Source organism: Cupressus sempervirens, chromosome 1 (assembly GCF_028749045.1).
Source record: "Cupressus sempervirens isolate cs-2001-9-10 chromosome 1, ASM2874904v1, whole genome shotgun sequence".
Lineage (NCBI taxonomy): Eukaryota > Viridiplantae > Streptophyta > Pinopsida > Cupressales > Cupressaceae > Cupressus > Cupressus sempervirens.
The window spans coordinates 214,296,385-214,440,563 of record NC_143118.1 but is presented as its reverse complement, the minus strand read 5'-3'; the positions used below and the strand labels follow the sequence as shown (position 1 = coordinate 214,440,563).

At 35.8% G+C, this 144,179-nt stretch overlaps 1 protein-coding gene and 1 pseudogene across 1 annotated transcript; both read left to right on the top strand.

The window, feature by feature from the left end:
* Positions 1-59,823: 59,823 nt before the first annotated feature.
* On the top strand, positions 59,824-126,974 carry LOC149576905 (UDP-glycosyltransferase 74E1-like; annotated as a pseudogene).
* Positions 126,975-127,023: 49 nt separating this feature from the next.
* On the top strand, positions 127,024-128,846 carry LOC149576904 (UDP-glycosyltransferase 74E1-like). The gene is made up of 2 exons (XM_089820641.1): positions 127,024-127,618; positions 127,779-128,846. Exons 1-2 carry the CDS (start codon positions 127,114-127,116, stop codon positions 128,714-128,716), a joined length of 1,443 nt encoding a protein of 480 aa, XP_089676767.1. The 5' UTR covers positions 127,024-127,113; the 3' UTR covers positions 128,717-128,846.
* Positions 128,847-144,179: the final 15,333 nt, after the last annotated feature.

Here is a 144,179-nt window from a genome sequence, read left to right as displayed (position 1 = left end):
TACCCGGACTATGGTGTGTGAAAATTCTTTAAAAGCCCGGTCCTCCTCCTTCATACAATTGCTATCAGTCTCTATTAGACCGAATCCTCGAATCCGATGTCAGCCAATATCCTGTAATAATTTGTGCAGATGTTGATTAATTCCACTCTTACTGATCCAATCAATGAACAGTGATGCATAAACCCTAAAGTTGGCCTTAAGCCACCAATAATCGCCCTGATGAAATGACTGAATGTCACCTCCAATCTGCAATAATTCAGATGATATTTCACACCCTCAAAATTGCGTACCAATTGAGAGTTATCGTTCTCAATGGCCAGTTGTGACAATTGCAGAAACCCTAGGTTCCACAATGCACCCGTGATTGAATCACAATCTGAAAACAAGAGAGATAAAACAACTGCCTTATTCGAATGGAGCCCCGGGGTGCCTATTTATTCTTTTCTCTCCACCTTCTCCAGAGACTTCTAGAACATTTTTGATCTTATCTCATAAGTGACTTTATTAAATATTTTTATAATCCAAGTCACTTTATTAAATATAAAGTTATCTTTTAATATTTATTTATTTAATTAAAATAATTAATTAGTCGTCCTTGGACAACCAGTATTAATTAAATTAATTAAATCGAATTGTCACCAAAAATTGGGGACATGACAGTCCGCCCTTCCTGAAATTGCTTGTCCCTAAGCAATGGCTGAACCATGAACCAATCAGTCTTCCTGGATCCCAAATGTAAATCTGTGTATCATCCCAATCCTCATCATACTCCCGTGGAGAAATCATCAATACCAGTAGCTGAGAAACTGTACTCAACATCCAAACAACTGACAACTTTGATGAAATCATCTGTAAACCAACTGTAGATGTCAGTAGAAGAAACCATTCTGTGGAACTCAAGCCAACTGAAACATCAACTCTATCAAAACTCAAGCCCCCGTCAGAATGACACTTGCACCCAACTAGACTGTAGATATGACAACAGCTATAGGTACCTGAATTACTGCCATCAAATTCAATCTCTGAAAAACTGCTCCGAGTGTGTCGATGTTGCAGGCTGAATAACTTTCTACTACCACTTCTTTTTTCGAAAGAAGGTGCCAATCTATCCCCTAATGGATGGTAAGAAACTGGAGCCAATCTACATCTGCGTGAAATAAAATCTTCTATTTCTATGTCAAAAGGAAAATGATGAGCGTACCCTACCGCATAACGCTGATAAGAACCTCCAAACTCTGCTGCTGGCTCATCATCACTGAACTAGGAATCAACAGATGGCTCCAATTTCTGACTTCGAGTGACTGTAGGCTGGATAGGATCCCGTGCATTCTGCTCAACAAACCCTTCCTCGAGATCCTTGTGAAGTAGCATAGTAGAGAGGACCCCTATAATCTTCTCAACCAATCTGCAAATAACACTAGTATCTTGGATGAGAACACCTTCTGTCACTTTATGCGAGTCCAAATGAACACATGCACTATCCAGCAAATACTCCATGAACGGTTCAGTGCAGTAAAAATTATATGAGGAAAAATTAACATACTCCCCTTTACACCACAACTGGTCCTCCTGTAAGGGTGGCATACTCAACTGTGCCACACTATCAATTATCTGAGAAGAATCAATCTGGAAACTTGACTCAACTGGTATCCCAAATTCATTAGAACCAGCTACTACCAAATCTTGAATATATGTGTCGGCCTTAACAATATGCTCCTTAGTAGTAACTGTGGAAGTGTACTTACCATCATCCACCTCAGTAGTCAAATGAATTGGGTCTGGGGCTGGTTTTGACCGCAAATGCTCCAACTCCACGGTCACCTCCTTAAACTGAAACTACGACTTCTGTAGATCTCGCTGTGTGTCCTCTAATGCCTCAGTAGTCGCTATGAGCTCTTAGGAAAGCTCACTCACCTCCTCTTCATGATCCAAGAGTGCCTCATAGGCTGTACTCCCCCACTCAACCAAGTGATCACGGTCGGCTACCAATCATAAATAATCCTGCTTCAAAATTCGGACAGCTTCACGCAAGGCATGAATCTCTGCCAAAGAAAAGTAACCACCGCTGGACTCATCTGTCATAGAAGTACCCGAACTAGTAACCGCCAACAACTGACGAGCAGTATCAAAATGCTCACAAGCAATAGCAATGTCTCACTCACTAACTTTCAATTGGCTAATCACATGATGGTTCTGGCTATACCGTCTTCTATAAATTCCCTCTGACACATTGTCTAAAGGAGTATCTTCAAAGATACTGGTCTCTGGATTATTACCATCCATATTTTGCAAATCAACTCCAAAACTCATATCAACATCTAGAGTGTCAAAATCTGTAGTTCTACTGTCAAGCTCTTCTGTACCTAAAGAAACTGTCAAGGAAGCTGAATCTTCAAAATTGTTCACTTCATTCTCCCGAATGTCATCAAGGTCAAAACGATCCTGGGACTCATCTGTACATGCTTCCAAATATGAAAAACCTTGAACACCTTTCAGCAAGGATGGTCGACTGGAAATATGAACCAAACCCAACAACGGTGTATAAAGACTAATACCAACATCGGACAAACTGCTGGCACAAGGAAAGACAACACCGTGTATTCTGCTAATCAAATCCATGATAGCACTCAAACAAACATTGCTACTATTAAGTGCTCTCCAATCAATTGAATCCCAAACGCTGCTGAAACATTCTTGAGTCCATATCCGTAAACAAGGAACAGCTGGTAACTCAAGCAAACTCCTTACCTGAGTAATGTGACCAATACCAATTAACTTCACATACCTGTATGCCATTGTCCTTGTATCCTGGATGTGAATGCAAGATGAACTCGTAACATTATCAGCTACCATATATGATTCATCAAATGTAGAAAGCTGAGTGTTAGACGTATCAGATGAAATTAAACTTAGCTCCATGCCATGCTCATTCTCATGTCTCTCCCAGTCCTGTAATGCCAAAGTTGCTCGAGTGTCCTCAAGCTCGCAAGAAAGCTTGACAACTTCCTCCTCCTTCCTCCTCAGGGCATCTGAATAATCTTTGGTAAGGCTTAGAAGATGGTCACGATCTGATAGAAGATGCAAATAGCTCAACTTCGTCGTTCCCATTCCTTCACCAATTGCATGTAAGTCACAGCAAGAAGAATTCGCCTGAACTCCCTTATGTCTTCCTTGTAACTGAATCATCTGGATGTGTTCTTCTAACATTTTATAGACCACAAGATATCATATTATGTTAAAATACATTAAGAGATAAAGTCTAGAAATGCTTCAAGTAAGATTATAAATCTAGTAATGTTGATCTTCATATTTGAACTATTGTAACTTTTACATAATCCATTCAAATGAATCCAATTATATTCAATACATTCAATTCATATTTCAATCTATTTTATTTATGTTTTTTTGGAAGTTGAAACATAAAAAACATAAAAATTGACTCTAAATTTATATTTCACAACATGTTCATTTACTATCTCAACTAGCAATGATCAACCTAATAATCTCGACTGTTCTTTGTGTTAACATTTAATTAACATTAATTATTTAACCTTAACCATTTTAAAATGTATTTTTTTAATTTGTACCTAAATGGTACCTATGGGCAAGAGTTCATGATTGTGAGTAAATTAAAGATAATTTAAGGCATATTTCTTAGCCATGTTTTATGGTAGGAGATATAGAAGTTTAGATGAAGAAATTATTTTTGTTTTTCAAAAGGAGGACAAACCAACAAACAAGTCATTAGCTAGGTAAAAAGATCATTTTAATTATAACATTATTCTATTTAATTTTAATAATATATGTTTAGCAACTTTTTAGTCATTATTTAATAATATCTAATTTTTAATTATATTTTATTAAAAGAAATGTATTATATTTTAAAACTAATTTTTATAATAAATTATTTCAATTTAAAAAAGAAAAAGAAAAAGAAAACAATCATATCTTATTAAGACACCCATCCACATAATATCATTCCATTAACTCAAAAATAGTATATCTGAAGATTTGTTTTTTAAACTTTCTATTATAAAGGGAGGAGACTAAAAAGTCGTGTATTAGACAGTAGGCTCTTCAAAGAGGCCTTTAGAGGGAACCTTTCGAAGAAAAACTTATATGTACCTTTCTACAATCAAAATATAATTGCCTTTAACTATTAATACTACATATAAATTACCACATTGGCCTTGTGGGGAAGGACAGCTATCCCCAAGGTGGCCAAGTCTCAATTCTTCCTCAACATGTATGTGTTGTTGCATGCTTCCACCATCTCCCACATCCAATGTGTTTGGAATTTGGAGCCACATCCGCATTCCCATCGGGGTTGGATTCAATGGTGGAATGACGCCATTACCAGAACTACTCAATTTTTGCGCATCTACGAGCGTCAGCTAGTAATCTTTAGAAAACGGTCTTATGAAGCCAACACCCTTGCCCTCAAAAAAGCCTCTGAAGCTCTCACCTTCAACCCCTTTGATGTGGATTTACAAATTCAGCTTGCCAAGCTTCGCCATGATAAGAAAATTGCTGATAACTATGTTGCCCAAGGAGCCCAAATCAAAGCCCATCTCCACTGGTTGGAGGTTTGCAACAAAGCCTCGAAGGAGTTCTTCCAGGCTCTCCGAGCTCTTCATACCAATGTTGGGATTAAAAAGATAAAATAGGGAATTGATGTTCTTTCTAGTCTGCCCGACATCTTGCAAGCATTTGTTCTTCACTATGAGAACGTCTTTGCTTTGCAAGGCAGTTCGGTTGCTCAGGAGGAGGCTCTTAGAAAGTGTATCGTTGCTAATCCAAACTACCTCACGGTTGAGCAACATGCTTTCTGTGAACAACTTATTTCCCTCCGAGACCTTAAAGAGGCAGTTTACTCCATAGCGGATGACAAATCCCTTGGGTGTGATGGATTTCGCTGTAAATTTTACAAACATCTTTGGGAGCAAATTGGTCCTGATCTGCACAAAGTCTATCTTGAAGCATATCATTCTAAAAGCTTAGGAGCGATCATAAATAAAGAAAATATTAAATTCATACCTAAAGCTGGTGATCGTGAGGACATATGCAACTAGAGGCCCATCACCCTCCTAAATGTGTCTTATAAGATCATTGCCAAGGCGCTCTCTCTCAAAATCTACTATATGCTACCTTTACTTGTGTGGCCTAAACAAACTGGCTTCATCAAATCCAGATATATTCTTGACATCATTGCTGTCTAGGAAGGTATGGAATGAGCCCGTAAGTCCAACCAGCAGGCTATCTTTTTAAAGATAGATTTTGCTAAAGCCTATGATTGCATTGAATGGCCTTTCATTTTGGCTATGCTTCAGGCTCTGGGTTTTGGTCCCAATTTCCTTTAGTCCATGGAGATTCTCTTTGGTGATGCTAATGCTTGCATCGCCATCAATAATTCGCAATTTGAGGCTTTTAGACTTTTTCGCTCCATCAGGCAAGGTTGTTCGCTAGCTCCAATGCTTTATGTCCTTGCTAAGTTGAAGGTTTTGGTTATTTACTTGCTCACTCTGTGTCTTCAGGATTGGTCCGTGGCATTTCCTTGCCTAATTCTTCCTCCCAGTTAGTCAATGGTCATTTTGTTGATGATTCTTTTCTTACTCTTCTTGAAGATGAAGAAAACATCAAAAATGCTTTAAATTGTTTGGACACTTTTTGTCAAGCCTCTGGCTTTGCCATTCAATGGCATAAAACGCTCTATTACCGCTAGTCTTTCTTGCCGGCTCCACCTTGGCTCAGCCAGTTTCAATGGAAATGGGTTACTCATAAGAGAAATCTTTCGCTTTCTTGGCATTCCCTTTGCTTTCCAGGCTTCCCAGGTGTGGAACTTTGGAATGCTGTGCTTGCAAAGATTAGCAAAAAGTTTTATTATTGGATTGATAAGCCGCTTTCTCTTGCTGGTAGATTTTAGATTTGTTCTAAGATTCTGGCTGCCACCCATGTGTACTATTCTTCCTGTTGGGCTCCCTCCAAAGCTTCCTATCTCAAACTAGAACGTTTGCTTAGAGATTTTCTTTGGGCCTCTGGTTCTAACCATCATGGTTTTCACAGAGTTGCTTGGGATTTTTGTTGTCTCCCAAGGGAATCTGGGGGTCTCGGCCTGCTTTCCACTCAGAAGCAAGGCCTTGCCCTCTGTGCTAAATGGATTATCAGAGCTATTTCTGGAGATGAAGCCTGGAAGATACTGGTAAGGCATTGCATTTCTTCTGGCTTCCCTGTTAATAGACCAGCGTGGAAGGGGATTGGTTTTTAGACCCTTCTCACTATGTGTGAACCAGTGGTCATACAGGGCTCTTTTGTTATAAAGAGCATCTGGAAAGCCTGGGAAGTTGTTAAACCTTGGCTTCATTGGGCTGGTGATGATTTTGCAATGGGCTATCCTTAAATCAACAGAACATTTGGTGGTCTCCCCTATTTGCCATCCAAGGTACTCCTCTTGCCAAGACTCAAGGTGCCAGTGCTCTGCGTTTCTTTAAACGTGGCATCTGCAATACCAAGGAATTTTTTTCAAGAGTCACCATGAATTTCAGGTCATGGGAGGATATGCAAGTTGAGTACCGCCTTGTCACTTTCGATCACTAGACTTATGACCTTCTGTTGTCTTCCATCCCTGTGCACTTAGTTCATAAAGTGGGGATTCAGTCTGTTTGTCCTTAGTAGCATGATTGGAAGTGGAATCCTGCCACTCCATTTACCAATTATAAGCCCAATATGGAGTACAGATGGCTTTTGCCTCACCTTCTAATGGTGGACACGCTTAATCAATGGTGGCATTTGCAATCTTCACTTTCTCAATGGAGAAAACATTTCGACACCATTTGGAGTGCCATTACAGAACCTAAGATTGCTCACTTTGCTTGGTGCCTTGCCTTCCAAGGTCTTCCCCTGGGGCCTCGGCTCAAGCACATTGGGGTTCCTGATCCCAAATGCCCCTTCTATGGTCAACCTGAGTCCTTTTTGCATATTTTTTGGTTTTGCAAGCGTGCTCAGAATTATTGACACTGGATTCATGATTTTTTCAAGCCTTTCAGGCCCAAACCTTTTCATGGCACATGATCCTACTGGGTGATTCCCCCAGAATTCCTCAGAAGTTCTCCTAGATTTTGCATACCTTCAGGATGGAAATTTTGTTTTCTCTGTGGAAAGATAGGAATGCAGTTTTATTCACTCACAGTTTTTTGGATGTTAACATTGCAATGTACACTAAGGCATGCGTTTGTAACAATGTCATTATGCAGATACAGGTGCAAGCTAATAAAGTTTTCCTAGAAGTTGTGCACTTACAGGAATTGTTAAATCATTGGGGCAATGCTCCATGCACCATTGCCAGAGTGCTTTCGGATGCCTCAGCCGATGCCTCTTCATCTCACGATCGTTGTTTCTGACGCCATTCCTCTGGTCGCCATTCACACACGCCGCGCTTCTAGGGTCCCCGCCACCGTTCTCCCAGTGGTGGATATGGCAGTTGGAGGTGCCACTCCGCTTCCCCACCACGTGGTGGTTCTAGCTAGTCCTCGGCTCGTCCCCCAGGGCGAGCTTCTGGCTGGTCCCTGGCTCCTCCCCCTAGATGGGCGCACTCTAGCAAGTTTCCTCGGCTGGCCTTGGCAATTTCTCCTCTACGGCCAGACAAGAAGGATGCAGAGACTATGACTACCCTAGATCCTGTTGATGCTGCTGATGGCTGGACTATTCCCAGTCTGCCCCACAATACCACTGATGCGTGGGGATTTTCGGATAAAGACGACCCTCCCTCTGCTAGTATTGCCTTGGCAGCCTGAGGTTGTTAAAAGTTTTTTTTTTTTTTTGATGAATAGTGAATAGTTTCTGGCTGAGGCCATGTTGTTAATTCCGGCTTCGGTCATGTGAACTCATTCGCAGGGTGACCTTGTATCCTCTGGCCCCTTTTTTGTGAATTGTAAACTTAGTAAATTTTATTAATTGAAAAGGACTATTCATCAAAAAAATATGTTGGTAAATGGACATTGCCGTGGGGAAGACCATTACAATTTACAATTAATAAGAGAGGACGCTAGGTTTTGATCACTTTGAGCGGGCCCCAATTTGAGTTGACCTAGGATTGAAAAGGATGGCGTGGACAACTACAGACGTGAAGTTCAAAGTTTAATAGATCGCTTCCTTTATTGTATGTACAAAATTATTGAATGTTTACAGTCGAAATTCTAGCCTACGATCAAGAATAATGTCTGTGATACTCAAATGACTATGACTTGTTTGAAATCAGTCTATTCAAAACCTACTTCAAAGTCTTGTTGGTGAAGCTCACCTGATGGTTAGGAGGAAGCCTTCAAGGCCATTCAATGCAAATGAAGTCAGTCGTCATGATTATAATAGACAGTAGTTACAGATCATATCTTTTATGACCTCAAGTTTCTAACTTTTTAGGAAAGAATTAAGGACCATCAATTAAAATATCAATGCATTTATAGAAAAATTCGTTCTAAACAGATTGAAAAAATTAATAAATAATTTTATATTATAAAATAGTAGATTAACTAAAAAAATTTGGTTTACAAAATTGAAATAAAAAATTATTTAGATTTAGAAAAATTAGATTTTATATTTTATAAAAAGACAACTTTACAATTTAAATTATCAATTATTAATTAATTAATTTTGATATCATATATGATAAAATAAAATTTAAAAATTGAGTTTATTAAAATTTGATTTATTTTAATATTACAATAAATATTTAGTAAAGATTAAAAATAGATAACCATTAATATATTTCTAAAAAAATTAAACTTTAAATTAAATTAATAATTTAAATAAACTCATAATTAGATTTTATATTTTATAAAAAGATAATTTTGCAATTTCAATGTATTATTTATTTATTTATTTATTTTGATATCAAAAGATCAATATAAAGGATATTTAAAAAGCTAAGATTATGAATATTTAATTTATTTTAATATCAAAATAAATATTATAAAAAAATATAATAAAGGATATTCTATATGGTAAAGATTAAATTTTAAATATTAATCTATTTATAGGAAATGTGAGAGGAGCAGGGTGGATGAAGCGCAAGCCCCAAAGGTAAGAGACGCTCTCCCTTCTTCTCCTGACAAAGCTACTAAAAGTAGCACAATTATGCATCGTCTTGATAGAAATCTCCTCAGCTTCCCAATGCCCAAATATGATCCCCACCTCAATAGGAGTTGTGAATGTAGAAGCAAAGAGGAAGACCCAGGCTGTTCTTAGAGGAAGTAACACACATCTCTGCAGCAAAGAATTTAGCTATGAAGTCATCTCTTCTTCACTGCGTGAGGTACACTATCTAAACATGTTTTGTCCATCCAGATCTATTGAAATAAGAATGAGACACTTGTAAACAACAGCTCAAGGGTGAACCCACAATAGTGGGTTACACTTTTCAAAGGAAGAAATTCCTCTGAAATCGTGCAACTCCAAATTTTTCATTTATTAGTTTCGATAAAAAAATTACAAGTTTCTATTAAAAGTATTTGTGCCACGTAGTTTTGATTGAAACTTTCAATATAGTTCTGATCGAAACTACCAAGCTTGACCTCTAGCCTACTAGTTTCAATCGAAACTAGTAAAGAAAGATTTGATCAAAACTAATAAAAAATAAAATGTAAATAATTTCATTACGACCCCACATGTCATTTTCGATAGTGGGGCTACAGACAGAGAGTTTCGATTGGAAGCGCAACACAAAGAGGGGCATTCAAAATTATCAAACATAAAAAAAGGTATGATTTTCTCCTTTTTCTACTCATTTTAAAAGATTTTAGTTTCATTTTATATACTTTTTGTATGTATGTATATATATATCATGTATATAGATATACCATATGTATACATGCATATATGTATATGTATATCTATGCTATATATACATATATCATGTACATGTCTATATGCATATGTATGCATATATGTATATATATACATGCATGCACATATGTACATACATTCATGTATATGCATATATATATGTATATATACATGTATGTATACATGCATATTGTGGATATACACATACATTTAAAATTTTAATGTACACACTTGAACTTGTAATATTAATATTTGAGTTCATATATATACATGTGTGTGTGTGTGTTTAAATATTTAGCTTACCTTTAATAATAATTTCAATTAACTAACCCTAACATTAGTTCTAGTTTCGTCTCCCGTATCTGGATTCGGATTTTTTTGTCCATCTTTTTTATGATCACCTTAGCTTCTACTCCTGTGTCTAGCTTTATGGTGATCGCTCTGAATTTTGCTTGTCGGGCTAGGGTTTCTCTTGATCCTGGAGGGAATACTTGTTCACTAGGTGTTGTGGGTGGTTCAACCATTTCCTATGCTAATGTGGTAGCCTGAGGCCGGCATTGGTGGTTAGACGGTGTGTCAAGGGTTTCATGATACTGTGCATTCAGGGCTCCGTGACACTATGCCGATTGCGTTATGTAACCCGAAAAGGATTGTTTTAAATTCTACTATAGTTAATAAGATCTCTATCAATATGAAAGATTTTGAGGACACTGCTACTATCTTTCACTTTAAGGGTTTCTAACCTTCTCTTTTGGATTTGCACGCATGGATCTCTCGTGTTTGGGAGCCCTTCATCTTGGAGACTACCCAGATTTACCCTTTGGTAGATTTGAATTGCATGCTATATAAAACAAATTCATAGATATTAATTACATTTCAAATGCATACTAAACTTAATTATTCATTTTCAAACTAGTGTAAAATTGTATTTATTCCTTAGTTATAACTTGTTTATATTTACTATATCATCCTAACAATTTTTATTAACTATAATTTATAATTATTACTTCAGTACATTCCGTACAAAAATTATATATAATATTAAATAAATTCATAGATAATATTAAATTTTAAATATACACCCAACTTAATTTTTTAGTTTTAAACTAACATTATTTTCACTTATCTAAATAGTTTATAATTAGGCGTCGTCCAAGGAAAGCGATGAAGCGATTCATTGTGGCGCTCTTTCTCATTTTGGCAGTGCTGGCTACTTGTGAAATACGCTACTCAAGTGATGCTCAAGCCATTGTTGTATCCAACGGTCCTGAGGAGGCTATGAAATTGCGGCGAATGGCTCCAGCAGGAGCTCCGTACATTAATGGAGGAAGTCCTCCGCAATCACCTCTCAATACTCGTAACGATGGGCGACCCTGATCAGACCATTCTTGGAACACACTGCACAGACGATCATAGCTTCACCTCCTTAATTTCTACTAGCTAATAATTGTGGCACCCTTTCAATTGTTTAATACTACATAAACGGAGCTGGCACCTTTTATTTCCTGGTTTATCTACCAAATCGTCTTTTTATTATTATCCTCTAGTTGTAATGTCATCTACATGTCTGGATTTAGATAACTACGTACAATAGTGTGCGAAGATATCATAAAACTGTTGAAAGCTGACATATATTTATAATTTTGTTGATTATAGTATTATGCGTGTTTAATTGTTTAGAGAAATATAGTTCATTTCAATATATTTATAATTGACTTGTACAAATAGAATGTTTAACCTTTATTTTCTTATATTCGGAATTGATTTCTGTTATATAAGTGAATATCTTAATCAAATTATAAGAATTTTTTCTAGATTTTTAAAATTTTAAATGTGTATATATTTTATCGAAGAAAACAATAAGATTCTTTAATTAAGGTCAATAGCTTTGCAATGGTCATAGGTACTCTGCTATCTATGTCCATAAAAACATGCCATGCCAGAAATCTGGTCCAAATAATCAAATATATGTTGTTAAAATTTGAAAAAATATTTATTTAAGAAATACTCAGCCATCCTCCATTGTATAATCTGTAATTACAATATTAGATAGCACATTGGGTAAGTCAAAGATGTATTTATGCTTAATTTATAAAAATATATTTGTGGTTGGATAAAATAGTAAAAGGACAATTACATTGATATCAAATGTACAAAATTTCATACTAAACTTACATAACTTAAATATATAAAGTAGAAATATTTGGCTGATTCTTCAAAAGTGTTGGATCAAATGAAATAAGAAGATAATTTCTTGAGGAGTGGAAACATAGTAAAATGATGACTCATGTAGTTTGTAGACATAAATGGTTACCATAAGTACATTGTCTTGCATCATTGAACATATATATTAATTATAAATCCCAAATATCTTAGATATAAGACTTCAACTAAAAGTCATCTTATAAGTAAATATATTAACAAATGTTATTCACTAATAATCTAGGGTATAGATAGGTACTACAGATTTAATGGTTTTGTTAACATTAGAAGACCACGTGAAGCTATAAGATAACACTTCAATGGTAGAAAAATTAATCCATCTAATCTGATAGAGTATAAGAACATCAGTGATACCTTTGTGAAAGAATGGGAATGAGAAGGTGTGAAAATAAAAGAATCAAAATGATGCCTTAGGTAAGCTGCATCCTTTTAATGTGCTCCTTCTAGTACTAATAAGTAAACTTCTACATCAGATTGATATGGCTGAGAATGGTCTTAGGAGTAGAAATTGGATAGAAAAATATATTTTCTGAGATTCACATTGTTAGTGGATTAGTGAGAATCAAGGTTTTGAGAAACAATACTTCTTATTTCTAGTGTTCATGACTCTATTTTAGATATCATGGCTACTATGTATGAGATATTTTTTTCAAATGTGACCTAAGATAATAATTACATAAAAAATTGGGATGATTTAATGGTTGTTTTTAATCAATTTCTCACCTTTTGAGATTTTAATGACTGAGAAAATTTTAGTGTGAGTGATCAAACTATTTGAGAAAGGATACTTTCAAATATTTGAAGAAAACTATAACTTGACGAAGAAATAATAAGGGAATTAAACAATGGGGAGCTTGGAGAGATCAACAAAAGAGCAGGATGGTGAGGCTAGTTCAAATTTGATGGTGGTGGTGAGAAGGAGGTCATATGTTAGGAGGGAACTTGTTGGGCTTATAGCCTTGCTATAGGCTTGATTCCTAATATTATTCTATTCCTAGAATCTCTATGAGTTGTTTTCAAAAATTCCTTAAAGGATGGACTTTTGAGGACTCTGGTTGAAGCAACTAAGGTAGTGGTCCCACTACCTTCTAGTGTTGATGATGGATTTGGAAAAGGGGGTATGTAGGGTCTCTTCAAAAGTGTGGTTTGGGGGTCCTATGACATGAATGTTCAAGTGGGATAAAAAAATATTTGGGGAAGTTTTTTGGGACCATCTTGAACAATAAGAACTTAGTTCATATTGAACCTGTTGAACTAGGATGCCAGAATGGGGAGTTCTCTATTTTTATTCCTAACTCAATCTTGGATTCTCCTATTCTAGTGTTGGAGATGATGCTTATTGGCATGCTTCTTGGTTCCAGTCCTAATATTGAAAAGGTTTGTTGCTATGTTAAATAGAAATGGTATTTAAAAGGCCAAGTGGAGATAGTTTCCCTTCCCAAGAGTTCCTTGTCCTTAAATTTCTCGAATAAAGAGGAGTGTAATAGAATCCTTTGTGGGGGTCCTTGAAATAATGGTAAAATGGCTCTCTCATTCTATAAATGTGATCCCAAATGGAACTTTGAGGAATATTTTTTCTTTTGTCCATGTTTGGGTTAGATTCCCTAGATTGTCTTTGGAGTCTCAAAATGTTCAACAGTGTTCTAAGGTATTGTTGGTTGCTTTGGCCAACTCTTGTCTATTGATTAGTGTACAACACATATGTCAAGGTTGATCTTTTCTTGTATTTGTGTTAATGTTTGTAGATTGGACAACCTGCCGTCTCTTATTACAATCAATTGCAAGTAAGGTTTATTGAAATGGGAGGTTGATTTTGAATCCCTTCTCTTTTCCTATTTTATTTGCAATAAGATTGGTCATTGTGATAAAAATTTCCCCAAAAAAAGTAAGAAGATTTTTTAGCCTCATCTCACCCTAGGGAAGAATGAGGAGTGGATCTATATACAGGCATCAACTCCTAAGATGGGTTCTAGGTCGAAGGACTTGGGTCAAGTGAATCAAGCAATTTATCCCCCCAGAGGACTTGGCTATGTTAGATCCCCTTGAAGGTCCCAATATTTCCATTGAAGCAAAGTTTGGGAGTCCCCTAGAGGATGGAAATGTTTCCACTTTGGTTGTGGCTGACTTTTTTTATTTTTCAAAGAAGAATGACATTTTACGATAACATTAATTACATTCTAGTAAATTTTACATTAACACCAAGCTTACAAATAATATTATTATAACTTTAGTCATCATAGTATTTCTAACACCAATTCAAATCTTTTAAATGTTATAATAATTTAGAATAATTGAGAGGTGGGGGTGAACAAGTTATCCTCAGGTCCAAATGTACCAAATCAAATTTTAAAAACTTGAGACAAATTAAACAAAATCATATACCCACTCTATCTCAATAGCATGTATCATGAACAATTTAAAATTCCATGCATTTACTTAACTCTTGATCTCTATGTATGTTGAATGCCAAAAAACAAACTACTATAAAATATAGCATGCAAAAAAATAACATCCACACATGATAATAACACTTTAACACCATGATTTAACATGGAAACTAAATTTGGGAAAAACCACCAAGTAACATGCTACCAATTTTTCACTCTTCAGAAGAGAGCTCAGTTAAAAGCCAACTGTTAGATTATGGTGACTGATCAGGAAAGTACTATACATGGATTTTGGGCCAACATGTAATTATTAATTATAACCCTAAAGCGGTTTAATACTTGTATAAAAATAGCTTAGGGTTAGGGACTATTTCATAAGGTGATGCAAAAATTGGTTCTTGTATCAATATTGAGCTATAGAGGGATTACAGATTGTAATTAGGTTGTAATCACTAGATTGTAAAATATTGGACTTGGTATTTGATGGACGTAGCCTGGGGTTTGGGTGAACCACGTTAAGTCTTGGTGTCTTGTGTTCTTTTCTATGTGATCTATTATTTTTTGATATTGGTTATATTTGCATGTAATTGTTATTTCTGTTTGTGGTTTAATCCTAACAAGTGGTATCAAAGCGAGGTTATTTTTTCAATTATCCTCTGTAGGAAAGTCTCATGGTTTAGTGGGAGTGTCACGGTTGAGTGGGAGTGATGGAAGACTAGGGTAAGTTGAGGGTTGACACATTTAATGGGAAAAAAATTTAGTTATGGAAGATGCAAATGGGAGACTCTTTTTATTAGAAGGATTTATGGAAGCCATTGGAAGGCAAAACCAAGAATTAGGGATCTGTGTCAAATGATGAATGAGATCTTTTGGACAGAAAGGCATTTGGAAGAATTCAATGATACCTAGCACCATCAATGGCATTTAATATTACAAAAGTGAAGACAATAGAAGAGTTCATGAAAACCCTAGCAACATTGTATGAAAAGCCCTTCACTTCAAACAAGGTATTTATCATGAAGCATTTATTTAATATAAAAATGGTAGAAGGTGGATCTATTAAAGATCATTTAAATCAATTTAATACTATTACTAGTTAGTTACCTTCTGTGGGTATCAATTTTGATGAAGAAATTAGGGCTCTCTTGATTTTGTGTTCTTTGCCTGAAAGTTGGAATGGCTTGGTAATGGTTGTGAGTAATTTTGTTACTGGCTCTAGTACCCTAAAATATGATGATGTGATCAATGTTATTTTGAGTGAGAAAACTCATAGGAAACCCTTAGGTGGATCTACATTAGGAAGTGCTTTGAACGCACAAAGTAGGGGCAGAATGACTGAGAGAGGAAGTAATACTGAAAATTACGAGAAATCAAGAGGAAAGTCAAAGGGGAGGAGGTATTAATTGAGAGGACCAAATGACTACTAGTACTATGGGAAACCAGGGTATCAAAAGAAAGATTGTTGGAATTGAAAGAAAAATGAAAGAGATAAACCAAATGGAGACAAGGAGGCAAATGTGGTAAGTAACACATTCGAAGAGGATGCTTTGCTTCTATCTTTAGAAAGTGTTGATGATTCCTGGGTTTTAGATTGTGGTGCTCCATTTCATGCTACACTTCATAGAGGTTATTTCATTGATTATGTCCAAGGGGATTTTGGACTTGTTTATTTGGGGGATAATGAACCCTGTCAAATTGATGGAAAGGGAAAAGTTAAGATTAAGTTGTAGAATATGAATCATTAGCTACTACATGAGGTAAGACATGTTCCAAGGTTGAGTAGGAATTTAATTTCAGTAGGGTAACTCAGCGATGAGGGTTGTTTAGTTACTTTTAATGATAAAAATTGGAAGATTTTGAAAGTTTCCCTTGTAGTAGCAAAAGGTGTGAAAGTAGAAACCTTATATCTTTGTATAGGTCATATTGTTCCTTCTATTTTAATTGTTTCAGAGAAAAATGAATGTTTAGGGATAGTTGTTTCAGTTGAGCAGAATGAACAAATAGCTGCTATAAATTCTGATATATCATTGTGGCACAACAGACTTGGTCACATGAGTGAGAAAGGTATGAACGTACTTCATTCAAAGAAAGTTTTACTAGGTATAAAATGTGTTAATATGGATTTTTGTGAAAGTTGCGTGTATGGAAAAAAAAAAGAGAGTGAGTTTTGTGAAGACTGGGAAGGAAAACAAAAAGGAGAAATTAGAGCTTGTGCATACCGATGTATGGGGACCAACTCAGGGATCTTCCCTCGGTGGCTCTCATTATTATGTTACATTTATTTATGATCCAACTAGAAAGGTATGGATTTGTTTCCTTAGGCAAAAATTTGATGTATTTCAAACTTTTAAGAAATGGAAATGCTTGGTTGAAAATAAGGTTGGTAAGAAATTAAAATATCTCAGATTTGATAATTGTTGTCACTTAGGTTTGCACCCTTGTCTAAGGCCTATGCGCGAGGACAACCTAGTGAAACATGGAAACAACCTCCAAGCTGTGGGACTTGAACTGCAAGGTTGAGTCTCCGGAGAAGGCCAGCTTCCTCTTACTATCAGGGTGCACCTAACTACTCTTGGAGAGGAAAAGGGAGAAGGAGAGCATGAAAGCAAATCTACCTAGTTCTAATCTAAGGAGGTGATGCACCAAAATAGAGTGTTTGGACCAATTCTCTGCCCATACATGCGGTACTGAACCAGAATGAAACTAAGGATATACGCATCCAGACTTTCTCTAATCAAATAACCATATACAGATCAAAAAACCAAGATGAATGACACAAGGAAGAAGTTTGCTTATATATCATTCACAAGCCAGCAAAGATATAGTCATGCAGATTACAGATTTCCACAAAACAATGGCATAGGCAAAGAATTCTTGCACTTTAATACCAATGGCTGAAGGAGATAAGTAGAGAATCAGACAGTTTAGAGGCACAAGGAAACTCACACTAGAATTGCAGAGCAAAAGAAGAGGAAAAATCAGAGAGGAGGTCCCCCTACAAAAACTACAAAATCTAACTTTATAGTTCAGGCATAATTGAGATCTTTTGTTGCTGAAGTGACCCTGTAGCTACCTGCCATTAAGTCTTGTGGAGGAAAATCATTGGAATCTGAGGAAAATTTGATCTTTGTTGCAACAGGTGTCCTAAGAGGACTAAAAATGGTGCCATCGATGTTCTGACTGGGTAGATGGATCAACTGAGATGCTGGAGTGTTCTTCCTCATTCTGCATTCATTTCTGGTAGGTTGGGATTGATCATGAAGATCAGATCGCACAACAAAATCAATCACCTTTGCCTTTTAGGTTCATGAATCAGCGGGGACAGAAAGTCAACCTAATTTCACGAACCAACTAGGCCACGTGGGCCAATCGCTTCTTTTCGTTCTGCCACCTAGGAAGTGTTGTGCGGTTGACCTCCTTTTATTGAACTAACCACGCCACCCTTCAAACTATTATCATTAACTATAACGATCACACTAACCGCCAGCCACTAATCGCCAACCCTGGTCTACCAGTGAGACATGTGTCAACAAGGCGCTATGTCGCCATGGTATCCACCTTGCAGCTTTCAATGGTGAGATAGCGCCAACCATTGATCTTCCTAAAATCGGACGATCATAAAGACTCATCATACCACTATGCTATCCTTACCCTGGGCCCATCATATCTAGCACCACCTCAACAAACGCACCACACTTGAATGACTCCTAGCGTACTTTGGTGAGACCTGGCCCTGTTGATCCATGTGGCGGATGGGCATTATGTCATTATGGTAAAGATCGCACAACTTCACCATAGCGACATGGCGTCTTCCATCGATTCTCCTTGATCTGACGGTAAGCGATAGATATTGCTCCTTAGTGTATCAATCAATGGAAATCGACTACATATCACTGTCTATATTTCCTTTGCCTCCAAACCTAGACCCATGAGGACATGTGTCCTCCAAGCGCCAACTCGCTATCTTAATTCTCGTACAACTCTTCCATAGCACAATGGTGCCTGCCCTTGATCACTGCAGATCAGACGGTGGAGATCTCAACCCTTTACTGCACTGGCTGCGTTGAAGATCTAGTCCCACGATCTATCTATATTATAACCTGGCATACGTGGTTGTTCCCTATTGGCCTAATGAAGCACCACCTTGGTCTGACAAGGCACCAACTTGGAGGGTCCGTACTACTTTGACCCTACTGAGGGGACACGCGGCACCCAGGTACTATATCGCTATGGGAAAATCGAGGCCAACTTCCCATAGTGCCATGGCGCCCAACGATGACATGTCTTCTAATTTACACGTGTCTTCCAATGATTTACCACCATGGCACCAGACTCCACCAACTAGGCAGATGAGGTACAAAATAGGACCCAACCACTTGCTTGAAGCTCTTTTCATGGTGACTTTTTCATTGCCGCGAACCTTGCCCGCCGAACACTGGGACTTATCGTAGAAACACCCTCCGACCGACCAGGTGCTGTGTCACTATGAAGATTTTTTGGTCAACATATAATAGCGACATAACACCTAGGATGCCGTAGAATTTTTCCAACCCGTCGAAACATGTTTGCCCGACAAGCTGGACCCACCAGACACGTGTCCTCCGGGCGCCATGTTGCTAACGTATTAACAGTGCAACTTCCAATCGCGAGACATCGCCGACTGTCGATCTTCCTCAGATTTGATGGCAGAGAACTTGCAAGCCACAAAAAGTATGTTATAAGGTTCAAAGCTTGGTATTTTAATATTTCCATGGGTATTTGATTATGGAAATTTCAAAGGTGGGAAGGGCAATATGAATTATGAATTTTGGTGTGAAGATTAAAATACAACATTTCTAGCGACTCACAGGGGGCATGAGCCTACTCAATGCATGACCAGTGCCTCATGTATCCATTGGGCTATGGAGTCAAAAAATGGGTCTGTGCATACTGTGAAACCCTAACCCTTCTGTGAGAGATCAAAACATGAAAACCTGAAGAAACTGCAACTGCAACTGGAAACAAAAATAGAACTTCCTCTACAACTTGAGACACCTCAAAATCCTCTACCTCACAGGGAGACGGTTGTGCCCACACACTTCTTGAAAAGCAGGAAACAACAAAAAAGAAATTGAACTACTTATGTACATGGGTTCCCAAATTTTCAGAAACATGGCTTCAGATAGATCCCATTGATTGGAATGGGCAAAATTTCACCATTTGGCTTGCTCAACTGAAATGCATTAGTCTATTTACAACTGGCAATCAGACAGGGGCCACTCCATAGTGCATCGAATTTGGAATGTCTTCCTAGTTTTGCCCTATCTGCATCCCACTTTAGAACTAAATCACCTTCTTTGAAGGTTCTGACCCTAGTTTTCTTATCAAAACTCTTTTTCATCTGCTGCTGATGTATCTCTAGGGTTTGCATAGCCTTATTTCTCTTTTCTTCTAGTTCAATCAGCTCTGCCATTCTTACTAACATAGTATTATCTTCAATCAATTCCAGCTGATGAGCTAATTCCAAGGATGGGAATTCCAATGAAATTGGGAGTCTGGCCTCCCTACCATATACCAGCACAAAAGATGAATTCCCAATAGATCTCTTGGGTGTTATCCTATCAGCCCACAGAGCAGTTCTTAATTTCTTATGCCAAACCCTCTGATTGTCCTCTATTGTCCTCTTCATGATTCTGATCAAATTCTTATTGGAAGACTCAGCCAAACCATTACCTTGGGGATAGTAATTTGATGATGTGCTCAGGTAGATATTGTGATTCATTGCCCATGCAAAAATCTGGGTTCCAACAAAAGACTTAGCATTGTCCGAGATGATAGTAGAAGGAGCACCAAACCTAGATACAATTCCATCAAGGAATTCAACAACTGATGGTTCTGTGGCATCCTTCAAGGCAACTGCCTCTATCCACCTAGTGAAATAATCAGTAGCAGCCAAAATCCATTTATGACCTACACTAGATGGAGGATTAATGGGGCCTATAAAATGCAACCCCCACTGGGTAAAGGGCTGATCCACCTGAATAGGACGAAGGGGGAGAGCTGCAAGCCTTTGTTTGCCTGAAAAGAAAGCACACTTCTCACATTTTCTCACATATAAATAACAATCATGGAACAGAGATGGCCAATAATAACCAACCCTCATGATCTTCATGGCAGTTGTTCTTGCAGAGAAATGGCCACCATCAGGGCCATCATGAAGTTCCTTAATCATCCTCTCAGCCTGATCCTCTTCACTGCATCTCAACAGGGTCCCATTAAAATCCCTCCTGAATAGGATACCATCAATTACAACATAGGGATTGGACTGTAGTCTATATTGTCTCCTTTTAGTTTTGTCCAATCCCTGAGGGTATCCATTCCCTGATAAGAAGTTCTTCATATTATTTATCCAGATCCTTGGACCATTAACATTTCCTTCCTCCTATTGCTCTGTTAATACCATAGCAGCCTCTTCATCAGAATCCTGACCTGATAAAATTTCTTTGCATAATCCTCTCCCTCTTACCAGCTTGGTAATCTGAATATCAACATCATATTCCATTACCCTAGTGATCCATCCAGCTCTCTTTTCACTGATATCCTTTCTTAATAGGAAATCCTTTACACTGGCATGGGGTACCAACACATGGATCCTATTGTGGGATAAGAGGTGTTTAAATTTCTTCAAGGCTCCGATGACTGCAAGGACCTGCTTCTCAACAAAGCTATACTTATCTTCATATTCCTTGAGCCCTTCACTAAAAAAGGCTATGGGTTGCTCCTCATCCTTGTCATTTGTTTGAGTCAAGACAACAGAGATACTTGACTCACCACCTAGAGTGTAGAGGATGAAATCTTTTTCAAAATTTGGGTTCATGAGAGTAGGGGTTGAGGCTATGGCTGTCTTGATCTCTTCAAAACTCTCATTCCCTTCCTTAGTCCATGAGAAGACCATACCTTTCTTAAGCATAGCTGTAAGAGGTTTCACCATGGTAGCAAGATTAGGAATAAACCTTCTTACAAAATTTATTCTACCAAGGAAACTTTGCAGCCCCTTCTTGTGTTTAGGAAGAGGAAGGGCAAGTATTGCCTTTGTTCTTTCTGGATCAATCGTCAACCCATCCTTAGATACAATGTGTCCCAATAATCTTCCTTGGCTTGTAGCAAAGACACACTTGGCTAGGTTAAGGGAAACCCCAAACTCTCTACATCTTAGAAACCCCTATCTTAGATGATCAAAATGATCTTCTACATTTTTTGAATATACAGTTCTATCATCAAGGTATACTAAGAAAAATTTGTCGATTAATTTTTTAAAGGCCATCTCCATTGCCTTATGAAATGTGGCACCTGCATTTGTTAGTCCAAATGGCATCTTGCAATAAGCATACGTGCCCCATTTAGTAGTAAATGTTGTTTTATGTCTGTCAGATTCTTTAACCAACACTTGGTTATAACCAGAGAATCCATGAAGAAAAGAGAATCTCCTTGACCCACTGACTCTAGATAGGATCTACTCCATGGAAGGGAGAGGATGGTGATCTTTAAGGGAAGCTTGATTAAGGTCTCTAAAGTCCACACACAGTCTAATTTCTCCATTCTTCTTCCTTACAGGGACAAGGTTAGCTACCCATAATGAGTGTTTGATAGGAAATATTATATTAGCCTCTATCAACTTGGATAGTTCTTTTCTCATTAGAGGTTCAATCTTAGGATTCACTGGCCTCTGTTTTTGCCTTATTGGTTTGGCCTTATCAACTAAATCTATGGTATGCTGAAACAAACTAGGATCACATCCTTTTAAGTCATCATATGTCCAAGAAAATACATCATTAAATTCTTGACATAAATGAATGAAGTTTTCTTGCTTAGTTTTAGAACATACCTTCCCCATATTCAAAAATTTTCCATCAACAACTGTAACTTGGGTATAATCATCCTTTTCTGCAGCTAGATTCATTCCTTTGCCTCTTGTTTGATCATCAGGATTAAAGACACTCTCCCAGGTAATGAGACCCTTGGGCAACTTGTTAGAACTGAGATGAATGATCTGATCCCCATACTGATCTTGCAGTCTTGACTAGTTTATATCTGAGAATTGTGCCTTATTTAGCAAGAAACTCACAATTTGCTCATCAGAATCAAACACCTGCCAATGAGTGTTGTTGTCAGGGATGGCAGGCCTCACTACCACCCTTATTTGCTGCTTCTTCTTCTCCTCAAGATTCTCTGGTACATCATAAGATGCACCTATTGCTGCAAGCCTATCAGCATGTTTATTTTCATTCCTAGGAATGCTCTGAATATTAAATGCATTGAAGCTCTCAAGCAAATCCTAGACTCTGTGTTTGTAAGACTTGAGCAGACCATTTTTGGTGATATTCTGGTTTCTCACTTGGTTAACTACCAACTCACTATCCCCATATACTCTCAAGGCTTGAATTCCTCTCTTTTGGGCAAGTATGAGACTTTGAATGAAAGATTCATACTTGGCCACATTACTGGTGCAACTGAATTGGAGCCTAAAAGAGGAGTCGTATCTTATTTGTGCAGCAGAGATCAACATAACACCAGCCCCTGATCCATTTCTATTCCTTGAGCCATCAAAGTACATACTCCATGTTCCACTTATATCATCATTAGTCCTGATTAGATCAGGAACTTGAGCATCTTTCTCTATTATGTAATATGTACTAAGGCCTGTCTCAAGAGTCTCTAACATAGGCTCAAACTGATATGCATTTTCCCACTCATCCAAGAAGAAATCAGGAATCTCTGCTATGGAAGTGGCAGGCTCATTTACTATGTTGTTTTCATCCATCTCTAGAATAGGGCAATTCATGTTGATGGGATTAGGGGTGTAAGACTCAGTTTGATGAAGGGCTTGAGGTTCTACTCTAATTGAGGCATTGGCTCCATATCTTGTCTTAAATGACATATATGACCAATCAACAGATATGAATCCACCAATTTGAGCAATGAAGTCTCTTGAAAGACAGATAGCAAAATAGGGCTTGACTTCAGCAACAGATATGTCTTGAATCACAGTGCAACCAGGGCATGCATGTAGGGCCATCTCCACATTCCTAAGGATACCCACAGTTTTCACAGTACTACCATCTAATTGTAACACATCCCTAACAATGGGCTCATATTTCATTCCTAAAGCATCAACAACACACCTAGGCATTACTGAGCTACTAGCCCATGAATCTATCATGCAATTGTGGACTAATTTGCCCCCTATAATCAGAGAAACATAGAAGGGAGGAGGTCTAACCTTTTTATTTGTCTCCACATCCCCTGCTGGTTGTACTAGACTTATGGCACTCTCCAAGATAGATGGCTAATCCTTGGGTTCAATCTTCTCCAACTCTTGCTGCAACATCCTCTTCTGTATTGGTATGGTAGCAATAGCATCCCACATGGAAATATTCACATTGGTCTTCTTCATTTTCTCTACCACACTGAATGGTGTATTGGGAACTTTGGTAGAAACTTTGGGAGCTGCACTTATAAGAGGTTGAGATGGGGCAACATAAGGATCACCTGCATCTTTCTTTCTAGAATCTTGCTTTTGCTGCTGTGAAGTACTTGTTGGTTCATTTGCTGCATGTATATGAGGTGTAGCACTTGAAGTTGAGGCCTTCTTAGGAGAAGGAGGGGCATCATGTTCCATAGCTCTCCTCTTACTTCTTGTGTTATGAGCAACGGAATCCTGGTTTACATTACAATGCTCCCCAATCTAATGATTCATGAAAGAGCAATCATCACATCCTTGAATATATGAGGCCTCCTTGGGATGACCCTCCTTGTATGATTGCTTTGCTGCAGGTTCTTGGTCAATCAGGGCCAAATAAGATTCTGCCTTCTGGCACATGCAATATATATAAGAATAATTGTAGGAAGGACAAAAATCTTGATCTTGGGCCAAGTTATTTTGAGGGACTATAGCTCTGTTCTGATTTGAGCTTGAAGCAGAAGCATGACTATTTTGCCTACCCTGATCAAAAGAGCTATTCCACTGATTAGGAGGCCTACCACCATTTGGAGCTTGATATTGCAATTGGGGAGGCTTGCCACTTTGAGCTTGCTGCCTTTCTAAGGCCACCACTTTGTTACTCATTTTTTGTATTATAGAAAAACTATCCTCTAATCTCTTCTCTTGGTCCTTCAACTCCCTCCCTTGTTCTTGCAATTTTTTATCCAGGGTCCTCTCTCTTTTATCTATATTCAGCACTAGACCTTGGAGCATCTCTTTGAGTTCATCTATCCCATTTGAGGATGTGGAAGCTTGAAGGACTGGACGAAGGGCTTGTGATGTAGAAGTTGTAGGAAGAGGGGCCATTGCTGGTTGGTGGTTGGGAACATCAGGAAAGAAAGGCATAGGGGGCCTTGGAGCCAACTTTCCTCCTTGTATTAGGATGTTCTCAGCTTTTATGGCTATCTCATAGGCATTACACAAAGTATCTCCCCCCATAGTTTGGATTGTAGTGGCAATATCACTATTAAAAGCTCTAAGGTAATGCAAGAAGGCATTACCAGGGTAGGTTTCACTGTAGTAGGTATTCTATCTCATGTCTTTTGAAATCTATAGTTAAAATCAGTCATACATTCATGGTGGGCCCTTTTTATAGTAGTCAGCTGCTCTAAAAGTGACAGATAGTCACTTTTATCCTCAAAATGTTTGCACAATCCTGCTCCTAGTCCATCTCAATCGGTTATAGAACCATGAGCTAAGCCTCTATACCACTGTAATGCTTTTCCTTTTAAAGATGAGGCCAAAAGTATGACAACAACATCATCCTCTGTGATACCATGAATATTACAGACATTTGCTACTTCTTGGATATGTTCTAAAGGGGAGATGGAAGTTTCACCAGTAAAATTAGGTATACTTTTTAGTGCAGATACTGGTATATCATGTCTTTGGGCTAACAATAGAGGACTTCCACCATTAAAGGTGGCAAAAGCATGGACTCTTGGTTGTGCCATGTAAACAAGTGTTCTATTGATGAGTGTTGATTGCAATCTAGGCTGAGTTCGAGCAACACGAGGAGTAGAGATAGATCTTACAGGTATATTAACTATTATTACACCCCTAACTAGTGATAATGAAGTTCTGGTCCTCCTTCTTCTAGGATTTGAAAGAGAAAGGTCTTGATATTGAAATTTACCTCTAGAAGATGCCCTTGTTTCAGCTCTAGGCATGAATCACTGTAGCTTTGGCCTGGAACCAGATTTGTTGATGTTCAGAGTCACCAAGTACTTTGAAGAATCAGCCTCTTGAAGTCTTGAATACTGAAGCCAGCACTACCTCTTCAACATTAATCTCTGAAACTCTTTCTTCTTGACACCAGTGGACTTCGAATTTTGTTTGGAAAAGTGTTCCACCGGGCATGCCAAAAACTATTGTCACTTAGGTTTGCACCCTTGTCCAAGGCCTATGTGTGAGGACAACCTAGTGAAACATGGAAACAACCTCCAAGCTGTGGGACTTGAACTGCGAGGTTGAGTCTCCAGAGAAGGCCGGCTTCCTCTTACTATCAAGGTGCACCTAACTACTCTTGGAGAGGAAAAGGGAGAAGGAGAGCATGAAAGAAAATCTACCTAGTTCTAATCTAAGGAGGTGATGCACCAAAATAAAGTGTTCAGACCAATTCTTTGCCCATACATGCGCTACTGAACCAGAATGAAACTAAGGATATACGCATCCAGACTTGCTTTAATCAAATAACCATATACAGATCAGAAAACCAAGGTGAATGACACAAGGAAGAAGTTTTCTTATATATCATTCACAAGCCAGCAAAGATACAGTCATGCAGATTACAGATTTCCACAAAACAATGGCACAGGCAAAGAATTCTTGCACTTTAATACCAATGGCTGAAGGAGATAAGTAGAGAATCAGACAGTTCAGAGGCACAAGGAAATTCACACTAAAATTGCAGAGCAAAAGCAGAGGAAAAATCAGAGAGGAGGTCCCCCTACAAAAACTACAAAATTTGCCTTTATAGTTCAGGCATAATTGAGATCTTTTGCTGCTGAAGTGACCCTGCAGCTACCTGCCATTAAGTCCTGCGGAGGACAATCATGGGAATTTGAGGAAAATCTAATCTTTGTTACAACAAGTGTCCTGAGAGGATTGAAAATGGCGTCATCGATGTTCTGACTGGGTAGATGGATCGACTAAGATGGTGGAGCGTTCTTCGTCATTCTACATTCATTTTTGGTAGGTCAGGATTGATCATGAAGATCAGATCGCACAACAAAATCGATTGCCTTCACCTTTTAGGTTCATGAATTAGCAGGGGCAGAAAGTCAACCTAATTTCACGAACCAACTAGGCCAGGCGGGTCAATCGCTTCTTTTTGTTCTGCCACCTGGGAAGTCCTTTATGGTTGACCTCCTTTTATTGAACTAACCGCACCACCCTTCAAACTGTTATCATTAACTGTAACGATCACACTAACCGCCAGCCGCTAACTGCCAACCCTGGTCTGCCAGTGAGACACGTGTCAACAAGGCATTGTGTCGCCATGGTATCCACCTTGCAGCTTTCAATGGCGAGATAGTGCCAACTGTTGATCTGCCTAAAATCGGATGATCATAAAGACTCATTGTACCACTGTGCTATCCTTACCTTGGGCCCATCATATCTGGCGCCACCTCAAAAAATGCACCACACTCGAATGACACTTGACATACTTTGGTGAGACCTAGCCCTGCTGATCCACATGGCGGATGGGCATCATGTCGCTATAGTAAAGATCGCACAACTTCACCATAGCGACATGACATCTTTCATCGATTCTCCTTGATCTCATGGCAAGTGATAGATACTACTCCTCGGTGTATCAATCAATGGAAACCAGCCATGTATCATTGTCTGTATTTCTTGCGCCTCCAAACCTGGACCCACGAGGACACGTGTCCTCTAGGTGCCAACTCGCTATCGTAATTCTCATGCAGCTCTTCCATAATGCAATGGCACCTACCCTTGATCACTGCAGATCAGACAGTGGAGATCTTAACCCTTTACTACACTTGCTGCGTTGAAGATCCGGTCCCACAATCTATCTGTATTTTGACCTGGCATACGTGGCCATTCCCCATTAGCCTAACGAAGCACCACCTTGGTCTAACAAGGCACTAACCTGGAGGGTCTGTACTGCTTTGACCCTACTAAGGGGACACGTGGCGCCCAGGCGCTATGTCGCTATGGGAAAATTGAGGCCAACTTCCCATAGCGCCATGGTGCCCAACGATGACATGTCTTCTAATTTGCACGTGTCTTCCAATGATTTGCCACCATGGCACCAAACTCCACGAACTAGGTAGATGAGGTTCAAAATGGGACCCAACCACTTGCCTGAAGCTCTTGCCGTGGTGACTTTTTCGTTGCCGCAAACCTTGCTCATCAAACACTGGGACTCACCGTAGAAGCACCCTCCAACCGGCCGGGTGCTGTGTTGCTATGAAGATTTTTCGATCAACATATGATAGCAACATAGTGCCTACGACACCATGGAATTTTTTTGACCCATCGAAACATGTTTGCCTGGCAAGCTGGACCCACCGGACACGTGTCCTCCGGGCGCCATGTCGCTAACATATTAACCGTACAACTTCCAATGGCGAGACATCGCCAACTGTCAATCTTCCTCAGATCTGATGGCAGAGAACTTGCGAGCCGCAAAAAATATGTTATAAGGTTCGAAGCTTGGTATTTTAATATTTCCACAGGTATTTGATTATGGACATTTCAAAGGCGGGAAGGGCAATATGAATTATGAATTTTGGCGTGAAGATTAAAATACAAAAATAATGGTGGTGAGTATTTCAATCATAAATTTGAAGATTATTTCTCCACTAATGGTATTTGTAGACATAAAACTATTCCAAGGACTCCACGAGAAAATGGAGTGGCTGAATGCATTAACAAGACTATAATGGTGTGTTCAAGGAGCATGAGGTTGTGTGTTGTGTTGACCTTACACATGTGGTTAGAGGCTATCAATACTGTTGTATATTTGATTAATAGAGGTCCCTCTACTCCTTTGGGTTGTGGTATTCCAAAGGAAGCATGGACTTGTAAGAAGGTGAGTTATTCTTTTCTTAGAACCCTTGGTTGTGAAGCATTTGCTCACATAGATTTTGAAAATAGAACCAAGCTGGAAGCTAAGTCAAAGAAATGTGTATTTTTTGGATATGACATTAATAAATTTGGTTATAGGATTTGGGATTTTGAAAATCATAAAATTGTAAGAAGTAGGGATGTCATATTCAATGAGAAAGTGTTGTACAATGATCTACTGCAGCAATCTGAGAAGAAATAAGATGATTATGTACTGCTGGATGATACTCCAAAAGATGAAATTCTAGCCATTCATCATGATGTACAACAACTGCAACAACAAATACCACACACACCAGTGAATGTTAGATGGTAAACAAGGCAAATTAGACCTCCAAAAATATTCTCTCCCTCTTTGTATTTAATTTTACTTATCAATGCTAGTGAACCTGAATGTTATGATGAAGCTATTCAGGTGGACACTAAGATTAAATGGGATTCTGCAATGAAAGATGAAATGGAATCTTTGCTGAAGAATAAGACATGGGATTTGTGCAAGTTTCTTGTAGATAAAAGAGCTTTATAGAATAAGTGGGTTTATAGGTTAAAAGAAGGGGATGGAGATAAGAAAAGATTTAAAGCTAGGTTAGTTGTCAAAGGATTTGCACAGAAAAAGGGCATTTATTTTGATGAGATATTTTTTCTTGTTGTTAAGATGACTTCTATTTATACTATTATAAATATTGTGGCTATAGAAGATTTTCATTTAGAGAAACTTAATGTTAAAACAACCTTCCTTCACAGTGATTTGGATGAAGAGATATATATATATGGCTCAACCACAGGGTTTTGAGGTCAAAGGTAAGGAGAAATTAGTGTGCAAATTGAAGAAAAGTTTATATGGCTTGAAGCAAGCACCCCGGTAATGGTATCTAAAATTTGATAGTTTTATGCATAAGCATGGCTATAGTAGGTTTCATTCAGATCATTGTTTTTATTTCATGAGGTTGGATGATGATAGCTACATTATTTTGTGTTTATATCTTGATGATATGCTTGTAGTTGGGTCTAACATGGATCATATTAAGGGGCTAAAATGCCAGTTAGCAGATGTATTTGCTATAAAGGATTTGGGGGTAGCAAAACAAATCTTTGGTATGAAGATTTGCAAAGATACGAAGAGCAGGAAATTGACACTATCTCAAGCTGATTATGTTGAGAAGGTGTTGCAATGTTTCTGTATGGAGAATGCTAAAGCTGTCTGCACACCTTTACTTGGTCATTTGAAGTTGAGTAAGGAGATGTGTCCCAGGACACAAGAAGAGGAGGTTAAGGTATGTATCAGGCTAGATATTGCACATGTAGTGGGAGTTGTTAGTAGGTATATGAGTCATCTAGGCATTGAGCATTGACATGTAGTCAAATGGATTCTCAGATATTTGAGAGGAACATCTAATAAGTGTTTACACTTTGTGGGTTCTACTATTAATTTAAAGGGCTATGTTGACTCAGATTTGGTAGGAGATATTGATACCAGGTAGAGTACTACATGTTATGCCTTTACTGTTGGTGGGGCAGTTATGAATTGGGTTTCTAGGTTACAAAAGGTTAATGCATTATCCACTACAGAGGCAGAGTATGTTGGTGCTATAGAGGCAGGCATGGAGATGATATGGCTTTAATTCTTCTTGAAAGAATTGGGACATCCTTAGAAGGATAATTATTTTTTTACAGACAGTCAAAGTTCCATTCATCTTGCAAAGAATTTAGCTCTGCATTCAAAGACCAAACACATACAGTTGTTGTACCATTTCATTCGGTTAGTTTTGGAGGATGGATAGTTAAAGCTAGACAAGATACATATAGATGACAATCCAACAGATATGTTTACAAAGGTAGTAACAAGGGAGAAGTTGAACTTCTCTTCAGCTTCGATTGCTCTTGTAGACTAAACATGAATAAAATAATAACAAAGTCCAGGGTGGTTTGATCTAGTGGGAGCCTCATAGAGTAGCAGTATAGCTATAGGATCAATCTCAAAGTGAGAGATTGTTGTTTAGTGTGGAGCCTGATCAGTCCCCAAGTGAGAGATTATTAGATTGTGGTGACGAATAAGCAAAGTATTGTACATACTTCATAAATTCTTTGGGGCTCAAGGCATCACCGTAAAAAATATTTTGGGCCCTATTTTATTGGGATTTTGGGCCAACATTTAATTATTAATTATAACCTAGGTAAAGCAATTTAATACTTGTATAAAAAAGGTTTACAGTTAGGGACTGTTTCATAAGGTGATGCAAAAATTGGTTCTTGTGGTGGTATTGAGCTGTAAGGGATTACATATTGTAATCAGGTTGTAATCACTAGATTGTAAAATATTAGACTTGCTATTTGGTGGACATAGCCTAGGGTTTGGGTGAACCACATTAAATCTTGGTGTCCTGTGTTGTTTTCTGTGTGATCTATTATTTTCTGATATTGCTTATATTTGCATGTAATTTTTTTTTTGTCTATGGTTTAATCCTACCACCAACCTTGTCAATGGTTATACAAGACACTATTAAATGTGACCTTGTTAAAGAATTTAATCACCCTATTAGGAGTGACCTTCTTAGAGGACTTTAGAAAATTCCATTAGAATGCCATTTTCATTAAAAGATTTACAAAATGACTATTAGGTCAACCTTGATTAAAGGATTTTGGACTGATATAATTGTTAGAATGTAACAATAGTTTTAATCTATCAAGTAAAAATCACTTTGAAAATTCACATCTCTACTTTCTCATTTTTTGGTTCATTGGTTGTCCTCCATTTAGATCTCCATCACTAATCTACTTGGCACCTCCTTAAGTATCACAATTTACAAATTCTTCACAATTTCTTAAGATTTCTAATCAAGGATGAACCTAGCCTTAAAATTCATTCCTTATGCCTCCTTAAATAGTTAATTTTGATCTTTTATTGCATAAAAACCACCATCGATATTAGGGTTAGGTCAAAATCATCAAATCCTTCCATCTCTTGTTAGAAAGATAATAGGGAAAGTAAACTCTGAGAGGGGGATGAATCAATCCTTCAAAACTTTAACCATAAAATCAATCACCACACATTCATCTCATAATTTGTATGTAAATTGAAATAGCTAGCTAAACATATTCATCCATGCATGAAATCAAATAGACATTCAACACATATGTGACACAAGATATTATTCTATTCCTACAATATCTACTAGATGTTCTCAAAAATATCTTAAAGGATGGACTTTTGAGGATTCCGGTTGAAGCACCTAAGGTTGTGGTCCCACTACCTTCTAGTGGTGATGATGAATTTGGAAAAGGGGGTCCTGAGGTCTCTTTAAAAGTAGGGTTTGGGGGTCCTACAACATGGATGTTGAAGTGGGATCAAATTTATTGGGATGCCAGAATGGGGAGTTCTCTATTTTTATCCCTAATCAATTCTTGGATTCTCCTATTCTAGTGTCAAAGATGATTCTTATTGGCATTTTTCTTAGTTCTAGTCCTAATATTGAAAATGTTTGTTCCCATATTAAATAGAAATAATATTTAAAAGGCCAAGTTTGGATAGTTTCCCTTCTCAAGAGATTCATATCCTTTGAGTTCTCAAATAAAGAGGAGTGTAATAGAATCCTTTTTGGGGGTCCTTGAAATAATGGTAAAATGAGTGTCTTGTTCTAGAAATGGGATCCCAAATGGAACTTTGATGAATAGTTTTTCTTTTGTCCATGTTTGGGTTAGATTCCCTAGGTTGTCTTTGGAGTTTTGGAATGTTCAACGATTTTCTAAGGTATTGTTGCTTGCTTCATCCAATACTCAACTGTTGATGAGTGTATAATTTATAGGTCAAGGCTGATATTTTTGTTAATGTTTATAGATTGGTCAACATATCATCTCTTATTATAATCAATTTTAACTAGGGTTTATTGAAATGGGAGGTTGAATTTGAATCCCTTCTCTTTGCCTATTTTATTTGCAATAAGATGGGTCACCAGGATAAAAATGACCCCAAAAAACCTAAGAAGGTTATTTATCCTCATCTCGCCCTAGGGAAGAATGAGAAAAGGATCTATAAACAAGCATTAACTCCTAAGATGGATCCTAGGTTGTGCAATCACCTAAAAATGGTCATCTAGACTATTAGCCCCCTTTTCAACATTTTGGCTAAATTAATTTAATCACTTAACTAGGCCAAATTGCTAATAATCAATTTATTTGATTATAACCTATAGTTTGACTATGTTATCCTAAGTTCAATATTTGATTAAAAGAAGATGTCCTCTTTTAATAAAATAAAATACCCCATTCTTTTAACCCACTTAAAGTGCACACATAAAGTCCTTTTTCTATTTTACAATTAAAAGAAAAGGCTTGTGAGACTTTTGTCTTATGTGACAAGTCAACTTATATTCTATTGGTTGACTTGTGTGTGCACATGGATCACTCCTATTTTTGAATTCCACCGTTGATCATCCACCATCTTCATCTTGATCTCTACTGTCTGTATGACTTTAAAAGGGAGAGAGCTTTCCCCCTCAAAGGATCCATCCATCTTTTGAATATTGTTATGCTACAGGTTTTCTAATAGGTTTCTTGGGAGATTTGTGGAGAATTTCTCACTCCTTGTCTACATTCTCTCATTCCATCATATTAGCATAAGATCATATGGCATTCTTAGCATAGTTGCATGTTAGTTTAGCTTTCATTCTTGTAATAATCTCACATAGCTTAATAATGGTATTGTAACACTCTTATACATGTTTTAGCATAGCTCCACTTTGCATCTCATTCTAGCTCAATCTTCATTTGCATTGCATTCTTGAAGAACTCCTTGGGACATTTGCATTCTTGCATCTTGTCTTTAGAACCTCCCATTGCATGATTTACTAACAACAAGCACATTTCTAAGGCTTGGCTGAGAGCCTTCATGCTTGAATTCTAGCTTCTTGCACTCCATGGATAAGGAGCTCTAAGCCGACATCCGAACATTCCAACTCATAAAATTGTTTGGATAGAAGGGTTTAGAGTGGGACACTTTCGAGTGTACATTTTTGGTGCCCACCGTGAGGCTTGAATCAAGTTTCTAGCTTCATTTGCTTTTATATTTCATCTCTAATTTTTTATAGCAGCATATTGGATCTAATCAAGTGCTTTTGTAGAATTATCACTTGGGTTTTAAGGCCAACCCATAAGTAGATTGGTTTGAAGGCCAAAAATCTACTTGGTTTAAAGATTTGATCATATATTTTAAACCACTTAAATTTTGGTTCTGAAATTTTTGTTTCAAGTTAATTATGTGTTCAAAATGTCTCAGTCCAATTTTTAGAGCATTTTAATGTGACTTGGGGGAGTTATGATTTTTTCTTTGTTTTTCATAAAAAGCCATTTTTGATTGCAAATCATGCATTTGTCAGAAAAACTTATATTTTCAGAAAGCTTTTTGAATTTTAAAAGGGGTACTCTCTTTGTGTTTTGAATTTTGAGGTCGTATTAGGGATCAAAAACTCGATTTGATAAATCTGGCCTATTTTGACAAAATCGATCTCTAGAGAGCAAATGAAGAGATTTTTTTTAATTTCTTATATTTTTGGAAAGCTCTCTGATTTTTAGTAGGGGTCTCTTCTTTTCATTTCTATTTTTGGATCCAAAATCATAGCAAACAAGTCCAATCTTGTTGACTAGGTCAAAATCAAAGAGTAAAAATGAGAGCATTTGTGATTAACTTGCACTTTCTTTTCATGCACTTGGTTGGAAGATAAATTGGATTTTTGAGGCAACTAACCACTTTTTATTGCAGATTTTTATGTTATTTCACACTAACTTTTGGTGCTAACAAGTTGTGATTACAGGTTGCCATCCTTATGAAAAAAATTGAAACATTGCATAAAAAGAACGCATGTCAAAGCTTCAAATGTGCAAGGGCTACTAACATTGTTTGCAGGGCTACCCAAAGCATAAAAACCCAAAAAAATTTGCTTTTTTGTTTTCATGTGTGACATTGACTAATTGTTCATTTTTCATAGGCACATAAAACTTGTGATTGGAGTCTTTTGGTAATAGGAGAGTATGGTAATAGGAGAGTATGCTCTTCACCCTTGTGGTGAATCAAAAATCTTGACTTGCCATTTGGTTTCAAAAGCAAGGGGTAACTAAATATTCTTGGTGTGTTTGGGAGAAAACAATTGGAATAGGAGAGTATGCTCTTCACCCTTGTGGTGAATCAGAAATCTTGACTTCTGAAAGTTGATCCACTCTTTGTGTGGTTAGAATCCTTTAGAGGGCCTGCTCTTGGACAACCTGAGAGGAACGACCCAAGTGGGGACAAGTAGATTACCTGGCTCTTCCAACCCACTATAAACTCAAGGCTATCAAGGACACAAAACCTTGGTAGACGTAGTGTTTTTCTTTTCCTAGTATGATCGCTTATGGGATTTTGACCATAGGGAGATCAATAGGCAAGAATGCTTAAGGTACTCTTGTGGTCGCGAGATCGATTACTCATCGCAAGGTGAGGTGTCCTATAATTGGGAGCAAGAGGAACACTATGAACGAAATTCCTATCTAAAGACCCTAAGTTAATAACTACCTTTTTTAGCCGCTCAACTTCTTGGTGCAAGGATCGATCCTAGTGGACTACTCGGATCACCCCAAGATTTTACACTCACCATCTGTGTTCCCTTGGTTATGCTTATGGCATTTCCATAAAAAAGCGAATATCTCTTGTGGGAAACCACTTGGTGTGAGGCAAAGGAGCATCAAGTGTGGGCCAAGTTGTTGAGTAATGAACCATGACTTTTAGGTAGATATTTCTTGATGTGTTCTCGAATGTGCTAGACCTGTGAAAATCTTTTGAACATACACATGACGATAGTTCTAGGGATTTCTTTTAAGACCTCGCATATGCTTGTATCATGCAAGGTTGTTTTGTCCCTTGCTTGATTGTTTGAAGAATACTCCATGTGTCACTATCTTGCTTGGAAAGATTTTTTTTTTGAACATCAAACTTGCTACGCTATCAACTATTGTCAAACTTTGTCAACCAATTCAAAACATCAAATGCAAACATTTTCTTGTGTTGCTTGCTAAGGGGAGTCTCATCATTTGATTTTTATTTTCTATGTCTCTAGTTCTTGAACATGCTTAAAGTGACTCTTTGGTCTTGGTGCTCTTGGTCTTTTTGTCTTCATGGTCTATGCATGCTTGCTAGTTATCTTTTTGCTAAAATGGTTACCTTGATTTCTTGACTACACTCTTGGGTTGGGAAAGTTGTTCATTTGTCACCCTGCTTGCTCTATCTATTTGGGTATTTGGGCATCTTGCCTAGCTATTGACTTGAGTCATTCATGTCGTAAGTTTCTTGGACATATTATTTGACAAGTCACTTTAATCTCTCTCTACTATCTTGGCAAGTGAACACTCTACCTCCTATAGTTTCAACATCAAGTTATCTTCTAGGCTCTTTTACGCTCGGCTTTGCATCTAAAACTATGGGATCTAAACCTTGTGCTACCAAACTTCAACCGAATCTAGATGATCATGATATCCTCCATGTCACTAAAGAGTTTCAAGATCTATATGTGCAATACAAAGAACTAGAAGAGACAAATGATCTTTCTTACCTTCATCTCTCTAAGCGCATGACAGAAATGAAGTCTAAACTTGAGAAAAGGTTGGAGGAGAAGATTGCATCATTACATGAATCTTCCTTAAGCTCTTTACATGCATGTGAGTCACCTTCTTTGAGGTCATCCTCTTCTTCTAGGTCTACATGCTCTACTTCAAGACATCAAATGTCTTCATCTTCTATATCTAAAGACCTCTTTAGAGAACAAGCAAGTGATACCTCCTTTGAGCCTATGCCAAAATTTCATGATGGACCTATCTTTGACCAAGATAATAATGAAGACACAGATGCATTCTATTCACTTGAGAAACAACCAAAGGACTGTAGACGTACTTTGGAGAGAAATTTTACTCCCTTGGGGAATTCTTATGATGACATTTTGAGAACACTTCATGGCACCAAGCTCATCATGTTGCCTAAGTCTAGCTCCTATGGAAATCCATTCTTGGATACCTATTGTGCCTATCATCAATCTAATGACCATGCTACTTTTGATTGTATAGAGCTGAAAAATAAAATCCAAGATCTCATTGATGATGAGATTGTTGATCTTGGAACCTCTAGTGACTCATGTGGTGAAGATACTTCTCTTGAGAAAGATCATATTAATGAACCTATGTCTAGTGATGGTTTCCTTGATACCTCCACTTCTTCCAACACTCATGCATCTCCCAACAATTCAAAGCTTTCCAACATGCCTCCATCAAATAAAGAACCTAATGCTTTCCACATTGACTATGTTTATCCTCAAGGGCTACCTCTAAAAGAGACTCAAGCTAACCTTCACTTGGCTGCAAACCTTTTCCATGCTACTAATCCTAAATATCCTCAACCTTTATGCACTACTATGACTAATCCAAGCACTACTCCATTCACTCTTCATTCTCCCTTGTCCTTAGAAGTGGCTCCATGTCAAGAGGAATCTCAAAAATAAAAATCTATAAATGTCAAGAAAGATCAAGATCAAGCACCCTCTCATCTCTTTCAAAATTTTTCCCCTCCATATCCTACATCTCGTCCACCTCCTAAGTATGATGAAGATACCACTTCCATTATCTCCCTTGAGCTTACTGAAAATTATGAGAAAAGTTCTCTTCATCTGCTATCCAAAGCTACTTGTCAAGATCAAAGCATCCCCTCATGTTCTACTTCTCCACATCCACTTCAAAATTGTGCTCAAGCTTCAAGTGCTCCTATTAAAAATGGTGTTCCTCTCAAAATTACTCATGAGTCTATTGATGGCTTTGACCACGTTGCTCACTCTAAAGATGTTGATATCCCTTTTCACTATCCATTTGCATCTCCTAAGTCTATCCTTGGTCCTTATCCATCAAAGCTAAAGCCTTCAAACCTTCCATCTATATTGGGACCTTATGTTCCTTCATCTCCTACACTTTCCACTCCTAGCTCTCCCATCATACCTCAAGATCAACAAAGACACTCATCCTTGATGACTTTTCACCCATCTATCCATCTAAACCAGTCATATCAGCCTTATTCATCCACAAATCCCAATTCCTTTGGAAGTGAGAACAAACATAAGAATCCATTGAAAAATGAAGATCACTATGTCCCATCTAATTGACATGTGAATGCTAAGAAGGAAAATTCACAAAAGACACTACAAAGGTCCACTATTAAGAGAGCTAAATCAAAGCAAATGTGGGTTCCTAAATCCATCATTGAAGAAATGCACTCTCAAGCACCCAAAGAACAAGGAAAATCTAAAGCTATGTGGATTCCCAAGTCTCTTTTAGAAGACTTGAATATTGAAAATACTTCAAATTTGACATTTAAGCTTCCAAAGGCTTCCATTCTATCTTCTTCCAAAAATTTTCCTAAAATTATTCCGAAGCCTTCCACTCCACTTTTTTCCAAATCTCTTCTACCACCTCATACATCTAAACCTAAAGCTACTTCATCCATGATTCCTCCATCATTCCAATACCCTTCAAGTTGTGTGTCAATGTTGATCTTGTCCAATATTTCAACTACCCTCATGAAATCCTCTAAAGCTTACACTTACTTTCTATACATGAACTCTTATCCTCAATATATTCTTCCAACTACCATTTCTCTTTCATCACCCTATCAACATCTTTGAGCATACCTTTCTATGGTCTTGTCTTATCATGGCTTATCTTTCCTATAGGAGCACTATCTACATTCAAAAAGCTTGAGCTCTTTATAAATATTCAAAAAAAGAAAAAAAGAAAAAAAAAAAAGAAAAAATGAAAAAAATGAAAATGTGCCTCGGTGAAAACCACTTCTTGTGGCACCTTGGTAGCAAAAGTAAAGAGAAATAAATTTATTGTATGGTGAAAACTACTTCTTGTGACACCTTGGATAAGTACCATGATGAAAACCTGGCAAACAGGCATCATGCATAATTCTTTCATCATCCATCTATCCCCTCTTCTCTCTTTGATCTTGACAATGTTGAGCTATCTTTGCATATTGGTTATCTTATCCATGAGAGTTTTTATTGTGCTCTCCCATTCACTCATAGCCTCTATCTTGAGCTTTATTCTTATTGCTCTATCCCATTGCTATACTATCTAGTTGAGCCCTTGGTCTTGATCATGATAAATAAAAATGGTTCTTAGGTCTCTTGACATGTCTACTCTTTTGGACTACATGCTTCATGCTATCTCACTTGTTGGCTTCACTGCTTATCCTACATGATATCTTTCTCATTACTTCCATTGCTTATCCAAAACATGCTTCATATGACTATTTCACCTCTTTCCCTAGCTTGGGTACTCTTGAGGAGTCAGTCCTTGAGGATCACTTTTACTTGCTTCATACTCCTTTCTTATCCATCTTTGTCTATCCACCAACTTTCTGCTCCATCATGTCCTACACCTTGCTAGACATTGGGAGAAAATGATGTCATCTTGCTCGAGAACTAGTAATCTCTAAAAACCTTCTAAAAATTCCAAAAAAAATCATATATGATGCTGAAAAAATCCTAAAAATTGAAAAAAGTCCTGAAAAAAAATCTATCGAGTGGTGAAAACCTGAAAATAGGTGGTACTTGAAATCCTCGCACCTATGTCTATTAGTCTCAATCATCCACTTTGCTACACATTTCCTAGCTTGGAATTGTTTCTTGTCCTCATCTCAAGGGCATAGCTACTTAGTCTATTGAGGTATTCTTGTGCATTAGGGTTTCTTTGACAACTCACAAAATAGTGTTTCTCAACACTACCCCCACCCACTTTGACATCAAGTGTTTTTCAACACTTTACAGATAGTTTACCTACGGTCTTCGATGTGGCGATATTTCTCACTATCAGAGTCAAGTCTTGAAGAAATGGCCAAGTGACTTACACACACGCACTTTAACACTTAAACGACTGAGCTATGCTAATCTTTATCTACTTTTTGTGTTTTCTATGATGATTTCTTTGCCATGTGTTCCCTCCCTAATAGTCTTTTGAGGATGTCATTGACTGGAAGACTTGGGGCATGGGACATATTTTCTTGATTTCTGCTTGTGGGTATACTTTGTTTGTCTATAGTGTTGTAAGCATTTATGCTTCACCTATTCAACATTTTGACTTACAAATGTATCATCCTTGACTGTTTCACAAGACTACACTTGGGGTTTATCCTGGCACTTATGCCTTGATATAGGTGTAATCTTGCTAAACTAAACTTAGGGAATCTAATCACGTAGTTATCTTGACTTACATGTCTTTGATGCTGACATTGGATTTCCACATACCTATCTGATATCGATCATATTCATATCCTCATAGTTATACTAGTGATGGTTGTATGATCTCATGATGTCCCTAATAAATGCTCAATGATGAAATTAAGAGTCTAAATGTTATGCGCTTCTTGCTGGTAAACCACTTTGCATATTAGCCTGCATTTTAGGTTCATTTTTCTAGCTTAATCCTATATTCTTGCATATGGGGAGAGATCTCTCTTCATCTTTTTGTGGACATATTAGCTAAATCCTTTAATATATTTCTTTACTTTCTTCTTGTTCATGTCTTTTCACCTTCTTAATCTTTCGCTTCATCTCTTTTCTATCTTATCATCACATTATATAAAGTTTTGACCTATTAAATAATTTCAACGTCCTAGATTCATTTTCAGGATCGAAATCCAAATTCGAGTTCATCTTGATGGTCAAAATTGTCTTTTAAAATTCTACTTTCTTCTAAGTAGTTAGCTGACCTTTTGAGGTCTAATCTCTGAATCATCATTGAGACATCTTCATTTCTTCATGTCTTCATCATTTCCATTTTTCATATCTACTTCAATTCATTGTTTCATGTATAAAATCACCTTTCTACTCATTTCTACCTAATTTTTATGCTATATCCTTCAAGGTCAACTCTAGTCAAACTGGGGCATTTTATCAAAAAAAATTATAGTCATTCTTGGGTTCTAATCATCTATCTGCCATCTTGGACATTGCTATATTCTAATTTTCTCATGTCTAGCTAGTTTTTGCATCCCCTTACCTCATTTCAATTTCGATCCCGAGGGGGCAAAAATACTCTATCACTGATTACTACAACTATCTACTTCTTTGGAGCATTTGTTTGATCTTTTCACTTGCTCTTCATCTATCTACTTTGCTAAGTGTTAGCATTCTTCTTGAATTTTGACATCATCTTTTCCTAGTGTTTAGTACTACCACTATCAGGCTGTACATTTAGGACTTGCTATCTTTTTCTACATTTTGTTCTTCAAAATCAAATCTATCACCACCTACTTGGCTTTTTATTTTCTTTGACATAATGTGTTCCCAGATCGATCACACATTAGTCAAAGAGGAGAAAATGTAATCACCTAAAAATGGTCATCTAGACTATTAGCCCCCTTTTCAACATTTTGGCTAAATTGATTTAATCACTTAACTAGGCCAAATTGCTAATAATCAATTTATTTGATTATAACCTATAGTTTGACTATGTTATCCTAAGTTCATTATTTGATTAAAAGAAGATGTCCTCTTTTAATTAAATAAAACACCCCATTCTTCTAACCCACTTAAAGTGCACACATAAAGTCCTTTTTCTATTTTACAATTAAAAGAAAAGGTTTGTGAGACTTTTGTCTTATGTGACAAGTCAACTTATATTCTATTGGTTGACTTGTGTGTGCACATGGATCACTCCTATTTTCAAATTCCACCATTGATCATCCACCATCTTCATCTTGATCTCTACCGTCTATATGACTTTAAAAGGGAGAGAGCTTTCCCCCTCAAAGGATCCATCCATCTTTTGAATATTGTTATGCTGCAGGTTTTCTAATAGGTTTTTTGGGAGCTTTGTGGAGAACTTCTCACTCCTTGTCTACATTCTCTCATTCCATCATATTAGCATAAGATCATATGGCATTCTTAGCATAGTTGCATGTTAGTTTAGCTTTCATTCTTGTAATAATCTCACATAGCTTAATAATGGTATTGTAACACTCTTATACATGTTTTAGCATAGCTCCACTTTGCATCTCATTCTAGCTTAATCTCATTTGCATTGTATTCTTGAGGAACTCCTTGCGACATTTGCATTCTTGCATCTTGTCTTTGGAACCTCCCATTGCATGGTTTACTAGCAAGAAGAGTATCTCTAAGGCTCATCTGAGAGCCCTTGAACTTGAAATACACTCTCTTGCACTTCGTGGATAGGGAGCTTTAAGCCGGCATCCAAGCATTCCGAACTCATGGAATCGTTTGGATAGAAGGTTTTAGAGTGTGACACACTTTGAGTGTACAGGTTGGAGGACTCGGGTCAAGTGAATCAAGCAATTTATCCCCACAAAGGACTTGGCTGTGTTAGGTTCCCTTCAAGGTCCAATTATTTCCATTGAAGCAAAGTTTGGGAGTCTCCTGGAGGATGGTAATGTTTTCTCTTTGGTTGTAGCTAACTCTTTATATTTTTAGAAGAAGACTGACATTTTACAATAACCTTAATTACATTCTAGTAAATTTTATAAAATTACCAAACTTACCCATAATATTATTATACCCTTAGTCATCATGATATTTCTAACACTAATCTAAATCTTTTAATATTATGATGATTTAGAATAATTGAGAGGTGGGGGTGAACAAGTTATCCTTGAGTCTAGATATACTAGATCAACTTTTAAAAACATTAGACAACTTAAACAAACTTACATACCCACTTGGTCCCTATAACACATCATCAATAATTTAAATTCCATTCATTTACTTAACTCTCTATTTCTATATATGTTGACTACTAGTAAATCAACTACTATAAAATATTTCATGTAGTACAATAACATCCACACATGATAATAACACTCTGACACCATGATTGAACATGGAAACCCAATTTTGGGAAAACCACCAAGTAACATGGTACAAATTTTTACTCTTCTGAAGTGAGCTAAGTTAAGAATCAACCCTATTAATGGTTATACAAGATACTGTTAAGTGTGACCTTGCTAAAGGATTTAATCACCCTATTAGGAGTGGTCTTCTTATAGGAGTTTAGAACATTCCATTAGAATATCATCTTCATTAAAGGATCCAAAAAATGACTATTAGATCAACCTTGATTAAAGTATTTTGAACTAAGTAATGGTTAGAATATAATAGTAGATTTTATATTTAAGGTACAACTCACTTTGCAAATTCATATCTCTATTTTCTCATCTTTTGATTCATTAGATGGCCTTCATTTACATCTCCATCACTAATCTACTTAGCACCTCCTAAAGCAATCACAATTCACAAACTCTTCACACTTCACCTCTGTTGTCTTCCTCGTCAGAATTTCTCCTTAATATTAAAAATCAACAATTAAAATAACCTTAAAATTCATTCCTTGTGTGTCCTTGAATAGGAAATTTTGATATTGTATTGCTTAAACATCACCGTAGATCTTATGATTAGGTCAGATTCATCAAACCCTTCCATCTTTTATTGGAAATACAATAGGGAAAGTAAATTCAAAAAGGGTGGGCGGAGGGGGGGGTTGAATTGGTTGTTCAAAACATTAACCATAAAATTATTAACCACACATCCATCTTACAATTTCATGCAAACTAAAATAGCTAGCTAAACAAGTTCATCCATAGCCTGTGAAATCAAATAAACATTCAATACATATGTGACACAAGATATCTAGTTACCTAGAAACCCTCCAATGAGAAGGTAAAATTTAGGTGGAGATGATATCCACAAATCTTCACTACCATAGTTGTAAAGTGTATCCAATGAAGGTTACAATTTTTGATCATAAACTATGATCTACATTGTGAAAGGTCTACCCTGTGAAAGGCTTACAAGATTGTTAGAACTTACCCTATTAAATTATTTCAACACCTTGTTAGAAGTGTGCATGATTAAAGGACTTAAAACGTACAATGAAGTAAGCATGTTATTAAAGGATTTACAATATCATGTTAGGATTACTCTATTAAGAGATTTAACTTATTCACCTACTAGAATGTCTTAGCAATAATCTTGCAGTTAGCACTTTGCTGCTAGATAATAGATCACCTCTTTGCATGTATCCTTGATCCTCTATTATAAAATGTATCACTTTTTTCCTCTAACTTCTTTCCTTTGTTCTCCTCTAACCAATTCTACAATGTATAACTTGATTCACAACTCCTTAGCAACCATGAATGTTCTGTCTGCACATGCAAACTTCTCTCTTCACATATATAATATTCTAGGGTTTATCTTCCTTAAGAAGACCTAGGTGACCTAGGGTTAGGTATGAATCAATGATTATGATTCATCCATTTTTTCGCTTATTCCATCCCTTTAACCAATTGGTTGCATTTACTACATAGGGATCCTCAATATAGATTATTTCTTATCATCTACAATTGGAAAACAATCCTTAAGTCATCTAAAAATGGCTTACATAGAAGTTTGTGCCATTATAATAAACTATGCCAAAAAAAATTTTACTTGACACTTAAAGTCTTTAATGCTTGACATTCACCGTGTCTTCAGTTTTGTGACTTAGCCTCCAAATGACTCAACATCCATTGATCACTTGGCATCAATTATCTTCTGGACACTTGAGTGACTTGACACTTACTAGTTACTTGGCACATACTATATATCTCACTTGACATACACTATTTGACAACTAAGGTTTGACATACATTATTTGTTCAACATTAACTAATTTATATCTTGTAAATGATTTCCTTTTGTAGAAAATGAAGTTAAATAATGCCCAAAGCTAGCCTCTCCCTAGCTTCAACCCCTCTAGGGTCAATAGCTACAACTCTAAAGGCCTCTAAAGAGATACCACTAGCTAAAACTTCTCTTGTAAGTACCCCTACTGAGCCACTGCTTGCTAAAGCTCTACGTGTAAGTGCTCCTAAAAATTCTCCATCAAAAACCCTAAAGGTAGTGCCACTGCCTTTGAAAACCAAGAAGGCACCAGTTGAAGCATTGACAAACCCCCAATTTTTGGCTCTCCTAGTAATCACCTCCATTCCATTGCTACACAAGCAAAGGCACCAATTCGATTATGTTTCAATGCCCTCTTCTCAAGAAAATATGTAGACATGTGGTTACCAGGTAATTCCTAAATTTGTAAATTGAAAATATTTTAGAGATTTTATGGACTAAATGTTTAAAGGTTAAGAAATTTATTAATTTGTATGGAATAGAAGTAAAAAAACTTGATTTGTCTCCCTAATGTTATCCCCCTTAACCAATCAAACACAAATAATTCTTTTTTGTTAAACCAATTAAATGTATATAAGTTTTAGAACTATAAGAAACATAGAAAGTTGAAATTTTTTCTCAAACTCTAGTTGGACAAATTAGATAGATGAATAACATCTAACTAATGCATAAGTATTGTACCCATAGTTATGTAGTATAGAATCAAATAAAACCCCAAAGGAATGCAGTTCCCTATAAATAGCCACATAATGGAAACACAACACAAGATACAAGATTTGACATATAACACAACTCCTTATTCATAAATCAATTGATATATGTGATGTCTCAGGCTACAAGGCCTTCCCAGTTATGCCAAGATATAAAGCAAGCAATAGTTTTGCAAGATCCCTCAAGATCCAACCCAAAACACTAGCTAGTCTAGATCTGTAGCACAAAAACACATTGGTAGGAACCTCCAGCAAGATCTAAACTTGTGCTCACAAGCCTCCAGGAAATCTACTTGTTTCCCAAGCCATAGCTACTAGCTCTGCATAAACCTCACTCCTCTCAGATACTCCTTCTCTATGTTGAATGACAATACCTCAAGACACCAAAATACCTGTTGACACAAAATCTTGTACCCTAGTCTGAGGGAATACTTCTCAGATAGCCTCATGTAACATGGAAACAATCTTGAAAGTGTGGGACTTTGTAACTTGAGATTGAGTCTCTAGAAAAGGCTAACTTCCTTTACTATTAGGATGCATCTAATTAATCTTCTAGAGGAAAAGGGAGAAGGAATGCATGTAAGAAAAACTATCTAATCTCATTTATAGGGAAATGTACGAAAATAGTATGTGGGTCTACTTCTTTTCCAAAGAATGCACTAAAAACTTAATAGATTTCTCAAAATATACCATTATCTACACTTTTCAATCTCTACCCCATAATAAGCCAAAGATAACTTTGTTAGAGAAGGAGTACAATGAATTCATTTGATTTAATCAGTCACCAAGTATAACATTATTATGATATTTTGATTGTCAAATATATTTAGCAATCGAGGCCATAGGGATATGCACAAACTTGGTTGATAGAGAATGGATACAGCAAAGAAAATCTCTATTGAGCATAGACAAAATTATAGAAGAGCTCCAAAAATTTGAAAAGAGAGAGCTTTCTAAAAATTAGAAAAGGTGAACCCTTGAGAAAACAATAAAACTTTCTTTTACGGTTAAAGCATAATTGTTGATTGCTTCACAATTTCATTCATGCATTTAAGACTATCAGAGGATGATTAGATGAAATCTAGGTGATAGATTGGATTTGATACACCTTTAGAGTCATGGAAATAATCAACACTAACTTGAAGAACCCTAATCCTAACATGAAATGGTACCCTTAATGAATAGCTAGGTAGATGGATAACCAAGTGATGAGTGCATGCTCCTTTTGCATTTACTAGGCATGGGAAATGCTGAAGGCAATCTGTAGATGATCAAAAAATCTAATCTAACATTAAGAGTTATTTCTTCTTTGCTATTAGCATGCCAAGTTAGATTTATCAATAGGTCAATAATATTCAACCTTCATCCTATACCTTTCCTATAATTCTATTGGACAAAGACCCTTCTCTTTTCCATCTTGGATGAGTAAAACACCCCTATCATGGTTAACTCAAGGTTCTATGATCCTATGATCGTCAATCTATCTTAACATTGCACCCTCCTTGAAATCTCTTTATGACCTTAGAATAGCCACGATGCTACAAAAAACCCTTTGTCTTTGTGTCTTCGAAAAACCTCTTTAGCTGCATCTGTGATCTTACGATAACCACATATTGTAATATCATAACCCTTCTCACCACCTCTTGTGACCATATACTTCTATGATGTTATGATAGCTAAATATTGTTACATCGGTGGCTCTATGAATCAACTTCATGATCTTATGTTGGATCGTAAGATCATAGCATGGAAACATGGTCATATTATCATAGCTCAGACCTTTCACCTTTTGCAATCTAAAGAAATGGGGCCTACTAGGGACACATGTCAGGACCTCGCTATGTTGCTATAACTAAAGGTCGATCATTTTCTTTTAGCAACATAATGAGAGACATTGATCTCCTTCCATCTAATGGCCGACAAACATGTAATCAACTTACTAACTATGCCAAAAATCCAAACCAATTAGAACTCATCCATGCACCAACCTGTCTGACCTTGATCCACCTCATCTACATCCCATAAGGAAAATAGGACCCAAAAACCATGTGCAAAGTGCTTAGTATGTCACAAAGATCAAAGTACTCGTAGCTTTCCATAATGATATGGTGAGGGCCCTCAATCTTGGATAGATCGATGGCTGGGAAGATGTATGATTTTCTTTGTCAAAACTAAGGAAGGAGGGTCCACCATGCTATGTGTTCATTTGTCACTTTTTTGCCTTCCATAAGACCCTTGTAAATTCATAAGGCAACAAGGAAATGATTGCAGATCTAGGAAGATCTAATGATATGAAAAGTTGTCGCCTCACAGAAATATTAAAATATTACTCAACCTTGGGACTTAGGATATACCGTGTATAACCAAAGTATTCTCTTGTGCCCTAATATTTGAATTTTCAAATATATGAACATTAGGGTTTGCTTAGGTCTTGAATTTAATTTTTTTGTGGGAAGACATTTTTGGTTAACATTTCTGATGAATCAAAGGGGACACAAACCTTCTATGCATTGAATAATTACCTAAGGCATCCATTGGGTTGTCGAGTTAACATTAAAACTTGTCTAGAAAAACCCTAAAATTATAGAGAGTCATGCCCATTAAAAATCCAAATTTATCTCTATACTACAAAAATTAGAAAAAAAAAAATTGCAACTTTAGCAAGACCTAAAAAACTCAAAACTCGATTATCTCACAAAGAGACAACCTATGATTGGTACTTCTTAAAAAAATAGGACAGAATTGAAAGAGAACTAACTCATACTATATATATGAAAAAACCTAACCCTCTTCAGGAGTAGGGCTTGAGATAGAACCCATTGATTGGTATTGGCAAGACATCACCATTGGGCTTGGCTATCTGAAAGGCATTTACTTGTTTGCAACTGGTGATCACATAGGGTCCACTCCATAATGCATCAAATTTTAAGTGTCTCCCTAGCTTTTGCCTATCTGCATCCCATTTGAGAACAAGATCCCCTTCCTTGAAAACCATAGCTTTGGTATTTTTGTCAAAATGCCTTTTCATCTGCTCCTAATGTGTCTCCAAGGTTTGCATAGCTTGTTGCCTCTTTTCGTCTAACTCAATCAGTTTTACCAATCCAATTATCATGGGGTCATATTCTTCTAGCTCCAATTGATGAGCCAACTCACGAGAGGGGAGCTCTAATGAGATAGGTGTTAGTTTGTGGCTACTGATCAAGGAAGTACTGTACATACTTCAATAATTCTTTGGGGCTCAAAATTTTGGGTTGACATGTAATTATTAATTGTAACCCTAAAATAGTAAAAATACTTGTATAAAAGATATTAGGGTTAGGGATTGTTTTATAGTAGGTGATGCAAAATTGGTTCTTGCGGCGATATTGAGCTGTAAGGGATTATGGATTGTAATCAAGTTGTAGTCACTGGATAACAAGAGTGGGGGCTGAGGTAATTGATTTCTTGATTTCTTCAAAACTAGCTTTCCCCTCCTTATTACAGGGGAAGGTTAAATTATTTTTTAACATGGCTACAAGGGTTTTGACCATAGAAGCAAGGTTTGGAATGAATCTTCTTAAAAAATTAATCCTACCAAGAAAAATTTGCAACCCTTTCTTATGAGAAGGAAGAAGGAGAGCAAGAATTTCTTCTACCCTCTCTGGATCTATCCTTAATCCATCTCTTGATACAATATGTCCTACAAGCTTTCCCTGCTTAGTGGCAAACATATACTTCTTGGGGTTCAAGAAAACACCATATTCTCTACATCTAAGAAATACTTGCCTCAAATGGTCTAAGTGATGTTTGGAGAAGACAATTATATTATCAAGATATACTAACATGAAATTCTCCATTACATCTTTGAAAGCCATCTCCATTGCCTTATGAAATGTGGCACCTGCATTAGTTAATCCAAATGACATCTTACAATAGGCATAGGTACCTCATGTAGTGGTAAATGGTGTCTTTTGTTGGTCTGATTACTTGACAAGTACCTGATTATAGCCTAAAAAACCATCCGAGAAAGAAAATCTTTCTAAACCACTAACCTTGGATAAGATTTGTTCCAAAGAATCAAGAGGGTGATGGTCTTTAAGAGAAGCCCTATTAATCTCTCTAAAGTCTACACAAAGTCTGATTTCTTCCTTAACAAGAACAAGATTAGCTACCCATGAGGAATGTTTGATAGGAGAAATGATATTAGCCTCTATGACTTTTGACAACTCCCTTTTCATTAATGGCTCAATCCTAGGATTAACTAGCCTTTGTTTTGTCTAACAAACTTGGCATCTTGGTTCCAATATATAGTATGCTAAAATAAGTTTGGGTCAAAACCCTTTAAGTCTTCATGTGTCCATGCAATGACATCATTAAATTATTGATATAACTTAATAAAAAATTCTTGTTCAGGTTTAGTAAATACCTTTCCTAAATTGAGAGTCTTTCCATCAAGAACAATGATGGGTGTGTAGTCATCTTTACTTGCAGTTATATTTGAACCCTTTCTCTTTACTTGATCATTAGAATTGAAAATTCCCTCTAAGGTAATGAGACCCTTAGGTAATTTGTTAGAGTTCAAATTCATGATTTGGTCCCATATTGACTTTGGAGTTTGGATTTACTTTTTGCAAAGAAATCTGCCTCATTTTGCCAAAAAATTACAATTTATGCATTAGAATGAAACACTTGCCAATTTGTGCAATTTTCAAGAATAGAAGTTCTTAAAAAAATCCTAATTTGTTGCTCCTTCTCATTGGCAACATGCTCTGGTATGTCATAGGGGGTACTAATGGTTGCAAGCCTGTCAGCATGTTTGTTCTTGTTCCTTGGAACACTCTGAATATTGAATGCCCAAAATTCTTCAAGCAGATCCCATATTCTATGTTATATGACTTGAGAAGATTGTTCCTTGTGATGTTCTAGTTTGTAACTTGATTTACAATCAACTCATTGTCCCCATACACCTTTAAGAGTTTAACACTACTCTTTAGAACTAGTTGGAGACCTTGGATCAGGGCTTCATATTTGGATACATTATTTGTGTATCTAAATTAGAGCCTATAAGAAAAATAATACTTCTCTAATTTAGGAGAGATCGACATAACACGAGCCCCTAAACCATTTTTTTTTCTTGAACCATTAAAGAACAACTCCCATTATTTGTTTGTATCCTCTTTTGTCTTCATGAGATTGGGAATAGAAACACCTTCTACAAATATACAATAGGTTCCAAGACCTATCTCTTTAGGTTCTTGTATTGGATCAAAGTGATAGGCAATGTCCCACTCATCCAAACTAAAATCAAGGACCTCTACCAATGAAGCAATAGACTCATGGAATGTGTACACTTCTTCATAAGGCTTAGAGTATAATTCTCTATGTGGTTAAGGGATAAAGGCTCTACCCTTAGAGAAGCTCTTGCCCTATATCTTGTCCTAAAGAACATAGATGACCAATCTACCACCATATGACCCCCTATCTATGTACTGAAGTCTCTAGAAAGACAGACAACAAAATAAGTTTCTACCTTTTCTACTGATATAGCTTGGGTTATTGTGCAATTGGGACAAGAATGTAATGCCATATTCACGTTCTTTAGGATCCCTACAGTCTTGATAGACCTACCATCCAACTGAAGGACATCCCTCAACATGGGCTCATAATTGATACCAAGGAGATCAGTGCCACTTTTGGGCATTATAGAACTACTATCCCCTGAATCTTTCATACAATTATAGATTAGTTTATCTCCTATTATCAAATAAACATAAAAGTGGGAAGGCCTAATTTTCTTACTTGTTTCTCCTCCCTTTATTGGTTGCACCAAGCTTGTTGCATTCTCTTCTTTAGGTAGTTGATCTTTGGCCTCTATGTTCTCTAACTCCTACTGCAATGGTATGGTTCCAAAAATATCACACGTGGTGATATTTACATTAGTCCTTTTCATTTGATACACCTTATTAAAAGGAGTTTTGACTGCCTTGGTTAAAACTTTGGGGATCCATGGATAGGTGTCTAAGATTGAGTAACCAGAGGTTCAACAAGGTCTTTGTTACTTGTGTTCTTCTTCTACTAAGGAGTGGCATTGGATTGGGCATTCATTACTAGAATCTGAGGAACAATATTTAAAGTTGAAGCTTGATTAGATGAGAAGGGCATAACATCTTCAACAACTCTCATTTTACTTCTAGTATTATGAGCTATAGCATCATACTTGGCATAAAAATGTTCCTCTACTTGATGGTTCATAAAGAATAGTCATTTTGCTGTTGTAAATAAGAAACATTAGTAGGCTAACTAATTCTATATGGTTTCCCCATTCTAGGCTCTTGGGTAGTTAATGCCAAATAATATTCTACATTCTGGCAAATGCAACAACATAAGAATAGTTGCAAGAAGGGCAGAAATCTTGCTCTTGAGAGAAAATATTTTGGGGAACCACGGTTTTGTCTTGATTTGTATTGGTAGTAGAAGCATGACCATTAGATCTATTTTGATTATAGGGAACATAATTTAGATTCTAGTTTGGAAGTCTACTATTGGTAGGGGCTTGATATTGCAGTTGAGGGGCCTTATTCATTTGAGCTTGTTGTCTCTCCAAAGTCACCACTTTATTTCTCACCTTTTGAATCATAGAGAAACTATCCTCCAACTTCTTATCTTGAATTTGCAACATTTTTCCAATATCTTGCATTAATTCCTTCAACTCTACTAGCTCACCAGATGATGTGGAAGCTTGAGGGGCTAGAGCAAGAGGTTGTGATGTGGAGGATATGGGAATGGGGGATATTATTGGTTGATGATTTGGCATATTAGGTAAGAGAGGTATAGGAGGCCTTGGAGATAGCTTACCTCCTTGGATCAAAATATTCTTTGCACTTATGGCAATCTCATAAGTACCTGGTAGAGTATCCCCTCCCATAGTTTGGATTTTAGTGGCAATATCACAGTCTAGGGCTCTTAGATAATGCAAGAAGGCTTTAGCAGGGGTAGGCTTTACTAAAGTTGGTATTCTAACCCATGTTTTTTGCGATCTATAATTGAAGCTAGTCATATATTCATGGGGGGGTCTTTTATAGTGGCTAACTACTCTAATAGTGAAACATAATCAATTTTTCTTCAAAGTGCTTGCATAGGGCTGGTCCTAAAGCATCATAATCTATTATAGATTTATGAGGAAATCCTCTATACCATTGAAGTACTTTCCCTTTTAAAGAAGAAGCTAGAAGTCTAACTGCAACATCATCCTTGGATTTACCATGAATATTAAAAGCATTTGAGACTTCTTGAATGTGCTATATAGGAGAGATGGAGGTTTCACCAATAAAATATAATATAATTTTAAGAGCTAATATTGGTAATGTCATGTCTTTGAGCAAGAAACAGGGGACTTCCACCATTAAAGGTGGAAAAAATATGAGCTCTAGCCATGTAAGGAAGTGATCTATTAATATGATAAAATGGTACTCTAGGTTGAGATCTTGCAATAGGAGTAAAAATTTATCATGCAAGTGTGTGGATTTCTTCTGTACTCCTAACTGGTGATAGAGACAATTTAGTCTTCCTTCTTCTAGGATTGGAAAATGAAAGCTCTTGATATTGGAAATTACCTCTAGAAGATGCCCTTGTTTTAGCTTTTGGCATGAATCACAACAACCTTGGTCTGAAACCAGATATGAAAGGTATAGAGTGTAGAGAGTAGAGTTGCCAAGTGCTTTATGGAAATGAGCCTCTTGAAGGCTTGGAAAATTAAGAGCAACACTATTTCCTCAACATCAGCTTCAAATTCTTCCTTTTGACACTAGTAGACTTGAAATATTCTTAAATGAGTGTCCCACTAGGCATGCCAAAAAATTGTTGACACAAAGACTTGCACCTTGGTCTGAGGGAATACTTCTAAGATAGCCTCATGTAACATGAAAACAATATCAAAAGTGTGAGACTTAGCAACTTGAGATTGAGTCTCTAGAGAAGGCCAACACCCTTTACTATCATGATGCATCTAACTGATCTTCAAAAGGAAAAGGGAGGAGGAATGTATGTAGAAAAGCTACCTAATCTAATTTAGAGGGTGATGCACCAAAATAGTATGTGGGTCTACTTCTTTTCCAATGAATGAACTAAAAACCTAATAGATTTCTCAAAATATACCATTATACCATTATCGACACCTTTTCAATATCTATATAATAATTTAAGAAAAAGATAACTCAATTAGAGAAGTAATACAAAGGATTCACTTGATCTAATTAGTCACCAAGTATTAACATGATTATTATATTTCAATTGTTAAATATATTCAACAAGTGAGGCCATAGGGATATGCACACGCTTGGTTGACAAAGAATGGATATAGTAGAGAAAATCTCTATTGAGCATAGGCAAAATTACAGAAGAGCTCTGGAACTTCAAAAAGAGAGAGCTCATTGAGAATTAGAAAAAGAAAACTATTGAGGAAACAAAAAAACTTGTTTTTATAGTTCAAGCATAACTATTGATTCCTTCACAATTTCTTTCATGCATTTAATGTTGTCAGAGGATGTTTTGATGAAATTTGGGTGATAGATTGGATTTTTATATGCCTTTAGAGTCATGGAAACCATCAACCTTGACTAGAAGAACCCTAATCTTGACATGAAATGATGCCCTTAATGCACAATTGGTTAGATAGATAACCAGGTGATGAGTGCATGCTCCTTTTGCATTTACAAGGCATCGAAAATGCTAAAACCAATCTTCACACTATCAAAAAATTTGATCCATCATTAAGAGTTGTTTCTTCTTTGGTATTAGCATGTCAAGTTAGATATATCAATATGTAAATAATATTCAAAGTTCATCCTATACCTTTCCTGCAATTCTATTGGATGAAGACCCTTCTCTTTTCTAGCTTGGATGAGTGAAACAACCCTATCATGGTCAACTCAAGGTTCTATGATCCTACGATCATCAACCAATCTTAACAGTGAGCCCTCCTTGAAATCTCCTTACAATCTTACGATTGCAATGATACTATGACAGACCCTTTGTCTTCGTGCCATTGAAATACCTCTATAGTTGCACCCCTAATCTTACAATAACCATGTTTGTAATATCATTACCCTTCTCACCACCTCTTTCGACCATACGACTCTACGATGTTACGATAGCTGAATATCATAACATTAGAAACTCTATTAATTAACTTCACGATATTATGCTAGATTGTAAGATTGTAGCATGGAAATATGGTTGTATTATTATAGCTCTAGAATTTCATCTTGTGTAATCTGAAGAAATGGGGTATGCCAGAGACATATTTCAAGACCTCACTATGTTGCTATAACTAAAGGTCGATCATTTTCTCATAGTGACATAATGAGAGATGTTGATCTCCTTCCATTTGATGGACCAAAACTATGCAATCAACTTACTAACTATGCCAAAAATCCAAACCAATTAGAACTCATCTATGCACCAACATGTCTGACCTTGATCCACTTCATCCACAACCCATAAGAAAATAGGACCCACAAGCCACATGGAAAGTACTCACTATGTCACATAGATTAATGTACTTGTAGATTTCCATAATGACATGATGAGGACCCTCAATCTTGGAAAGATAAATGGTTGGGAAGATGTATGATGTGCTCTAACAGAACTAAGGAAGGAGGGTCCACCAAACTATGTGTTCATTTGTCACTTTGTCACTTTCCATAAGACCCTTATAAATTCATAATGTGACAAGGTGACGCTCATAGATCTAGGAAGATTTAATGGTATGAAAAGTTGTGGCCCTACAGAAATATTAAAACATGACTCAACCTTGGTACTTGGGATATACCTCGTGTAACCAAAGTATTCTCACGTGCCCTAATATTTGAATTTTCAAATATATGAATGTTAAGGTATGCTTAGGTCTTGAATTGAATATTTTGGCACAAAGACATTTTTGGTTACCAAGACCCTCCACTTATACCCAACTAAGCCACAAGTCAGCCTCATGAATTACAAATTAAATAAACTCTTACATTAAATACATGTTGAGCTACAAGTCAACTTGCAAAAACTATTAAATACTAGATTTCTTAGAAGGCTTACAATATGCATTAAATACACATACGAAAAATAAAAAAGACCCAAATAGGTCCACACAAACCCCCATGGCCGCTTTACAACACAATCTCACACCACATGCATTAAATGCTCCAAGACCATTGATTAAATTTGCAAGAACTTTTTTCGGCAAGCCCAAACTATTGAGCATTAGCAAAAATCACAAGCATCACCAAGATCCAACAAGCATTGCCGAGTTCCATAGGTGTCAAACAACCAACACATGTTAAGCACTATAGAGAGTGTTGAGCAACATAGTGTAAGTTGAGGAACAATATATGCCAAGCTCCTACAATGACCAAACCCCTCAGACCAACACTTCACCTAGTAAAAACTAAGCACCACTCATTTGGTGACCAAATCCTCAATTCCAATGCTAAAATCCCTCCAACATGTAGGATTGCTAACTACCCTAGGATGCTTCTACATCACAGCGACATGAAATAATAATTTTGAGAAGTTTCTCAAATTTATCTCTATAAAAAAAACTATACACATTGACCTAGTCTAGTTGAAAGACATTAGCTTGTTAGTCCTTGCCTTATTTAAGGTAGGGAGTTAATGTTTGTGTTAGCAACCTTTAATTAATTAATGTCCAACAAATCAATTTCATTTTATAAACTTTATAAAGTTTGGTTTAAAAAATCAATTATTCTATATTAATTGTTATTTTTTGATTGGTTTGATAGTAATTTCCTGGGCTATATTTTGAATTTCTGTGAGTCAAAAATCTAAAAATTTGATTGAGGTGTTTGTACGAAGTTTTTAGAGCCCTCCATTTGCCTTCCATGGGCCAAAGTTTTCCTATCAATTTTTGACAATTGTAGGTACAGGAAATTTTTTAAAAAATCATTTGTTACTTTTAATGCTTATGTTTTATCATTTAATTTTTTTTATGTTTCATTTATTTCTATTTTGAGTAGAATCATTTGATATTTATAAATAATTAAACATTTGGCTGTTTCATTTGTCTTTATTTTGTATAGAATCATTTGATATTTTAAAATAATTTATCTAATAAATATAAATAATATAGAATAAATAATATTAATTTTTTTATTTATGATTTGTTCATTCATGTTATTTGTTCATTTTGCACATAGTCTATTATACAATACAAGTTTCAAAGAATTTGTTTTTTTTTCATATAATTGATTACAATTATTTATAACAAATTAGTTGAAATAATTATTTATATTAACTTATTCCAAATATTTGTATATATAAATTTAGTTAAATTTTTATTTTAAAAATGTTTTATGAATCAAAATCGTGTACTCATACATCAAACAAAATATTTTAAAAATATATGTCACACATGAAGGAAGATCCCAAATCTTGATGGCACACATTGTATACAGATCTAAAACTTTGATGTCAACTTTATAAAATATTTTAACTCAATGAAACTAGTTATAGTTCATTGATAAAAAAAAGACTAATGCAAAATATTATTTTGATCCTCAACCTAGGCTATCCAACACCCTAGGCCCTCCATCTAGACAATATTCTTCTTCTCCTAAATTTGAGCCAGCATGTTGGTTTGATGATCAATCACATTCTTGTTCTTGTTGACCTCCTTAGTGAGCTTCCTCAAGGTTTCTTCAAAGTTGGCAAAGTTATCAATACATGGCTTCTCCAGTCAAAGCCATCCTTCAACTCATAAACAAACATGGTGGAGCGACCAGCTTGGAGAAATCTTTTGAACTTCCCCCTATCCAGTGTCATATTCATCTTCACCTACAAGGAAATTTTAAAATATTTGAGTTTTCAAAAAAACTCAGTAAGGGACCTAGGAGAATCTTGATACCTTTCTTCATTTCTACATTTCCAAATCTACCACAAAATGATAGAAGATAACATGTTCTAGAAAATATTAGTATCCTTTTTAACATCACCAATATATCCAGTAATAATTTCAAAAATATTCACAAAGAAAGGGTAATAGATACCAAACATATGCCAATTTTTTTTTGGAAAAATAGAAATCAAAGAAGATATATCTTCTTGTGTTAGGAAGACCACAAAATTTTTAGGAATTATTGTCAGTAGAATCTTTCCTCAAGGGGAGTTTGTCCAAAAGTAGAAGCCATCTAAAGCATTTGATATTAGGCTCAATAGGAGATTTCCACAGTTTGTCAAGGTGTTTCTTCCACATATTATCATCTAACTTAGTATACCAAAGTTTGTTAATATGATAAATAATATCATTTTTGGCATCAATAACTTTGTAAGTATTTTTGGCTTTAATTTTTTTCGTAGTCATACCATCTGGCCATTTGATCTTAAGAAATCTATGAGAATGAACATGCCTAACTATGGGAAAGAACTTACAAGCTTTGGCGATCATGTTATAGGTCTTCTTTTGAGAAAGATGAATATGATATTTAGCATTGATATCCTCCCAGCTGATAAGCTTATCTTTCTCAAAAAGACATATGAATTGAGATATTCCCATATTATTCCAGTGTTTAGCAGAGCATCCTTGGTAGAGGGCAAGAGGTTTTCCAGCAAGATACAAGTTCCACCAAATAGATCTTTCACCATAAGAATTTCATGATCAAAGAAGGTTTTATTACTAATGTATTGCTTAACATATTCCCAGGCCTTCCAAATAGTTTTAAAGACCAAAGAGCCTTGAGCAATAATGGGAAAACCACCCTCTATGATATCATAGAAAGGGATTTTTTTCCAAGACTATGCCATTTTAAGAAATTCTCTTTCAATATTGCTTCTAATAAGGACCTTCCAAGGTTCATCTCCTTCTAGAGAGTGAAAGATCCATCTGGTGGCAAGGGTAGCCCCTTGAAACTTAAGGTCTTTTAAACTTAAGCCTCCAATGAGTTTATCAAAGTGAGACCAATCTCATTTAACAACATGCCTTTTCTTTTATCTTTACCATTAGACAAAAGGAACTTCTTAATGACTTTATGAATTTCAAGAATTTGATAATTGTTAAATATCTAGGTTGAGAAGTAGTAAACATTATAAGAAGAGAGAATTTTTTGACAAACTTGAACTCTTCCCACAATGGAGGGGCATCTCTTATGTCACTTACTAAGCTTCTTGAAAATCTTATCCTTAATCCAAGCCCACATATCCTAATGGGAGGTATCCATGGAAAAGGGGATACCTAGGAATCAAACATTTTTTTGAGGGCCTCCACATTGGTAGTTAAATTTGCTTAACCACCCTAGGGGTTGATCAGACCAATCGAGGTAGATAGATTTAGCTCAAGAAATTTGGGTTCTCGAGATAGTACAACAGGCATTAGGTTTGGTTTCAAGAGCTTAAAAATTGGATTTAGTAGCATGTATTATTTTTCTTTTTCTACTTATTTAAAAGAAAAAAAAATTACTTGTGATCTTCACATTAGCTCATTTCTGATTTCAATGTATTTAACTTTTGATTTTTAAAATTCATTTAGGTTTTAGTTTTTAAATTATTTTAATTTATTTCTTATATTATTTTAGTTTTTTCTATAAATATTATTTTTTAGTTTCTATAATTTATTTAGTCAATAGAAGATTTGTTAGAGATTTTTTTTTCATATTTTTTTTGTATTTCTCTTATTAATTATTCGTAATAGATTTTTTTATGGAGTTCTTTCAAATGATTAATTTTTTGATATTTGATAAATTGAATTTAAATAAATAATATTCATTAATCTATTTAAAAAGATTTTAGTAAATATTATGTTATTTAAACTGAAAATTATTAATAATCTAATTTGTTCACATAAGATTATATTATAAAAAATGATTTTATTATCGAGAACCTAGCGGCTTATCATTTCAAGCACAAAAGCATGCAAATGCTAGTATAATCTATGTTTAATTCTCTAATTTAAAAATGTCATTTGTCTTTCATTAACTGATTCATGCTATAGATAATTAATTTAATTTCAAAAATGTTTAAAGTGTTTTGTAAAGTGTTTGTCTAGTTAACTCATTAAATCAATTTTCAAGTTTATTGATTATTTATTTTGTCAACTTGAATGGTATTTCTAATTGTACATCTATCTTGTTTCTTAAATATTATTTCAAAATCATTCAATTTTTTTTTTTTTTAAATTAACTTATTAAACACAAACTACTACAACAACAAAAGCATATGCAATGTGTCTCTTGCTTTTCTTCCCAATATATACTTTGTAGATTTCAAAATTCAAAACTCAAAAATATCAATCAAGTGAATAGGGAAAGGCTAATGATAGCCATTATAGCTAAGTTTACATACTCTACACTCATAAATTGTATACTGGATTAGCCATTATAGCTAAGTTTACATATTCTAAGCTCCTACTTGGTACACCAGATTTTGACAATTTCTTTAATTAGTTTTGAATGTGACTTGAGTAGTTATAGTCTATTGTTTTGGCTTCTAGCTAGTTACAATGAATCTTATGCACACAAGGTCAAAAGTGATTGATTGAATTGATGTCTCATTCATATTCCCTATTTACTTGTGAAATATTCTCTTTAACCACTTCAAAACTTCTATAATTGATCTAATACTAATACACAAATGCTTCAATAATAAGGCACTATAGAGCCAAAGATTGGACAAATAAGTGAAAAACATTGTAAGCCAGACATTTTTAAGTGGACTTTAAATAAACGGGATCCAATGAATGAGGGTACTGGACCACTTGGTGTGGGGCATTAAAGAAGCCTATGTAGCTCACCTGGAAAGTACCCGGCACTTAGGATGGCTCGCCTAGTTTCATGGAGGAGTCTGTAGCGCAAAACGATGATCTCGATTCTCTGGTATCAAAGATAGTGTGACGATAGATGCTGACGAGGTACATTCGTGCGAGCAAAACGTGGGAGGAAAACCTAGTGAGTTTGTTGTCGAACTGTCGGTTGATAAGAGCTACATAAGCTTGCTCACCGATTATCAGATTTGGCAGTGCCAAACATTTTAATTATCTTCCCATCCATTCGAATCACTTTGTAAGTGAAGACGAGTTGTAATGGAGGGAATATTAGGAAGAAGGTTAGTCATGTGGTGGTAATATCGTACCCTGCAACGGGGCACACAAATCCCATGTTGCAATTCTCAAAGAGTTTGGCCGCGAGGGGTTTGATCGTCACCTTCGTAAGCTTCAACGTAAACAAGGAGAAAATAATGGAGGCGAAGGAGTATATTGTAGAGCGGCTAAAGTCAGACATTTTCTTTGAGTGCATTCCTGACGCTATCCCACAGAATGAGCACATTGTCGACTCAAATATAAAGCCGGCGGTGTTCAACCACATGCAAAACAACATGGATGGCTCGACAGTCGAACACCAGAGTTGACTCTCCTCCGGTGGCCTGCATTGTTTTTGATTCCTTTCTTCCCTGGGTTGCACCCATGGCCAAGAAGCTCCGGATTCCTCTTGCCTTATTCTAGTGGTCTATAAAATGTGATGTTTGGGCTCTTTCTAGAAAGTGGTTTTATAAAATAAAATAAAAATCTCCATCAATGTTTTAGGAGTCATATGCTTTTTCTTATGGTTTTACGGTTTTATTGTACAGGTGAGGGGCGGGAGATGAACAAAAAGATGCCCAAAAAGGTCATAATCCCGAGCCTACCTAAGTTGAAACCGTCTGATTTAACATCGGCATTCACAAATTCAAAAGGCTTCCTAAACCATTATCTTCACCGGTTGGAGAGCACGAAGGATGCCTCGTCGGTACTAGCCAATACATTTTACGATTTTGAACCTCAAACCATCAATTCCCTAACATTCACTTTCCTCCCAATCGGCCCTTCCATATCCTCAGCCTTTTTGAATGACACAAATTCAGAGGACAGGCAGGTGGGCGCTAATCCTTGGAAAGTAGCAAACTGCATGGAATGGCTTAACAAGAAGCCCCATTTGTCTGTCTTATACATCCCATTCGGCAGTATTGCAGTCATATGCCCAGAGCAGATCAAAGAGCTGGCTTTGGGGATCCAACGGAGTGGCCGACACTTCCTTTGGATGATTCGGCCTCCTCGAGGACGCAGTCACATTGGGGAAGTTCTGCCCGCTGGTTTCTTGGAGGAGACTGCGGAAAGGGGCTTAGTTGTGGAGTGGTGTTGTCAGGGGGAAGTTCTCTCTCACCCCTCTGTGGGGATGTTAATGAGCCACTACAGTTGGAATTCTATATTGGATTTCTTAAGCTTGGGAGTCCCTGTTGTTACTCTGGATCTTCATTAAAGGATTTACAAAATGACTATTAGGTCAACCTTGATTAAACAATTTTGGACTGTTGCAATGGTTAGAATATAACAATAGTTTTAATTGTCAAGTAAAACTCACTTTTGCAAATTCATATCTCTACTTTCTCATCTTTTGGTTCATTGGTTGGCCTCCATTTACATCTCCATCATTGGTCTACTTCGCACATCCTCAAGCAATCACAATTCACAAACTCTACACACTTTACCTTTGTTATCTTCCTCTTCACAACTTCTCCTTAAGATTGCCAATCAACAATGAACCTAGCCTTAAAATTCATTCCTTATGCCTCCTTAAATAGGCAATTTTGATCTTTTATTGCTTAAGCATCACCATCAATCTTAGGGTTAGGTCAAATTTATTGAATCCTTCCATCTTATGCTAGAAATACAATAGGGAAAGTAAATTCCAAGAGGGGGATGAATCAGTCCTTCAAAACTTTAACCATAAAATCATTCACCACACATCCATCTCACAATTTGCATGTAAATTGAAATAGCTAGCAAAACATATTCATCCATAGCATGAAATCAAATAAACATTCAACACATATATGACACAAGATATTTGGTTACACAAATACCCTCCAATAAGAAGGTAAAAATGAGGTGGGGATGACACATAAAAATCTTCACTACTATTGTTATAAAGTGTATCGAATAAAGGTTACAATGTTTGATCATAAACTATGATCTACCCTATGGAATGTCTACCCTGTTAAAGGCTTACACGATTGTTAGATCTTACCATTGTTAAAGGATTTCAACACCTTCTTAGAAATGTGTTTGATAAAAGGACTTAAAAATTACAATGAAGTAAGCACCCAGTTAAAGGATTTACAATAGTCTGTTAGGACTACTCTGTTAAGAGATTTAACTGATTCACCTGCTAGAATATCTCAAAACTGATCCTAAGGTTAGCACTCTTCTACTAGACAACATATCACATCTTTTCTTGTATCCTTGATCCTCTCTGATCAAATGTATCACTTATGTCCTCTATCTTCTTTCCTTTCTTCTCCTCTAATCAATTCTACAATGTATAACTTAATTCACAACTCTTTAGCCACCATGAATGCTCTGTCTACATATGCAAACTTCTCTCTTCACACATATAATATTTTAGGGTTTGTCTTCCTTAAGAAGACCTAGGTGACTTAGGGTTAGGTATGAATCGGATGTAAGAGCATCCTGGGTTTCCTTGTAATCCTATAATTTTTGTTGATTATGCTAGTTAATACCAAGTTCCAGTTATTGTTGAGTGCCATTTTTTAGTTATTTTCTAGTTCTAGTTGTCAAGTTCTTAGTAGATGTCATACACTTAGTGGATGTTGAGCTTCCTGGTTGATATCAAGTTCATAGTTGCTACCAAGTGGTCTTTGGTTACTGAGTCACCCTTTGATTGCCAAGTTCATGTGGTTGCAGAGTGATCTTTGGTTGTCGAGTTCATGTAGTTAATGAGTGTTTGTTTGGATGTCAAGTGTTAGTATTTTATGGAGCCTTTGTTTTCCAAGTTGTCTGTGTCTAGTTCTAGTTTGGGCTGACTTTGCTTGCATTCAATTTTGTTATTGGTAGTTAACATTTGATGTAAGTTGACTTGTGGCTATGCATGTATTCAATGTAAGGATAAATTTTGTGATAGGTCGACCTGTGGCCTTATAAGTATTTAAGGAGGTCTAGAATTGAGTTTCAGGGTGAAGATAGAGAATTTAGAGTGAGTAAGAAGAAGAATGCGAAGTTGGATCATCAAAAAGTGTAATTAGATTTATCTAGTCATAACCCATAAGATGCTATAGTTGCGCATGTAATAAGAGCTTTGAATGCATGTATGAATGAAGGCATTTTCTTGCTATATCTCCCAAGTTGGTTGTTGTTCTTTGCATTGTGTTTTTGCTATGTTAGCTCTTGCAAGGTGGTTTGGATAGTTGGGTGTACCTTTGGCCCTAATTCCTTCCATCTCCCCTTATGTTAGGTGGTATCAAAGCTTGAGGTTCATCCTTGTAGATATTAGATCATGTAGAACCCTAATTTGGATTTGGTTGTAGGGTTGCAGATCTATGGATTTGGCCTATAAATTGCAGCTTGGGTTATGATCTTGTAGGAACCTAATTTGTGAAGATGGTTTGAGGTAGAGGAAATGCAAATAATGCAATATTCTATACATTGAGAAAAATTGCATCTAGATTAGATGTTGTAGAAACAACCCAGAGGAGAGGAGCACATCTTGATGATGTAAGTGATGATGAAGCAGTAGCACCAAACCCTAATCTAGAACCTAAAGAAGATCAAGATGAAGCAAGATTATTGAGAGTGTTGTCTAGGGCATATTCAAAGCCTATTATAGAAGTTCTTCCCTATGATGGAAAATTGGACACCAATGTTGTATTGGATTGGATATCTCAAATGGAAAAATTCTTTGACAATGAAAACACTCTTGATAATAGGAAGGTGAGGATTGTAGTTACAACGTTGAAAATATGTGCCTCACTGTGGTGGGAGCATTTGCAAACTGATAGAGAAAAGAGAGGAAAGGAGAAGATTAGGACTTGGGTGAAGATGGTGAACAAGGTAAAGAAAACATTTCTTCCTATTGATTACAAAGTTAGCTTGTTGAGAAAGATGCAAAATTTGAGGAAAAAAGACATAACTATGAAGGAGTATACTAAGGAATTCTATAGATTGGACATCAGATCTGGACATGTCGATGATAATGTTGAGAAAATTTCAAGGTACATAAATGGATTGAGATATGAAATTCAAGATGAAATAAGTTTTGTGAAATTGGAAAGTGTGGAAGAAGCATACCAATATGCCTTGAAAGCTGAGGAGATCTTGACAAAGAAGCATGAACAAATGCAAAGTGGTAGAGGTTGTAGATTCTAGAGAGGAAAAGGTAGATCTTATGGAGAAGGTGGAGATCTGATAGTTCTGTGCAAGATACATGAAAATATGAATGGAAGAATGATGATAAAACTGATTGGAGAGGTGGTAGTTCATACCGAGGAGGTACTAGCTCTTATCGAGGAAGAGATAATTCTTATTCTAGAGGTGGATTTCATAGTAATTGTTTCAGATGTGGTAAAGAGTGACATAGATCTTTGGAATGTAAATCCTTTAAAAGTGGGCAAGGCAAAAGAAATGTTGTGATTCAAGGAGATGATGAGGGTTCACCAAGTGGACCTATGATTAGAGAAAATTTGATGGTGAGAAGAACCTTATGTAATAAGGAAAGTGACAAGGAACCTATTTTAAGGAGAAGCCTTTTCAAGACAAGATGTAAGATGGATGGAAAATGTTGCAAAGTGATCATTGACAGTGGAAGTTCTACAAATTTGGCATCAGAAGAGTTGGTTACAAAGTTGCAATTATAGAGGCTAAAACTATTGGGAATATTCAAGATATGACAAGTTACTGAGAGGGGAGGGGTAATTAGTAACTTTAAATTCTTCGTTTTAAATTTTCCACAAATCAATCTATGCTACTGCATGCATTAATACTGAAAGTTAAAACATTCATCACACAAAAGAACACAATATTTTGGTGACCCAAAAACCTTCCAAATAGAAAGTAAAAGTTGGGTGGGGATCATACCGACAAAACTTCAATACTGCAGCATAAAGTTGGCCTATTAAGGCTTACATTGACCACTTCTGGTGATTTGCCCTATTAGGAGCACAAAGGACTGCTAGGTCCACCTTGTTAGAGGATGAAGTATGCACTTGGTTAAGAGATTTGTACAAAGACTGTTAAGTCTACCTTGTTAGTGGATTTAGAAATTGATTCACCTGTTAAGATGAAGTAGTGGATCTACTTACAATTGATTTATGATAAGATCCTTTACGCACTGATCACCTTATGTGATGGATATAACTTTTTTGCCTTTGTATTGACCTTGTTATATTCCTTGAACTGTTCTTGATAATCTTTTGCATGTACTTCTCAAAAATATTTCATATTACTTTGCTATTACTTCATACATATGATATCTTACAATACACCTTACATATATACCTTTCAAATTTACAAAACTACAAGGTTAGCCAAAAAAAAAGTGAACAAATACATTACAAAGTCCACCCAATAGTAAATAACTTGGGTTCACTAAACTGACTCAGTGTCCTTCTGATACACACCATTCACTGCATTACTTGGCATCATCATGCACTCGATAGAAATGAAGGCTCAGTCCATACTAATCACTTGATGTAGTTCTAAACTCAGTGACCTCTAGTGACTTGGTAGATGTAGTGTCACTTGGTAGATACTACACATTGAGTTTACCTTACTTCACTTGATAAACAGTACTGCTTCCAATGCTCGATTTACACTGAATCTTCATGACACAAGCTTGCTACTCGTTAGACACTATGAAGCTCAATAGACACTGCTAATCTTCATATTGCTTGCATTAGCTCAGTAGCCACTATCTACTTAGTGTAAACTACTGAACTCTTCAAAGCTTGGTTAACACTGGAATGCTTGGTGAGTGTAAAAAATTAAGTGATGAGCTCGATAGCTATACTAATATGGATAAGTGTTCTCACTAATGGAAATACTGACTTAATGCCAACAATCTCCCCCTTTGGCATTAGTGACAAAATATTTATAAGCCAAAACATATGTAAATAAAATAACTAAATAAATTTTGGTTTTTCAAAATTGATCTTTTTAAAGCTGCTCCATATACATTTTTACATATATACTCCTCGATGACACATAATGTATACACAAAGGTACTTATGTACATAGCTATACACATATACATGCTGACTCTATTGAGTGCTATCTCACCCTTTCAAGTATACTGATATCTCTCCTTATATACAAAATTTCCCTTTTTGCTTATTCTGATATCTCTCCCCCTTTTTGATAGTAATAAAACACATGAGATAATAAACCATCTAACTAATCATCAGTAATAACTGAAAACAATGTAATGTTCATCATACACACATAAAATGTAAAGTCTAAATGATCTCATCATATATCAACTGAATCCCTATCATAATATCTGATAGTGTCAAAACGACACCACTAAACCATCAACATAAAACTAGTCTACATAGTCTGATAATAATACCAACAATAAGTCTAGAAAAGATGTGAACAAGGGTAGGCACTACACTACATATAATATTTATATAGTTACACCAAAATGAGAGAGAAATTCTTGATGTACCTTAAGAATGAGGGCAAATGAGGTATCCCAATTCTCTTGCAAAATTTTGCAGGTGGAGAGAGCAATCTGAACTTTTTTTGATAATTTGATCAGCCACTGAGAAGTTTTGATCCTGGACCAATGTCTTGCAATAAGCAATATGTGTTTGCATTGTATCCATTATTGGCAAGATCATGTTCTAAATACCAATCAAGGTTTCTCTTATTCTTTCTTCTTCTCTTAGAAGTTTTGCCTGCACTTCTGCTAGATATTTCAGCTTGGTGTGATGAGAGGAGCTAGAAGATGGGTTAGCCTATAGCTTTGATGCATTAGATTTCATGTTAGCATCAACCTTATTTAGCTTCTCCTTTATTTCATTGGTAAAATTAGACACATCACAAAGTTTGGCAAAAAGTGATGCTACATTATTAAAAGAATTTTCAAAATTACCCAAAAATGTGGACAACTCCACTTGTTTGATTGCAATCTACTGGGCAATATGCTCTAGCACCTTGTTATCAAACTTCCTTTTAGCCCTTTCAATTAGTTTCTCTTGTCTAGAGGAGTCCTCATTATATTTCTATACAGCCTCTTTTAAATGAACCAAAATATGTTGAGTGGAATCCACTTCAATACCTATAGCATCTATAATTATATTCTTGGCATTTTCAATTATTTTGTACTCCTTATCCCTTTCAGACCTTAGTTTCTTCTGGGTAGCTTTCTTCTCTATAAGTTGACTAGCTAACCTCATTTCTTCAATAGTAGTAGTCTCATAGTCAATCTTAGGTACTATAATTTTTGTTTCTAAGTCAATGTCTTCTTCAATTTCCTTTCCAGTGATCAAAAGTTTCAATGGTTGCCTTTGTTTTACTTCAATGATGACTAGTTTGACTTTTGGAATAGACGCAATAGTAGAGATAGAAGGGCTAGCACTAAAAAATGGAATAGGGCTTAAGGATTGAATGCCAATAGAAGTATTAACTGGACCAAAAACTAAAAAACTTCCCAAAAATGGTGCCACACTTGGTAGAATACCCACAGAAGTGTCTAAACTAATTGGAATCGAAGTAGATGCAGATAATGCTGATGAAAAAAAAATTGTAGAGCTTATTGGAATTGATGAAGACAAAATTGTAGAAATTAGTGATGCACTAATTGAAGATGCAGAAGTAGAGAGAGCTAACTCGGTAGCTAGGGAAGTAACAGTCAGCTCAGTAGATGAAGTTCTTGACACTTCCATTGTAGAAACTTGGAGCTGGGAGGTGGGTGGTGAAGATTGAGAAATTGATGTTGGTGTTGTGGTCACAATCTCACTAGTAGAAGCTATCTCCACAGATGTGACAATATGTGATGGAGTGTGAGGAAGAGATGCAATTGCTTCTGCTGCAATTCTGACTAGATCATCTTCATCCTTTTCTTCCTCTTTTGTTTCTTCCTCCTTTCCTTCTTCATCCATTTCTTATACTTCCTCCTCCTCTTCTTCCTTTTAATCCATTAGAGCATGTAACTCTCCTTTAGTAACTATGATGGAAGGAGTTTTGTCATCATCATCATCATCACTATCATCATCTTTAATTATAATAGTCTCATCTGATGGCTTGTTGAGATGATATACATCTCTCTAGACATCTGAGACATGCTTAACCACTGATTCTATGTTATTCATTAATATAAAACATGAGTTAAGGTTCAAAATCATTCTGTCTTCATGCTCCTTTATTGCCTTCTTTACTTCTGCATTAGTCAAATTAGGTACTAACTATCTCAACTATTGTTCAAAGATGTCTTTTATAGTTTGCACTGTGTTCTCCCATCTGACTTGGATTTTGGCAAAAAGATCTACATGGATTTGAGGTTGAATTTGAGCAAGGGAGTATTTGCATATACCCATCTTCTGCATGACTAAGTCCTCAATCTCTTTCTGCTCATCTAGAGTTTGAATGTCATATTTCAGAACTTTGAAGTTACATATTCCTACTCCAACTCTTAGCTATTTCATCCTTTCCTCAAATTTAGGTGGAGAGCGAATGAATATAGTTTTAGTTTTTCCTTTCCTATCTCTCCTAGAGAACACTGCAGTTGGTTTCTTTTGAGGTTTAGTGATAATCACTCTACCTTTCTTCCTTGCTGTTTCCTCTTTCTCTGATTCTTCTTCTTCTTCTTCTTCTTCATATTCCTCTTCTTCATCCTCACCCTTGCCCTCAGTAAGCATTAGAGGACCTTTAGCTGTCTTCAATCTGGCAATTCCCTTCCTGCCTCTGCTAAGAGCTTGAGGAATCTTTATACTGAGCTTTATCCTCTTCTTGGCTTCCTCGTAAGTGCCAAATGTATGAAGATTTGGATTAGCTGGCTCATTTACTAAATCCTCAATGATGTCCCTAGCTTCATCAATGTTAATTTCATAAGGCAATGGTTTTACCCATGCCACTCTTGGTATGACTACTTGAATGTACACTCTATGACAGTCCACCATGAAGCATATTTCATCCTTGTAGTCTTCCACAAGCTTGGGTGGGATTCAAAATCTGTTGTTCATTTTCTCCTTGAATGCCTGAAAATAATTATCCAACACCCTTTCAAAATTTTCACCCATTTCTTCAATAAATTCATTTATCTAATAAACAATAGGGGTATCCTTCCTCCATATGACTATGCCCTTAGATGGAAAGAATTTTTGGACATAAATGAATAAAAAGGTAAGCAATGAATTGAACTTGAAGGTATTGTTCTTGGAAGTCTTCACACTTTCAATGTTTTTGTTCAATTGCTTCAATAATACATCTGACAAATCAAATTCAAGGTTCTTCTTTATAACCTTGTATGCTAGGTCAACTACCTCACAAGGGACGTTGTTCAACCGACTCGAGCTGTAGATCTTATGTGCAATGATATGGATGCCAAACCTAAGCTCTATGTCAGTGACATTGTTTAATTTCAAACCTCTATCATCCCACTTAGCTAGGGTTTTCTTTTGCAGTTCCTCTCAACCTAGGTTTTTGGTTGGCTTAGCTTTGCTTAGTATTGGCAAACCCATAACCTTGTGTATCATCTTCTTTATAATCATAATTGGTTGCTCTAACCATAATTGACCACTGTGGAACCAACTCAATATGTATCTTATCCATTTCACTTGGAAATTTTGAGCCATGTGAGGGATATGAGTTAATCCTTTAGCTTCCAAATGTTTATGCTCGGGTTTTAAAATTTCATCAACACACATTTCAGGTAGGGCAGTATCCATTTCTAATGTCCCTAGTTCTTGAATAGAACATTTAAAATGAGTTTGAATGTCATTAATTAGGAGTACCTTCGTTGTGATTTGTGACTGAGCTCCATAAGGATCAAATGATTCAGCAATGGTCGAAACAATTTTGAAGTTTGGTGCTTTCCATTCGATGCCCTTAACCAACATTTCAGAACCCTTCTTTGGTTTAGTGTTGCTTCCACTGGTAGATGCCATTGCTACTTGGTAGATGATAAAATTCATGAAGATCTCACTGGTAAATTGCTTGGAAACACTACAATGCTCTTTCAAATCGCTCTGCTCTTTGAATTCTATGGATGCAATGAAAAATGAAGTTGAAATTGCCCCTTTTTGTCGAGAAATTTTTGTAAATGCTCGGTGTCATTATGACAAATGTGTGACAAAATGTCATCCACTAACCTAACTTACCAAGAGTATCAACTTGATGAATAAACCAATTTTCCTTTACTCCCAACCTTGCTTGGTAAGGTCTACAACCAACTTTCCTCGGTGGAGTCTGATGCAACTCAGCAAAGGATAACCTTTTTATGATTCCTAGTGTATCTAGAATATTGATTGGATCATTTTCATTCCTCATATTTCTTGGAACTACTTATGATTTTCTTGCTAAATACAGCTCCAATACATTCTTAGGAATTTAGTTTGAGGGGATGGAGTCACTCACTTCTTGAGTGACTTCACTACCATGATTTGAGTGTGTATCCTTAGTAGATTTAGGAATCCATCACTGCCTCATTTGTTTCCTTATATTGCCAGTATTTGGGATTTGTGATTTTGGCTGATGGTTTGAAGAAGGATCTTGAGAAGGTTAAAATGATTTTGGAATGGCCTACACCTAAGAATGTGGGTGAGGTAAGATCATTTCATGGTTTGGCTAGTTCTTACAGGAAGTTTATAAGGAAATTTAGTTCTATTTGTAATGTTATGTCTAACACAATGAGAGGAGATTTAAAAAGGAATTCAAGTGGACACATGAAGCTAATAAGAGTTTTGAGACTTTGAAACAAAAGGTTGTTGAGTTACCTATATTGGCTTTTCTTGATTTCAATAAGATATTTCAAGTTGAATGTGATACAAGTGTAGTGTAATAGGAGCTGTATTGAGTCAAGAGGGTAAACCTATTGCTTTCTTTAGTGAAAACTTGAATGATGCTAAAAGAAAGTATAATGTGTATGATCAAGAGTTTTATGCTATTTTTAAAGCCTTGAATAAGTGGAAACATTATTTGATTCCTAAGGATTTTGTGTTGTATATTGATCATAAAGCTTTATAGTACTTGGGAAGTCAACATAAATTGAATCACATACATATGAATTGGGTTGAGTACTTGTAGAATTTTACATTTGTTATCAGACATAAGAGTGGAGTTATTAATAGAGTTGTTGATGCATTGAGCAAAAGATGTTCTTTATTGACTAAGATCAAGGTTGAAGTTCTTGGTTTTGATGAAATGAAAGAGTTGTATGATACTAACCCTTATTTTTCTAATGCATGGAGAGAGTGTAGAGCACCAAATTTGGCAAATCACATAAGTAAATATGATGAATATTTCATTCAAGAAGGTATTTTGTTTAAAGGAATTCAGTTGTGTATCCCTAAAAGTTCTATGAGAGTGAATTTGATCAAGGAAAACCATAGTGGTGGATTGGCTAGACATTTTAGAATTGATAAGACATTGAGTTTGTTGAAGGATAAGTATTACTAGCCACAGATGTATAAGAATGTTTAGAAATTTGTAATGAATTGTGGAATTTGTCAAGTTGCAAAAGGAGTAAGTCAGAATACTAGTTTGTATACACCTATTACTATTTTTGAGAAACCTTGGAGTGACATTAGTATGGATTTTTTTTTTTTGGATTGCCTAAAATAGTGAAGGGGTATGATTCTATATTTTTTTTTATGGATAGATTTACTAAAATGGCTCATTTCATACCATGTTAGAAGACATTAGATGTTGAGCATGTTGCTGAACTTTTCTTCAAAGAGATTGTGAGATTGCATGGATTACCAATAAGTATTATATCTAATAGAGATAGTAAGTTTGTTGGTTATTTTTGGAAAACTTTTTGGAAGAAGATGGGTACTAAATTAAGGTTTAGTTCTACAGTCCATCCATAGAAAGATGAAAAGATAGAGGTTGTGAATAGAAGCTCGAGTTATTTTTTGTGATTTCTAGTTGGAGATAAGCCAAGTAATTGGAAAATGGTATTGGCACAAGCTAAGTTTACATATAATTATTTTATCAATAGAAGTACATGGAAGACACCTTTAGAGATTGTTACTGGAATGTAGCCTAGGGGTATATCAGATTTAAGGGATATTGTTGGTGAAAAAAATAGAAGTGTTGCTAGAGAAGAATTTGTTGAATTTATGGAGTCTTTGCATAAGGAAGTGAATTTGAGGTTGGAAAAAAGAAATTAGAAGTATAAGGAGAATGCTGATAAGTCAAGAAGATATCATGATTTTGAAGTTGGTGATGAAGTGACAGTTCATTTGAAAAAGGAATATTTCCTATTGGAACATACAATAAGATGAAGATGAAGAAGTTTGATAGTGGGAATGCTTATGAAGTTGAGTTGCATAATGACATGGATATATCCCCTATATTCAATGTTGCTAATATATATAAGTAACATAAGTCAGCTGATGAGGTTGTTGTATTAGATGACAATCCCAAGAAATAGATTGAAAATTTTGAAAAGGTATTAGATCAAAGATTTGGTAAGAGCATAAGAGGAAAAGATTACTATGAGTATTTGGTGAAATGGAAGAATAGACCAATTGAAGATGACATGGATTTCTCAATCTGAGTTGAATTTAGCTCAAGTTGTGAAATTTGCATGATTCAGGATAGTCATTTCTCCAACCATAGTTGTCTAATGTAGGAGCATCCTAGGTTTCCTTGTAATCCTATACTTCTTATTGATTCTATCAGTTGCTACCGAGTTCCAATTATTATTGAGCGCCATTTTTTAGTTATTGACAAGATCCAGTTGTTGTTGAGTTCTCAATAGATGTTGAGCACTTAGTGGATGTTGAGCTTCCTGGTTTATATCAAGTTCATATTTTTTGTTGAGTGTTCTTCGATTACCGAGTCACCCTTTGGTTGCCAAGTTTGTGTGGTTGCTGAGTGATCTTCAGTTGCCAAGTTTGTGTGGTTTCCAAGTGTTTTTTGGATGCCAAGTGTCAAAATTTCATGGAACCTTCATTTTATGAGTTGTCCATGTCTAGTTCTAGTTTGTACCAACCTTGCTCACATTTAATTTCATCATTGGTAATTAATATTTAATGTAAGCTAACTTGTGGCTATGCATGGAGTTAATGTAAGGATTTAAATTTTGTGATAGGCTAACCTATGGCCACACAAGTATTTAAGGAGGTCTAGGATTGAGTTTTAGGGAGAAGATAGAGAACTTAAAGTGAGTAAGAAGAAAAATGCAAAGTTGGATTGTCGAACATTCTAATTAGATTTATTTGGCTGTAACCTAGAAGACCTTACAGCCAGGCATGTAATAAGAGCTTTAAATGCATGTATAAATGAAGGCATTTTCTTCCTCTATCTCTTGAGTTGGTTGTTGTTCTTTGTGTTTTACTTTTTCTATGTTAACTCTTTCAAGGTGGTTTGGATAGTTGTGTGTGCCTTTGGCCCTAGTTCTTTTCATCTCCCCTTGCACTAGAATCAATGATTGTGATTCATCCATTTTGTTGATTAATCCATCCCTTTAAATAATTGGTTGCATCTACCTTATAGGGATCCTCAATAAATATTTTTTCTTATCATATAGAATCAAAAAATAATCTCTCTAATCTGATAGAGTATAAGAACATCAATGATACCTTTGTGAATGAATGAGAATGAAAAAGTGTGAAAATAAAAGAATCAAAATGATTCCTAAGGTAAGGTGGATCCTTTTAATTTGATCCTTCTAGTACTAAAAGGTAACCTTCTACATCAAGTTGATATGGCCAAGCATGGTCTTAAGAGAAGAAATTACATAGAAAAATATATTTTCTAAAATTAACATTGTTAGTAGATTAATGAGAATCAAGACTTTGAGAAAAAATATTTCTTATTTCTAGTGTTGATGACTCTATTTGAGATATCATTATGATTTTTCATGGCTACTATATCTGATTTTTTTTTTTAAATGTGACCTAAGATAATAATTACATAAAAAATTGGGATGATTTAATGGTTATTTTTAATGAATTTCTCACCATTTGAGATTTTAGTGATTGAGAAAATTGTAGTGTGATTGATCAAACTATTTGAGAAAAGATACTTTCAGATATTTGAAGAAAATTGTACCATAAAAGAGAAACAATAATGGAATTAAATAATGGTGAGCTTGGAGAGGTTAGCAAAGGAGAAGGATGGTGAGGAAGATGTTAGATATTAGGAGGGAACTTGTGGGGCTTCTAGCCAGATTGTAGGATTTATTCCTAATATTATTTTGTTGCTAGAATCTCTATTAGGTGTTTTCAAAAATATCTTAAAGGATGGACTTTTGAGGACTCCAGTTGAAGCACTTGAGGTAGTAGTCCCACTACCTTCTAGTGGTGATGATGGATTTGTAAAAGGGGGTCCTAAGGTCTCTTCAATAGTGGGGTTTGGGTGTCCTAGGACATGGATTTTCAAATGGGATCATAAATATTAGGGGAAGTTATTTAGGACCATCTTGAACAATGAACACTCGGTTCCTATTGAACCTATTAAACTAGGATACCGGAATGGGGAGTTCTCTATTTTTATCCCTAACCCAATCTTGGATTCTCCTATTCTAGTGTTGGAGATGATTCTTATTGGTATGTTTCTTGGTTCCAATCCTACTATTGAAAATGTTTGTTCCTATGTTGAATAGATGTGGTATTTAAATGGCCAAGTTGAGATAGTTTCCCTTCCCAAGAGTTTCCTATCCTTCAAGTTCTTGAATAAAGAGGAGTGTAATAGAATCCTTTGTGGGGGTCCTTGAAATAATGTTAAAATGGCTCTCTCATTTTGGAAATGGGATCCCAAATGGAACTTTGAGGTATATTTTTTATTTTGTCCATGTTTAGGTTAGATTCCCTAGGTTGTCTTTGGAGTTTTGGAATGTTCAACTATTTTCTAAAGTATTGTTACTTTCTTTAGCCAACTGTTGTTATTGATCACTATACAACATATAGGTCAAGGTTGATCTTTACATGTAATTGTTTTAATGTCTCATCTCTTATTATAATCAATTTCAAGTAGGGTTTATTGAAATGGGAGGTTGAATTTGAATCCCTTTTATTTGCCTATTATATTTGCAATAAGATGGGTCATTGGGATAATAATTGCCCCAAAAAAATTGAGATGGTTGTTTAGCCTCATCTCACCCTAGGGTATAATGAGAAGTGGATCTATAAACAAGCATCAACTCCTAAGATAGATTATAGGTTGGATGACTTAGGTAAGTAAATCAAGCGAATTTGTTCCTCAAGAGGACTTGGTTATTTTAGATTCCCTTCAAGGTCCCAATATTTCCATTGCAAAAAATTTTAGGAGTCCCCTGGAGGATGGTAATGTTTCCTATTTGGTTGTGGCTAACTCTTTTGATTTTGAGAAGAAGACTGACCTTTTACAATAACCTTAATTACATTCTAGTAAATTTTACCATAATACCAAGCTTACCCCTAATATTATTATAACCTTGATCATCATAGTATTTTTAACATTAATTCAAATATTTTTAATATTATAATGATTTAGAATAATTGAGAGGTGGAGGTGAACAAGTTATCCTTGGGTCCAGATGTACTAGATCAACTTTTAAAAACTTTTGACAACTTAAACAAACTCAGAAACCCACTTACTATCTATAACACATCATCAACAATTTATTTAACCCTTTATCTCTATATATATTTTCTGCTAGTGAATAAACTATAGTAATATATATTATGCAAAAAAAAAATATCTACACATGATAATAATACTTTGATACCATGATTTAACATCGAAAACCACCAAGTAACATGCTACCAATTTTTCACTCTTCTAAAGTGAGCTCGGTAAAGAGCCAACCATGTTAATGGTTACACAAGATACTGTTAAATGTAACCTTGTTAAAGGATTTAATCACCATGTTAGGAGTGGCCTTCTTATAGTACTTTAGAACATTCCATTAGAATATCATCTTCATTAAAGGATTTACAACATGACTGTTAGATCAACCTTGACTAAAGGATTTTGGACTGATACGATGGTTAGAATGTAATAGTAGTTTTAGTACTTAAAGTACAACTCACTTTGCAAATTCATATCTCTATTTTTTCATCTTTTGGTTCATTGGCTAGCTTCCATTTACATCCCCTTCAATAAACTACTTTCCACCTCCTCAAACAATCTCAATTCACAAACTCTTCACACTCGACCTCTAATGTCTTCCTCATCGGTACTTCTCCTTAATATTACCAATCAATAATGAAACTAACTTTAAAATTCATTTCTTATGCATCTATAAATTGGAAATTTCAAACTTTATTTCTTAAACATCACCATCAATCTTAGGATTAGGTTAGATTCATCGAATCCTTCCATCTTTTATTGGAAATACAATAGGGAAAGTAAACTTTGGCAGGGGGGGGGGGCGGGGGGTGTGTGCGTTGAGGGGGGTTGGTTGAATCAGTTGTTCAAAAATTTAAGCATAAAATCATTCACCACACATCCATGTCACAATTTGCATGTAAACTGAAATAGCTAGCTAAACATATTCATCCATGGCATGAAATCAAATAAAATTCTAGAAACCCTCCAATGAGAAGGTAAAACTGGGGTGTAGATGACATCCACAAATCTTCACTATTGCATTTGTAAACTGTATCCAATGAAGGTTACAATGTTTGATCATAAACTATGATCTACCTCATGAAAGTTCTACCCTATTAAAGGCATACAAGATTGTTAGAACTTATCCTATTAAAAGATTTCAACACCCTATTAGAAGTGTGTATGATTGAATGACTTAAAACTTATAATGAAGTAAGCACTCTATCAAAGGATTTATAATAGCATGTTAGGACTACTTTGTTAAGAGATTTAATTAACTCACCTACTAGAATGTCTTAGCAATATTCTTGTGATTAACACTCTTTTTCTAGATAATATATCACCTCTTTGCATGTATCCTTGATCCTCTCTTATCAAATGTATCACTTTTATCCTCTATCTTCTTTTCTTTGTTCTCCACTAAATTATTCTACAATGTATAACTTGATTCCCAACTCCTTAGCAACCATTAGTGCTCTTTCTATGCATGCAAACTTTTCTCTTCACACATATAATATTCTATGGTTTGTCTTCCTTAAGAAGTGTAAGAATTTTCCTTAGGGCAAAATCACCCAAGATCAAGAAGTTCAAGCACTAGAACAATATGGACTAATAAAGTATGATTAGAATAGCAATATGAAATTGAATTGATGTACATGCACACTAGGAGTACTTGTATATAAAGGCCTCTAGAATGACTAGGATTCAACAAAGTGATAAGACTCACAACTAGAGCACATGTCCACCAAGAGTGGATTATCCTCCATTGAGCACATAAATTAGTGTGATGATGAGAGGATAAGATTACATGGGTGTGTCATGTAAAAAGATGTTGTAGACACCATGTGCTTAATTAGAGTGCAAATAACTATGTTGTCTACATGACAACTCATATGATTATGAAAACTCTAGTGTTGTAGACACGATGTGCTAAAATGAGATGCTAACTCTTGAGTTGTCAACAAGAAAACTCATGTGAGTATGCATACTCCTAGGTGCCTAATCTAATAGATAATAAAATAATGCATTAACCTAAGTAAACTTAATTAAAGTTTAATAATAAATAATTACTTACACTAACACCCCCCCTTAAGTGCAACTTAGGGGAATGCACTTAAGCTCATGAAAGCTATAACGAAAATGCATGATGGTTCTTGACTTCTAGGCCATGTTAAGTACCCATGTAAAAATTTAATGCAATCTCTCTAAAAATGGAAAAAGAGGGAAAACCTCATGGGAAAAACCCTCCCCAAAAAGAGAGATTGAAAAAAAACATGCATGGATGGATGGAGTAATTAAGACCTCCCATTACAACATACATCATGTATATACAATAGAGAAGTACGAGAAGGATAAAACCCCATAAGAGGAAAAAATCACTTGCATAAGAGAGAAGAAGAAAGGAAACAAGGTTTTCCACACCCTCCCCCCCCCCTCAAATGTAGAATGTTGATTAGTGATAACTACTCCAAGATAAATGTAAAAGCTGATCCATGACTGCTGAATAATGTTCCTTCCCTAACGAAGGAACAATTTCATAGGTACATATGAGATGTTTCCACAATGTGTAGAAAGAATTTTGAAGATGAATCATGTCTTTGAAAGTTGCTCAACTATCCCTGTATTGATAGCCCAAAGAACCAACTATCTCCTCAAATGATAAAGAGACCTCCTACAATTGTTGTACATAAGGATCCATAATCATATCAACCTTGTAAGACTGATCATGTAGAGAATGGACAAGAGGGTCAGAGTGTACCCTCACAAAAACTAAAGAAGGAGCATCTTCATCAAAGAGAAAATGTATATCATATATAATCTCTCCCAAATATTCTATGTAGGACTCCACAAACAAACATGAAATATTTGTTATGTAGTCATCCCCTGATTCTAAAACTAGAAGGCAAGGTGTACCCAACTATAATGAATTACATGGAACAATCACTGTAGCAATGTATGCATATGGAATGTTCTAATGTTGTGAACTTGTTCTATATCTGTCAATAGGACCCCCCATATCTGAACTTGTTGAATCACTATCACTATTGTCACTATAAGTTTCCACAATGTATGAAGTATGGAGAGGACTAGAGGATAAGCTAAGTGAGCTTTCCTCAAAGTAAACATTCCTCTCTATGAATATCTCATGAGTCTCAAGATCCATAAGTCTATATGACTTAACACTTTCATCATATCCAATGAAAGTACAAGACCTTGGTGGTGGTGCCTTGTATGCCCTTGAATATATGTATGCCCATGTTGGACAACAAAAACTTTGAAGTGTTTCACAACAAGTTTTCTTCCGCACCATGCCTCAAAAGGAGTCATTCCATCTAATACATTATGAGGAGACATATTAAGGATGTGATTGGTGGGTAAAAGCACAAACCTATGTCACCCTTGTGTAAAGGAAAAGGCTAACAAAAGTTTAAGTGTTCACATTCAATGACATAAAATTGGTATTATTATTTTGAATTAGAAAATGAAGTAAACTAATGAAATGTGTAGAAATGGATGAATTTTTGGATTATAATTTTTAATAATTATTTGGAATAAGAATTGATATATTTTCATAATTTTTATAGATAATTTTTTAGGTGCTAAAAAATGTTGAAAATTAGGGGTCTAGTTCCCACCACAATACTATATCGAAATAAACTTATTTCTCTTTGATCTTAAACTATGTTATAGATAACATATATATCTAGAATAATCAAAAATTAAAATTGAATTTAGACTTATATTTTGTCTTTTATACGAATTGAAATTTCAACTCATTTGAAATCGATAGTTTTCATCTCCCACCACATTTTTCAAAACAAATCTATCCTAACTAGGAGAAAAATTGTAGATTCTAGAAGAGGACTCTCTCCTCTAGAACGTCATATAATTTTTTGATTTTTTGATATGAATTTATATTTTTTTCTTTCTTAAAACCAACATATTTTTGAGTGTTAAAATACATGGTTGTGGAATTTTTTAATCATGATATATCGAAGTAAAACACTATAAAATCTACATGAGAATATTCTTGACTTTGAGCTCTATAAAATGATGTTTATATGTTATTTAAAAAAATCATTAAAAATAGTAAGAGTTATTGAAATGCCACTTTTCTGAAATAATTTTATTTCTTTAGTAATTGGATATAAACTAGTATAAAACATGCATTTAATAGACATTTCCAATTGGAAAAGTGTGAGACCATATATAACTTAGCTAGAATGAATTTATCTAGATCATATGTTTAAAAAAATTTGAATTTTAGATAGAAATACTCAAATTTAGTCATTCTAATAAGTCAACCTAAAAGGTGAGACAACTTTGTACTATTACCCTAGCACTACTTATAGCTTTGACTTCAAGTGATGGATCAAGAGACTTAGCTTGAATCATGCAACTTGTCATTGACTTAAGAGTTCTAATACTCATTGTTGCAACACTTGTCTTTTATGGACTAACTGTTACTGCATTCTGAAAATCAATACCCTCAAGCTCACAAAAGTGTCTAAGTCTTGAGTTCACATATCTACTTTCATTGTCCATATGGAGAACCTTGATGGCTTTATTTGATTGCTTCTCAACATGACTCTTGAAGGCTAGAAACTTATCAAAAACATCATTCTTGTGATCAAGAAAGTAGGCCCATGTGTAGCATGAAAACTCATCAATGAAAGTGAGGACATAAATGACCCTTGCTAACTGATGTCAATCAAAAAGGGCCCACTAGAATTGTGTGAACCAACTCAAGAACAACTGACACTCTCCAAGACTTCCCTTTATCAATATTTTCTTCTAGATGCATATCCATTGAACAAGTTGAACATTCACTTGTAGAAAAGGTGATTGTAGGTAGACCTTTGACCATATTTTTTGAGCTATGTTGAATAAGGCAGCAAAAGGAAAGATGACCATACTGCTTATGCCATAATTTACTTTGTGACTATGATTGTGTCAAAAAGGTATGTGAAGGAGACTTAGGTACAAAGATGGAGAAATAATAAAGCCTTGTATCATGATTGACTTTACCCACTGCAACCAATGAATCATCTTTAAGATTTTGTACCATTACTGAATTAGGAAGGAACTCAACTTTATTGTTACCTCCATAGTGAGTTATTTGGTAAATTGAAAGGAGATTAGTGCTAAGGTTGGGAACATAGAGAACATCTTTGAACTCTCCATTTTCCATTTTAAATTGTCCTTTCCATTTAACTTTCACTTGTGTATCATTCCCTACAAAGATGTGAGGTACCTTAGATTGCTTCAATGAAGAAAAGTGTCCTTTTGAAGAACCCATATGATATAAGGCACACAAGTCAAGAATCCATTCCCTTGAAGAACTTGAACTTCTCATTAATTCTTGCCCTTTTCCCTATGAAATGGATGGATTCAAATCCTTGGAAGCATTTGACACATTGATTTTGTTCTTCCTAAGTAAGTTTTCCAACTCATCTATTCCCTTAGTCTTGCAATGATGCTCATCATGATTTTGTCTCTTAAAATATGCACAAAATAGTTTATCCTTATTATTTCCCTTCTTGTTGGAAGAAGAATTGCCTTATTGTGAGGAGGAAGATTGTTGTGTCTCTTATTGTGATTTGGGCTTCCACTATTTTTTCTTACTGTTGCTAAAAATTTTTTCACCTTGATTTTGGTTCTCAGTACTAGCAACCAATGTTGTAGACTTGGATGACTTGAAAATTCCCATATCTATCAACTTAGATCATTCCAACATCAACATTTCTGCAAATGCATCAAATGTAGGCTTAGTGAAGGCACTTCACATGTTCAACCTATGAGTGTTGTAACTTGAAACAAAAGATGCATACTCTAAAGGTAGCCTCCTCAAGACGTAATGAATCAATCTATCATCCTTCATGGGATTACCACAATCTTTAATTAGTGCTCTCAATTCATTGGCTTTGTTGGCATAGTCTTGAATTGTGTCAAAATTCTTAGGATCCAATAGAAGTAGATCATCCTCAATTCAGAATCCCTTTTTCTTCATCCACCTTACCATACAAACCCTCAAGTTTCCCCAAGCACCCTTGGCATCCTTAAATCTATAAATCTAGAAGAAGAGATGTCTATGAACATAACTCTTGATCATTCCTAAAGCCTGGTTGTCTTTAACTTGCCAATCAACTTGTGAATCAACATTAGTGGGTTTTACAATTGTACCATCTGCATATCAATTTAAACCTTTTTTCATTAGTCTACTCCATACAATATCTTTCCATGTTGTATAATTGTGTGAAGTTAACAATGGAGTTTTAGGTGAACCCATGATGTGAAAAATTAAAGAGCACAAGAGAGAAAGAGAGACACAAGAACACAAGATACACCCTCGCTATTCACTCAATCAAAGAATCCCCCCCAAAAATGATGCTTTTGGAACTTTATATGTAGTGCATTTATAATAGGCCACTTGTCAAAATGGACAAAAGTGGGCTTTCAATTTTAATAATTACAACCTCCTTTTGGAGTTCAAATCTGGTACTTAACAATGTAGCTTAGATGTACAATAATTTTTAAGTTTTATCAAAGCAATACAATGCAAAAAATGACCTATTTCTGAAAGTGGTATTTCTATCCACAAAAGCCTATAATCTAATTGTGGATTTGAAAAGTAGATGAAAAATTAAGCACTTTTAAAAAAATGGAACCTGAAAATGTGTCTAGATGAGCCTGTACAAAGTGTTTGATGTTGCAAAATGTAGGATTGGATAAGTATAGTTACCAAAAATTGAAATTTTTGACAAATCTGTGCATCAAAACCAGAAAATAATAGCACCACTAAAAAGTTCAAGAAATTCTAGCCAAAAAAAAAATTCATCTGATTTAGAGTTCTAATGACTGAGATATGGCCTCCTAAAGTCAGACTGTCAAATCAAAACTAAATATGGTGAGAGGGGTCTAATTAGCAAAGCACAGGGTTAAATTTGACATCTAAATGACTGTCGCAGTAGTGCAATTTGGCATATTGGTGATGGTCAAATGACCATCAAAATTAATGTCATGAAAAGATGACATCAGTGAAAAAGGCTAGCCCTGATGATGTGGTAGACCATACTATATGGCTGGTGACTAGGCATACAGACTATACAGAGGGGCCTACATGGAACTAATGTGGCAATGCCACATTTCTCCTGACATGGGGCACTGAAGTGGTAATGCAATGTGTCTTCTGTTAGTCCATGGATTGGGTCATTGTGGTGCCATGTGTTAGGTGTTTTACCTGGTGATGTGGCTCCTGGGTGCTTATGTGGCATAGGTGTGCCCATCAGCAGTCACTATTTAATGGTGATGGATACATAATCTAGGTGACAGTTGGGTTTTGATAGACAGTTGTTGTAAGTTTTAAACCAGTGGCCGTTGATGGAAGGATGGCTGGCTTTTGTTGTTGGCAGGTGGCTTTGGCTACTGGTTGTGGTGTGGGGTTAATTCCACATGCATTGCATGAGATATACATAAAGTGTTTAATACTTGCGGATGTCGATAGGTTAGCTAAAGTTGAGGCCACCATGAGTTGTTTCCTAGTTTGTAAGTTGTGGTCGACTAGATTGGTAAATACCAATGGGTTATGTGGAAATAAATATCAGAAGTTGTGATAGATTATGTGGAATTCGATTGGAATATTCCACCATGGGGGCTGAGATTTGACCACCTAGTTCTTGCAAAAAATTCTTCTCTACAAGCCTGATAGGCCAACAAAATTTTTCAAAAAAATCCAAAAACGAAATAATTGCAAAGACTCAAATTTGCAAATCTAAAAATAAATTATATAGATCTTAAAATGATCATAAAAAATTCTACAAATTATGCCTTCAAGTGCTGGTTTGCAAAAAACATTTGCCTCAAATTTGACTATAGCCTAGGGTAGGAAAATTTATAGTCAAAATTTACCAAATCGATTCTCTGAATATAATGGCGAGGTCCACTTTGGCTCTAGACGCTCCCAATGATTATGATACTCTAGATCTAAGTCATAGTCCTCCTAGAGGTGAAGCAATAAAGATCTCCTTTGGCTATGTGAAGAGAAGCTCACTTAGCTCTGATACCATGTAAGAATTTTCCATAGGGAAAATCACCTATCATAAAGAAGCTCAAGCACTAGCACAATATGGACCAATAAAGTATGATTAGAATAACAATATGAAATTGAATTCATGTACATACACACTAGGAGTACCTATATATAAAGGCCTCTAGAATGACTAAGAGTCAACAAAGTGATAAGACTCACAACTAAGCACATGTCCACCAAGAGTGGATTTTCCTCCATTGAGCACAAAAGTTAGTGTGATGATGAGATGATAAGCTTGCATGGGTGTGTCACATAAAAAGATGTTTTAGACACCATGTGCTTAATTAAAGTGCAAATAACTATGTTGTCTACATGACATCTTAGATAATTATGCAAACTCCAATGTTGTAGACACCATGTGCTAAAATGGGATGGTAAATCCTGTGTTGTGAACAAGACAACTCATATGAGTACACATACTCTTAGGTGTCTAATCTAATAGATAATAAAATAATGCATTAACCTAAGTAAACTTAAGTAAAGTGTAACAATAAATAATTATTTTCACTAACAAGAAGACCTAGGTGACTTAGGGTTAGGTATGAATCAATGATTATGATTCATCCATTTTGTCACTTAATCCATCCCTTTAACCGATTGGTTGCATTTACTACATAGGGATCCTCAATATAAATTCATTCTTATCATCTGGAATTGCAAAAAAATCCTTAAGTCATCTAAAAAATGGTTTACATAGAAGTTTGTACCATTGCAAACAACTATGTCCAAAACTATTTTTCTGATTACTTGAAGTTTCTAATGCTTGACACTCATTGTATCTTCAATGTTGTAACTTAGCCTCTAAATGACTTGAAATCCATTGATCACTCAACATCTAAATCACTTGGCATCAATTATATTCTTGACACTTGAGTGACTTAGCACTTACTAATTACTTGGTACATACTATATATCTCACTCAACATACACTATCTGACAACTTATGCTCAACATATATTACTTGTTCAACATTTACTAAGTTCTATCTTGTAAATGATTTCCTTTTGCAGAAAATAAAGCTAAGTAATGCCCAAAGATAGCCTCTCCCTAGCTTCACTCCCTCCAAGGCCACTAGCTACAACTCCAAAAGCTTCTAAAGAGGTACCGCTAGCTAAAACTTCTCTTGTAAGCACCACTACTGAGCCACTGCCTACTAAAGCTCTACTTGTAAGTGCTCCTAAAAATCTCCATCAAAAACCCTAAAGGTAGTGTCATCACCTTCCAAAACCGAGAAAGCACCACTCAAAGCACTGACAAAACCCTCAGTCTTGGCTCTCCTAGTTATCACCTCCATTCCATGGCTACACCAGTGAAGGCACTAATTCAATTATGTTTTAGTGTCCTCTTGTCGAGAAACTATGGTGACATGTGGTTAATAGAAACTTCATGAAATTGTAAATTGTATAAATTTTAGATATTTTATGGACTAAATATTTAAAGAATAAGAAATTTATTAATTTGTATGAAATAAAAGTAAACAAAGTTGATTTGTCTCCCTAATGTTATCCCCCTTAACCAATCAAAACATAGATAAATTATTTTTGTTAAACCATTTAAATGTATATAAATTCTAGAATTATAAGAAACATGGAAAGTCAAAAAAATTCTCAAACTTTGATTGGATATATTAAATAGATGAATAGCATCTAACCGATGCATAAGTATCATACCCACATATGAGATCTGATACTAAACACAACTCCTTATTCATAAATAAACTAATTAAATGTAATGTCTCAGGTTGGAAGGCCTTTCTAATTGTGCCCAAATACAAAGAAATTAATAGTTTTGCAAGATCCCTCAAGATCCAACCCAAAAAACTAGCTAGTCTAGATTTGTAGCACAACAACACTCTAGTAGAAACTTCTAGCAAGATCTAAACTTGTGCTCACAAGCCACCAAGAAATATCCTTGTTTCCCAAGCCACAACTACTAACTCTACTTAAACCTTTCTCCTCTCAATTACTCCTTGTCCATGTTGAATGACAATCACTCAAGACTCCCCAAGACCCATTGACATGAAATATTTTAACCTAGTCTGAAGGAATACTTCTTAGACAACCTCATGTAACATGGAAACAATCTCGAAAGTGTGGGACTTTGCAACTTGAGATTGGGTCTCTGCAGAAGGATGACTTCCTTTACTATTAGGATGCATCTAACTAATCTTCAAGAGGAAAAGGGAGAAGGAATGCTTGTAAGAAAAATGACCTAATCTAATTTAGAGGGCGATGCACCAAAATAGTATGTGGGTATACTTATTTTTCGATGAATGCATTAAAAACTTAATAGATTTCTCAAAATATACCATTATCTACACCTTTTCAATCTCTATATCATAATAAGAAAAAGATAAATCAATCAGAAAAGGAATATAATGGAAACACTTGATCTAATTAGTCACCAAGTATGAACATGATTATGATATTTTGATTGTCAAATATATTCAACAAGCAAGGCCAAAGGGATATGCATACACTTGGCTGATAGAGTATGGATAAAATAGAGAAAATCTCTATTGAGCATAGGAAAAATTATAGAAGAGCTTCAAAACATTGAAAAGAGAGAGCTCTCCAAAAATTAGAAAAAGAGAACCCTTGACAAAACAAAAAAACTTGCCTTTATAGTTCAAGCATAATTGCCAATTTCTTCACAATTTCATTCATGAATTTAAGATTGTCAGAGGATGATTGGGTGAAATTTGGGTGATAGATTGGATCTAACAGACCTTTAGAGTCATGCAAATCATCAACCTTGACTCAAAGAACCTTGATCCTAACATGAAGCAGTCCCCTTAATGCATAGCTAGGTAGATGGATAACCAAGTGATGAGAGGATGCTCCTTTTGCATTTACTAGGCATGGGAAATTCTAAAAGAAATTTGTAGATAATCAAAAAACCTAATGTGCCATTAAGAGTTATTTCTTCTTTGTTATCAACATGCCAAGTTAGATTTATCAATAGGTCAATAATATTCAATGTTCGTCCTGTACCTTTCCTGCAATTCTATTTGATGATGACCCTTCTTTTTCCTAGCTTGGATGAGTGAAACACTCCAATCATGGTTAACTCAAGGTTCTATGATCCTATGTCCATTAATGATGGGGACACAACCCAAGAACAAAATGGACACAACAGAAAAGGGAAAATTATATTAACTGAGAAAATAAGCTTGTACAAATAGTACAGGAAAATAAACTTCGAAACATGCCCTAAGGGCTTACAATAGCATAAATCTGGAGATAATTTCTCCTTTCAGTACCTCCTCTCAAACTCCACTCCGAACTGCGTTTTACAATGCCAGGAATCTCCTTAAATAGACCCCAAAAGTTTAAGGACTAGAAGTACATTCTAGAAAGTGCTAGTAGGCATCCACCGACCAAATAGAAGGTTCCAAAAGCTGCGTTAGAAGTTGGTGCAAATCTAGAAGAATCCAGAAACGGTAACCGAACTTTTGGGAGGCATAACTTTTGAACCGTAGCTCTGATTGACGAATCGTTTAAATTTTTGGAAAGCTCTCGAAGTGCTCTATAGCCCTATGGAAAAGCTTCACTCATCCCCCATTTTTTGGCCCTTTTCAAGGTCATTTAATGCCTCTAACCTGACTTTGAAGCATTCTTAAGAGGTCTCCAAAACTCGAAAAACTGCAATAACTTTCAAACTATGGGGCCTTTTGACCTGATTCTTTTTCTGGAATGCTCTAAATCATAATTAAATTCATCTGGCCAATTCACACATTCTAGTTTACCAAAATGATGGCCCAATTACATGCTCCTATTTTTTAAAGATTTTCTAGCTCACTGATAGTGGAACTGTGAGAGTTGGAACCTTTATTTGACCCAAATGGGTATCCAAAAATGAAAACACATGAAACAGAAACTAAGTCTAAGTATATTTTTTTGGGTGACACAGGATTGTCCTTATACCTCTGGATGCTCCTGCATCAGACACCTAGGGTAGATTGAAAAGTGACCCTATCACTTTATGAATGGTAGAGGAAATCCCAAATGGGAAACCTCAACTGCTGAAATCCAAGTTGAGTCCTCGATCGGTCGTCCTTTCCATTTGACCAAATACTCTTCATACTGCCTGTTTCTGGTACTCCTACCCACACGATGATCTAGAATGTCTTCTATCTCCTCCTTCTTAGAAATAGGAATTGGACATGGTTCTAACACCAGCTCCTCATCTGCACCATCATCATGATACTCTGTTAAATCTGCAATGTTGAAAATGGGAGAAATGTGAATACCATCTGGCAGCTCCACCTCATATGCATTTCCTGAGTCATGTTTCTTCAAAATGTTGTAGGGGCCAAATTTCTTCATTTTCAGCTTGTTGTAAGTACCGGCTGGAAATCTTTATTTTCGTAAGTGCACCATGACTAGATCCCCTACTTGGAATTCCTTATGTCTTCTCCTTTGATCAGCCCTAGCTTTATACTCTTGATTCATCTTGGTAATGTGTGCCTGAACCACCTCATGTAGACGCTTGATATGTTCAGCAAATTCCTCAACTTCAGCACTTGTCCTCTCCCCTTGTTCTATCTTCCTTAGCTCTGGTGCAGTCCTTGGACTACTCCCATATACAATTTGGAATGGTGATTTTGCAGTACTCCTATTTACAGAGTTATTATAAGCAAACTCTGCCTATGGTAGAATAAAATCCCATCCCTTGGGCTTATCCCCAACTAAATATCTCAGCAAATTGCCTAGACTTCTATTTACCACTTCTGTTTGGTCGTTAGTTTGTGGGTGATGCATGGAACTGAATTTCAAGTCGGTTCTTAACTTTTTCCACAATGTCCTCCAGAAAAACCCCACAAATTTAGTATCTCTATCAGAAACAATACTACTTGGAAGACCATGTAGTCTTACCACCTCTTTGAAAAACAAGTTTGCAATATGAACAACATCATGAGTTTTGTGGCATGGAATGAAATGTGCCATTTTGGAGAACCTATCAACCACCACGAATACTAAGTCATTACCCCTTTCTGTCCTTGGCAATCCAAGAACAAAATCCATACTTATGTCCTCCCATGGCCTTGATGGAATAGGCAATGGCTGATATAGGCCAGTATTGTGACTAAACCCCTTGGCAACTTGACAAACCTGGCAAATCTGTACAAACTTCTTCACATCCTATCAAATTTGAAGCCAAAAATAATATTCTCTAAGAATGGCAATGGTCTTATCTCAACAAAAATGTCCTGCCATCCCTCCACTGTGTTTCTCCTTAATCAAATTTTCCCTCATGGAACTCCTTGGTATGCACAATTGACTACCTTTGAACAACATGCCATCCTGAATCAAATAGTCTAACCACTTGGTTCTATCCACACCAACAGGTTCTTTACAAGCTTTCCATGCTTTAGCAAAATTTGGATCCTTGGGGTACAAATTCTTGAGTTCATCAAACCCAACTACTTCAACTTGCATTATTGTAAGCAACAACTATCTCCTACTTAGTGCATCTGCAACCCTGTTAGATTTTCCACTTCTATGCTTCAACACAAATGTATAGCTCTGCAAGAACTCTACCCACTTCATATGCCTCTGATTCAATTTACCTTGACTATTTAGGTACTATAATGCTTGATGATTAGTATACAAAACAAATTCCTTTGGCAATAAATAATGCCTCCATTTCTTTAAGGCCTAAACTATTGCATAGAACTCTTGATCATAAACATAATACTTCTTCTTTGCATCATTCAATTTTTCACTAAAATATTCAATAGGCTTACCTTCTTGGCTTAATACAGCCCCAATAGCACTGCCACTAGCATCACAATCCACCTGGAACACTTTTCTAAAATCTGAAAGTGCCAACACAGGCTGTTCTATCACCTTCTTCTTCAGCAATTCAAAACTTCTTGCAGCTGTTGCAGTCCATTTGAACTCTTTCCTATCCCCTCTTATTGTATCAGTTAGGGGTGCACATATGCCACTAAAATTCTTAATAAACTTCCTGTAAAAACTAATCAGACCATGAAATGATCCTACCTCAGTAGCATACCTTGGAGTAGGCCATTCCAAGATGGCTTTTACCTTCTCTGGATCCATTTTGAGACCTTCGAGTGATATAACAAACCCCAAATAGACTAACTCCCTTTTTGCAAAGTTACACTTCTTCAGATTAATTAACAATTTCTCTTCCCTTAGCCTTTCAAGGACACTACAAATATGCAGTAAATGTTCTTCCAAAGTCTTGCTAAAAATTAAAATATCATCCAAATAGACAATAACAAATTTTCCCAAGAACTTCTTAAGTACCTCATTCATGAGCCACATGAAGGTGCTTGGGGCATTCGTCAATCCAAAGGGCATGACTAACCACTCATAAAGACCCTCCTTGGTCTTGAAGGCTATTTTCCACTCATCTCCTTCTTGAATCCATATCTAATGATAGCCACTCTTGAGATCTATCCTTGTGAAGTACTGAGCTCCACTCAAGCAGTCCATAAGATCATCCATCCTTGGCAAAGGAAACCGGTACTTGATGGTTATCCTATTTATAGCTCAAGAATCTGTACACATCCTCCACTCTCCATCCTTCTTTGGTGCGAGTACTACAGGTACTACACATGGACTCGGGCTCTCTCGAATCAATCCCTTCCTCAACAGCTCCTGAACCTATCTATTTAGCTCCTCTGTTTTAGTAGGAGTCATCCTATGAGTAGCCTTGTTAGGAAAACTAGCTCCTGGAATCAGATCTATCTGATGACTGATTTGCCTTACTGGTGGCAATCCTTCTAGAACATTATCAGAGATAATATCTCCAAACTCCCCTAGTAAATCTGAGACTTCAAGTGGTATTTCACTACTACCTTCTTTATCTTCCCTAGGAATCAAAGCATAGCACATATGCTAATGTTTCATACCATCTAAAAACTTCCTTTCATCAACAAGACAAATCCTAGCACTACTACATACCTTTTCACCTTCCTTTTTCATGGGCTTCAATTTGTGGCGAACTCCATCCTTTGTCAGAGAGTATGTGTTTGCATGTCCATCATGTACTACATGTCTATGAAACTGCCATGGTCTACCCAACAATAGAAGGAAAACATCCATCAAAATAACATCACAGAGAACTTCATCATGGTAACTCCCAATTTTGAATTTCACTAAACATTGTTCACTTACCAGGACCTTATGATCATCTTTTACCCAAGCAATCCGATAGGGCTGGGGATGTTTCTCCCTCTTGAGTTTCAGCTTAGAGACCATCTCTTTTGATACCAAGTTATTAGTGCTACCACCATCAATGATCATGTCACAACATTTATCCTCACACTTGCATCTGGTACGGAACAAACTCCTCTATTGTCTTGGTTCAATCTCACCACTTAGTAGGACTCTTTCATTTACCAAGGTCTCTCCTCTTTCTGCATCCTCTGAATGTGATGATTGTGCATCCTCATCCACATGAGCAACCCTAGCTTGGCCCTCAGCTCTCCTATATGTCCTTCCTTGTTGTTGAGGGCATTCAAAGGCACGATGACCTTCTTCATTGCAATGGAAACTGGTACCACAGAAGCCTCCTCTTCCTTGTCCACATCCTCTACCTCTTCCTCTCTGATTTCCAAAGTCTTGGTCATGGGAGCAGTTGAAATCCTCATTCCTCTGGTTCCTGCTAGTACCCTCATCTTCATTTTTCTTTTGGGTTTCATTGCAGCCTCCAAATGACATACCGCTTCCCCTTCCTCCTTGACCACGCCCTCTTTGTCTTCCTTCAAACCTTTTATTTAGCTTCTCTTCAACTCATAGGGAAAACTGGTATGCCTCTTCAACGCTGGTCATTCTTACCAGACTTAATTCCTCTTGGATGCTAGGTCGCAATCCACTGATATAACGAGCAACCTTCTCCTTATTTGCTTCTGCATGCCCCGCTCTAATCAAGAGTCGGTAAAATTCCTCTGTATATTCTTGGACTGATCTTCCTGCTTGCTTTAACCCATGCATCTTCTTAAACAAATCAAGCTCGTAGTCCACAGGAATGAACTACTTCTTTGTTAGGAACCTGTGTGTTCCTTCTGTTTATTTTGTTAGAGTAGTGTTGTTGGACGCATATGCTTTGTAAGTCGTCCCGTGAGTATATTTTATTATCCCACATGCATAGGTAGTATTACTTTTCTAGATCGTACTCAGTATATAAGAATAGGTTGAGGCCCTTGATGGGCACAGACGAATTTATTGTATTGAGCTTGCTCAAAGGAGGTTACCCCCTCGAAGTGGCCTGCGATCAGTAGATTCATTCTGAGCTCTGCTATCACTTTGTATTCTGTTATTTCGAGCATTCTCACGATATTGCTATAAGGAGGTTCATCACATCTGGTATCAGAGCACTCTCTTGGGCTCGCTGGGTGGAAATTACATCAAATTTTTTTTCTTTCGTGGCCTTCAGGTTCCTCTCACTTCTAATATCTCTTGTTATTGCAATAACTCTTTTCATTTGTTCTGTCTGTGAGTGAATTTTTCTAAGTCGACTGTTCAAAAAAAAAAAAAAAAAAAAGAGTAAAATTTTTTCTGTTTTTTAGTCGTAGCTTCCTTGTTTGCTTTCTGTTTCTGCTCATACTTCCGCAGAACGTCTGCAATATCATTTCGCATACTTCCTTCCTTGGCGACCCAACCCCAAATTTTACATATCAAAGCCCTAAATTCCTCATTTATCTAATTTTAGGGTTTGCCCTATCTTTTTCACCTCTCATCCAATCGCCACCAAACTGAGCCACAAGATTCAATTCCTCATTTTGCTCCCTTATCCCTCTTGGACTGTTCGCCTCATTTCGCCTCCCTACCCTTGAAACCCTCATTTTTCTGTTTCCCTTGTCCCTAGATAGTCTCCCACCACCCGTCGAACACCCATTTCCTATTTGAGTTTTACCCAAATCCAAGTTTGCCGTAACTAAAAAAGTTTTTGTTTCTCATCTTCTACCCATTCCAAAAAAAAAAAAAAAAAAAAAAAAAAAAAAAACCTTGCTTTATGGTTGTTATGCGTACAGGAGCAAAAATCATGGAAGAAGAAATGGCATCCCTCAAAACCAAACTTCAAGATCTGAATGACAAAATTCTGGGTCTTAACTTTCAGCAGTCAGCCATGAGCCGAAACCATTCAGGAGATACTGGGTCCTCTTCTGGCAATTTCTGTGGACCAAAGCTTGATTTTCCACGCTTCGATGGTTCTGATCCGACTGGATGGATCTATAGGGCAGAGCAGTATTTCAGCTTGCATAATACTTTGGATAACCACAAAGTCCCCCTTGCATCTTTTCATTTGGAACATGAAGCTCTTCAATGGTTCTGTTGGTACATCAAGGCTAATGTAGGCCCAACGTGGAGAGAATTGTGCACCCTCATTTTGGAGCGCTTTGGCCCTAGTTCCTTTGATGATTTCACAGGAGCACTCACTAAACTGTGTCAAAAAGGCACTGTAAGAGAATACCAGACAGAGTTTGAAAAATTAGCTAATCACACAGAGGGCTTGTCTGATGAATTCTTCCGTAGTTGTTTTGTCAGTGGTCTGAAGGATGCACTTCGCTCAGAAGTCAAAATGTTTTGACCTACTACAATGATGGAAGCCCTTGGGTTGGCTAAGTTAGCGGAAGACAAGATTAGTGCTCTACAACGCTCCAGATCTAATTTTGTTCCATTCAGAAATACAGGTTCTCACAACCCTCCAGTCATACCAGCTCCCAGAACTACTCCGATCAAGCACTTGTCTGAAACAGAGATGCGAGTCAAGCGAGACAAAGGGCTTTGTTATAATTGTGATGAGAAATGGTCTCGGGGCCATAGATGTGTTCAGCAAAAGCTCTATCTCTTGGATGTGGATTCTCCACCGGAACTGGAAGAATATGTAGATGCTTAGGAAATAGTGGATGATGAGGTTGAGCCTCACCAGCCTGAACCTCCTTCACCAGAAGCTCCACCAGAGATATCTGTCCATGCTTTGGCAGGAGTCACTACTCCACAAACCATGCGGGTCCAGGGTTTCTTTAAGAAGATCCCTCTTACTATACTCATTGATTCTGGTAGCACTCATAACTTCATTGATCCACGAATAGCCAAACAGGCTGATTGCTTTATCCATCCCTGCTCTAGCTTTGAAGTCATGATTGCCAATGGGGGCACTTTACCTTGTAAAGGGAAATGTCGCAATGTGCGTCTCTCTATTGGTGATTATAACATGCGCTCTGACATGTTTGCCTTACCCTTAGGTGGCTGTGATGTGGTTTTGGGTGCCCAATGGTTATGCACTCTTGGCCCCATTCTCTGGGATTTTGCTGAGCTTTGGATGCAGTTTTCAGCCGAGGGGCACCAACACACTTTGAAAGGCTTACAACCAGGGTCTCTCAGCATCATCAGTTCACACCGTATGGAAAAACTTCTTAAGAAGAATTCACATGGTGTCATCGCTCAGCTCCATTCCATTCAGATGCAGCCATCAGCAGTCTCTAGCACTCCTGCCGATCTCCAACACATTTTGGACAAGTATTCTGGTGTATTTGCTGAACCTGTGGGATTACCTCCTTCTCGTCCAGAGGACCACCATATTCAGCTCCTTCCTGGCAGTGTTCCGCCCAACATCAGGCCCTATCGCTACCCATTTCATCAGAAGACCGAAATCAAGATACTTGTCCGTGACTTACTGAAGCAAGGTATTATTCGCCCTAGTACCAGTTCCTTTTCTTCTCCAGTTCTGCTTGTTCGCAAAAAAGATGGGTCATGGCGACTCTGCATTGATTTCCGTGCACTTAATCATCTGTTTCCCATTCCAGTTGTTGATGAACTTCTTGATGAACTTCATGGGGCTCATTTTTTCTCCAAGTTAGATCTTCGTTATGGGTATCATCAAATTCGGGTTAATGAGGAGGATATACCTAAAACTGCCTTCCTCACACATGATGGTCACTATGAATTTTTAGTCATGCCCTTTGGCCTCACGAATGCTCCTTCAACATTTCAGGCAGTGATGAATAACATATTTCGACCATACCTCCGGAAATTCATTCTGGTCTTCTTTGATGATATCCTCATATATAGCAAAACTTGGGCTGAGCATCTCCATCATCTGGAGCTTGTCTTGCAACTTCTCTCTGATCATCAACTCTGTGCAAAACTATCTAAATGTGTGTTTGGCCAGGAGGAAGTGGAGTATCTCGGGCATATTGTTGCACACCATGGAGTGCGGGTGGATCCTACAAAAATAGATGCCATGAAAACTTGGCCGCATCCTAAAACTCTCAAGAGCCTTCGGGGTTTTTTGGGGTTGACTGGCTACTACCGCAAGTTTGTCAAAGATTACGGGAAAATTGCAGCACCATTGACAGCTCTGTTAAAAAAGGATGCCTTCTCTTGGACCCCTGTTGCTGAGACTGCATTTCAACAACTGAAACAGGCTATGTGCAGTACACCTGTTCTCGCAATGCCAGATTTTTCCAAACCCTTCACTATTGAGAGTGATGCTTGCGGCAATGGATTGGGTGCTGTTCTCCTGCAAGATGACCATCCTATTGCGTTCACTAGCAAAGCCCTCTCTGGTAAGAATCTAGCCCTCTCTACTTATGAAAAAGAAATGATGGCTATTTTGCATGCTGTACAGAAGTGGCGGCCATACCTCTTAGGGAGTCATTTTTGCATCAGAACCGATCACCAAAGTCTGAAATACTTCCTGGAACAACGGGTATCCTCTCCTACACAACAGAAATGGGTCAGCAAACTCATGGGGTATGATTATGAGATCACCTACAAGAAGGGTAAGGAGAATATTATGGCAGATGCTCTTTCTCGCACATTTGATAATCAAGCTTCCCTTTCCGCTATTTCTATGCCCATTCCCAATTGGTTAGCGTCTGTTCAGCAGGGCTATGACAGTGACTCTTCTTTATCTCAAATCATTCACCAGCTAGCCAATAATCCTTCTGCTATACCACATTACTCTTGGGATGGTGCTTCTCTTCGATACAAGGGTCGGCTAGTGCTTCCTCAGAACCCAGCTCTACATCAGGCTATTTTTTATGAACTCCATGCTTCTCCTTCTGCAGGGCACTCAGGCTTCCTCAAAACTTATGAGCGAGCAAGGAGAAACTTCTTTTGGAAAGGGATGAAACAGACGATTCAACAGATGGTGGCTGAATGTGATACTTGCCAACGCCACAAGGGTGAAACGACCCTCCTTCCTGGCTTGCTCGAACCATTGCCCATCCCTACACGGATTTGGACTGATATTTCTATGGATTTCATTGAAGGGCTTCCTAAATCCGGTGGCAAGACAGTGATCTTGGTTGTGGTTGATCGTCTCTCGAAATATAGTCATTTTTGTGCCCTCAGCCACCCCTATACTGCCTCCTCTGTTGCACAAATCTTCATGGACCAGATATTTCGTCTTCATGGACTCCCTTCTTCCATTGTCTCTGATCGTGATGCAACTTTTACCAGTCATTTTTGGACTGAACTGTTTCAGAAAACTGGCACCAAACTGAAGATGAGTTCGGGCTATCACCCACAAACTGATGGTCAAACTGAAATTGTCAATAAATGCTTGGAAACTTATCTTCGTTGCTTCACTTCCGAACAGCAACATCAGTGGGCCAAGTGGCTCCCTTTAGCTGAATGGTGGTACAATACCTCTTACCACACTGCCTCTAAAATGACTCCATATGAAGCAGTCTATGGTCAGGCACCTCCAGTGCTCCTTCCCTACACTCCCAACAGCTCACCAGTCCAGGCAGTTGACATAGTTCTCCGCAGCAGGGATCAGATTCTTCGTACCTTACAGGATAATCTTCACATGGCCCGTAATCGGATGAAACAGCAAGCAGATCAACACCGTTCTGAGTGCTCATTTCAAGTTGGGGATATGGTTTTTCTTCGTCTACAGCCATACAAACAATCCTCCCTAAAGCTGAAAGGGCGTCATAAGCTGGCCCCAAAATTTTATGGGCCTTATAAGGTTCTGCAGAAGATTGGTTCAGTTGCTTATAAACTGGAACTTCCTCCTTCTTCCCGCATTCATCCAGTCTTTCATGTTTCTTGTCTAAAGAAAGTTCTGGGTACCACTGTCAGAGCACAAACTACTCTCCCTGAAATGGATACAGAAGGATCCATTATCCTGGAGCCGGTGGCAATCATTGACCAGCGCACTCGCCAGCTTCGCTCTCGCTCCATCTCTGAGGTCTTGATTCAGTGGCATGGCATGCAACTAGAGGATGCTACCTGGGAACCCCTTCTTCAGATTCAACAACAATTTCCACACCTTAAGCTTTGAGGACAAAGCTTTTTTCTAAGGGAGAGGGGATGTTAGGAACCTGTGTGTTCCTTCTGTTTATTTTGTTAGAGTAGTGTTGTTGGACGCATATGCTTTGTAAGTCGTCCCGTGAGTATATTTTATTATCCCACATGCATAGGTAGTATTACTTTTCTAGATCGTACTCAGTATATAAGAATAGGTTGAGGCCCTTGATGGGCACGGACGAATTTATTGTATTGAGCTTGCTCAAAGGAGGTTACCCCCTCGAAGTGGCATGCGATCAGTAGATTCATTCTGAGCTCTGCTATCACTTTGTATTCTGTTATTTCGAGCATTCTCACGATATTGCTATAAGGAGGTTCATCACATTCTTCAATTTGTCCACCATGCGATCCCATCTTGTGATCTTCTCCTTTCCTCTTCTGTTTCTTTCCAATTGAACCTCTTGCCACCAGATTTTGGCATGGCCTTTCAGTTTGGCCTTTGCAAAATTAACCCTATCTAGGTCCCTTATATCCTCATACTCAAAGTACTCTTCCAGTTCATTGATCCAATCGATCAACTCATCTGGTTTTAGATTTCCTGAAAATACACACACTTCAATTGTAGGTCTTTTCCCAAACTTAGTAATGGCCCTAAAAAGCCTTTCCTCTGCATGATTCAAAACTTCCCTGTCAAATTCCCCTTTTGGTTCCATTACTTCCTCTTCATTGTCATCCTCACTATCATCGCCTGTGGCAACATTTGCTCCTCTACGGAGCTCCTCTTGCAATGCCTGCACCTGCCTTTGGAGGGCTCTAACCTCCTCAAGATTAATAGCTTTGGCCGTTCCACCACACTCTCTTCATGGAGGAATCTTCTAACTCGATCCCACAACCACACAGTCCTGGTGCAAACTGCCTCACAGTCGACGCTTTGTCTACACACTCAGGAAAACCTGCTTTGATACCACTTGATGGGGACACAACCCAAGAACAAAATGGAAACAACAGAAAAGGGAAAATTATATTAACTGAGAAAATAAGCTTTTACAAACAGTATAGGAAAATAAACTTCAAAACATGCCCTAAGGGCTTACAATAGCATAAATCTGGAGATAATTTCTCCTTTCAGTACCTCCTCTCAAAATCCACTCCGAACTGCCTTTTACAATGCCAGGAATCTCCTTAAATAGACCCCGGAGGGTTAAGGACTAGGAGTACATTCTAGAAAGTGCTAGTAGGCATCCACCGACGAAATAGAAGGTTCCAGAAGCTATGTTAGAAGTCCGTGCAAATCTAGAAGAATCCAAAAATGGTAACCGAACTTTCGGGAGGCATAACTTTTGAACCGTACCTCTGATTGATGAACCGTTTACATTTTTGGAAAGATCTCAAAGCGCTCTATATCCCTATGGATAGGATTTTCTTGTCCCCCATTTTCGGCCCTTTTTGAGGTCATTTAATGCCCCTAACCTGACTTTGAAGCATTCTTAAGAGGTCTCCAAAACCCAAAAAACTGCACTAACTTTCAAACTGTGGGGCCTTTTGACCTGATTCTTTTTCTAGAATGCTCTAAATCATAATTACATTCATCTGGCCAATTCACACATTCTAGTTTACCAAAATGATGGCCCAATTACATGCTCCTATTTTTTTAGGATTTTATAGCTCACTGATAGTGGAACTGTGAGAGTTGGAACCTTTATTTGACCCAAATGGGTATCCAAAAATGAAAACACATGAAACAGAAACTAAGTCTAAGTATTTTTTTTTGGTGACACAGGATTGCCCTTATACCTCTCGATGCTCCCGCATCAATTAAGCTATCTTAACACCAGGCCCTCGTTGAAATCTCTTTATGATCTTATGATTCCATGATGCTACAACAAACTCTTTGTCTTTGTGTTTTTGAAAGACCTCTTCAGCCACACCCATGATCTTATGACTACCACATATCATAATATCATAACCCTCCTCACCACCTCTTGCAACTATACGCTTCTATGATGCTATGATAGTTGAACATCATAACATCAAAAACTCCGTTGATTAACTTCATGATCTTACGCTAGATCGTAAGATTCTAGCATGAAAAAATGGTTGTATTATCATATCTCTGACCTTTCAAGATTTGCAATTTGAATAAATGGAGCCCACTAGGGACATGTTTTAGGTCCTTGCTATGTAATTATAACTAAAGTTAAATCATTTTCTTATAGTGACATAATGAAAAACATTGATCTCCTTCCATCTAATAGCCCAAAAACATGTAATCAACTTACTCACTCTGCCAAAAATCCAAACTAGTTAGAACTCATCCGTACACCAACCTATCTGACCTTGATCCACCTCATCCATAGCCCATAAGGAAAACAAGACCCACAAGATACATGACAAGTCCTTGCAATGTCACATAGATTAAAGTACTCGGAACTTTCCATAATGATATGGCAAGGACCCTCAATCTTGGAAATATCAATGGCTGGGAAGATGTATGATGTTCTCTGTCAAAAATGAGGAAGGAGGGTCCACCATGCTACATTTCCATTGATCACTTTTTCACCTTCCATAAGGCCCTTGTAAATTCATAAGGTGATAAGGCAACGACCATAGATCTAGGAAGATCTAATGGTACAAAAAGTTGCAGCTCCGTAGAAATATTAAAACATGAGTCAACATTGGGAATTAGGATATACTACATATAACCAAAGTATTCTTATGTGCCCTAATATTTAAATTTTAAAATATATATTTACTATAGCATGCTTAGGTCTTGAATTCAATTTTTTGGTAGGAAGACATTTTTGGTTAACAATTCTAGCGACTTACATGGTACACAAGCCTTCTATGCACTAACTAGTGATCTAAGGCATCCATTGGATTGTAGAGTCAACATGAAAACCTATCTAGTAAAATCCTAAAACTATAGAGGGACATTCCTAGTAAAACTCAAAATTTCTCTTTCTACTACAAAAAAAAAAAAAAAAAACCTCTGCAACATCAGCAAGACCCAAAAAACTTGAAACTTGACTATCTCACAAAGACACAACCTATGACTAGAATTTCTTGGAAAAAATAGGAGAGAACTGAATGCAAACTAACTCTAGCTATATACATGAAAAAAATCTAAATCTCTTTAGAAGTAGGGCTTGAGATAGATCACATTGATTGGAATTGGCAAGACGTCACCATTGGGCCTAGCTAACTAAAAGGCATTTACCTATTTGCAACTGGTGATTAGATAGGGTCCACTCCATAATGCATCAAATTTTAAGTGCCTCCCTGGATTTTTCCTATTTGCATCCCATTTGAGAACAAGATCCCCTTCCTTGAAAACCCTAGCTTTGGCCTTCTTGTCAAAATACCTTTTCATTTGCTCCTAATTTGTCTCCAAGGTTTGCATATCTTGTTGCCTATTTTCCTCTAACTCAATCAGTTCTGCCAATCTGATTATCATGGGGTCATATTCTTCTAGCTCCAATTGATGAGCTAACTCAAGAGAGGGGAACTCTAATGAGATAGGAAGCTTGGCTTCTTTTCTATTTACTACCATCAATGGAGAGTTCCCAATGGCCCTCTTAGGTGTAATTCTGTTAGCCCAAAGGGATGTCTTTAACTTGGCAGCCAACACCTCTGATTATCTTCAATTGTCATATTCATGATTCTAATAAGGTTCTTGTTAGAGGATTTGGCCAGGCCACTACCTTGGGGTAATCATTTTAGGAGTTGTTCAGATATATTCTATTTTCTAAAGCCCAAAAGCATATATGAGCTCCAATAAAAGATTTGGCATTATCAGAGATAATTGCGGAAGGGACACCAAATTTGCTTATAATTCCACTAAGGAAATCAAACATAGAAGCCTCTATTGCATCCTAGAGAGCTACTTCTTCTATCATTCTGTGAAATAATTTGTTGCTACCAAGATCCACTTGTGACCAGCACTAGAGGGTGGGTTTATTGGACAAATAAAATCCAAATCCTATTGAGTAAAAGGTTGATCAACCTTAATGGGATAGAGGGGAAAGGTAGCCAATCTTTGCTTCCCAGAAAAGAAAGAACATTTCTCACATTTCCTTACTCATTTATAATAGTCATTAAACAAGGTTGGCCAATAATATCTTGTCCTCATTATCTTCATGTCAGTAACTATGGCTAAGAAATGGCAACCAATAGGACCATCATGAAAATCTTTCAGCAACTTACTGACTTGAGCAGTTTGGATTCATCTTAATAGGAACCATAAGAATCTTTCCTGAATAGTATTCCATCCACCAAGACATAGGGAATATATTGTAATGTAAATTATCTCCTCTTTATTCTATTTAAGTCTTGAGGATACCTTCCTTCTAGCAAGAAGGTTGCCATCTCCTATGACTAATTAGACTGACCCTCATTACCTACTAGTTTCTCACCTTGAATCAAGAGGGTAGCCTCCTCAAGTATCTCAAAAGATGAAGCCATCTTCTTGCAAAGTCCTTTACCTCTTATCATCCTTATGATCTTGATATCAAAGTCATATTCTATGACCTTAGTAATCCATCCAACCCCTTTTTCATCAATATGTTTGTTTAGGAGGAAGTCCTTCACAACTAAATGTGGAACTAAAAGCTAGATTTTGTTATCGGACAAAAGATACCTAAATTTTTTGAGAACTCTTACAATAGCAAGGACCTTCTTCTCTACATAACTGTATCTATCCTCATAATCATTGAGCCATTTTCTTTAAAAAAAAATGTGATGTTCCAAGTCTCCATCATTTAGTTGTGTCAAAATCGCCGATATACTTGATTTTCCTCCAAAGGAGTAAATGATGAAATCTTTGTCAAACTTGGGGTTAACAATAGTGGGGGCTAAGGCAATTGATTTCTTGATTTCTTAAAAACTAGTTTTCCCCTCCTTAGTCTAGGTGAAGTTATAATTCTTTTTTAACATGGATGTAAGGGTTTTGACCATAGAAGCAAGGTTTAGAATGAATCTTCTTATAAAATTAATCCTACACAAGGAACTTTGCAACCCTTTCTTATGAGCAAGAAGTGGGAGACAAAGAATTGCTTCTACCCTCTTTGGATCAATCCTCGATCGATCTCTTGATATAATATGTTCTAGGAGACTCCCCTAGTTAGTGGAAAACATATAATTTTTGGGATTTAGGGAAACACCATATTCTCTGCATTTAACAAATCTTGCCTCAAATGATCGAATTGATCTACTATATGTTTGGTGGAGATAGTTATATCATCAAGATATACTAACATTAAATTATCCATTACACCTTTTCAAGCCATTTCCATTGCCTTCTAAAATATGGCACCTGCATTAGTTAGTCAAAATGACATCTTACAATAGGCATAGGTACCCCATTTAGTGGTAAAGGTTGGCTTATTTCGGTCTGATTCCTAGACAAGTACTTGATTATAACCTAAAAACCCATCCAAGAAATAAAATATTTCTAAACCACTAACCTTAGCTAGGATTTTTTCCAAAGAAGGAAGAGGGTGATGGTCTTTAAGGGAAGCCTTATCAAGGTCTCTAAAGTCTACACAAAGTCTAATTTCTACACTCCTCTTCCTAACAAGAACAAGATTAGCTACCCATGAGGAATGTTTGATAGGAAAAATGATATTAGCCTCTATGAGTTTAAACAACTCCCTTTTCATTAATGGCTCAATCCTAGGATTAACTTTCCTTTACTTTTTCCTAACAGGCTTGGCATCTTGGTTCAAATCTATGGTATTTTGAAATAAGTTTGGGTCAAAACCCTTTAAGTCTTCATACACCCATGCAATGACATCATTAAATTATTTACATAACTTAATGAAAAATTCTTGGTCAAATTCAATATTTACCTTTCCTAAATTGAGTCTTTCCATTAGCAATAGTCATGGGTGTGTAGTCATCTTTACTTGCAATAAGATTTGAACCCTTGCTCTTTACTTAATCATCAGAATTGAAAATCCCCTTCGAGGTAATGAGACCCTTAGGTAATTTTTTAGAGTTAAAATTCATGATTTGGTCCCCATATTGATTTTGGAGTTTGGATTGATATTTTACAGAGAATTCTACCTCATTTTGCAAAAAAATTACAATTTGCCCATCAAAATCAAACACTTGCCAATTTGTGCAATTGTTAGGAACAATAGGTCTTACAACAATCTTGATTTGTTGCTCATTCTCATTAGCAACATGCTCTACTATGTCATAGTGGGCACCAATGGTTGCAAGCCTATTAGAATGTTTGTTCTTATTCCTTGGAACACTTGAAATATTGAATGCCTAAAATTCTTCAAGTAGATCCCATACTCTATGTTTATATGACTTGAGGAGATTGTTCTTTGTGATGTTTTGGTTCCTAACTTGATTTACAATTAGCTCACTCTTCACATACACCTTTAAGATTTTAACACCTCTCTTTCATCCTAGTTGGAGACCTTGGATCAGGGCTTTATATTCTGTTACATTATTTGTGCAGCTAAATTGGAGCCTATAAGAAAAATAATACTTCTTAATTTAGGAGAGATCAACATAACACCAGCTCCTAAACCATTTTTGTTTCTTGAACCATCAAAGAACAACTCCCATAATCCATTTGTATCTTCTTTTGTCTTCATGAAATTGGGGATAGAAACAGCTTCTTCAAATATATAATAGGTTCCAAGACCAATCTCTTTGGCTTCTTGTATTGGATCAAACTAATAGGCAGTGGCACACTCATCGAAAAGAAAATCAAGGACCTCTACCAATGAAGTAGCTAGCTCATGGAATTTGTACACTTCTTCATCCCCCCTAATTATACAATTCATGTTTATAGGTCTTGGAGTATAAGTATCTATGTGGTTAAGGGTTAAAGGCTCTATCCTTAGGGAAGCTCTTGCCCTATATCTTGTCTTAAATAACATACATGACCAATCTACCACAATGTAATTGCCTATCTATGTAGTAAAGTCTCTAGAAAGATAGATATCAAAAAAAGGTTCTACCTCTACTATTGATATATCTTAGGTTGTTGTGCAACTAGGATAAGAATTTAATGCCATATTCACATCCTTTAGGATCCCTATAGTCTTGACAAAGCTACCATCCAAATGAAGGACATCCCTCATTATGAGCTCATACTTGATACCAAGGAGATCAGCCACACTTTTGGACATTACAGGACTACTAACCCCCGAATCTATCATACAATTGTGCTAGATTATCTCCTATGATCAAACAAACATAAAAGGGGGGAGGCCTAATATTCTTACTTATTTCTCCTTCCATTATTGGCTGCACCAAGCTTGTTGCATTCTCTTCTCTAGGTAGTTGATCTTTGGCCTCTATGTTCTCTAACTCCTTCTGCAACAATTCCTTCTACAATGGTATGGTCGCAACAACATCCCACATGGAGATATTTACATTAGTCCTTTTCATTTGATCCACCACATTAAAAGGAGTGTTGACTTCCTTGGCTAAAGCTTTGGGGATTTGATGGGTAGGTGGCTAAGTTTGAGTAACCTGAGGTTGCACAAGGTATTTGTTACTTGTGTTTTGCTTCTATTGAAGAGTAGCATTGGATTGGGCATTCATTACTAGCACCTAAGGAACAACATTTAAAGTTCAAGCCTAACTGGGTGATAGGGGCATAGCATCTTCAATAGCTCTCCTTTTACTTCTGGTATTATGAGCTATAGCATCATAACTAGCATGACAATGTTCCTCTAGCCAATGGTTCATAAAAGAACAATCATTTTGATATTGTAAATAAGAAACATTAGTAGGCTAACTAACATTGTATGGATTCCCTGCCATAGGCCCTTGAGTAGTTAATTCCAAATAAGATTCTTCCTTCTAGCATGTGCAATAGGCATAAGAATAGTTGCAAGAAGGGTAGAGATCTTGCTCTTGAGAAAAATTATTTTTGGGAACCAAGGTTCTATCCTAATTTGTATTGGCAATAGAAGCATGACCATTAGATCTATTTTGATTATAGGGGACATAATTTGGATTCTAGTTTGGAAGTCTACTATTTATAAGGGTTTGATATTGCAGTTAAGGGGTCTTATTCACTTGAGCTTGTTTTCTCTCCAAAATCACCACTTTATTTCTCGCCTTTTGAATCACAGAGAAACTATCCTCCAACTTCTTATCTTGAATTTGCAACTTTTGTCCAATATTTTGCATTAATTCCTTCAACACTCCTATCTCACTAGATGATGTCAAAGCTTGAGGGGCTAGAGGAAGAGGTTGTGATGTGGAGGATGTGGGAATAGGGATTATTACTAGTTGATGATTTGGTATATTAGGGAAGAAAGACATAGGAGGCCTTGGAGCTAGCTTACCTCCCTGGATCAAAATATTCTCTGCCCTTATGCCAATCTCATAAGTACCTGGTAGAGTATCCCCTCCCATAGTTTGGATTGTAGTGGCAATATCATAGTCTAAGGCTCTTAGATAACGCAATAAGACATTAACGGGGGTAGGATTTACTAAAGTTCATATTCTATCCCATGTTTTTTGGAATCTATAATTGAATTCAGTCATGTATTCATGGGGGGCTTATTTTATAGTGGCTAAATTCTCTAATAGTGAAAGGTAATCACTTTTATGTTCAAAGTTCTTGCATAGGGCTTCTCCTAATCCATCCCAATCTGTTATAGAATTATGAGGCAATCTTCTATACCGTTGAAGTGCTTTCCCTTTTAAATAAGAAACTGGAGGCCTAACTGCAACATCATCCTCATATATACCATGAATATTACAAACATGTGAGACTTCTTGAATGTGTTCTATAAGAGAGATGTAGGTTTCATCAATGAAATTGGGTATACTTTTAAGAGCTTATACTGGTATTTCATGTCTTTGAGCTAGCAATAGAGGACTTCCACCATTAAAGGTGGAAAACGAATGAGCTCTAGCCATGTAAGCAAGTGGTTTATTAATATGAGCATATAGTACTCTAGGTTGAGATCTTGCAACAAGAGGAGTGGGAATTGATCTTTTAGGTGTATGGATTTCTTCTATACTCCTATCTGGTAATAAGGACAATCTAGCCTTCCTTCTTCTAGGTTTGGAAAATGAAATCTCTTGATATTGGAAATTACCTCTAGAAGATGCCCTTGTTTCAGCTTTGGGCATGAATCATAGCAACCTTGGTTTGAAACTAGATATGAAGGGTATAGAGTGTAGAGTGTAGTGTCACCAAGTACTTTATGGAAATGACCCTCTTGAAGGCCTAGTAAATTGAGACTAGCACTATTTCCTCAGCATCAGCTTGAAATCCTTCCTTTTGACACTAGTAGACTTGAAATCTTCTTAAATGAGTGTCCCATTGGGTGTGCCAAAAAACTGTTGACATGAAAGCTTGCACCCTAGTCTAAGGGAATACTTCTAAGAAAACCTCCTGTAACATGGAAACAATCTCAAAAGTGTGGGACTTTGCAACTTGAGATTGAGTCTTTGGCTAAGGTCAACTTTCTTTACTATTAGGATGCATCTAACTAATCTTCAAGAGGAATAGGGAGAAGGAATGCATGTAAGCAAAGCTACCTAATCTAATTTAGAGGGCAATGCACCAACATATTACATGGGTCTACTTCTTTTCCAATGAATGCATTAGAAAATTAATAGATTTCTCAAAATATACCATTATCTACACCTTTTCAATCTATATATCATAATAAGCTAAAGATAACTCAATTAGAGAAGGAATACAATGGATTCACTTGATCTAATCAGTCACCAAGTATGAACATGATTATGATATTTTGATTATCAAATATATTCAGCAAGCAAGGCCATAGGGATATGCACACACTTGGTTCATAGAGAATGGATATAGTAGAGAAAATCTATATCGAGCATAGGAAAAATTACAGAAGAGCTCCAAAACTTTGAAAAGAGAGAGCACTCTAAAAATTAGAAAAAGAGAACCCTTCAGAAAACAAAAAAACTTGCTTAAATTATAGTTCAAGCATAACTGCCAATTGCTTTACAATTTCATTCATGCATTTAAGACTATCAGATGATGATTGGATGAAATCTAGGTGATAGATTGGATCTGATACACCTTTAGAGTTATGGAATCATGAACCCTAACTGGAAGAACCCTGATCATGACATGAAATAGTGACCTTAATGCACAGCTCGATAGATGGATAACTAGGTGATGAGTGCATGCTCCTTTTTCATTTACTAGGCATGGGAAATGCTAAAAGCAATATAAAGATGATCAAAAAATTTGATCTACCATTAAGAGTTGTTTCTTCTTTACTATTAGCATGCCAAGTCAGATGTATCAATAGGTCAATAATATTCAACATTCATCCTATACCTTTCCTACAATTCTATTAGAAAAAGACCCTTCTCTTTTCTAGCTTAGATGAGTGAAACACCCCTATCATGGTCAACGCAAGGTTCTACGATCCTATGATCATCAACCTATCTTAACATTGGGCCCTCCTTGAAATCCCTTTACAATCTTATGATCACCACAATGCCATGACAAAACCTTTGTCTTTGTGTCTTCAGAAGACCTCTTTGGCTACACCTGCTATCTTATGATAACCACATATCATAATATCATAACCCCTCTCACCACCTCTTGCGATCATACAATTCTACTATGTTACGATAGTTTAATATCATAACATTAGTGACTCTATTAATTAACTTCACAATATTCTACTAGATCATAAGATTGTAGCACATAAACATAGGCATATTATCGTAGCTCTAACCTTTCACCTTTTATGATCTGAAGAAATGGGGCCTATCAAGGACACGTGTTGAGACCTCGCTATGTCACTATAACTAAAGGCTGGTCATTTTCTCATAATGACATAACAAGAGACATTAATCTCCTTCTACCTGATGGCCTAGAAACATGCAATCAACTTACTGACTATGCCAAAAATCCAAACCAATTAGAACTTTTCTGTGCACCAACCTATCTGACCTTGATCCACCTCATTCGCAGCCCATAAGGAAATCATGACCCATTAGCCATGTGGCAAGTGCTTGCAATGTTGCATAGATTAAAGTACTCGCAGCTGTCCATAATGACATGGTGAGGACTCTTGATCTTGGGAAGATTGATTATTGGGAAGATGTATGATGTGCTCTGTCATAACTAAGGAAGGGGGGTTCACCATACTACATGTCCATTTTTTTCTTTGTCGTCTTCCACAAAACCCTTGTAAATTTATAAGATGACAAGGTGATGAACATAGATCTAGGAAGATCTAATGAAATGAAAATTTGTGGTCCCATAGAAATATTAAAAGATGACTCAAACTTGGAACTTAGGATATACCATGTATAACCAAAGTATTCTCGTGTGCCCTAATATTTGAATTTTCAAATATATGAACGTTAGGGTATGCTTAGGTCTTGAATTCAACTTTTTAGCAAGAAGACATTTTTGGTTAATAAGACCATCTAATTATATCCAACTAAGCCACAAGTTAGCCTAGAAAATTACAAATTAAATAAAACCTTACATTAAATACATGTTGAGCCACAAGTTAGCTTGAAAAAAATATTAAATATAAGATTCTTTATAAGGTTTATAATACCCATTAAATACACATAAGAAAAATAACCAAGACTCAAATAGGTCCACACAAACTCCCATGACCACTTTACATCACAATCTCACACCACATCCATTAAATGCTCCAAGACCATTGATTAAATCTGTAAGAACTTTATTCAACAAGCCCAAACTATTGACCATCAACAAAAATCACAAGCATCGCCAAGATACCACAAGCATTGCCAAGTTCCATAGGTGCCGAACAACCAACACATGTTGAGCACTATAGAGAGTGTCAAGTAACATAGTTTAAGTTGAGCAACAATATATGTCAAGCTTCTATAGCGACCAAACCTCCAACATTGCAACCAGGAACAACCAAGCACCACACATTTGGTGATTGAATCCTCAACTCCAATGCTAAAATCCCTCCAACATGTAGGATTGCTAACTACCCTAGGATGCTCCTACATCACATAGACATGAAATAATAATTTTGAGAAGTTTCTCAAATGTATCTCTATAAAAAACTATATGTGTTGACCTAGTGCAGTTGAAAGACATTAGCTTGTTAGTCCCTACATTATTTAAGGTAAGGAATTAATGTTTTTTTTAGCCCCCTTTAACTAATTAATGTCCAATGAATCAATTTTGTTTTATAAACTTTGTAAGGTTTGATTTAAAAATTCAATTATTCTATATTAATTGCTATTTTCTTATTGGTTTGATAGTAATTTCTTGTTCTATATTCTAAAGTTTTGTGAGTAGAAAATCTAAAAATTCAAATGAAGTGTTCATAAAAAATTTCTAGAGACCCCCATTTTCCGTCCATAGGCCAAAGTTTAAAAATAATCATTTGTTACTTTTAATGCTTAGGTTTTATCATTTGATTTGATTTTATTTCATTTATTTCTATTTTGAGTCAATTTGTTTCATTACTTTTTATTTATATTAATAAAATAATAAAATATATTATATTAACTATTATCATATATTATTTTTTATATTTTATATTTTATATTTTACTAGTTACTTTAAGCAATGAAATGACTATTAAACAATTAGTTGTCTCATTTGTTTTTATTTTGTATAGAATCATTTGATATTTATACATAATTTATCTAATAAATGTAAATAATATAGAATAAATAATATTAATTTATTTATTTTTAATTTTTTCATTCATGTTATTCGTTCATTTTGCAAATAGTCTATTATACAATACAAATGTTAGCTAGTATATTTTTGTTTCAAAGAAATTCAATCTTTTTCCTATAATTGCTTAGAATTGTTTATAAAAAAATTAGTTGAAATAATTATTTATATAAATTTATTCCAAAGATTTATATATATAAATTTAGTTTTTTTTTTTTTTTTTAATGTTTTATGAATCAAAATCATGTACTCATACATCAAACAAATTTTTTTAATATATATGTCACACATGAAGGATGATCCCAAATCTTGATGGTAGACATTGTATAAAGATCTAAAACTTTGATGTCAACTTCATAAAATATTTTAACTCAATGAAAATAGGTTTTAGCAAAAATCTATGCGACTAAAACCAAATTATGTTCAAACAACAAAAAATGATTAAAATATTTTATAACACAAAAGGAATTACAAAAGATGTAATAAATCTAGAAAAACAATAATCTCTATATTTTGACTATTAATTCTTTTTTTGAAAAAAGGGAGAGACTCCAGCTCAACAAGAGCTCTTGTTCAATAACGAAATCATCTACTACGAACAAAAACTCAATTTGGAATTGTTGATCTTCTTTGATACACTTAATCATTCAATTTCAGCCATTAAAAAATATTTAAAAGGTGTATGGACCAATTTTAAATCAATGAAGAAATTATTTATTTTGAATTTTCCTAATAAAACAAAATGACTACTCTTCCACATCTAATATCCAAAATTATAGTCTTGTGTGAACAATTCATACACCCAAATGTTGATTTTAAATGTGCCAATAATTTCACCATTACTTAATTATTTTAGTTTACTATTTTGGAAATTTATTTAATTAATTGAGGTTTTTTTTTTGTATTAATTATAGAGAGATCAAAAACAAAATATAACAAGAGAGATCCTAGCAAGGCTAAGCCTCAGCGTAAAAGAGTTCATGGAGCCATCAAAAGAAAAATTAGTTATAGTTCATAGATAACAAAAAGACTAATGTAGAATATCATTGTGATCATCAACCCAAGTAGTCCAACCCCCTGGGCCCTCCATCTAGACAATATTATTCTTCTCCTGAATTTGAGCCAGCATGTTGATTTGATGATCAGCCACATTCTTGTTCTTGTTGACCTCCTTAGTGAGTTTCCTCAAGGTTTCTACAAAGTTGGTGAAGTTATCAATACATGGCTTCTCCAGTCAAAGCCATCTTTCAACTCATAGACAAACATGGTGGAGTGACCAGCTTGGAGAAATCTTCTAAACTTCCTGCTATCTAGCATCATATTCATGTTCACCTACAAGGAAATTTTAAAATATGTTAGTTTTCAAAAAAAACTCAGTAAGGGACCTGGGAGAATCTTGATACCTTTCTTCAATTCTATATTTCCAAATCTACCACAAAATGTTAGAAGATGACATGTTCCAGAAAATATTAGTATCTTTTTTAACACCACCAATATATCAAGTAATAATTTTACAAATATTCATAAAGAAAGGGTAATTGATACAAACCATATTGCAAATACTTTTGGAAAAATAGAAATGAAAGAAGATATGTCTTCTTGTGTCAGGGAGACCATAAAATTTGTAGGCATTATTGTCAATAGAATCTTTCCTTAGGGGGACTCTGTCCAAAAATAGAAGCCATCTGAAACATTTGATATTAGGCTCAATAGGAGATTTCCATAGTCTGTCAAGGTGTTTCTTCCACATATTATCATCTAAGTTAGTATACCAAAGTTTGTTAATATGATAAATAATGTCATTTTTTGCATCAATGACATTGTAAATATTTTTTGTTTTAATTTTTTCCATAGTTGTACCATCTAGCCATTTGATCTTAAGAAATCTATGAGAATCAACATGGCTAACTATGGGCAAGTACTTACAAGCTTTGACAATCATGTTATAGGTCTTTTTTTTTTTTTTTTTCAGAAAGAGGAATGTGATATTTAACATTGATATCCTCCTAGCTAATAAGCTTATCTCTCTCAAAAAGAAAGATGAGATGAGATGTTCCCATATTATTCCAATGTTTAGCAGAGCATCCTTGGGAGAGGGCAAGAGGTTTTCTAGCAAGATACAAGTTCCACCAAGTAGATCTTTCACCATAAGAATGTCATGATCAAATAAGGTTTTATTAGTGATGTATTGCTTAACATATTCCTAGGCCTTCCAAATAGTTTTAAAGATCAAAGAGCCTTCAACAATAATGGTAAAACCACCTTCTATGATATCACAGAAAGGGATTTTTTTTCAAGACTTAGCCTTTTTAGGAATTCCTCTTTCAATACTGCTTCTAATAAAGACCTTCCAAGGCTAATCTACTTCTAGAGAGTGAAAGATGAAACTTATGGTCTTTTAAACCTAAACCTCCAAGGAGTTTATCAGAGTGAGACTAGTCCCATTTACCAATGTGCCTTTTCTTTTTACCTTTACCATCATACCAAATGAAGTTCCTAATGGCTTTACGAATTTCAAGAATTTGATAATTGTTAAATATCAAGGCTGAGGAGTAGTAAACATTATAAGAAGATAGAATTTTTTGACAAACATGAACTCTTCTTGCAAGGGAGGGACATCTGTTATGCCACTTACTAAGCTTCTTGAAAATATTATCCTTAATTCAAGCCCACATATCTTAAGGGAAGGATCTATGGAAAGGGGGATACCTAGGTATCAAACAATTTTTTGATGGCCTTGTCAATGGTAGTTAAATTTGCTAAACCACCCTGGGGGTTGATTAGGCCAACCGAGGAAAATAGATTTAGCTTGATAAATTTGATAGCCCAACATAGTATAGAAGGCATTAAGTTTGGTTTCAAGAGCTTCAAAATTGGATTCAGTAGCATGTATTATTTTTCTTTTTCTATTTATTTAAAAAATAATTACTTGTAATCTTCACATCAGCTCATTTATGATTTCTATTTATTTAGCTTTTGATTCTTTAAATTGATTTAGGTTTTAGTTTTTTAATTATTTTAATTTATTTCTTTTTTTTTTCTATAAATATTATTTTTTAGTTTCTATAATTTATTTAGTCAATAGAATATTTGTTAGAGATGTTATTTTTTTCATTTTTTTTTTTGGTATTTCTCTTATTAATTTTTCATAATAGAATTTTTTTATGGAGTTTTTTTAAATCATTAATTTTTTCATATTTGATAAATTGAATTTAAATAAATAATATTTATTAATCTATTTAAAAGATTTTATTAAATATATGTTATTTAAACTAAAAATTATTAATAATATAATTTCTTCACATAAGATTATATTATAGAAAATAATTTTAGTATCGAGTGCCTATTGACTTATTGTTGCAAGCACAAAAGCATGCAACTGCTAGTATAATCTATATTTATTTCTCTAATTTAAAAATGTCATTTGTCTTTCATTGACTGATTCATGCTATAAATAGTTAATTTAATTTAAAAAATGTTTAAAGTCTTTTGTAAAGTGTTTGCCTAGTTAACTCATTAAATATATTTTCAAGTTTATTGATTATTTATTTTGTCAACTTGAATGGTATTTCTAATTGTACATATATCTTGTATTCTTAAATATTATTTCAAAATCATTCAATTAATTTTAATTTTTTTTTAAAAATCAACTTATTAAACATAAACTACAACAACAACAAAAGCGTATGTAATGATGTGTCTCTTGTTTTTCTTTCCCATATATACTTTGTAGATTTCAAAATTCAAAATTCAAAAAAATATCAATCAAGTGAATAGGGAAAGGGTAATTATAGCCATTATAGCTAAGTCTATATACTCTACACTCATAAATTGTATACTGGATAAGCCATTATAGCTAATTTTACATATTCTAAGCTCCTACATGGTACATCAGATTTTGAAAATTTCTTTAATTACTTTTGAATATGACTTGAATAGTTGTAGTCTATTGTTCTTGGCTTCTAGCTAGTTATAATGAATTCTATGCACACAAGATCAAAAGTGATTGATTGAATTGATGCGTCATGCATATTCCCTATTTACTTGTTAAATATTCTCTTTAACCACTTCAAAACTTGTACAATTGATCTAGTACTAATACACAAATGCTTTAATAAGAATGCACTATAAAGCCAAAGATTGGGAAAATAAGTAAAAAGTATTGTCAGCTAGATATTTTTTGGTGGAATTTAAATTAATAAAATCTAATGAATAAGGGCACTAGACCACTTGGTATGGGGCATAAAAGAAACCTATGTAGCTCACCTAGTTTCATGGAGGAATCTGCAGTGAAAAATGATGATCTCGGTTCTCTAGTATCAAAGAGTAGTGTGATGACAAATGTTGATGAGGTACATTTGTGCGAGAAAAACATGGGAGGCAAACCTATTGAGTTATGTTGTCCAACTTTCAATGGATGAGAGCTACATAAACTTGCTCACTGAATATTAGATTTGGCAGTGCCAAGCATTTTACTTATCTTCTCATCCATTTGAGTCACTATGTAAGGGCCCGTTTGGCACCAGGAATACAAGCAGAATAGGCAAATGTGAATTCTTAAAATTTTGAATTCTTCATTAGTATGCACCAAATTGGAATTAGAAAATGAAGTAAAATAGGAATATGTATTGCAATTTTGGCCAAAAATGAGGTTTTTCAATTCCACCCAAATAAGTGTTATTGGAATACGTATTCCTATTCCAGTTTTATGAATTTCAGAAAACATAAATTTTGGGGTCCACAAATTCCCCATCAAATCTTGGCTGAACCAAATAGAGAACAAGAATATGTAGCCCCATTTTACATTCTAGAATAAGTATTCTAGAATAGATATTCCTATTCCCCTATTCCTATTCATGTAGCTAAATAGGTCCTAAGTGAAGACAAGTTGTAATGCAGGGAATATTAGGAAGAAGGTTAGTCATGTGGTGGTAATATCATACCCTACAATGGGGCACATGAATCCCATGTTGCAGTTCTCAAAGAGTTTGGCCGTGAGTGGTTTGATCATCACATTCATCAGTCTTATACATCCCATTCACTAGCATTGTGGTCATATGCTCAAAGAAAATCAAAGAACTAGCTTTGGGGATCTAGTAGAGCGCTCAAAACTACTCCTCCAAGAAATGGTCACATTGGGGAAGTTCTACCCACTGGTTTCTTGGAGGAGACTGTGGAAGAGGGCTTAGTGGTGGACTAGTGTTGCGAGGTGCAAGTTTTTCTCACCCCTCTATGGAGGTGCTTATGAGCCACTATGGTTGGAATTCTACACTGGATTCCTTGAGCTTAGGAGTCCTCATTGTTACTCTGGATATTTGGATGGACCAGCCCACCAATGCAAAATGCTTGGCAAATGTTTGGAAGACAGGGCTGAGAATGAGGAAAGAGGAAGATGGGATTGTGATAGGGAATGAGATTCAAAGGTGCTTGAGAATTGCATTTGAGAGCAAGGAGGGAAAGTAATTGAGAATCAATGCTCTCTAATGGCAGTGTAATGTCCCATTTTTTTGGAGGATTTAATTATAAAGTTATCAATTAAAAATATATATATTACAAGGTAACTTTATAAATTAAATTAAAAAAATCTTCTAGAGGTTGTTGGAAGAAGTGGAGAAAAAATTAAAAAGGAGGCCGACCTATCAAGAACAAAAGAATAAATAGGCATTGAGGGCTCATTGCCTATCATCAAGTTTTATTATTGAATTTTTGCTAATGTGCATTGTGGAGCCTAGGGTTTCTGCAAGTAGTCACAATTGGCCATTGAGAACAAAAAACTCTCAATTGGTATGCAATTTTGAGGGTGTGAAAGATCACCTGAATTATTGCAACTGTGGAAAGGATATTTTAGTCCTTTCACTTGTGCTTAATTTCTAGTTTGGAGTTTCCAGTGGAGTTGCACTTTCACCATATCATCATCAGCATTCAGTCTCCACCATTTGATCAATCCAGGTTCTTCATTTAAATCTCTATTTGCAACAAGTTCTCAATTGTGTACAGCCAGTTAGGGTTTCTTTGTAATGTGCTATGTCATAATGTTTTGGTGCTGAAATTTGCCATATCATTTGTAAAAACATTTGATATTCATTGAATGAATACATTGGCACTATTATTTCTTTTATTTCAGCAATATATTTTAGTAGTGTATTAAATTTAGGGTTCTTTTTAGTGGCCTATTGAAAAGGGTCATTACAGTGGTATCAGAGTAGTTTCCTGCTAGCTTGATAGGGTTACCTAGCCACCATTTAATTTAGTTTACAAAAGAACCAACATAGTTGAGAATATGGCTGAGAGACATTCTCAAAGCCCATCCAGAAGTGTGCGAGATGATGAGACTTTACAAGAATAGGAGAGGCTTCTACAGTCAATAGAGGAAAGTACACAAGCAATGATGGTTATGATGCAACATTTGATTGGGGAAAATAGGAGCAATAATCATAATAATGACTAGGATGATAGGAGCATAGCAGGATCACAACATAGGACATGGTCTGGAACAACTGACAGACCCACATGTCCTACATTCAGAGAATAAACTCCAGCACGTACACCTAATGCTATGGTAACAGATATTGTAGATGAACTCTGACAAGTGAGGAATGAGTGGGATTCATTACCAAAATATTTATAGGATGGATGGACATTTGATAGGTACCTGAACTATAGAGCTACCAGGCAGAAGCAAGTAGATAAACACAGTGAGTTGCAAAAAGTTACCAACAAGTTGGTATTACCCACATTTGATGGGAGTGGAAAAATGACTGCTCGTGCTTGGATTCATAAGGTGGATACTTTCCTATCTTTAAAGATGATGATAGAATTTGAAGCACTCAAGTATGCCACTTTACACTTAAATGGGGCAACACATGATTGGTGGACACATGGCATGATCACATTGCAACACAATCAGATAACCACTTATTAGGAGTTTGTGGATAGATTGATAGAAAGGTTTGATACAAAAAATCCTAAAGTTTATTTTTAGGAGTTAGCCTAGTTGAGACAGTCAGGAGGCTTAGAACAATTTATCAATGACTTCCAAAAGCTTGCAGTGATGGTGCCTTACATTTCAAAAAGGAGGCTAGTCATTTTATTCACAGAGGGATTAACTAAACCACTCAAGGGGTGGGTAAAGGCCTTTGATCCTCCTACATTATAGGAAGCCTTGAAGAAAGCCTGCAGTATGGAACTTGTAGCTCTAGCAAACCGGTTTAGTTCAAAGAGTTCTTCATCATTTAGAGATAACAAAGGGGAATTCAGCAAGGGTAAAGAGATTGTTAGTGACTCAAAAGACAAGCTAACTGCACCTTGGGAGAAGGAAACACTTAATGACCTACGTAGGAAGAAGCTATGCTTCTTTTGTAAAGGTCCCTATGAGTTTGGTCATGATTGTCCTATGAAGCCTAAGGGGAAGGCTAACCAGGTGATGTGGGCTTATTACAAAGGTTCAGATTCAAACATCTTAGAGCACCATGATGAGGATCCTGATGAGGCAGAGGGTGAACAAGAGGTAGATAGTGCTAAGAAAAAAGAGAATCCAGAGATACATTTACAGGAGACACGTCTATCTAGTATTCAAAGAGAGGGATCTTTCAGATTTCGAGGAGTCTTGGCAAGACAAAATATTATTTCTCTGTTGGATACAAGTGCCACACATAATTTCATTGATGGAAAATTTGTGGAGAGGTGTGGACTCATTACTGAGGAGTTTAAGGGACTAAGAGTTAAGGTAGCTGATGGGTATACTCTTCGTTGTGATAGGATGGTGCAAGATCTATCTTTATGCCTAAACAACTATGAGTTTAAGGTGGACTATCATGTGGTCAACATGGGTGACATGGACATAGTACTTGGGATGCAATGGCTAAATTCTTTGAAGGAGGTTACCCTGAGATTGGAGGATATGGAGATACGATTCATGGTGGATGGCAGGACTCATGTGCTGAAGGCTTTTCATAATGGTGATGTCAGGACTATCTCATTTAGGCGGTTCGAGAGATTAGCCAAACATAATATAAATTGGGGGTAAATATGCACTTTGATGCCTACCTAGGAGGGGCAACATAAGACTAAATATCATCTAGATATTCAGAAATTGAGAATCAAGTATGGGAAGGTATTCGGTGAGATTCCACTAGGTAGGCCACCAGACAGAGGTATTGAGCATATTATCCAGTTGGAGGAAGGTGCTAAGCCTATCATGATCACACCATATTAGCACCCAAAATGACTCAAAGATGAGATCGAGAGGACCATCAACAAGTTGCTAGCAATGGGACACATTAAACCAAGTAAGTCACCCTTTTCATCTTCTATTGTTTTGGTAAAAAAGAAGGATGGTACTCTATGAATGTGTATCGATCACAGGGTGTTGAATAACAAAACTATAAAGAAAAAGTATCCCATGCCATGCATCGATGAGCTGATAGAAAAATTGCATGGGGCTTGTTATTTCACAAAAATTGATTTGAGATCAGGCTATCACCAGGTCAGAGTTCAAGAGCAGGATATTGAAAAACTACTTTTAGATGTCACTACAGGCATTTCAAGTTTGTAGTCATGCCTTTTAGTTTGATTAATGCACCTGCCACTTTTCAGTCCACTATGAACAAGGTCTTCCACCATCAGTTGAGGAAATTTTTGCTAGTGTTCTTTGATGATATGTTGATCTATAGCAAGACATGGCAGGAACATTTAGAGTACTTGGAGATAGTATTAAGCATGTTACAGAGCGAGTCCTTGTATGCCACGGAGTCCAAATGTGATTTGGGGATGACAGAATTGTTGTATCTTGGACACATCATTAGTGTGGAAGGAGTGTGAATGGATCTTGAAAAGATCCGTGCTATTGTTGATTGGAAACCACCAAAGAACCTTACATAGTTAAGAGGGTTCCTTGGTCTATGTGGATTCTATCATAGGTTTGTTAGTGGCTACTCACAACATGCAACACCCATGACAAATTTGCTAAAGAAAGGGGCATTTGTGTGGACTCAGGAGGCATAGGATTGTTTTATGCGATTCAAGGAAACAATGACTACATGCCTAGTATTAGCATTACCTAATTTCACAAAGCCATTTGAGCTTCAATGTGATGCTTCTAGAGAGGGAGTTGGTACTGTACTCATGCAAGACAAGCATCCTATAGCTTATGAGAGTAGGAAACTCAGAGGGGTTGAGAGATCATTCAACATATATAATAAGGAGATGTTGGCCATCATGCATGCCTTGTGGGAAATTTTTTTGTTTTAAAACTGATCATAATAGTTTGAAGCAGTTTTTGGGACAGCGGGACCTGAATGATTGTCAGCAGAAGTGGGTGAGTAAGTTACATGCATATGATTTTGATATCACATATGTTAAGGGGACATAGAATATTTTTGCAAATTCTTTATCCCGTAGGCCACACCTCACTTCTATGATTCAGATATCAGAGGATTGGCGACACTTGATTGTAGCAGAATATGCCAAAGACACGTGGGCCTCTGCTATAGTGGAAGGGACAACAATCAAAACCAGATACACTCTCATAGATGATTTGATCATTTACAAGAATAGGATTTACTTAGTCCCAGGATCGAAAGTGAAGCAGATGATTTTGAGAGCATTCCATAATTCACCTACAGTAGGCCATCTTGGATATTTCAAGACTTATAGGTTAGTACAGGAATGGTTCACTTGGAAGGGACTTAAGGCTGATGTTTTGCAGTATGTGCATGAGTGTCATGTTTACCAGTAGAACAAATAAGAGCACACTTATCCAACAGGGCTCCTACAGCCACTTCCTATTCTTGACAGGAAGTGGGAGTGCATCTCTATGGATTTTATTACAAGCTTGCCCAAGGCCCAGGGGCACAATTGTATCTATGTGGTGGTGGATAGGCTAACAAAATATGCTCACTTCTTCCCTATCGCTACTACATACTCAGCAACTGAGGTGGTAGAGGTCATCTTCAGGGAGATTCTTAGATTACGCATTTTTCCTCAAAGCATTGTGAGTGACATGGATAGCCACTTCATGAGTCACTTTTGGTAGTAGATATTTTGGTTGTGTGGCACTGAGACTACACCTAGTACCAGTTATCACCAACAGACTGATGGTCAAACAGAGACTGTAAACAAATGGTTGGGAGGGTATTTGAGGAATTATGTGGCAGATCAACAGCAAGCTTGAGTCAGATGGATATATCTCTGTGAGTATTGTTACAATACTACATATCATATGACTATACAAATGATGCCCTTTATGACACTTTATGGTTATGAGGAACCTAGTTGCTTAGATTTGTTGTTGGGAGACAATCGAGTACCCCGTGCAGGTGAACTATTACAGGAAAGTAAGGATATAATTGCTACTCTTAGAGACAACATTGCTAGAGCTCAAAACCAACAAAAATAGTATGCAGACAAGAAGAGGACTAAGCATAGTTTTGAGGTAAATGATATGGTTTACCTCATGTTGTAGCCATATAAGCAATCAACTCTCAAGAAGAGTGGTGCAGAGAAACTCAAGCCACACTATTATGGACCATTCAAGATCATCAAACGAGTTGGTGAGGTGGCTTATGAGTTGGAGCTTCCCACAAATAGTAGAGTGCATAATGTGTTTCATGTATCACGCCTCAAAAAGGTGTTGGGTCAAAATGTGATGCCTACTACAGTATTACCTCCCTTGGATGATGACGGGAAATTGATCTTAGTGCCAGAATCCATTCTGGATACTAGAGAGAAGTAGCTTTGTAGGAGAGTAATCAGAGAGTATCTAGTTAAGTGGAAAGATTTACCTATTGAAGATGCTACTTGGGATGGAGAAGTGATTTTGTAGCATCCAGCATTAAGATTGCTTGAGGCCAAGCAATTTTAGGAGGGGCCGACCTGTAATGTCCCATTTTTTTGAAGGAGTTAATTATAAAGTTATCAATTAAAAATATATATATTACAAGGTAACTTTATAAATTAAATTAAAAAAATCTTCTAGAGGTTGCTAGAAGAAGTGGAGAAAAAATTAAAAAGGAGGCCGACCTATCAAGGAAAAAAGAATAAATAGGCATTGAGGGCTCATTGCCTATCATCAATTTTTAGTATTGAATTTTTGTTGATGTGCGTTGTGGATCCTAGGGTTTCTACAAGTAGTCACAATTGGCCATTGAGAATGAAAAACTCTCAATTGGTATGCAATTTTGAGGGTGTGAAAGATCACCTGAATTATTGCAACTGTGGGAAGGATATTTCAATCCTTTTACTTGTGCTTAATTGTTGGTTTGGAGTTTCCAGTGGAGTTGCACTTTTTCCATATCATCATCAGCATTCATTCTCCACCATTTGATCAATCCAGGTTCTTCATTTCAATCTGTAGTTGCAACAAGTTCTCAATTGTATATAGCCAGTTAGGGTTTCTCTGTAATGTGCTATGTCATAATGTTTTGGTGCCAAAATTTTCCATATCATTTGTAAAAACATTTGGTTTTCATTGAATGAATACATTGGCACTATTATTTCTTTTATTTTAGCAATATATTTTAGTAGTGTATTAAGTTTAGGGTTTTTTTTAGTGGCCTATTGAAAAGGGTCATTACAAGCGAGAGTTGGCAACAAGTGCTTACAGTGATGTGGCTCCTCTGACTTCGTTCTAGGAAGTTTAATTAGGAGATTGTTGATTGAATGGTTTAAATATCATATATTAAGGCTTGATTCCTAGACTAAAAGTGTTAAATAGTCAAAGTTGATTTGTTTTTCCAAACTTAATTTTGACTTAGCGTGTGATGTTTAAGGGTGGCCATCGTATATTAAAGCGAGCTTATTTTGAGGGCAAGAAATTTGTATTTTGAAAGAGTGGTCATATAGTAATTAAGTGTTTCTTACATGGAGAAAAAGGTAGAGTCTCACATACTATAATCTATCTCTACACTTAAAAATAGGTAGTACTATAGTACTTCATTCTATTATATGATCTTCAAAGATAGTTTGCATTTTCCTATTGTAATACTTCATTATATTTAATTGTAGTGGAATTCCTATATATATATATAGAGAGAGAGAGAGAGAGAGTTCAACAAACATATGTATGTATTGATTCGTACATAGTTATTTTCCATATAAACCTATCTATTATTTAATTCTATTATAAGTTTTATATGGAGGATTAGTCCTAAGAGTCATCACCTTAGTGCTTTTACTAATTAGAACTTGGTCAATTTACTTTCTTTGTTATTCTACTTTGAGCTTATAAAAAAATATTTTTGTATGTTGTGATGTCAGGTGTTAGTATTTAATGACATTCAATACATTTACTTTGATAAAATTCAAGAAAAATTCAAAAGTGCATCAATATAAAGAATTCAGTGTCTTTTGACTGGCGTATTAAAAAAATGAGATTATATCTCTTGAGTGGTCCTCTTTTCTTTTTAGAATCCTTGGAATCAAAAGTAGGAGAAATGACTGCTTTTTTAAGGGGTTATGTTAAATGAATTTGTGTACAAATATATAATACTAGCATATCTAAAATTTTAATTTTAATTTTGTATAAAATAAGCCAAGAGATATCCAATTTCAAAATAAAATAAAATTTATAACCAAGATATCCAATTTAATTCTTTTTTATACTAATTAGGTGATGCTAATATTAGTATTAGGGTTGGCTTATAGTTTAAGATATGGTCTATTAAAAATAAAATTATAATATATTTAGTATTGTAATAAAAAGATGTGGTAGTTCATAGGTTAGAAACTCCTAAACATTCAAAAATATTACAATGAAGGTGAATTTTTTAACCCTACATCAAATATTTTAATATTTATTGATCACTAAAAATGAATTATTCTTATAGATAAAAATATCATTTTGATATGAAATAATGGAAAAAATATTTAAAATTGTATATATATGTATCCTATAAAAACATACAAAAGAGTTGTTGGCCAGTTTCTTTTCTATTGGACATTTTTTGCTTTATTTTTCTTTTGGTATTTTTCCTTAAAATTTTCTAATTTTTAAACAATTTTTTTATTATAATTAAAAAATCCTTAATTTTTTTTCTAAATTGAATTTTTAATTAGATTGTTAAGATATGTTTCTATTATACTTTTTTTTTTTCAAAATCATCTAAAAAATGAAAACAATGCATTGTGTTTAGTATTGAAAATCAAATTTTATGATTCTTATAAGTAAGTTTCTAAATTAAATTTGACTCTATTATGATTCTTATTAAGTAAGTTTCTAAATTGAATCTATTAAATAGATTTCTGATATCTTTATGAAACTCTTGAAACAAATGTGATTTGCAGACCCATGGCTAGATAAATTCTTCTCGCTATTGAGGATTGAAAGCTAAAATGCCCCAATAGTGAGAAGGCCAAAATAAAACAAGTTACTCATCTAATATCACTCTTGTCTTCAAAAACAAATTTATAATCCTATACCTCTTAATTTTGGTGAACACAGTGATGATATTTTATTGCCAATGTATGAAACAACAAGACAATTTTTAATGAATTAACATAATTGGACCTTATAGAATAAATGAATACCCTCACTAGCCTTTAATATTGTGAAACGTTTTTAAATTATTTTTAAAAATGTGATTGTCAGGCATGAAGCCGAATTCCACAAAACTTTAGAAAATCCTTCCCTAGCATGACATATATAGCTACAAAAATTGAAGATGTACATAGCCAATGATTACTTTATTAGTCATACTATCAAAATATGTAATAATTTATAAAATCCCTACCAAAAGACTAGAGAAGAAGAAAAATTCATGATGAGGATCATGTACAACAATCTAAAAGGCTTTGATGTAATTAGAACTAAAATAGAGGTATAAAGATCCCTGCATGCCCACCTCCTCTCGCATCACCCAAATGAATAGTTAATCACTTTCCTCCAATCCCCTTGCAATCACTTAATCAAAGCAGACATGCACTATGGATCTCATGTTGCAATGAAAATTGAATCAAGTTTTACCTTTGAACCATTTGTAATTTTAAAAAAATAGTACCATGAATTTAACTCACCTACATTTATGGCATTTCTTGTCACATTGTGAAAATCTTCAATAACATGGGGATTTTCCTCTATTTTTAGAGGATGAGGAACTAGCCGTAGAGGTCATCCTTGTAGTTTAGCTACTACTTCTACTAACAAAGCATGGAAAAAGTAATGCAAGCACAATGTAATAGTGCCAGGTAGAAGTAACACAAGCATTTTGGTAATTGAGTAATGTCTGGTATGTGTTGAAGTTATATGCCTTTTAATAATTTTTAGTCAATGTGAATATGGTAAAAAATGTTACAAATATTTGTGAAGTGGCAGTCATTTTAAAGTTTTAAAATTTTATTATAGAGTGACTTTTATACAATCATCAAATTATTTAAAAAGTGACAAAAGTTTACATTGATGGATGCTTAAAAAGTGACAATATATTCTATTGTCGTGGAATGCTTAGTGAAGCATATCATTCAAAAATAATAATTTAGAAAGTTACGTTTTTAATGAAATGGTATAATATTATGCATGAAGTTGGAAGCTAGAATTATATTGTAATACCTTTATTCATCTACATAAATCTATATTTCAAAATATTTAATTATATTATATTTAGCACACATATGCATGTATTGATTTGTACGTAATTATTTTCCATTTAAATTTATCTATTATTCCATTCTAGGATAAGTTTGTACATGGAGTAGTCATAAAAGTCATCACCTTACTGCCTTTACTAATCAGAACTTAGTCAATTAGCCTTTTTTTCCATTCTTTTGAGTTAAATAAAAAAAAATTTAGTATGTGTGATGTTATGAGCTGGTATTTAAAGACATTCAATACATTTACTTTGATAAAATTCAAGAAAAAATCAAAAGTGTATTATTATAAAGAATTTAGTGTCTTTTGTCTACTATTTTAAAAAATGAGATTATATATCTTGAGTGGCTTGCTCTTTTCATTTTAGAACCCTTGGAATCAAAAGTAGGAGAAATGACCTCTTTTACAAGGGATTATGTTCAATGAATTTGTAAACAAATTTATAGTACAATATAAAAAGTATTAGTTAAATTATTCTATGCTAAAAAATAGCTAATGCAAATAATTCACATATAAGAAATATATTATATTTATATTACTATATTAATTGACATATATGAAATAGATAAAAGCAAGGATTTTTAAAAGTCTATAGAATTCATACAAAAGAAATATGTTATAGTAATCCTCAAGAAACAAGAGAAATACTTTGAGATGAAACAAAAAAATCTAAATAATAGACAATCACACTTTAAAAGTTCCTAAAATAACTTTTCTAAAAGTGGGATAAATTTCTTGTCAACAACAATGTATAGGACAATCTAGATGCACTCCAAGCTCCCTGCCATGTTCTAATATCTTTGTGTAAGTATGGAAGTCTAAATTTTTTTTTGGCGTTGAACATAAAAGTGAAAATGTTTATGAGTTCCATACTCATAATAGTTGTGAAGTTAACTATTGCACAAGCATGATGCAGGACAGTGTGTAAATACGTGGGAAAGTTCAATTCTAGAAGAGGGACTTCTTCCATGATTTTGTCTGTATCATCAAATAGTAGGATTCAACAACATATCCTTACTTGAACCACTCATAGCCACCATTATTCAAACTTGATTAATTTAAAATTAAGTAATTTATTTTAAATTTTACTATGTTACTTCCCCTCTATTTCAAATTATGTCTGATAGGAGCCTTTAAGTTCAAATAAAAATTATAATAAATTTTTTAAGGCCTTTAAATTGTCACCCTATCTCAAATATGTTCAAATATAAAAACAAACTATTTTAAAATATATTCAATAAAATTGATAAATAAGTTAATAATACAGGTATAGCAATTTTTTTTTAAAAAACACTTATCTACTTCACATGTACATAATTTTTAATAAAGATTTTTAAGTAGTGAGCAATTTTCTTTAGTGTTTAAAATTGGTAAATTTTTATTAAATCATATATTATTAATAGATTTGTTATATTTAAAATTTATTTAAATAATAATATTAATAATATATTATGAGCTATTAATTTTATTGTGTAACAAATTTAAAACTATCTGATAAACATGGTATTATATAAATAATTTATTTAAATATTTATATAGAGTGTTTACGATAATTTTAGTGAATAAATAAATTTAACACACTTAATTTCAAGTTTGGGTTGTTGTTATAGTTGTGGTAGATTTTTTAAGGTGAGGAGTTAGACATTACTTTTGAGTTAGAGTTCATTTTGGTCCAGCTTTATTCAAGGTTAAAAGTAAATGACAATCATAGAATTAATGAATTTCAATACAAAGGTCCAATGTGTTAGATCCCCAACCAATTCCTACAATTCTCTCATAGTTGCAGAGTCTCATCTATAATTAAGTTCAAGATAATTGATTAAGATAATAATTACTTTATTCATCACTTTGTTGTAAAATAAGTCATTCTGTACAAAGTGAACTATTTGCTCTGTTATAGAAGTGAAAAGAGCCCTAGCCCTTTATATTTAATTAGAGTGTTCATAAACCTCCAGACATCTACATCACTATCGGTTACACCCTTGCACACCATTTGGTACAATTGCTAGTTAGTAAAGTGTCTAGGGGAGACGACCTAGTAACCGACCATGTTTGAATGACTACTACATCTACCATTATAGATCACCCCCTAATTACTGCTCATAAAAAAGGTCCAAAATGATAGCATGTGTACTAATAGTTGATCCTTTTTTTGCTTTCTTGGTTGTCAGTTGATCCACTTGTGCAAAATGTATTATTTTTTTGGTGAGCAGTTATTGAGGGGTGAACGAGACTAGATGAATGTTTTAAAATGACAATTTTAGACCACCCTACAATCTACGAGTTCTACAAAGAGCTCCGTAAATGTGGAAAAAATGAAAGGTTAGCTCCAAGCTCTTTACTCCACTCCAGAATCAGCAAAATTCAACAAACAGATTAAGAATTGTAGATGTCCAAAGTCAACCAAAACAATTAGCAACTAGGAGTTAGTAGGTGCACAAAGTCAGCCAAGGCAACTAGTGACTTGTCTCTCCTAATCTGGGGCGGGTGCGGGGATGCATGGGGAAATTTGTCTCCGAGTTGAATACGTAAGAAGTGAAGAAAAAGTTGTTTGGGACAAACTTGAACAGGAGAATCACGCTCGAACAGGTAAGAGGATAAAGTTGTTTCAAGGCAAATGTCAGCATTCCAAGCCCAAGCTGGGTTGTCTGACGTAAGACCATGCGTCTACCATAACAGCGCAAGTGACAGGCAATACAAGGTCGATATTGATTCCAGAGTCCTTGAAGTGAACATGCGCCGTCCATCAGGCAAAAACTTTCATCGTCCATATCGTCATGCAATAACAATAATAATAATATCCCAATTTATATGTCTCATTTCGTCATATACGGTGGCTATTCTATTCATAGAAAGACGGTTCAAATTCTCTTAAGCGCACAAATCCGCGTATGAAAGTACAAGAAGGTGCAATATAAATCTCTTCTTTGGTAGAGAGGAGGAGCTCATCAGATTCGACTTGTGCCTGTGAATACCAGCTATTTCCTGGTCGAAGAAAAGATAAAGATTGTAATATGGATAGTTCCAGTGGAGGGAATGATACGAAGAAGGGTGGTCACGTAGTTGTCATTTCATACCCAGCAACGGGCCACACGAATCCCATGCTCCAGTTCTCAAAGAATCTGGCCTCCACAGGCAATTTGCTGGTTACATTCGTCACATTCAACTACAATCACCGCAAAGTGATTCAGGCCAGTGAATCCCTGAAGCACCTGAAGCTGGACATACGCTTTGAATGCATTCCAGACGGCCTTCCAGAAGACGATCCAACTCTGGACTCGAACATAAATCCAGTAGTGTTCAAGCACATGCTGGACAACATGGACGGCTCGGGACTCGAACACCTGATCCGGCGACTCAATGCCCGCGCGAGGGACAATCATCCTCCGGTCTCCTGCATAATTTACAATTCGTTCCTTCCGTGGGTTCGAGATGTTGCGAATAAACTGGGCATCGCTCAGGCCTTGTTCTGGACGCAGTCCGCTGCTGTTTTCTCCATTTATCATCACTTCCGAAACAGTATGATTCCTACTCTGCTTCTCTCTTTCGCTCTGTTTTTTTTCCAAACGACTTAAAAACTCGTATCTTTAGCTTGTTTCTCCCCGATTGTATATTTTAATCCCCAAAATCTTATTTTATGATAGATGGTTTTTTTATGATTGATGGTTTTGTTTTCCAGCAAAAGGGTGGGATTGCGGAAAAATGACTGAACTCGTGACAATCCCGGGCCTTCCTGAGCTGAAATCGACCGATTTACCGTCGGCATTCTTGGGAACAAGCGGATTCATCAAGTACTATCTACGGCAATTGGACGTTGTAAAGGATGTCTCGTGGGTGATTGCGAATACGGTGTATGATCTAGAGCCTGAAATCATCGATTCCCTTAAATCAAACTCCCTCCCTTTTCTCCCAATCGGCCCTTCCATTCCACGGGCTTTCTTGCAGGATCCCAATTCGGAGGACAGAGAAGTGGGTGCGAATCCATGGAAGGCGGCGGACAGCATGGAATGGCTGAACAAGAAAGCTGCCATGTCGGTGTTATACATTTCGTTCGGCAGCATCTTGGTCCTAAGCGAAGAGCAGATCAAAGAGCTCGCTTTGGGCATACAGCGGAGTGGAAGAAATTTCCTGTGGGTGATCCGGGCTCCTCCAGGACACGGTCACATTGGGGAGGTTTTGCCGGAGGGATTCATGGAGGAAACGAAGAAAAGGGGGTTGGTGGTGGATTGGTGTGCTCAACTGGAGGTGCTGTCCCATCTATCGGTTGGGGCATTTATGAGCCACTGCGGGTGGAATTCGACTCTGGATGCTCTGAGCTTGGGGATCCCGATGGTCACATTGGGCGTTTGGACGGACCAGCCGACCAACTCAAAGTTTGTGAGCGAAGTTTGGAAGACGGGAGTGAGAATGAGGAGGGGAGATGATGGAGTCGTGGGAAGGGAAGAGACGGAGAGATGCGTCAGAGCGGCCATGGAATTGGGAAGTGAAGAGGGAAAGCAGTTGAGAAACAATGCTATGAAATGGAAGGAATTGGTGAACTCTGCTGCAAGCGAAGGAGGTTCTTCTCACAGTAACTTGAACGCCTTTGTTCAGGAGATCGCTTCCAAAGCCACATGATTCTACTTCGATGTCTCGTAGATAATGAATGTGTTTGTATAGAACACGACGTCAATTTAGAGAGCTTGCATGCATGAGATTGAAAGCCCGCAGGGATTAATAATGATTGAATTTCTTTACCGTATTAAAATGTCGTTTTGGAGTGGGTGGGTCGTCCAACTTTTCGTACCATAAAATCATTCCATCTTTTCTCATTTACTTAACACAAAGTTACTTTTGAGAAATATCCTACTCATTGTAAAAAAGGTATTTTACTTTGTTCAATTAAATAAAAATGGGCAATAAATTAATTAATTAATTAACTCTATTTATGTCAAGAGGTGTTCTATACAATAGCATCACAAAATGTCCAACAGAAAAATATTCCAAGATTCTTTATCAATAAAAAAGACAAGGGAGCAATTACAAACTTTTATATTAAATAAAAAATAATCTCGAAATAATCGTTGACAAAAGGAAGTCAAATAGAGTTCGAAATAATAGAGCCCAAAATAATAGGACCCGAAAAAAAAAGCACCTAAAAATTATAAATATAAATATATATAATAATACGAGACAAAAAATTTAAGAAATTTTTATTTAAAAAAATCAAAATAAATAAATCATAAATTTTTTAATAAATAATTTTAAATTTTTTATAAAATTTATAAAAAGATTAAAATTAAAATTTAGAAAAAAAAAAAAAAAAAAAACACTTAAGGAACACCAAAAGAATATATCTTTCTTGCTTAATTAAGCAAACACTACAATGTATAACTTGATTCACAACTATTTAGCCACCATGAATGCTTTGTCTGCGCATGCAAACTTCTCTCTTCACACATGTAACGTTTTAGGGTTTGTCTTCCTTAAGAAGACCTAGATGACTTAGGGTTAGGTATGAATCAATGATTGTGATTCATCCATTTTGCTGCTTAACACATCCCTTTAACTGATTGGTTGCATGTACCTCATAGGGATCCTCAATAAAAATTCATTATTATCATCTATAATTGCAAAATAATCCATCTAATCTGATAGAGTATAAGAACATCGATGATGAGGTTAGCAAAAGAGCAAGATGATGAGGCTAGTTCAAATTTGATGGTGTTGGTGAGAAAGATGTTAGATATTAGGAGGGAACTTGTGAGGCTTCTAGCCTTGCTGTAGGGTTTATTCCTAATATTATTCTATTACTAGAATCTCTATAATCTAGTTTCAAAAATGCCTTAAAGGATGGACTTTTGAGGACTTTGGTTGAAGCACCTACGGTAGCGATCCCACTACCTTCTAGTGGTGATGATGGATTTCGAAAAGGGGGTCCTAAGGTCTCTTCAAATGTGGGGTTTGGGGGTCCTATGACATGGATGTTCAAGAGGGATCAATTATATTGGGGGAAGTTATTTGGGACCATCTTGAACAATAAGCACTCAGTTCGTATTGAACCTATTAAACTGGGATGCCAGAATGCGGAGTTCTCTATTTTTATCACTAACCCAATCTTGGATTACCTATTCTAGTGTGGGAGATGATTCTTATTGGTATGTTCCTTGGTTCCAGTCCTAATATTGAAAATGTTTGTTCCTATGTTAAATAGAAATGGTATTTAAAAGGCCAAGTTGAGATAGTTTCCCTTCCCAAGAGTTTCCTATGCTTTGAGTTCTCGAATAAAGAGGAGTGTAATAGAATCCTTTGCAGGGGTCCTTGAAATAATGGTAAAATGACTCTCTCATTCTAGGAATGGGATCCCAAATGGAACTTTGAGGAATATTTAAAAAATAGCACGCTTTGCAAATTCATCTCTATTTTCTCATCTTTTGGTTCATTGGCTAGCCTCCATTTACATCTCCATCACTAATCTACTTGGCACTTCCTTAAGCAATCACAATTCATAAACTCTTCACACTTCACCTCTGTTTTCTTCCTCTTCGAAAATTCTCCTTCATATTACCAATCAACAATGAAACTAACCTTAAAATGCATCCCTTAGGTGTCCTTAAATAGGAAATTTTGATATTGTATTGCTTAAACATCATTGTCGATCTTAGGGTTTGGTTAGATTCATCGAATTCTTCCATTTTTTATTGGAAATCTAGAAAGAAAGTAAACTATGAGGGTGGGCGGGGGGTGTTGAATCATTTGTTCAAAACTTTAACCATAAAATCATTCACCACACATCCATCTCACAATTTGCATGTAAACTAAAATATCTAGCTAAACATATTCATCCATGGCATGAAATCAAATAAACATTCAACACATATATGACACAAGATATCTGGTTACCCATAAACCCTCCAATGAGAAGGTAAAAATGAGGGGGGGATGACACCCACAAATCTTCACTACTACAATTGTAAAGTGTATCCAATGAAGGTTACAATATTTGATAATAAACTATGATCTACCTTGTGAAAGGTCTACCCTATTAAAAGCTTACAAGATTGTTAGAACTTACCCTATTAAAAGATTTCAACACCCTATTATAAGTGTGCATGATTAAAGGACTTAAAACTTACAACGAAGTAAGCACACTATTAAATGATTTATAACAACATGTTAGGACTGCTCTGTTAAGAGATTTAACTAATTCACCTACTAGAATACCTTAGCAATAATCTTGTGGTTAATATTCTACTACTAGATAATAGATCAACTCTTTGCATGTATCCTTCATCCTCTCTTATGAAATGTATCACATTTTTCCTCCAACTTCTTTCCTTTGTTCTCCTCTAACTGATTATACAATGTATAACTTGATTCACAACTCCTTACCAACCATGAATGCTATGTTTTTGCATGTAGACTTCTCTCTTCACACATATAATATTCTAGGGTTTGTCTTCTTTAAGAAGACCTAGACAACTTAGGGTTAGGTATGAATTAATGATTATGATTTATCCATTTTTTTTCTTAATCCATTCCTTTAACTGATTAGTTGCATTTACTGCATAGGAATCCTCAATAGAGATTTATTCTTATCATCTAGAATCACAAAACAATCCTTTAGTCATCTCCAAAATGGCTTACATAGAAGTTTGTGCCATTACAAACATCTAAGTCCAAAAATATTTTACTTGGCACTTGAAGTCTCTGATGCTCAACACTTATTGTATCTTTAATGTTATAACTCGACCTTTGAATGACTCAGCATCCATTGATCACTTGAAATTTGAATCACTTCGCATCAACTATCTTCTTAGTACTTGAGTGACTCAGAACTTACTAGTTTCTTGGCACATACTATATATCTCATTCACCATACAATATCTGACAACTTATGCTTGACATACATTATTTGTTCAACATTAACTAAGTTCTATATTGTAAATGACTTAAGTGTATGGTCACTAAACCAATATGAGATTAACAATCTCCCCCTTTGACATGAGTGGCAAAAACACGTGGTCATGCCTGAATAGCCTTAACTTATGAGTATAACTCAGATAATCTCCATTTAGTACTTGTCTTATATACAAGATTTCAAAACTTCAAAATTTTGCAAAACTTTTGACATATTAGTCATACCTCAAAATTTTATAACTCCCTCTAAGTTGGTTGTTCCTTTCTTTTATGAATCTGAATACTAATGTGCTCCCTTTTTCTGTATTGGCTCCCCCTTAGTTTGGACTCCCCCAATACTTATTCATTCTCCCCTTTTTTCTTATTCAAAATTCATTTTCCACCTTTTTGACACTTATGTCATGGGTGGTACAAAAATAGTTTGTTTGTCCAAGAATGATTTATGGACCTCCTTTATATGTTTTAGTGTTACATCCCAGTTGTCACACACTATCTCTAGAGATTTAATTTGAATAGCTATCTCGATAGCAAGGTTAACTAGGCCTTCATGAGTAGAAAGATGGGGATCTTTCTTCATCAATGTTTCTGTAAAGGCTAGTTCCTTGTGTGACACCTCCATGTGAGGGGTCAACATGGACTAGATGTTGATTAGTGTAGCCCGAATGTTGGCATCTTGAGCTTTTAAAGCTACTAAATAACCTTGTGTTGATAGAAAATTTTTGAAATTAGACTAACTCTAACTAGGAGATTGTTGTAGGATTTTACCTGTTGACTTCAAATCTCCCTCCAGGTGGTCAATGTGTCTCTGCACTTTTTGTGTGAATAGGGGTACATTACACAACTTTGTGTAAAGAGAAAAAATGTTCTCCAACACTTTCTTCACACCATAAATTTTGGTTGATAACTCTACCTAACTAAGTGCAATGGAACTTGATATCTATTTAGTTACCTTGGCATGAAATTTCATCTCAGATCATTCTAGTAATTTGGCATTTGTGTCTAAGTATTCATCATTTACCTTCTCCTCAATATTTTCCAATTGCTCAATGATTGGCTTTTCTTCATCAAGTGCATGTACGATGAATGCATCAAGAAATATGTCCTTGGTGTCATGAAGTGCTTGTTTCTTCCTATGCTCCCTTCTGAGTAGTTCTTGGTGTTTCTTTCTGGCTAGAGCATCTTGAAATATGCCCATTTGTGCTATGGTGATTGATGTAAGATTAAAATTTGGTAGTTCAATCACGTCATCTAAGTTGATATCACAATAAGATGTAACTTCATCAATCTTAGATATGTAGGACTAGACATTTGATGACTATAGCAGTGTAGCTTCTACACTTGGCCTGTGAAGTCCTTAACTAAGAATAGGAGTAGCAGTATCTAGTAGGGTAACCGATGTCTGAATTGCTATTACTTCTTCTAGTTTCATAGTCAATATTTAATCTTTAGTCCTATCCTTCTCCTTTTCTTCAATCTCTATATTATCTTCTGCTTGTATTATAGGTGCAGGACAAGATTCATGACTTGTTTGGACTACTGTCCCATCTTTTGCAACTATTTGAATTGCATGTACTGAAACATTTGATAGAAATATGCTAACATATGATGACATTGTGTCCTTCCTTTGATAAACTACCATAGGCATGGTAGATTGCACTTATGTAGATTGATGAGGAGCAATGGATAGTTCTTGAGTTTAATCCCATGTAGATGCCAATTCTGCCTTCTCAATCTAATCCACACTCAACAATACATGATTATTGAATAATTATTCCTTGGTGGTGGTATCAATCAATATCTTCTTCATATCCTCCTCTATTAAGGGATTGTTGTTCTAAGTTTTGTTTTTAGAGACATCCTTGATCTTTACAATTTCTTCTTCTTGATTAACTTTGTCCACATGAGGGGGATTGGCACTCGATATATATACCTTGTGTACATTATGTCCCTGCTATTTCTCTTCCTTAGTTGTAGCCTCAGTAACTACTTCGTTCATAGTGCCTTCCTCATGTCCTTCCCTTATAGATTCATCCTTTTTTTATCTCAACAACCTCTTGCTCTACTTTTTCTTAACCTACTTCCACAGTTGTCTATTTATTTGACTCATCTATTGCCAACCCATATATCAATTTCCATAGCTGGGTTGTCTTTTGGAAAACATCCTCAATATTGTTCTATAAAATGTTAAATGATCTATATTTTGGAGCAAATTTTCCCTTATACTTATTAATTTCCTTTTCCATTCCAAACTTCTACAAGTATGACATCACTCTTGCTAGAGTAGTCCCTTTGATGTTCCTTTCAGTTGAGAGACTATATTTCCACCTTTACTAAACTCTGTCATATAGACTTTTGGGTAAAAAGTTAGCAATCTCAATTGGAGTGGTCTTAAAAGTTTCCATAATGGCATACATAGATTCTTCTACTTTATTCATCTCTATCTTCCCAAGTTTATCAAATTCAACGTGTGTGAACCTTGATAAATCAGCATTGTTCTTGATATTGTCACACAAGTTGTCCAAATCAAAAGAGGGGTTGTGACTTACCACTTTGAATTTGCTTTTGTCATCTGACTCGATCCTCTCCTCATCTAATTCAAATGGACCAATATATTTTCTCCTTTGCCTCTACTCAGGTTCATTTTTGTTGGTAGCTATATAAGCTCTCTTGCCTTTAGACTTCTCAATTCCTAAGTCTTGTTAGCAGTAATTCTTGTGCTAGCCCTGGTGATAGGAACTGTAGGCTTTTGTTGTGGAGGTTTCACAACTTTCTTGGGTTTTCTTGTTGCTAGTTTCTTTACTTTTCTCTTCTTCTTTTCTGTAGCAATAGGTGCTTCATTTGCTTCTTCTCCCTTAGCACCTTCATCAAATTATGCTTCTTCTTCTCCTTGGTCCTCACCTTGACCCTGTGTGAGAGAAAGTGGTGCTTGGGCATGTGTATCTTCTTCATCATCTTCATTATCCTCCTTCTCTTCATCTTCTTCTACCTCTTCACCAAGTTGTTCCTTGAGATTTTTCACAATCTTGTTATTTTTCCTCATCACAGAAGTTGTCTTCAAGTACATTGTGATTTTAGAATTTGATACTATTGACATTACAGTCAAGTTTTTTATTAGTGACACACACTTATTCAAATTATAAGTATCTACCGACCTTATTGTATAGTTAACAATGTTAACCAAGCATTTCAGGCTTTACCGAGTTCTATAGTTGCTGCTAAGTTCAAGGAACAATATTCAGTTTGCATTGAGTAGTTTCTACCATAATGGTGATCAGTAGTGTAAATCGAGCTTCATATGGTTTACCGAGTTCCTCAGTGCAAATTGAGTTGTGCAGTGCTTACTGAGTTTGTAGTTACAATGATGTGAATCTAGTGTTGACTATGCCACTCAGTGTTAACCAAGTGATTCAATTTATACCGAGCTTGTTGTGAGATCATTGACCGAGCTATGTAGTGTGAATCAAGTGATTCAGTTTATATGTCTAGTTTTATAGTATTCACCAAGTCACTATTGCAGACTAAGTTTAGACTACTTGGAAGTGATTAATATGGCCAAGCTTCTACATCTACCGAATGCATGAAGATTTCTAGCATTAGTAGTGGATGCCGAGTATTAGAACCCGATTTCTTGCAGTGGGGTTGACTTTTTGTATTTTGTGTAAACTTTTATTATAGTTGACTTTGTTGAATTATAATTTGGATTGGTATATATGTAATACATTTTATCACATCCAAAAGGTGAAAAAATATGACAAGAAGTATAATGCAAATTTGAAGAGAAGTGTGAAGTAAAACGGCTACAACAGTATAAGGAGTAACAAATATTTATCTATCATAGCAAGGTGATGATTACACTCAAAAGGAATCTCATTCAACAAACCAAGTTGCAGATCAAAGATCAGCCTCTATTTCATCCTAATATGTGGATTAGTTAAACCCTTTTACAAGGTAGATTGAACAATCTTTTGTAAATCTCTTTACTGAGTGCATACTTTTTTGTACGTTTGTAAATCCTTTTGCAAGGTGGACCTAGTAGTACTTATTGCTCCTAATAGGGAAAATCATTAGAACTGATCATTGTAAGTCTTAACAAGCCAACTTTATACTGCATTACTAAAGCTTGTGGGTATCATCCCCACTCTAGTTTTAATTTCTATTTGGAAGGTTTCTAGGTCACCATATTGTGTGTCAAAGTGTTATGAATGTTTTTGTCTTTCTATTTCTTATGCATGGACTTAGATCAAAATTCACATGAAGGATTAATTGGTAAATATAGTTTAAGTTTAATTGGTTATTGATTCACCCCTCCTATCTCAGTAACTTAGCCTATCATATATTTCCAAAAATTGGTATCAGAGCTATGTGATTCTTAGGAAAGAAGTTTAATAGCTTGAGCAAAGATCAGAGGCTATGGAGATATTTAGACTTGACAAGGCTATTGACAATGAAAAGATGGATTTGGAATTGGCTATTAGACAACTCAAAAAAGAAAAGGAGCAACTCTTTGAATCCTTGAAAAGAAGAAAAGATCTTGCAATCCAGATGAATGACAAACTCTACATTGAATAAAGAATTGAAGACATCCATTCAGAAAGTAATTTAGATAAAGCTAATGAGGCAATCAAAGAACTATTAGAAAGAATGGTACGCTTCAAGAAGTAAGAAATCTAAAAAGAGAACAAGAAATTCAGTTAGTAAGATTGTGTGAAGTCATGGAAGATAAAAACAAGACAAAAGAAGAGATAGTAGGAAAGAACAATGAAATTCAACACCTAACCCTTCAGTAGGCAGACTTCATTGATCAGCTCACCAATGCAAATGAAGAAATCATGAATCTAAGATTAGAAAATGAAAGATTGTAGAATGATCTAAATAATGAAATGAAAACCAATGAGAGGATGATGAAATCTCAAGCAGATATGGATCAAAAAATAAGCAAATCCAATATAGACAAAAGGGAAAAGCAAGAATTGGATATACAGAAGAGGGTGAATCATCCAAGTAAGGAGCTCAAAAGAATCAAAGACTGACTTGTCGTTGCTATGGTAAGATAGGTCATACATCAAACAAATGTTGGAGCAATGGGAAGGCTAAATTCAATAGAAAATGCTACAATCGCAATCAACATGATCTTAGAGCTAATGAATGCAAATAGAAACCTAAGTTTGAAGGAAAATGTCACAAATGTAAGTAGCATGGGCACAAATATTCATAGTACAAAACTAAGATATTGAATCCAACAGAACAAATTGTAAAAGCTATATTTGGTTGGGACTATAACACTTGGTGCATATGTAATTAGTGTGGGAAATTTGGACACATTGGAATGAATTGTGTAAAACATCACATGAGGATAAGAGACACCACTAGAAGATGTTTTATTTGTATAGAACTTGGTCATCTTCCTAAGAACTATATGAATATTGGAAGAATTGAAGATGAAAAGAAAGCCAAGGCTCATAACATCAGAAAGAAAATGGGCCAATAATGGATTCCAAAATCTTCTAAGAATGAAAGTCTAAGAAATGAAGCAATTGTCACTCATGAATTGAGTAACTCAAGCATTTCCACTTGATCTCCCACATGGAGAACTATAACTAGGATTATGAAGAAGACATCTCACATCAGTTCTAGTTAGCTACAAGGAAAGATCCATATCAACATTCAAGATGTAAAGGGATCACCAAGCATTCAAGAAGATGCTAGTCATTACCAAGTGAGGTCAAGTTATAGACCTTACCAAGTAAGGTCAGGTTGCAAGACCTTTCCAAGCAAGGTTGGGAGTAACTTGTTTTTGTGTGGAAACCAAATCATGGATGTTCCTACTAAGCATTCAATGCAAGCCAAGTGTAAGGTAGTCTTTCATTTGGGCAAATGATCGTACCAGACATTTATGGCAATCCAAAGACAAAATCTAATAAAAAGGAAAAATCAAATTCATTTGTCACCATGAATTTTCAAGAGCTATCTATGCATCTAGTTATTTTAGTGCATCCAACTGATCAGTGTGAATTACCTTTGAATATTTTTGTGTATTTGTGAACCCTAGTGTGCAAAGGGTCAGAGATGTTAGGTCAAGGTATGGAATGGAAGACACTAGAATTCAAGCTAAGTCTGGTTGTCATGAAAACCCTAGATCCAAGTGGAGTACAATCTCAAATTCTATCCAAGGTACTTTTCATTAATGGTATTTGTTTTTATTTTTGATGTGCTATTCAAGATATTAGGACCCTAGAAATGGATGAATCTTTGAGGGAATAATGTGTGAAGGGTGTGTTAAAATCAGAGCACCAACACCTTGAAGTGAAGGGTTTATCTCACATTCCTCACATGCCACAAGACTTTCAAATTAAATGGATGAGATTTACTCTTAGCCATGTGCATAATGGATAGTTGTAGTTGGAGCAACCTGTTGTGATAATGAAGAAAATGATCCATCGGATCACAGGGATTCTAATGTTGGAAAAGGGAAAAATGACCAAAATGCTTAGTCGGGTTGAGCTAGAAAAGAAAACCCTTACCAAGTGGGATGGAAAGGGGATGAAGATTAGCCATGTTACAAATATGGAACTAAAGTTCGAGATACATGTCATTGCACATACGATATACAAATCAAGTAGACCAAATAATGTATCATGTGAAGCTGTGGATCTCACATATAAAGTGGTCAAGAATAATATGTCATTTGACCTTACAGAGTTGATGTTGAACTAGTTCAAAAAAAAACATGGAGAGCATAAGAACTTCAAAGAACAATCATTATAAGTTTGGTTCACTCTTAACTAATCTATTTTTCTATGTGCAAAAGTTCTTTCCATCAAAAGGTATAGTCATATGGAGGAAGGATGTACCTGTTCTTTACCAAATTAATGAATACATATCAGAAATGGGAGAAAAATATGTTAGAAAATTATGAATAACTACTTTGATGCATTTTAGGACAAAATGAATAAATAATTCAGGATACCCAAGAAACTTTTTGATGACTACAAAGATGATATTTGTTTCATGGTTGATAGTGATAAAGTGTGTATACAAGTAGTTAGACCAAGAATTGTATGGGTCAAGCCTCTAGGTTATGAGGTTAACATTGATGAAACTAAAGATATAATCAAAGCACTATTAAATGAGCCTATTGACCCAAAAGCTGCCTACTTTGGCATTTATGATGAAGCTAGAGAAAGAATAGAACTAGAGAAAAAACTCCCTAAAGTGGTCAACAAAGGGAAGAAGAGGATTGCAAAATTGAAAACTAACTCCACTCTTCTATTGACTGAAGGCAAAGGTGATGATTGAGCAAGATGAAGTAGAAGAAGAAGATAAGTTAGAAGAAGAAGAGTTAGTAAAGAAGAAAAGTAAGCTTATTATAACCAAACCTACAAAACCATCTATTGGAGTGTTCACAAGGAGGGAATCTAGGAAGAAACAAGGAGGAGATGTAATCTTCAAAATGCCACCACCCTCATTCCAAGAAAAATTGAAGGAAATTGACATTGGAGCCAGTACGGCAAACATCAAATCACTAAGGTATGAAATAATAACTATAGAGGAGCATAAGAAAATTCAAGACATGGTAATGTTCAAGATGGGAAAATGGAAATATTCTCTAGACCACCATGTTCAACAGATTCCAAGTGAATTGATGGGGAAAGCTAAGCCATGATGGGAACAAGCCAAGAAAACTGCTAAAGACATATATGAGTAGACCTTAAGGCAACTCATGTTGAGCTTGAGTGATAAAGAAGTCAATAATTCCATCAAGTAGAATGAAGAGAAACTTACCTTGAAGTTTAATGCTTGTCTGATATTAATCAATCAAATGAACATGTAGGGAAGAAAGCTACCAACACATGGAAGAACATCTATAATCTTCATAAGAAAAGTGATTTTTTTGTTAATTTCAATGACAAGGATGATGATGGTGATGATGATGACAAGGAAGAAGAAGGAAATATTGATGAAGAGGAAACAAATAATGACAATATAGATGATGAGGAACATTAATAAGAAGCTATTGAAGAAGATCTACCTGAAGTTTAGAACATTAAGGAGACTGACCTAGAGAAAACTATAGTAGTGGCCATAACCTCACTTCCTCATTCTTTGAGTGAAGCATTGAAAACATCAAGCTCAAAGAAAGCTACTATAGAATTGATTGTGTCAAAGATTACAACTACAAGCACTCAATCAATTTTTGCACTTGTTCAGCTCAGTATTTCATTGACAAAAGTGACAAGCACTTCATCTATTGAGAAGATAACACTTCCTACTCCATTAATATTGGTTACATAAGCTATTTCTTCAATAAGTGCAATATCTAATTTTTCTGCCAGTTCTAGTATATCTACCATTATTTCCATTGGAAGCATGCAATTTATAAGTGCAAGGATAGTTGAGACCAAGCCTCAACTCAGTAAAAAAATTTTGAGCAAAGGAAAACATAAGGAAGAAGAAATTGATGTTGTATATGAGCAATGTTAGTATGCTAATAGAAACCAAATTTAAATAAAGCTTCTACAAACTAAACAAAATTCATAAACTTCAAGATAGACTAAGATGAGCTCTCAATTGAGAATATGAGCCATTAATGGGCTCTCTCAATGAGAAGCTCTCTTGTTGAGTAGCTTTGTCTAAATAGATAGGATGTATGCTCAAGCTTTATGCTTCAAAAAGGGCTTCAAATGGAGTTGGAATTTGGGTGTTAGTGTATGGTTTTGATGTAAAATGGCTTCTCAAAATGGCATTATGACTTTACTTCATGGATTGTGTTATTTTGCAAAGGGGAAGGATCCAATTTATAGGCAAGAGGCTTGAGGGATTGAGGGCTAAGATGCAAGGATGGGAAAAAGCTCATGGAGGGCTCAGATTGCATGAGAGGAGAGCACATGGATTGTGCTTCCTTACAGCCAATCAAGGAGTGACACATGTCACATGGTGAGAGGATGGAGGAAAGGGGAAGGATGAGTCAACAAAGGAGGCTCAAGGGATAAAATCTTCATAAAGACCCTTCATAAGTGCTTTGTAAGAATATTTATGACTTTGTGGGCTTTATAAAGTTTTGTGGTTGAAGATATTTGTGAGAGATACCATGAAATTCGAATTTGAGGGTTTAGGGAGGTTTTAAGCTTGCTTAGGGTTGTAAAAATGATTAGAGAAAGGGTTAGAGATGGCTTAGGACTAGGCAAGTGGATTGCAATTAATGAGGGTGGGTGAAGGAGGAGATATTTGTTCACTTTGGCTTGAGTTAGCAAGTCTTAACCCATGTTTAGGGAATGTGACAAGGTTAGGAGGGGATTAGGATTAGGGTTAAAGACATCTTCTAGAAGAGTCTAGGCTTTGGATGAGGATGAAGACTTTCTAGAAGAGTCTAGAACTTCCTAGGATAAGATTTTATGAAATAAATAAAGTTTTATTTATTTCAAGGGTTTGGGTTGAGGAGATATTTATTAAAATATTTTTAATAAACATGAGGATTAATATTTAATCTTGATTAAATATTTTGAGTTGGGATTAGGGGTAGGAAATGATGAGATTAGCCTTTAATCAAAATTAAAGAAGGATTAGAAGATTTTGGAAGAGGTTATTGGTCTTAAGGAAATTGACCAACTTTTGGGAAAAAAATAAATTAATTATTTATTTTGGGATTTTTGGTCAATTTATTAATTAAATAATTAATAAATAAGGAAATAATGTTTAAATAAGATTTAAACATTTTTGGGAGGGATTTCTTAATTAAATATTTTTAATTAAGATAAAGGGATTTAATGGCATAAAAATAAATTAATTAATTAAATAATTAATTAATTAATAAATGATGATGTCATCAGGGATTTTTTAGAAAATAAAAATACTTTATTTTCTAAAGGTTTTTTAGGTGTCTACAGATGTTAATGAAGAGATAGTGATCCTGAATTGGGATATCTCCAATCTTAATCCTGATCAAATACACGAAAATGGAGAACTTCTTTAGAAGAAGGCTAATAGCAGAGGCTTAGAGAAGAAAGGAATAAATAATTTCAAGTGCTTGAAGATGCAAAGAATATTGTAGTAGAGGCACTCGACACAGAGGTTGACAGTTCTCAACCAATTTTTCCTTAGTTGGTAGAGGTAACCTAGAAGATTTGAATGGAGAGGAGAAATTGTTGAAAATAGAAGAGAAGAAATTTGAGAATAAGGTATTGGAGCTAATTGCACAAAAGATTGTAATTCATCAAGTAGACTTGTCTACTATTCTAAGCTCATCGAAGACCTCTTGTAACAATGTGATTTCATTATTCTGTAAACTTTGTGATACTTCAAATTTCACTAAATAAATTAAAGATAAAATTTCTAAGATTGATGAAGATCTAAAGCCAAGTGTACATCAGTTGCAACATGACCCGAGTTATAGCTCTACCCACTATACAAAAATCAAATTCTTAATTGATATGGAGAAAAAATTACTAAGAGAAGAAACCAGGAAAGAGCTACACTGGTAGACATAGAGGGCATGATTATCCCGAACATGGATCCATTGCACAAACATATTGCACATGCTAAAACAATCATCCATGACAACTTCTCTATTGCAGACCACATGATAGAACTTTCAACAGAAGTTCAAGTTGCATTACACACATGCAAGGTGTTCCAAGAAATTTGGGACAAGATAATGGTACTAATTCCAAAGGTACATTCTGATAATACACCTTTGGCATTAATGTCAAAAAGGGGGAGAAAATGTGTATAGTATATGTAAAAGGGGACAAGATGTGAGAAGATGTAAAGTATATTGTGTGTGTGTGTGTGTGTGTGTGTGTGTGTGTGTAGGGGAACATTATCATATTATACATATGTACAGATATTCAAAGAAACATCTCTTACAAAAGCTATTTTGAAAAATCTCAGAAATAATATACTTTATCGAGTTGGAGACACAAGTTGGAGAATAAAGATTGTTTTTTGAAACTCTATGAGAATTCAGTTTATTTCATAAGTGCTCTTGACACTAATATCAAAGGGGGAGATCGTTGACATTACAGCTAAGTTTTTTATTAGTGACACACACTTATTAAGATTGTAAGTATCTACCAAACTTATTGTATAGTTAACAGTGTTAACTAAGCATTTCAAGCTTTACTGAGTTCTATAGTTGCTACTGAGTTCAAGGAATAGTATTTAGTTTGTGGTGAGTAGTTTCTATCATGATCAATAGTGTAAACTGAGATTCATAAGGTTTATCGAGTTCCTTAGTGCAAATTGAGTTGTGGAGTGCTTATCGAGTTTGCAGTTACAGTGATGTGAATCTTGTGTTGACTGAGTTACTCAATGTTAACCAAGTGATTTCATTTATACTGGGCTCATTGTGAGAGCATTGACTGAGCTATGTAGTGTTAATCAAGTGATTTAGTTTATATGCTAAGTTTCATAGTATTCACCGAGTCGCCAGTGTAGACCAAGTTCAAAATACTTGGAAGTGATCAGTATGCACCAAAATTCTACATCTACTGAATGCATGATTATGTCAAGCGTTGATAGTGGATGTTGAGTATTAGAACCTCATCAAGCTAGTCTTCAAAACTCGAGTTCCTACAGTTGGGGGCCGAGTTTGTGTATTTTGTGTAAACTTGTATTATAGCCAACTTTGTTGAACTATAATTTGGATTGGTATATATGTAATACATTTTATCACATCTAAAAGGTAAAAATTATATGAAAAGAAGTATAATGTGAATTTGAAGAGAAGAAGGGTGACATAAAAAGGCTACAATAGTATAAGGAGCAAAAAAGATTTATCTATCACAACAAGGTGATCGTTACACTCAAAGGAATCTAATTTAGCAAACCAAGTTGCAGATTAGTGATCGGCCATTGTTTCATCCTAATAGGTGGATTAGTTAAATCCTTTTACAAGGTAGACTTGACAGTCTTTTGTAAATCTCTTTACCAAGTGCATACTTTATTGTATGTTTGTAAATCCTTTTGCAAGGTGAACCTAGAAGTGCTTATTGCTCCTAACAGAGTAGATCATAAGTAGTAATCATTGTAAGTCTTAACGTGCCAACTTTATAAAAAAATACTAAAGCTTGTGGGGATCATCCCCACCCCAGTTTCACTTTCTATTTGGAAGGTTTTTGGGTCACCATATTCTGTGCAAAGTGCTATGAATGTTTTTATTTTTCAATTTCTTATGCATGGAATT

Excerpts from the sequence above, each read along its gene's own strand:
- LOC149576904 (XM_089820641.1), top strand. The coding sequence starts at position 127,114 with ATGGATAGTTCCAGTGGAGGGAATGATACGAAGAAGGGTGGTCACGTA. Across the intron at positions 127,619-127,778 it reads TTATCATCACTTCCGAAACA|CAAAAGGGTGGGATTGCGGA; the intron begins GTATGATTCCTA and ends TTTGTTTTCCAG.